Source organism: Capra hircus, chromosome 7 (genome assembly GCF_001704415.2).
Source record: "Capra hircus breed San Clemente chromosome 7, ASM170441v1, whole genome shotgun sequence".
NCBI classification, from domain to species: Eukaryota; Metazoa; Chordata; class Mammalia; order Artiodactyla; family Bovidae; genus Capra; species Capra hircus.
Window position 1 is genome coordinate 71,617,314 of NC_030814.1, and position 126,737 is coordinate 71,744,050.

General features: G+C 53.5%; 7 protein-coding genes across 18 annotated transcripts; 4 read left to right on the top strand and 3 right to left on the bottom strand.

The window, feature by feature from the left end:
- PDLIM7 (PDZ and LIM domain 7) lies at positions 4,585-24,733 on the top strand. Of its 6 annotated transcripts, none has more exons than XM_018050598.1 (13): positions 4,585-4,694; positions 5,642-5,747; positions 9,311-9,462; positions 9,544-9,574; positions 10,062-10,180; positions 10,842-10,978; positions 11,132-11,168; positions 12,100-12,170; positions 12,318-12,555; positions 13,950-14,130; positions 23,908-24,028; positions 24,115-24,230; positions 24,394-24,733. In XM_018050598.1, the coding sequence occupies exons 2-13, from the start codon at positions 5,652-5,654 to the stop codon at positions 24,478-24,480; spliced, it is 1,386 nt and encodes a 461-aa protein (XP_017906087.1). In that variant the 5' UTR covers positions 4,585-4,694; positions 5,642-5,651; the 3' UTR covers positions 24,481-24,733. The 6 variants fall into 6 exon arrangements, with proteins under 6 accessions (XP_017906087.1, XP_017906088.1, XP_017906089.1 ...); XM_018050599.1 differs by having other exon boundaries at positions 12,109-12,170; XM_018050600.1 differs by lacking the exon at positions 10,062-10,180 and adding an exon at positions 10,565-10,581.
- DBN1 (drebrin 1) lies at positions 31,603-45,913 on the top strand. Of its 3 annotated transcripts, XM_018050604.1 has the most exons (15): positions 31,622-31,854; positions 36,365-36,420; positions 37,009-37,121; positions 37,276-37,350; positions 37,432-37,578; positions 37,731-37,808; positions 38,039-38,190; positions 38,276-38,339; positions 41,767-41,826; positions 41,916-42,039; positions 42,775-42,912; positions 43,252-43,422; positions 43,774-44,456; positions 44,759-44,861; positions 45,031-45,913. In XM_018050604.1, the coding sequence occupies exons 1-15, from the start codon at positions 31,769-31,771 to the stop codon at positions 45,099-45,101; spliced, it is 2,121 nt and encodes a 706-aa protein (XP_017906093.1). In that variant the 5' UTR covers positions 31,622-31,768; the 3' UTR covers positions 45,102-45,913. The 3 variants fall into 3 exon arrangements, with proteins under 3 accessions (XP_017906094.1, XP_017906093.1, XP_017906095.1); XM_018050605.1 differs by lacking the exon at positions 42,775-42,912 and having other exon boundaries at positions 31,603-31,854; XM_018050606.1 differs by lacking the exons at positions 31,622-31,854; positions 42,775-42,912 and adding an exon at positions 33,046-33,152.
- On the bottom strand, positions 46,183-55,761 carry PRR7 (proline rich 7 (synaptic)). Of its 3 annotated transcripts, none has more exons than XM_018050607.1 (3): positions 55,607-55,761; positions 46,964-47,623; positions 46,183-46,752 (listed from the first exon to the last, which is right to left on the bottom strand). In XM_018050607.1, exons 2-3 carry the CDS (start codon positions 47,376-47,378, stop codon positions 46,355-46,357), a joined length of 813 nt encoding a protein of 270 aa, XP_017906096.1. In that variant the 5' UTR covers positions 47,379-47,623; positions 55,607-55,761; the 3' UTR covers positions 46,183-46,354. The 3 variants fall into 3 exon arrangements, with proteins under 3 accessions (XP_017906096.1, XP_017906097.1, XP_013820841.2); XM_018050608.1 differs by lacking the exon at positions 55,607-55,761 and adding an exon at positions 48,103-48,656; XM_013965387.2 differs by lacking the exon at positions 55,607-55,761 and having other exon boundaries at positions 46,964-47,637.
- GRK6 (G protein-coupled receptor kinase 6) lies at positions 59,737-74,790 on the bottom strand. 2 transcript variants are annotated; one of them, XM_018050609.1, is made up of 16 exons: positions 74,595-74,790; positions 70,618-70,713; positions 69,547-69,659; positions 69,342-69,419; positions 68,930-69,030; positions 68,504-68,596; positions 68,335-68,398; positions 68,055-68,195; positions 67,578-67,768; positions 66,861-66,898; positions 66,681-66,770; positions 65,467-65,675; positions 65,238-65,375; positions 61,740-61,877; positions 61,532-61,666; positions 59,737-60,875 (listed from the first exon to the last, which is right to left on the bottom strand). In XM_018050609.1, the coding sequence occupies exons 1-16, from the start codon at positions 74,644-74,646 to the stop codon at positions 60,804-60,806; spliced, it is 1,749 nt and encodes a 582-aa protein (XP_017906098.1). In that variant the 5' UTR covers positions 74,647-74,790; the 3' UTR covers positions 59,737-60,803. The 2 variants fall into 2 exon arrangements, with proteins under 2 accessions (XP_017906098.1, XP_017906099.1); XM_018050610.1 differs by having other exon boundaries at positions 60,763-61,341.
- F12 (coagulation factor XII) lies at positions 92,151-100,495 on the top strand. The gene is made up of 14 exons (XM_018050611.1): positions 92,151-92,275; positions 92,642-92,699; positions 95,820-95,919; positions 96,803-96,873; positions 97,157-97,267; positions 97,390-97,521; positions 97,671-97,775; positions 97,935-98,106; positions 98,208-98,392; positions 98,491-98,722; positions 98,973-99,109; positions 99,205-99,354; positions 99,933-100,078; positions 100,170-100,495. Exons 1-14 carry the CDS (start codon positions 92,219-92,221, stop codon positions 100,335-100,337), a joined length of 1,824 nt encoding a protein of 607 aa, XP_017906100.1. The 5' UTR covers positions 92,151-92,218; the 3' UTR covers positions 100,338-100,495.
- PFN3 (profilin 3) lies at positions 102,128-102,867 on the top strand. The gene has a single exon (XM_018050613.1). It carries the CDS (start codon positions 102,402-102,404, stop codon positions 102,813-102,815), a length of 414 nt encoding a protein of 137 aa, XP_017906102.1. The 5' UTR covers positions 102,128-102,401; the 3' UTR covers positions 102,816-102,867.
- Positions 103,840-118,400, bottom strand: SLC34A1 (solute carrier family 34 member 1). Of its 2 annotated transcripts, XM_018050614.1 has the most exons (13): positions 117,574-118,400; positions 116,510-116,638; positions 116,211-116,360; positions 115,998-116,126; positions 115,784-115,927; positions 114,779-114,890; positions 114,462-114,657; positions 114,284-114,379; positions 107,760-107,829; positions 107,336-107,503; positions 105,995-106,111; positions 105,770-105,894; positions 104,082-105,068 (listed from the first exon to the last, which is right to left on the bottom strand). In XM_018050614.1, the coding sequence occupies exons 2-13, from the start codon at positions 116,616-116,618 to the stop codon at positions 104,565-104,567; spliced, it is 1,920 nt and encodes a 639-aa protein (XP_017906103.1). In that variant the 5' UTR covers positions 116,619-116,638; positions 117,574-118,400; the 3' UTR covers positions 104,082-104,564. The 2 variants fall into 2 exon arrangements, with proteins under 2 accessions (XP_017906104.1, XP_017906103.1); XM_018050615.1 differs by lacking the exon at positions 116,211-116,360 and having other exon boundaries at positions 103,840-105,068.

Here is a 126,737-nt window from a genome sequence, read left to right on the forward strand (position 1 = left end):
AGCATTTTGCATGATGTACTCTGCATATAAGTTAAATAAGCAGGGTGACAATATACAGCCTTGACGTACTCCTTTCCTAATTTGGAACCAGTCCATTGTTCCATGTCTGGTTCCACTGTTGCTTCTTGACCTGCATACAGGTTTCTCAGGAGGCAGGTAAGGTGGTCTGGTATTCCCATCTCTTTAGGAATTTTCCAGTTTGTTGTGATCTACACTGTCAAAGGGTTTAGCATAGTCAATGAAACAGAAGTAGATCTTTTTCTGGAATTCTCTAGATTTTTCTATGATCCAACAGATGTTGGCAATTTGATCTCTGATTCCTCTGGATTTCTAAATCCAGCTTGTACATCTGGAAGTTCTCGGTTCAATTACTGTTGAAGCTTGAAGTAGAGCCTTTTTAAGATGCCGATGCCTCAGCCCACACCCATGGTCTCAAATTTCATCTGTCAAGGCAGGCCTTGGGCTCCACTTTTTCAGCTCCCCAGATAATTGTAGTATGCACCGAAGGCTGAGAACCACAGTCCTAAGTGAGTCAAGGTGGTCTCCAGATCTCACAGGCCATCTAAATATTGATGACCTGTCAATCTCACCCCTGAGATCCAGATTTAAGATTCCAACTGCACACGAGTTCTAGGTGTCTAAAAGGATCTCCAAATGTAGTGTGTGAAGGGGGGTTGTGGGGAGGTGCAGTCTGTGCTATCCCATGGTGTTTGTGGCCACACAGGACAAAACCCAGAAAAGTGCTGGCAACACTGAGAGGTACATTTCAGCCCTACTTACAGACGGTCCTCCTGACAGGCAAAAATCTTCCCATGATTGATCCGGCTGCTTGTAACAGAGCAAGCTGAGGCTAGGAGGTGTCAGGGTACCTTCAGCAATGACCTCTTGGCCCCACAGTAGCAGGTCAGCTCCTGCCACCTCACAGAACGCCAGGACACACTTGAGGTTACCTAGAGAGTCAAGATCTTGGCCAGAACTGGAATCCAGGACTCTGGGTCCTTGGTCTGGCATGCTTCTTTTTAAAACTGTCTTCTAATACTTTTATAACTTTACTTGTAAAAGTAGATTTTACTTTATTTTTCCAAATATTTATTTTTACTTATCTATTTGATGGCACTGGTTTTTAGTTGTAGCATGTGGGATCTAGTTCCCTGGCCAGGGATCAAACCCAGGCCACCTGCATTGGGAGCAAGGAGTTTTAGCTACTGGACCACTAGTGAAGTCCCATAAAAGTAGATTTTAATCTATACATGATATATTTTTATATATGGCATGAGGTGGAGCCTTATTTTAGACAATAACCAATTGTTCCAACACAATTTATAGAATGATTTTTCTTTCTATTTTAAGCAATTGAATGTTCTTTTAAAATTTATTTTCAGTGTATATTCATTTTTAAATTGAAAAGTAGTTGATTTGATTTATAATGTTTCAAATATACAGCAAAGTGATTCAGTTATATATACATGTATGTATATATATGTTTGCATACATTTATATGTTCTTTTTCAAATTATTTTCCATTATGGGTTATTACAAGATATTGAATATAAATTTCTGTGTTATACAGTAGGTTCTTGTTGTTTGGGCATGTTTTTTTAAATTACAAATCTAAACCTTTTTGTTTCATGGCAATTTTTATGAGGTTCCAATCAGACAGTAGAAGAGAAAGTCTTTGGAAATATCTAGGGACCTGGCCCTGGAGCTACAGGTATCCTGACCACCAGGGGGCACTGTGACCTAGCCCACGGCCTGTTCCTCCCTACCCAGCGGCTGCCTGTGCAGGGAGCTCTCCTGGCTCTATCTAGGTCTGAGCCCTGCAGGAGCCCGACCGATGGGATCCCTGGCTCTCCCTGTTAGAGGACTGCCTGGAGCCCCAGGCTGCCACTTCTTCCTTTCCTCATTTACTGTTTCACTTTCTCAATCCTTCCTTTATCTGTTTATTCTTATCCGCTGTGTGCAGTCACTGCGGAGATGGTGAACAGGTCAGACAAGCCCCTGTTCTCATTGGATTGCCTTTCTAATGCAGACAAAGGGCAATGAAGAAACAAACACTTAATATAATGTCAAATGGTGGTAAGTGCTATAGGGAGAAAATAAGGCAGGGCAAGGAACTCGTGCATTATGCAGGTGAGGTGTCGGGGGCTGCTGTTTCAGATAGGATGATCAAGAAAGGAGGCAACATCTGAGCAGAGACCTGAACACAGTGAGAGAGCCTGGGAGAAAGTGTTTCAGCAGAAGGAGTCGCAAATACAAAGGCTCTGAGGCAGGAATACCTTGGCTGTGTTGGAGGAACACTGAGGAGGCCAAGTGACGAGTAGATGGAGTGAATGAGGAGGTGTGTGACCCAGTTTATTGTGTCTTGGTGGATGCAGTTTATTAGTGTCATGTACATCTGAAACACTTTACTTTCAAGTGTGATACCAGCCCACTGGAATGCTAAAAGCCGAGGGTGATTTGATGTGATCTCTGCTTTAGGGGGACTTTGGCTGCTGCAGTGAAAGAACTCTGGACTGGGTAGGAGTAGTAGCAGAGAGCTCTATTAGGAGACCGTTAAAATGTCCAGACATGGGAGAAGTGGCAGGGACATACATGGAAGCCAAATGTGGAACAAATGCTGAAGGTGGAATTTGCAGAATCTGAAGTATGAGACAGAAAATAAAGGAAGGAAAACGTCATAATTTTTACTGGACCAGGCAGATGAATAATGCTGCTCTTTAAAAATATATATATATTTTTTTACTTTACCAAAGGGAGGAAGGAGTTAGGGAGGTGGAGAAATTGCAAGTTTAAATTGACTGATGCTGAAGCTCCAATACTTTGGCCACCTGATGCGAAGAGCTGACTCATTGCAAAATACCCTGATACTGGGAAAGATTGAAGGCAGGAGGAGAAGGGGAGATGACACAGGATGAGATGGTTAGATGGCATCACCGACTCAATGGACATGAGTTTGAGCAAACTTTGGGAGGTGGTGAAGGACAGGGAAGCCTGGTGTGCTGTAGTCCATGGGGTCATAAAGAGCTGGATGATTCAGCGACTGAACTACAACAATGATGATTTGAGATAGACATCCTAGGCTTGACAGACTGTTGGATACTGGAGTCTGGATTTGTTGGGGAAGGCCAGATCCGGACATATAAGTCGGGAGTCCTTGGCATATAGGTGTTATTGATAGTCACAGAGCAGAATGGGGTCCCAGAGAGTGAATGTAGAGAGGAAAGAGCTGATGACCATGTTGGAAAGCAAATGAGGAGCTGCGAAAGGAGGTGGAGAAGGAGAATTCATTAGGGCAGGAGGAAAGATGGTGGAGAAGAAGCAGTCAGTGGGACAGGATAAAGCCACGGGGAAGAGGGAGTATACCCTGACCAGAGCTGTTTCTAGGTAAGGAAAGAGGAAAGCTGAGAAATCACCATTGATTGAATAACCTGGAAATCATTAGAGACCTTTTGAAGAGGGAATTAATTCAGAGGACTGGTGGGGACAAGAGCTTGACTGAATGAGTTCAGGAGGGAATGGGAGGAAAAACGGGGAGAAAGGGTAATAGACAACTCCAAGGAATTTTACCCTCAGGGAAAATAGAAGAATACGAGAGAGATTGCTGAAAAGTGTTGTGAGATCAAGAGAAAATTTATTTAAAGATGAGAACTCTTACATCAGTTTATGTAGTGAAGGGATTGATGCAGAAGAGGATGAAATATGATAATAGTGGACAGGGGAGAATAGCATTGGCCATCCCCTGAGGCGTGGACATCTGTTCACTCACTCGCAAACCTGGATCCCTGCTCACTTTCCCCCGCTGCCTGAGCTAGCCGCCTGGGCTGAGCACTGGGTCAAAGTGGGGACTCTGACACCCTCAATGGAGGCGCTGCCGGTTCTGGAGCGGGTAGCAGGACATACCCCATCAAGACAGTCAGCACTTAGGTGGGGTCGCTGGGCTGCTGACCGCTGACTGCGAGGGGTCGGCGGTAGGAACAGGTCAGGAATGAGTAACGATTGGGGCCAGAGCCAAGGGTCCCTACACCTGTGTCGACTGTCATTTTCTGCCTTCGGTGGAATGTCCTGCAAACTTAACTTCATACTCCCCCGTGTCCTCCTCAACTAAGCCCACCTCGAGGTCCCCCCCCTCCACCAACTCTCCACCAAATCCGTCCTATTTAGAAATTCTGGAGCCTCCGATGGCTGTACCTTACGGCAAACTGTGCCTGTCTTCACGACGGCCCTGTGAAGCGAGTAGTATTGTCCCATTTTTCTGAGTTGGAAACTAAGGTTCACAGACGACTCAGATCCAGATCTGTCTGGTTCCCAAGTAGACTTTCTTTTCACTCAGCCAGCTGGAGGCGCAAAGGGCCAGGAAAGCGGAGGGTTAGGCTCCCAGACTAGGTGTCCAGCAGCCGAGACCCCGCCCAGACTCCGTCCAGGCCCCGCCCCACCGACGGGACCAAGGAGGGCTGTGTCTTAGAGCCCAAAGCTAGATGGGACCTGATGATTGGGTGGGGCGGAAGGATTGGGTAGGGCTTCCCACTGCCCGGGCGACCGCGACTTTTGGAGGGGGCGGGGCATATGGCTCCGCCCCCCCTACGCGGGCTCAAAGCGGATGGCAGCCGCGGGGGCGGGGTCAGAACTCGGGCGGCGGATCCCAGCGCGGCTCTTTGGAGCCCGCCGCGGAGCAGCGCCCCGGTGGGGCCCAGGAGGTACTTGGGACAGCGCGGGGCATCTCGGGCCGGACCAGGCGGGGGGCAGAGGCCTAATGGGGACCACAGAGGGGGCTGGGGGTCGTAGCCAGCTCTGCAGTTCCTCCGATGGGCCGTCGCCCCTACCCCCGCCCCCGCCTTCCTGCGGCGAAGCCGGCTGCGGCGGGGCTGATTGGCGCCTGCGCCGCTTCCTGCGCCTGGGACTCGGCCAGTGCTTGGGGCCCAGGCGGAGGCCCAGGGGGAAACTGAGTCACGTTGGGATGGTAGCAGTCCTGTGTGGGAGGCACCACCCTCACTGGGCTGCAGGATAAATCTTTTTCCTGACCATGCTTTGGAGTCCCAGCCCCCACCATTCCCTCCAGGGGCCTCGCCCCCGCCCAGAACCCAGCGCTCCCAGGGGTCCTGCCCTGGCTCTCAGTAGCTTCGACTGGGCTTGGAATGGCTAGGATTCGCTCCAGCCGCCTCCCTCCGCACCCCTCCCCCTCGCGGCCCAAGCCCCCGTGTTCTCTCCGAACAGTGTCAGTTTACACGCCTTATATAGTCCGAGCAGGCTCCAGCCGAGGCCTGCCTGTGGGGACCTGGGGGCGGGGGAGAGGAGTGCCGGCCCTGGACTGGCATTGCTGTCCAGACCAAGGCTCAAGACTGGCTGGGAAGGAAGTCATACCAAAGTAGTCCTGCTGTCCACTCCTGGGTGAGAGGGACCTTAAGAGTGGATGCGGGCTCCCTTCACCCCCCGCCCCAGTCCTTTGGGGATGAGGGGTTGCCCCTGTCTTTCCAGAGTCTGCCAGCTAGCAGCCCAGCGCGACCTACCAGGGTGCCCGCCTACCCTCCCCCTGGGTGTGCTCAGCGTCTGCCAGTGCTTGCCTGGCGCTAGTCCAAGGCTGGTGTCCAGAGTAGGGCCTGCCTGCGCACCCACTGTGCATCACTCACTTTTTCTCTCCTCTCAGGAGCAGCACTATGGATTCCTTCAAGGTGGTGCTGGAGGGGCCAGCACCTTGGGGCTTCCGGCTGCAGGGGGGCAAGGACTTCAATGTACCCCTCTCCATCTCCCGGGTGAGCCTAGGTTGAGGGAAGGGTTCCTCTGGGGGTCTCTGGGTGCTCAGCTCTCCAGTGGGCGGCAGGAGGAGTCTGAGCAGGAATGAGCCGAGGTCACAGACCAGGAGGTGTCCAGGTCCAGAGCTGTGCGCATCTGCCACAAGGACTCCCAACTCGGTAGATACTGGGAAAGGAGCAGCCCTCAGACTTCCACAGCTCTACACTGCACCTTCTAGGCTCAGGAGTGTGCCCATTCTTCAAGAGGTGAACCTGCGGTCTCCAAGAAGTGTCTATAAACTGCTTGAGGAGCAATGTTTGGTGCTAGGCCCCTGGGAGGGCACTCTGACTGCAGGAGCTCACTTCATCCTCATTGCCACCTAAGGAATAGCAACTACCACCCTGTTTATTCAGATGAGATAACTCAAGACTCATTGAAGGAACTCTTTCATCAGTTCCATGGCAAAGCAGGCATGGGGCTTCAAACACAGGGATGGCCTGCAGTTTTTGTGGGTGGATAAGGTGCTTCTCCCCAGCCCAGGTGAGGACTTTTATCCCATTCACTGGTTCCATTCAGGATGCAGTGGTCTTTGGGTCTGTAGGGCTCTGACTTCAACTCCTGAGAGCCTGTCCTGGTGGGGGTGGAGCTGGAGGCTGGCTCCTCCCTGTGGCAGGGGGATTGCCTTATAAGCCCAAGAATGCAGCCCCATGCTGGGATAGTCAACTGGTGGCTGGAGTCTGCAGAACTAAAGAAGGCTGGCCTAGGCCTGGAACCCTGAACCCCATCAGTGGGCCCCTCAGCCGATCATCAGGCTGTGGCTCCAGCTGTGGGATCAGTTGTGGGACTCGGAGAACAAAGTGCCTGCCCTGAGAGTGTGAGGGCAGCCCTTGGGTTGGTGTCTCTTGACTGTAGTCTGGGGGTCAGGAGTGGGCGGGGATTTCTGTCCCCATATCCACTTGACCAGAGAGGCACACCCAGGCTCCTAGTGGGCAGCTGTTGGCATGAAGCCCAGGGCAGGCACAGCCTGGAGGGGTCTAGAGATCCCAGCTTGAGGGGGCCCCAAGGTAGAGTCTGTTGTAGTTGGGCTTGGTGGCCAGGACCTGCAAGCAGTCACTGTTCCAAGGGACCCTTCCGCGGGGTTTCCTGGAAGCTGCTCTGCCAGCAAGGTAGCTAAGGGCACTGGTCTCCCTACTACTTACACCCAGCCCATACATAATACTCAAGCCTTGCCATCCCTGGGAACTCATCCTATACTCCACTTCCTGAGAAAGTGCTGGTCAGTGTGGCTGGGAGCTTGGCTGACCTCTGAGCCTCAGTTTATTCATTGGTGGGGATGGGCAACAAAGCAGCCTAAGGGATGGACTTTCAGATGTGGCCTGTTGGGGGCACTCTGAGCTCGGGCTCTGTTGTCAGCAGCCCCAGCATGTGGGTGGGGCCACTGGCTGAGCCCAGCCCTGGAGTTGGACCTAGGCCCTGGTGGGTGGGAGTGAGGGTGGTCTTTTCGGAGCTGGACTGGGCCCCCTCCCTCTCTCCTGACCCTAGCATGGAGGAGGAGAGGGAGGGGCTAGGGCTGGCTGGAGGCCCAGGCCTGGGAGATGAGGTAACGTCTGGGACTTGGGGGTTGGGCTGCTCAGTGGAGCCCTCAGGCTGACTCACCCCCTACTCCGTGTGGTGTCCAGCCCCCTGGCTTTTCCTCTCCTTGGTCCCTTGGGCCTCCTTGCTTTTCTCTCCAGACACATGCTGCCCCCCATCCCCAGGTCTCTTCTGCTTCTGTCTCCACCTCTGACTCCTCTGCCCCTCCTGTGTCCTCCTCATCCCAGAGAAGGAAGTAGTTGCCAGTTCCCCATCCCCTCTCTGGGAGCCAACAGCTCCAGCTCAACCGGAGATTCCCACCTCCGTGGGCTAGCCCACACTTCCCTGGAGCCAGCTGTGTGGGTAGGGAGTGGCCAGACCAGGTTTCCCTTCTACTGACTCACTGTGACCTTGAGTAAGTCACTTCCCCTCAAGGGCATCACTCCCCCATGCCCATTATAAGGGGTTGGATTGAACTAGAGGTAAGATAGGGGATCCAAGCCCCAAAGCCAGCTTGAGGGTCAGAGAATCTTTCCATTCAGAGGGCTGACCTCTGACCCCCAGCTCTCAACAATTCCCTGGAGGCTCAGATGGTAAAGAATCTTCCTGCAATGCAGGATACCTGGGTTCGATCCCTGGGTTGGGGAGACCCCCTGGAGAAGGAAATGACAACCCACTCCAGTATTCTTGCCTGCAGAATTTCATGGACAGAGGAGCTACAGTCCATGGGTTAACAAGAGTCAGACACAACTGAGGAACTAACACTTTCACTTTACTTTTCGCAACAGAGGTGGCCTAATAGGGTGGAGCCTGAGCCTGCCTCTTGAGCTGCTAGCTAGGCAACTAGAAGCAAGTTACTTAACCTCTCTGTTTTCCCATGTATAAAATAGGTATATTCCCAGACTCTCCTCCACAGGGTTTTTGGAGGATTCAGTATGTGGTAATACTAGGTACTCGATAAATGTAAACTGCTGTTAGTACTTAGCAAGTAAAGAAAGGGCCACCCAGCTATCTTGCCCTTCTAACTTCTGAAGCATGAGGTAGAGCCATCAAACCGAGCTTTCCCTTCTTGCCCTAGTGCCATCAGTCTCTGGGTCTGATCCCTCTGCCACCTCTCTGGAACCTCTTACCTCCTCTTCCTGCCTGAATTCCTTCTGAGCATCAGCTCACCTGAGGAGCCTTATGGGGTCACAGGCAGCCTGTACTCCGCAAACCTCCCCAACTTGTGAAGTGTGATTCTGCCTCCCAGTACTTCCCCACAAGCCGGCTCAAGGCCAAGCCCGTTGCCAGGTAGCCAGGCAGACCTGTGGGCTTAAACTTGCGAACAGCAGTGCTGCTTCTGCCTGTGTTGCTGCCGCTAGGCCAGAGGGCTGGGAGGGCCCAGTTGGGTTCTTCAGAGTTACCTGTACCCTGAGAAATACCAGACCCTGGCCCATAAAACTGGTGCTTCCTAACCTTCAGAACAGTTCTTTCAGCACTTGAGATCTTCATAAGTAATTGGATCTTCTCACACCCTTGGCAGCCCATTCCACTCTGTTTTCGCCAAAGCCCACCACTTCGCAGAAGTCACCTTCATGGTTTCAGCTCACGCACATACCACAAGCACACATGCACGCTTCATGCCCACATGCACAGCCAGAGGGCAGGTCTGGTGGGTGGAATGGCCTGGGCAAGAGGCCAGCAGAGACCTCGAAAGCTTTGGTTGGAGCTGAGACACTTGTGTTTTAGACTGAAGGTGGCTGCGTGTTGATGTCAGCAGCTTCTGAACCGTGAGGAGGGTCCCTGGAGGTGAATGAATGTGTAAGCGGCGTGTTTGAGGTGATGGTGAAGCTCAAGGGAGCCCCACCCCCTCCCAGAGGGCTTTAGTATTGGACAGTAGTCCAGAAACACATTGAACGAAGAGACCCCTGGGTTCTGCGAGTGGGGCAGCTGAGGAAGGGCAGGGTTGGCTGCTGTTTGCCTGAGTTTGGTCTGCAGTCATGGCCCTCCATGACCCTCGATCTCTCCATAGCTCACCCCTGGAGGTAAAGCTGCACAGGCTGGCGTGGCCGTGGGTGACTGGGTGCTGAGTATTGATGGCGAGAACGCGGGGGGCCTCACACACATCGAAGCCCAGAACAAGATCCGTGCCTGCGGGGAGCGCCTTAGCCTCAGCCTCAGCAGGTAAGCCTGAGCTGAGCCGCCCTGGCAGGTGGGCGTGCCCTTGGGCGTGGTCTATTATCACCGCTTCCCCTTCTCTTCTAGGGCTCAGCCTGCTCAGAGCAAACCGCAGAAGGTAGGGGATGGGCTTGGGATATGTGGGCAGCAGGCGGGGTGGGACTGGACATCGAGGCTCACCTACCCTCCCTGGTGCAGCCTTGGTACTCTCCCATCCCTGGCCGGGAGTAGAGGGTGGACGCCAGAGCTGGGGAGTCTGGGAACTGGGAGTTGGGCCAGGGACTGCCGCACGGTCAGAGCACCATGCATGTCTGCCTGTCGGTCCGTCCGTCCATCCGTCTGTCTGCCTGCCTCCTGCCCTCTCTCCCGCCGGCCTGTGCTGCAAGCTGCACCAGCCCACCCGCCCTCGGACTGCGTGGGCTGAGATCATTGCTCCCAAATGGGCCCCTTGAAACCTGAGTCGCCCCCTCCCCGGAGCCTCAGGCCAGATGTGTGGGGGTAGGGCTGGAGCACCGCTGGCCTCTTCGTGCCAGGGGACGCCCCACTCTGGCCAGATCCCCCGCCTCCTCCCGCCCTGCCCGCCCTCCCCGCTCTGTCTTGCCCAGGCCCTGGCCCCTGCCGCGGACCCCCCGCGGTACACCTTTGCACCCAGCGCCTCCCTCAACAAGACGGCCCGACCCTTCGGGGCGAACCCGCCCGCAGACAGCGCCCCGCAGCAGAATGGGTACGTCTGTCCTGCCCGTCCACGCCGTATCTCCACCACCGCACGCCCTCCGGCTGCCCGCTGCTGCTCTGCCTGTGCTGCGCCCCAGCCTGGCCGGAACCGTGCGACAGCGACCCCTGGTGGCTGGGGCGGGTACTGCAGGCACAGGGCCCCACCGAGGGTGTGGCTCCTGCCTTGGGCCGGCCCTCCAGGGGGCTGTGAGCAAGGCAGCGCGCCGCCCCCTCCTCGGTGGTAGCCTGGGGTTGGGATTTGATGTTGGCCGACTGAGCCCAGACACTCAGTGCAGCCTTCCCCCTGGCTATTCTGACCCCTTGCCATCTTTCTTCCTCCCCTTGTCTATCTCTTTGTACCTTTATCTGTCCATCTGTCTTATTTCCTTCACAGGTGCAGACCCCTGACAAGTCAGTGAGCCCCCTCTGCCTGTCCCTCTCTTCCTTCCTTTTGGCACTCTGGGTGGTGGCCCCTCCCCACTCTGGCTGCCCTCCTTTCACCTTGGTTGCCCTCCTCCCCTCTCACTTCCCTACCCCACCCCTCACCCAGCAGGGCCCTGGCCTTGCCCTGCCCTCTTCCCCTCACTTTAGCCCACCTGTATCAAGTCCGGGGAGGGGCCGCCCCTGCTGCCCACCCCAGCATGAGGTTCTGAGCCACACCCTCCCCACAGACAGCCGCTCCGACCGCTGGTGCCAGATGCCAGCAAGCAGCGGCTGATGGAGGACACGGAGGACTGGCGGCCGAGGCCTGGGACAGGCCAGTCCCGTTCCTTCCGCATCCTTGCCCACCTCACGGGCACCGAGTTCAGTAAGTGCCAGCCCAGGGAAGGGCGGACTCTGCTCCTGGTCCCCAGCCCGGACCCAGGCTTAGCTGGAGCCTGCTCCGGCACCCTCTACCAGGGCTCAGGGCTGGGGTGGCCTTCTCTCTGCTCTTGGTCAATGCCTGCCTCTGCCCTCTCAGTGCAAGACCCGGATGAGGAGCACCTGAAGAAATCAAGGTAACAGGACAAGCTGCAGTCCCTCCTTCTCATCTCCAGCCTCTCCCATTCCAGCCCTGTCTGCTCCTGGCCATCCCTAGCCAGGTTCATCCGTTCTCCTTCCTTCCTCTGGTCCTCCCTCCCTGCCTCCCTTCCGTCTCTCCTTCCTTCCACTTCCTTCTCCTTCTCTCTCTACCCCTCAGGGAAAAGTATGTCCTGGAGCTGCAGAGCCCACGCTACACCCGCCTCCGGGACTGGCACCACCAGCGCTCTGCCCATGTGCTCAACGTGCAGTCGTAGCCTGGTCCTCGCCGGCCGGCTGCCCTCTCTGCCTCTTTCTTGCTGTTCCTCCGCCCCAGGGCACCTCCCCTTGGCGCCTCCAGCTTCTGCCTGCCTCACCCATCCTTTTTCTGCCCCTGGACTGAGCCTCCTGCTGTCCTGGCCCCAGCTGCCCCCCTGGCACAGGGCCCGGCTCCATCTGACACCGCTGCCTTCACTCTTTGCCCTGTGGTACTGCTGTCTGCCAGGTCTGTGCTGGCTTTTTGGGCATGAAAATAAACATTCTCAGCCCTGCTTTCTCTGCCTCTGTTCTCTATCTTTGTGGACTTGGTTTGCATTTGGGGTCAGGGGTGTTAGATGGTTCAGATCCAGTGTGGGCCCTGCCAGTATGGGTCTCAGTGGGTGGGGGTACTCAGCAAAAGGGCCCCCTGCCATCAGAAGGACCCTCGCGAGTGGCCCCAGAAGTGAGAGCCCTGCTTCACCTCCCAGCCCTGTGCGACAGACCAGCCAGCTGGAACCTGGCCAGGAGAAATTGCCCTACCCATCCCTGCCCTGGGGGGACCTGGAGTCCTCTGCTGTCATGCACCCAGGCATCTCTCATGGGGCCAGCAGGACCAAGTTGGGGGGTGGGGCCATGCCAGGAGCCTCGGCCGTGCAGGGCCTTGAATGACAGATCTTACAGCCAGGTGCCCAGGATGGAAGCCCCAACCCCAGCCTCAGCTACACCCCAGGAACCCTGGCCTGGTGAGAGAGCGTGGACTTGACTTGGGGAAGGGCGGGTAACCTCCAGAGGCATGGGGGTCGGGCCCCTCCAAGCTGCCCCAGGCTCTCCCCACTGTCCTGTGGTGTCCCTGGGCACCCCCATGGAGCCACTTTTCCTGGCCTTGGCAGGCCCTACCACCCCCAGTCCCACGAGCCGCCCACCCTGGGCTGTGGACCCTGCATTTGCTGAGCGCTATGCCCCGGACAAGACCAGCACCGTGCTGACCCGGCACACCCAGCCAGCCACACCCACGCCTATGCAGAACCGCACCTCCATCGTGCAGGCCGCCGCTGGAGGGGGCCATGGCGGGGGCGGTGGCAGCAACGGCAAGACTCCCGTGTGCCACCAGTGCCACAAGGTCATCCGGTGGGTGGCCCCGTTCCTTCCTACCCTGGTCTTTCACTGAACTGGAACTCCAGCCCTTTCTGACCGCTGCTCCTCCCATCTGTCTCCCTACTCATCTCAGCTGCCCCCTGCTCAGCCTCTCTTCAACATTTGGCCTGGCAAAATGGAGGGGGTGCCAATGACATAGCCAAGCTGCAGCCCTAGACTCGCTGCTCTCTGGGCCAGGAATGGCCTCCCTGCTCCCAGCCCCTCTGCCTTTCTCCTTCTTGCTCACTTGGTTTCTCTCTGCTAAGCCTCTTAAGTTCCTCCCTCTCTGCGCTGCTCCCCAGGGCCCAACAGAGTCCCACAGCCCCCAGAATCGGATCTGTCAGGCCCCAGAACCTTCCTAGTTCTCATCCAAGGCACTGCCCTGCTGTCAACTCCTGTCAGCTCTTAAGCTCTGGAAAGCACCCCCTCGTTCAGACATCCCCATTTATCTGGGATGGCCGGGTCCCTGTCCAGCATAGATGGAACAGGCCAGCGGAACAGAGTGGGCACCAGGCTCAGCTCAAGTGCCCACTGGTCTTCAGGGCTCGCAGGTACTCCAGGCCTCCTGTCCCCCAGGACACCGACCCCTTGGGTTCAACTTATTAGCCTCAAGTCAGCAGTCTTCACCCAGTGTCACCTTCCTCCCTTTTCTGACACTACCCTTCTCCCTCACCTCCTGTCATCAAAACAGTGCAGCTTTTTAAAATATTTATTTGGGTGCCTCTGATCTTAGTTGCAGCACGTGGAATCTTAGTCGCAATGCACGTGCTCTCTAATTGTGGCACATGAGCTCAGTTGCCCGGAGGCATGTGGGATGTTAGTTCCTCAACTAGGGATTGAACCCGTGTCCCCTGTCTTGGGAGGCAAATTGTTAACCATTGCACCACCAGGAAAGTCCCACAATAGTCAGCTTTGTCTTGCTGTTTGATCTTAGGCAAGTCACCTTTCAAGCCTGTCTGTTCCCTCTTTGGAGAAGGCAGTGGCACTCCACTCCAGTACTCTTGCCTGGAAAATCCCATGGATGGAGGAGCCTGGTAGGCTGCAGTCCATGGGGTCACTACGAGTTGGACATAACTGAGCAACTTCACTTTCACTTTTCACTTTGATGCATTGGAGAAGAAAATGGCAACCCACTCCAGTGTTCTTGCCTGGAGAATCCCAGGGATGGGGGAGACTGGTGGGCTGCTGTCTATGGGGTTGCACCGAGTCGGACACGACTGAAGCGACTTAGCAGCAGCAGCAGCAGCTTCCCTGTTTGGAGATGAAGAGAATGAATGTTCCCTTCAAGGTTTCATAATGGGTGTGGGGTAAACCCTGTGGGGTGCTGGCCAGGAACCCCGACTTCATTTGCACCCACTCCCGCTCATTGCCCTCTCTTTCCCCTGCAGGGGCCGCTACCTGGTGGCGCTGGGCCACGCGTACCACCCTGAGGAGTTTGTGTGCAGCCAGTGTGGGAAGGTTCTGGAAGAGGGTGGCTTCTTCGAGGAGAAGGGGGCCATCTTCTGCCCACCCTGCTACGATGTGCGCTATGCACCCAGTTGTGCCAAGTGCAAGAAGAAAATCACCGGCGTGAGTGGGGCTGGCAGCTGGCGGGGGTGCTGGGAAGGCAAGCCTGACTCTTCAGCGTTGAGGAGTGTTGAGCAGCTCCTGGGCTGGGGGGCTCTCCCTGCAGGACCCTGTTGGAACCTTACCAGCCTCATAATTGGGCTACTATATTGACCTTACTTTACATTAGCCAGGATTGTCTTTACAGGTGACCTAAATCCTAACTCTAAAGGGCTCAAGCAGGAGAGATTTGGCGCCAATAGTCAGAAAGGCTGAGGGCTGCTAACTTCTGGCCCAGCTGAATGCAGATCCAGGTCGTCAGGAGTCTTGCACTTGCCTCTGGTTTCATCTGTGTTGGCTTTGTTCCCAGCTTGCTTTTCCATAGAAAGCGGCAAGATGCTGCTACATCAGTGGCTCCAGGGTTGCATCTCCCAGGTTAGCACCGCAGAGAGAAAGAGAGCACCCCTGTGCCAGCTGATGCATCCAGTCCCAGTGCTGATGCTCATTGGCCTGGCTTGCTTCACATGCCCATCTCTGAATCAAGCCCTGTGACTCTAGTTGGCCAGGCCTGGATGACACCCACCTCTGGAATGGGATCTGGTGGCCTTGCCTGAATCACAGGACTGGTTCCTTGAAAATAAAACCAGGGTGACATTACCCCAAGAGAGGAGGTAAGTGCTAGTCAGGCCAGAAAAAGAGATGGCTACTATGTTAGGATTGCATTCAGCTTCAGTAATAGAAAATACTCCAGTATAGAGATTGAAACAGAAGGGGTAATGTTTACTTCAATTGCAAGAATGCCAGGGGTAGAAGAACAGCTCATGGATGGCTTTAGGCTTTTCCTGTGTTTTAGTTCTCAAATCCTTAGCCTGTAGGCCTTTGTCCTCGAGTTTATTGTATCATGGTTGCCAGATGACTGCTCAAGCCCCAGGCTCACATTCTTGTTGCACGTGGGAAGAAGAGGGAAGGAGCAGGAAGCTTCTTTTAATGAGGTTTTGCCTTTTGACTCGGGAAGAAAAACCAGGAACTTGCATCTTTATCTCAGTTGTTGGAATTATTATTGTATGAGCACCTAGGCCAGTGAGGGATGCTGGCAAATCCAGTATTTTAGCTACTGTTCTCTATAAGAGAGGAGGGCCAAAGGGGGTTGTGACTGGCTTTTGAGAGGCTAATGTAGTCTGCTGCCCTGAATGCGAATGCGTATGAAAAAACGCAATCTCTAAAGGTAGGCTTGATGGACACAGGACTATTGATTTGCAAAGGCAGAAGTTTAGGTTCAAAAACTTGCGATTCAAAACCCTATTCTTGGTAATTCCCTGGTGGTCCAGTGGCTAAGATTCTGCGCTCCCAATGCAGGGCAATTCCTGGGTCCAATTCCTGGTCAGGGAACTAGATCCCCTGTGCCACAACTAAGACCCCATGCAGCCAAAGAAATAATATATATATAAAAACGTATTCTTAAAAAAAAAATCCTGTTCTTCCTACTGAGTCTAAATATGCAGCAGAGCCTGGCCTGGTCTCCTGCAGGGCAGCCTAGCTGCCACCTGGAGCTGGGCTTGGGACTTGGATCAGCACATGCTATGGGCTGAGAGTGATGCCCTATCTACCATCTCCCATTCATTGTGGACAGTGTGCCCCACATTGGGAATACCCTGTGACGAGACAGGCATGGTCCTGCCCCCAGGAACTCACACAGAGGAAGGGGACCCCAAGAGTGTCAAGGGTGAGCAGCCTAAGCAAAGAGGAACATAACAGGCAGGGTGACAGTTGAGGGGAGTTCAACTGTGCCTGTGTGAAAACAGGCAGAGAAGTGCAGAGAGAGGCAGAAAGTGCCCAAGGCTGCAGAGCATGAGGGCCAAACCAGAGCAGCACCAGGCGCTGCAGTCTTCCAGCACTCACGCGTCTCCCTATTTTTGGATCCATGGGCAGAGCGTCCACATAGGGCCAGAGAGCTCTGTGCGTGTGTGTGTGCTAAGTCGCTTCAGTCGTGTCTGACTCTGTGACCCAATGGGCTGTAGCCCACCAGGCTCCTCTGTCCATGGAGACTCTCCAGGCAAGAATACTGAAGTGGATGGCCACGCCCTCCTCCAGGGGATTTTCCCAACCCTGGGATCGAACCTGTGTCTCCTACATCTCCTGCATTGGCCGGAGGGTTCTTTACTACTAGCACCACCTGGGAAGCCCAGAGAGCTCCGTAGTAATGGTCATATTAGTGATAATTGCCTTGACCACAAGTGACAGAAAAAATAATGACAGCTGTTTCTCACGTAAGGAAGTCGAGAAGTAGGCAGTTTGGGACATGTAGGCAGATCCAGGCCTCCTGTATCTTGTTTCTCTGACATCTAAGCATTGACTTACTAACCACTCATAGTCCAAGATACCTCTTGAGCTTCAGGCAAAATTTCCATGCTCCAATTGGCTTCCTGTTCAGTTGCTCAGTGGTGTCAAACTCTTTATGACCCCATGGACTACAGCACACCAGGTTTTCCTATCCTTCACTATCTCCCAGAGTTTGCTCAAATTCATGTCCATTGAGTTGGTGATACCATCCAACCATCTCATCCTCTGTCGTCTGCTTCTCCTCCTGCCTTCAATCTCTCTGAGCATTGAGGTCTTTTCCAGTGAGTCAGCTCTTCATATCAGGTGGCCAGAGTATTGGAGCTTCAGCCTTAGCATCAGTCCTTCCAATGAATATTCAAGGTTGATTTCCTTTAGGATTGACTGGTTTGATCTCCTTGCTGTCCAAGGGACTCTCAAGAATCTTCTCCAGCACCACAGTTCAAAAGCATCTATTCTTTAGTGTTCAGCCTTCTTTATGGTCTAACTCGTACACCTGAACGTGACTACTGGAAAACTATAGCTTTGATTATACAGACTTTTGTCGGGAAAGTGATGTCTCTGCTTTTTAATATGCTGTCTAGGTTCATCATAGCTTTTCTAAAAAGGAGCAAGCATCTGTCTTTTAATAAACACCTGGCTGCAGTCACTGTCCACAGTGATTCTGGAGCCAAGAAAATAAAGTCTGTCACTGTTTCCATTTTTTCCCAGTCTATTTGCCATGAAATGATGGGACCACATGCCATGATCTTAGTTTTTTGAATGTTGAGTTTTAAGCCAGCTTTTTCACTTTCCTCTTTCTCCTTCATCAAGAGGCTCTTTAATTCCTCCTTGCTTTCTGCCATTAAGGTGGTATCATCTGTATATCTAAGGCTGTTGATATTTCTCCCAGCAAGCTTGATTTCAGCTTGTGATTTATCCAGTCCGGTATTTTGCATCATGTACTCTGCATATAAGTTAAATAAGCAGGGTGACAATATACAGCCTCATACTCCTTTCCCAATTTTGAGCCAGTCCATTGTTCCATGTATGGTTCTAATTTTTGCTTCTTGACCTGCATACAGATTTCTCAGCAGGCAGGTCAGGTGGTCTGGTATTCCCATCTCTTTAAGAATTTTCCACAGTTTGTTGTGATTCACACAGTCAAAGGCTTTAGTCAATGAAGCAGAAGTAGATGTTTTTCTGGAATTTTCTTGCTTTTTCTATGATCCAACGGATGTTGGCAATTTGATCACTGGTTCCTCTACTTTTCTAAATCCACCTTGTATATCTGGAAGTTCTTGGTTCACATACTGTTGAAGCCCAGCTTGAAGGATTTTGAGCATTACCTTGCTAGCATGTGAAATGAGCACAATTATGTGGTAGTTTGAACATTCTTTGGCATTGCCCTTCTTTGAAATTGGAATGAAAACTGACCTTTTCCAGTCCTCTAGTCACTGCTGCATTTCCCAAATTTGCTGACATATTGAGTGCAGCACTTTAGTAGCATCATCTTTCAGGATTTGAAATAGCTCAGCTGGAATTCCATTACCTCCATTAGCTTTGTTCATAGTAATGCTTCCTAAGGGCTACTTGACTATACTCCAGGATGCCTGCCTCTAGGGAAGTGACCACACCATCATGATTATCCGAGCCATTAAAACCTTTCTTGTACAGTTTGTATATTCTTGCCATCTCTTAATCTCTTCTGCTTCTGTTAGGTCCTTGCCATTTCTGTCCTTTATTGAGCCCATCTTCACATGAAATATTCCCTTGGTATCTCTTAATTTTCTTGAAGAGATTTCTAGTCTTTCTCATTCTATTGTTTTCCTCTATTTCTTTGCATTATTCACTTAAGAAGGCATTCTTATCTCTTCCTGCTATTCTTTGGAACTCTACATTCAGTTGGGTCTATTTTTCTCCTTTGCCTTTCGCTTCGCTTCTTTTCTCAGCAAGAAATTGGAAAAGGAAGAAGGAGTGGAAGGTTCTTGGGAGCCATCTTTAGAAGATAAGTTCAGTTCAGTTGTGTCCAACTCTTTGTCACTCCATAGACTACAGCATGTCAGGGAAGGACAGGGAACTGTCCTTCAACTCCCGGAGCTTGCTCAAACCCATGTCCATCGAGTCAGTGATGCCATCCAACCATATCATCCTCTGTCATCCCCTTCTCCTCCTGCCTTCAATCTTTCCCAGCATTAGGGTCTTTTCAAATGAGTCAGTTCTTCACATCAGGTGGCCAAAGTATTGGAGTTTCAGCTTCAGCATCAGTCCTTCCAGTGAATATTCAGGACTGGTTTCCTTTTGGATTGGGCTACGGGTGCCATCCAGCCCTTCTGCTTCCATCCCATAGCCCAGAACTCAGTGGGCTATGACATTACTAAGCTGCAAGGGAGGCTGGGAAATGTCTCTTTGTACAGCTATGTGCCCAGCAAAAAGTGAGGATTCCATCAGTAGACTAGAAGGGAGGAAAGGATATTATCACAGTGTGTTGTGGGTCATTTTCTATGTGTGGGCACCCAGCTTCACAATTATACTATGAAGTCAGTTTGATTATTCTCATCTTATAGATGAGGAAATTTTGCCCAAGATTACAGTCATTTCCCCACTAGCCTAATGGATACTGTGTTGGACTATTCTATCAGAATGGGCTGCAACCCAGGACGTTTCTTTTTTTAATTTTATTATTTTATTCATTTTTGGCTGCACCAGGTCTTCATTGCTATGCAGGCTTCTCTCTATTTGCAGCAAGCGGGGGCTACTCTCTAGTTGTGGTGTATGAGCTTCTCGTTGAGGTGGCTTGCACAGGCTCACTAGTTGTGGCACACGGGCTTAGCTGGCCCATGGCATGTGGGATCTTCCCTGACCAGGGATTGAACCAGTGTCCCTTGCATTGGCAGACAGACTCTTAACCACTGGAGCACTAGGGAAGTCCCCCCAGGACCTTTTTTAAGCTGGCATCTGGATTTGCTTCCCACAGATCAAGGCCCTAACATTCTGTTCACTGACAGCCTCGCCTACATTACATCGCACTGTCGTCCTGCCCTGCCCCAGTTCTAGGTGGACAAAGTTAATGCCCAGGCTGCAGATACCGAGGCAAGGCTCACAGAGCCTGACTAGCTCCTGGGTCCTAGAGTATGCCCAGAATAAGGTGGCAAGCCCTGCTCCTGCCCCAGCCCAGTGGTTCCACATGTGGCCCAGGGGTACTCAGCTTCCCCTCTTGCAGGGGCTGCGAGGGGGCTGACAGACCGCACCCTCTAGCAGGGTCGGTGGGGGGGATGGGCAGGAGCCTAACTGTCCCACTTTACCATGGGCTTCAGGCCCTTAGAGCTCAGAGCATGGGGAAACACAGGACCATCTGGTTGATTCAGCAGACTTGGAGGGGAACTCTGGGGGATGGGGTGGACACATTAGAGGGGACGTGTCTTAGTCTGGGGACCCTCTGGAAGACTGTTGCCAAGCCTTAGCAGTCACCGCCAGCCCCCGTCACTCCGGTGCTGCAGCGACACAGGCAGCTGCGTCTTGCCAGCGCAGTGCTTCCTTCCCCGCGGGCCTTTGCATGGGCTCTCCGCTGCTAGAAATACCCTTTAGCGCTCTCTTTACCTCATTCCTTCTCAACTGGGATTCAAATAACACTTCCTCAGGGGCACTTTCCCTGATACCCACCCTCCCACCTGGCCAGGCTCCCCAGTGTTTGCTTACTGCCCTCCGGTCCTTTTGTCCCATCTCTTCTCCAGTGTGAAATTCATGGGCAGGGAACAGGGCTCTTTTGCTCATGTGCAATGCTGTACCTCATATAAGAAGAGCTTCCCTGGTGGCTCAGTTGGTAAAGAGTCTACTTGCAATGCATGAGACCTGGGTTTGATCCCTGAGTCAGGAAGATCCCCTGGAGGAGGCCATGACAACCCACTCCAGTATTCTTGCCTGGAGAATTCTATGGATAGAGGAGCCTGGCAGGCTGCAGTCCACGGGGTCGCAAAGAGTCAGACATGACTGAGCGACTTACATCCTAACATGTGTATAGAAGGTGGTCACTTAACACTTGAAGGAGTGAATGGAAGTGGCCTCTAAGCTGAACTTAATCATCAGTAGGAATTAGCTTAGACAAGGGTCAGGAGAGAATGCTGCAAGCAGAGGGAACAGCTTGTGTCACAAGGCAACACCCAGGGAGGGTGTGAGACAGGTGGAATTGAGGGCAGGGTCCACGTTAGGGGTTCCGGAGCTGGGGACTGCTGAAGTCAGATGTGCCTCACTGCGCTTCCCCTGGGGGTAGGGGGAGACAACTCGAGGAGGGGAACGGAACCGCTAGCCCTGGGTTAGGGTCATGGGACGGCAAGGGCAGACAGATGTAGGAAGCTTTGGGCATAAGGTGGATATGGAGAACTGGCTCAGAGACCTGCCTCCCTGTCCACATGCCCACTGGGTCCAGCTCCGGGCTCCCCATGCTCCTGCCGAGACCCTGTCCTGTTGGCCCACAGCCAAGTTCCTTCCCTCAGCGCTGATTTGGGACAGATCACTTTCTCCGGACCTTGCTAAAATGGGAGTGGCAGTAACTTCCTGGCCAGGCTGGTTGTGAGGTATATGTGAGAAATGACAGATTTGGGGGGGGACTGTGCCACACGCCTTGTGGGATTTTAGTTCCCCAACCATGGATTGAACCTGCACCTTCAGCAGTGAGCGGTGAATCCTAACAACTGGGCCACCAGGGAATTCCCTTGACAGTTTCTATAGTGGGCACGGACAAGCCAGCTGAGAGCTAGGTGCTCTGCATACTTATGTCTTGCTTTGTCCACACTGTTTCTTTCCTTATTATTTTTTCATAGTTTCTATTTAAAATTTATGTATTTATTTTTGGCGCTGCTGGGTCTTCACTGCTGCACGAGAGCCTTCTCCTGTTGCCGTAAGCAGGGGCTCCTCTTCATTGAGGTGCATGGGCCTCCCACTGTGTTGGCTTCTCTTGCTGCAGAGCATGGGCCCTGGGGCACAGTCTCAGTAGATGGCGGCATATGGGTCTGGCTACCTCTGCAGCGTGTGGAATTTTCCCTGACCAGGGATTGAACCTGTGGCTTCTGCATTGGCAGGTGGATTCTTAACCACTGGACCACCAGGGAAGTCTTTTTTTCCCAACTTGTTTAGTTATCTATTTTTGGCCGCTCTGGGTCTTCGTTGCTGCGCGCGGGCTTTCTCTAGTTGCAGGGAGTGGGGGCTGCTCGCTAGCTGTGGTACGCAGGCTTCTGACTGCGCTGCCTCTCCTGCGGTGGCCCACGGGCTCTAGGGCACGCAGGCTCCAGTGGCTGCAGCTTGAGGGCTCCATAGTTGTGGCGCACAGCCTTGGTTGTCCCTCAGCCTATGGGATCTTCCTGGACCAGGGCTCGAACTCGTGTCCTCTGCATTGGCAGGCAGGCTCCTAACCAGACCACAAGAGAAGCCTCTGTTTCATTTTTAAAGTAATAGCCAATATTGAAAAATTGGATTTGACTTTAACACCTGGATTTCAACCTGAGCCTTGTAGGCATTCCTGAATGAAGCAGTCAGCACCCCCCCTGCACACGGAACACGTGCTCTCCCATGACACAGTCCCCACCTTGCCCCACTGTGTATGCCACCTGGCCTTGGCAGGCACCGGGTCTGGTACCCCTGGCCTCAGATGTGGGACCATTCTTACGGCAACCCGGCAAAGCTGGGATCAGGTTCCCAGTTCAACAGTGAAGGAACCAAGTGTCATGAGGAGATAAAGCTGTTGAGTAAGCCACACAGCTAACATCTGGCTGAACCCACAATCTGACATCCCTTGGGGCTCCACACTGCCTTCTGCCTGCTCCAGGAGTGAGTGCTACTCACCTGGTTGGCCCCAGGGAGAGCTCAGCCCACCTGTGGCCTCTGCTCTGTCAGGCCTCCAGTAGAGCAGGTTAACTTAGCTCACAAGCACTCATGATGCCTACCCATGGGCCAGGCACTGTTGGGATATACCAGCTAACAGAAATGTTAATAGTTCATGCCCTCCGAGACCTCATACTAGATCGGGAAGAAGGCGGTGGAGAGCAGACAATAAGCAAGAGACACAAGAGGTAAATTACCTGGTAGTATGCTAGTATGGGGGGCTTCCCTAATGGTTTAGATGGTAAAGAATCCTCCTGCAATGCAGAGACCCAGGTTCTCATGGGTCAGGGAGATCCCCTGGAGAAGGGAATGTCAACCCACTCCAGTATCCTTGCCTGGAGAATTCCATGGACAGAGGAGCCTGGCGGGCTACAGTCCATGGGGTCACAAAGAGTCAGACACAACTGAGTTGCTAACATGCACACACGTTAGTACGGGAAGAAAGTGCAGGGTTCAAGCTATTGGAAGCATGGCTTTGGGAAGAGGGGTTGGCATATGAGCTGATTGTGTCAGCGTGGGCCTTAAGGAAAAGGTGACCTTTGGGCAAAATCCTGAAGAGGGTGAGAGCTGAGCCTAGCAGATATCTGGACCAAGCAGTCCAGGTAGAGGGGGCAGCTGGTGGGAAGCCCTAAGATGGTATGCCCGGTGCATCAACCATGGACAAGAGGCCACGTGGGGGGAGCAGAGGGACGGAAGCCGGTCTTGCTGGCCTCTGGGCCTTTTCCTGGGCTTTGCCCTTTGCTCAGAGCAATGTGGACTAGGCAGGGATTCAAGCAGAGGAGAAGCTGGCCAAGCACAGGTTGATATCAGGCTGTCAGGGGCAGAGGAAGGAGCACAGAAGCCAGTTTTATGCACTCATCCAGGTCAGAGGTGCCCAAGGCTCACATTCCACATCAGGGAGGCTGTGAGAAGTGGCCAGTATCTGGATGTATCTTGAAGGAGAGTCCGGCCAGATTTTGGAGTGGACCCGAAATAAGGGACAAAGCAAGGAATTTGGCCCGTGCAGATGGAGTCACCATCCACTGAGACAGACGCTGTGGGAATATGCAAGGCGGAGTGTGTGGAGATTGGGAGCAGAACTTCAGATATAGCATAGTGAACAGCCACCAGGCTTCCCTGGTAGCTCAGCTGGCAAAGACTCCTCCTGCAGTGCAGGAGATCCCAGTTCGATTCCTGGGTTGGGAAGATCACCTGGAGAAGAGATAGTCTGCTCACTCCAGTACTCATGGGCTTCCCTGATGGCTCAGATGGTTAAGAATCTGCCTGCAATGAGGGAGACCTAGGTTCGATCCCTGGGTCTGGAAGATACCCTGGAGGAGGGTATGGCAACCCACTCCAGTGTTCTTGCCTGGAGAATCCCATGGACAGAGGAGCCTGGCCGGTACAGTCCATGGGGTCGCAAAGAGTCAGACACGACTGAGTGACTAAGCACGGCACAGCACAGTGGACGTCCCCAGGGATGCCTTGGGGTTGGAGAGAGAAAGTGGGAGCAGTGGGTGTGCAGATCAAACATTTATCTGGAAAGGAAGGGGGCCCCAGCCAGTCTGCCTCTGTCCCGGGCTCTGAAGAGGAGGGTGCCAAGCTGCCAAGCGGCTGTTGCCCCCTCAGGAGGTCATGCACGCCCTGAAGACGACCTGGCACGTGCATTGCTTCACCTGCGCGGCCTGCAAGGCACCCATTCGGAACAGGGCCTTTTACATGGAGGAGGGGTCCCCCTACTGCGAACCAGGTATGGCTGGGCCGGCGGAGAGGGCGGGCTGCAGGCAGGGGGAAACCCAAGTCCCCCCACCACTTGGCTTCTCTCTGCGTCTCCAGACTATGAGAAGATGTTTGGCACAAAATGCCGAGGCTGTGACTTCAAGATCGATGCTGGGGACCGCTTCCTGGAGGCGCTGGGCTTCAGCTGGCATGATACGTGCTTCGTGTGCGCAGTGAGTACCCCTCTTTGGACCCAGGCCCTGTCCCCAGAGCCCTGTGTTCTTCACCCGCCTCCCTTCCACTCCTGCCTCTGGGATTCCTGAGAGGTTGGGAATGGCCCTCTGCTGCTACCCCCTCTGCTGCTACCCCTCGTAACTGCGCCTTGGCTGTTCCCAGATATGTCAGATCAACCTGGAAGGAAAGACTTTCTACTCCAAGAAGGACAAGCCCCTTTGCAAGAGCCACGCCTTCTCCCACGTGTGAGCCCCTCCCACCCACTGCTGCCCACCCCAGCCTACCCAGCTCGAGGGGTTTGCTGATTCTGGAACCATCGCTCCAGATTTCTGGGTAGGGCTAGCAAAAGTTGCCCTGACCCTGACTCCTGGCCCAAGCCTGGGGTCCCCCAGACCCCACCCCCTTCACCTCCCCTACTCCCTCCACCACCTTCACACACTGGTGCTGGCCACACCGGCCCCTGCTCACGTCCAGTGCTACAATAAATCTGTCTCTAGCTGTGTGTGTGCCTCCCCCATGCATCAAGAAAGGTGGGATCTGAGGCCTGTAGCAGGGTGGAGATTAAATTCTCCAGGGCTGACCATCCTGGTTGACCTGTGATGGGGACAGGGAGGACTCACGGTCAGCAGGAGGAGGCAAAGGGGAATCTCACATGCTGGGCCCAGGACCCACAGAAGTTGGAGGTGCCTGGTCTGGCTTGGCTTGGCAGTCAGAGAAGAGGAGTTGGAGGGGCATCCTCAGGGGTGTAACGTGGAAAATGGTACACCCAAGTGGGGGTCCAGAGAGGCTGCTGCCATCGTATGCTGCAGGCAAAGAAAGGGGGCTGGAGAAGGCAGCCCCCTAGTCCTGGAAATGCCAGGATGAGGAGCTGGGACTGCTTCCTGAGGGCACGGTGGGGAGAGCCAGGCACAGAATGTTCAGATTTGTGTTGTAGAAAGAGCCTCTGGGAGCCATGAGCAGGATAAGCGGAAGGAGGGAGGCTGGGAGGAGGGGCAGTGAGGAGGCTGGGAAGGAAGGAGCATCAAACCACATGGCAGCAACTGGTCCCAGGCCTGGAGTAGAGATGTGGGGGGTGAGAAGTGAGAAGAGGAAAGAGGGCACCCGGAGTATACCAGTCATTCCTCCCATTATCTCACGCAGCAGCCCTGTGGGGTGTCTGCACTTAGTCTCATAAACGAAAGCTTAGGAGACCTGACCAGAGCTGCGCTGCTCTGATCCACGAGCCAGGCCAGCAGCCAGGCCTGAATCTGGGCACACCATCCTGAGACTGGCTGGCGCTAAGCGCCACGCTCCAGGGATGCCCCTGCAGAGCTCGCCTCTGCCTGCTGCCTCCAAACCTGGAGGCTCTGACGGTGGCCCCATCTTTCCCCAGGGCCTCTTGCATCCCATTGGTGCCCTCCACTACCCCAAGGGGACTGTCATTCCTTCCATTCCAGGCTTGAACTGGAGAGGGACTGAGGAGAGGCCCCAAGCTAGACCAGGAGAGCATGGTGCCCCCATAGCCACCTGTCCTTCAGGGCTTGCTGGCATGAGGAACTTCATAGCACATCTGAAGTTGGCATTCTCAACAGGTACTCGGGCCTGTTCCCTTTAAGAGAAGAGCAGGGCCTCTGTGTTGTGTCTTCTCCAGGACCCCTGGAACAGGAGTGCAGGACTTTGCATGTCACTTTCATGATATCTTACCAGACTCTAAAACACTGCCTAGAACAGTGGGTACCCAGTGAATGTTGAATGACTGAATGAGGTGCCTACAAGACATTTAGGAGACAAATCCAGGAAGCAGCTGAAGATTCAAGTCTAGATACACCTTGGATTAAATTTGGGAGTGAGTTCAGGGCAGTTATGGCAGATATTCAACCATTATCACAGATGCTCAGAGAGGGGCCCCGGCAGGTCACATGAGTAAAGCGGGTAGGATGTGGTTTTCTTTCAACATAGACATTCCTGGCATATTCAGTGAAGAGTATCTCTCACTTCCACAAGGAAATGTACTCTCTCCCTCTTCTCTTGAACCATGAAGACCTCCCAGTCCATCCTTGGTTTCCATGGATACAAGCCAGCAAGAGCACAGGGGCGGATGGTTAAGTGCTGGTCTGTGGGGAGCCTTCTGGGGGCAGCCGTGTGGGAATGCTGAACTGTGGCCAGACCTGCCAGTTTACCAACATCCAGAGATTGACACTTTTATGTGAAATTTGGTTTTTCAGTGTTGGCAACTAAGGTTTTTTTAAATCTTATTAAAAATATGTATTTATACCGTGGACCAAATCTAGTGTGACGATGGCCAGGGCCCCAGCCTAGAGAAGACATGAGAGATGGGGAACAGCAGCAACATCACAGGGCAGGGCAGAGAAAGCAGAAGGAGCCACCAGAAGTGGAGGACCACGGCCTCTGGAGGGAGGGAGCGTGGGCAGGGAAGCCTGGGGTGGGGGCAGGGGTGTTTCCAGCAGTGTCAGCCAGGCAGATAAGGCTGAGGAGTCCCCATGGCATTTTGCAACAAGGTGACGTTTGCCGGATCAGTTTTGCTGAGAGCTGGGGCCAGTGCCAGGTTTGGAGGAAGAAGGGGAGGGTGTAGAGAGTGAGTCGATGAGAGTGTGTGGACAGCTGTCTTAAAAGGTTTGACTGTGGTGGGCCCTGAGAACCTCTAGCAGCTGTGGTCAGCTGAGCTGCTAGGAGGGGTGGAGGAGGCAGCGTGAAGGCTCCTGCCAAGGGGAGGTGGTTGAAGAATCTGGAGGGCAGATGTAAGGGGAGAGGAGAGAGCTGGGCACTGAATCTCAGGAAAGCGGAGCTTTTTAGATGGAAGTCAAAACAAGCATGGGGCACTTGCTCTGAACAGCTACCTCTCTGCTGGAACCACAGAGAAATCGCTTAGATGTCATTTAATCATTAAAACATGCTTAAAAGAGATGTCATTCAAGGCATGTTTCAGAGGAGGGACCTGAGGCTCAGAAAGGGAAAGTGACCTCTCCGGAGCTACCCAGCAGCCCAGGTCTAGTCCGTGCTTCCCAGATTAAAGGCGGAGTTGCTTCCCACTGCACCTCCCAAGCTCCCCACCCCTCTCTAGCACAGAGCTGCAGGGATCACTGTGTTCTCAAGTTTCAGGTGCAAGGCTATACAGGTGGAGGCCAAGGGTACTGGGAAATGTCTTTGTACCCGGCACGGGGGTCATTAGCGCCCTGAGAGTGTGCAGTCCCCCCAACCGAGGGGGCAGAGCCCTTGGCAGGGGGCTGAGTGGGCAACTGGAGAGACAGCAGGCCAGGGAGGGGCTTTTTCCAGTTCTGAGCGGCTTGCACTCATTTGAAGTCAGCAGGGAAACAGGCGGTGGAGAATAGGGTACACAGGGAAGGACTGACGATTCTCGATTCTGATGCTGCTTCTCTGTGCTGGGCCCCACGTGGGCCTTGGAACACTCACAAGGCACACAAGGTCCTGCTACAGGAAGGGAGCTGAGGCTAGGGACTGGGGGCCTAGGCCCACGGCACACACATGGAGCAGCCACGGAGGCTGGGATTCGAAACTGAGTTGGCCTGAATCCAAAGCCAAACCTGAGATTGGAGGAAAAGTTCCTCCCCAGCTGGGACCTAAAGTGGGGCAAGGTGGGGGTTCTGGGGGGCAAGAGGCAGCTTTCTGGGAACGTGCAGAGAACTCAAGAGGCTGGGACCAGCCCTGAATAGCCAAGGAAGTTCCCAGGACCAGCCTAAGTTCTCTGACTCAGGACCTGGGGGCGCTAGAAGGTCAACTTTGTTTTCACCCTTGTCTCTTGCCACTGACAAAAATGACTATTATTTGGAGACTGGGTCAACTAGGAAGGACTCTCAGCTGCAATTCAAACTAGTTTAAGCAAAAAACAGGGATAATTTGTCTCATTTAACTGAAAAGGTCAATGGCTTCAGACACAGCAGGATCCAGTACCCAAGGATGTCAGGATGATTTCAGGAGGCTGAGTCCCTGCCCTCCTTTTCTCAGTTCTGGCTTTAGTCTCAGGCAACTCATCCCATTATCAGCAAAAATGCCCCTCAGCCAGCTCTAGTCCCACATCCTGCCAGCTCAGCAGCCCACCAGAGATTCTCGATGGTTCCAGCAAAAAGTCCCAGGGCTGATACCCATTGGACTTAATGGGATCATGTGTCCACTTCTGAAGCAGCCACTGGTTCTGACCCACTGGCCTGAATCACATGCTGTTCTCTGGAGCCTGCACTGGAAAATCAACTGGAAGACAGGCAGGGATGGCTGATCATGGATGTCCACTGCGCTGGGCAGACATCTTACTCTCCACATTCAGGATCCCTGCCCCCATACTCCTTCCCTTGGCCCCACAGCTATAGCCTCAGGAGCTACTTCTGACCAATTTCCAGGCCAGGCTAGCCCCCTGGATGTAGAAATACAGGTGCTAGAAGGACAAGCAGGGAGAGTGTGTGCTATGCTGAAGGGATGCAGGGTAGACAGGTTTCTATACGGACTTTGCCACTCTGCCTTACAGGGCAAGTCACTGCCCCTCTTTGAGCCTCGGTTCTCCCATATGTGAAATAGTAATGATAGCCAACATGTCAATAGCATCTACTATGTGCAGCTGCCATTTTAAATGCTTTCTAGATACTTTTTTCTTAAATCCTCAACAAACCCTATGATGTGGATACCATCATTATCATTCCCATTTTACAGCGAGACAAGAAAGGTCAAGTAGAAGGGTCTAAAGTCACACTGTAGCAAGGTCTGTGCAACTCAGGAGCAGAGCTAAATGGTGAAAGTGGCTGGGCCCATGCCAGAGGCAAGATCTGAAAAGTGATGGAAGCATTGTAATGATTAGGGCGAAACTTCTGCAGGTATGCTTGGTAGGAACCTGCAGAGGCAGGGTGAGGGCAGAGAAGGCTCCAGGTGCTGGAAAAGTCCTGAAACCTACATGTCAGCCTTGAAGCCTTATCTGAGAGGTGTGGGGGAGCACAGAGCAGGAAGATGGGCGTGGGAGCGTGGGGCTGCACAAAGGTGGGTGTGGGAGGGTGGGGCTGCAAGGAGGAAGGGGAAGGGGTTTTTGCTTTCTAAGCCTTCACTCTGTCACATTTTATCCACACAACACATTATCAAAGAGGAAACTTAGGGAAAGCATTTTACTCAAGGTCACACAGCAAATGACCAGCTTTGGGATGTGAATCCTCCTTTCTTAGCTTTTCCACTCTGGGGACTGAGAAGCCATTGGACAAGCCTCCCAGTGTTGGAGGGGGCAGGGGGAACAGCTGGGAGAGGGGACAAGGTCAGGATCTTGGGGAGGGAGAGACTTGAAGGGCGATCAGTGCTGGGAGTGGTAGACATAAAACTCTGGTGGGAGAGCCTCCAAGGAGGCACCCAGCACCCACCCACCATGGCTGAGCATGTGGGTTTCAGGGCTTTGCAGAGGAGGGAGTGATCATTAGTCACCCTGTTCCCACTGGTTGAGGAAACTGAGGACTACAACGGGGCCAATGAATTTGGCAATTTAGGGGTCCCTGGTGATCTCAGCCAGAGCAGTGCCAGAGACCATGCGGGAAGGAGGCAGAGTACAGATAAATTATAGGATGGTGATGATGTGAAGGGGTGAAGGGTGGGCTCCAGGGAATATGAGCAGGGAACCTCCTTGCTCCTCTGAAAATAGAGAAAACTGGGCATGGGGCATATGGGGACTCTCTGTACTATCTTTGTAATTTTTCTGTGAATTTCAAGCTGTTCTAAAATTAAAAGTTTATTTAAAAATATAGATGGCAAAGAGGTAAGAGTGGGTGTGGCTAGAATTTGTAGGTGGCTGGGGGAGGCAGGAATTTGAGAAAGACAGCCCGCAGGTGCAGGTAGGGCTTCTGTGTTTTGGATGTGAAACTGAGCAGGAGGCTGGGGAGGGGGCTTTGGGATGGGGAAATGAAAGCTGGAAAAAGTCAAAGGAAGCAGGAAGGGACTGAGGCCTGAGATCCCTCGACCTATCCTTCCCAGGTACCCCTCAGCCCCGCTGTGGAGTCTTCCTCTCTCCCTAGAATCTCACGGATTCTGCTTGGGACTTGCTCCAAGTAGGGGCCCTGGAGAAACTGACAGGACCAGGGGTCCAGGGGCATAGTGCTAAGAATTCCCCAGGCGGGGGCCTGTGGAATCTTTTGAGTTTTAAGGGGTTCTTTGTACTCCAAAGTGCTGGGATCCACTACTGGAGATCAATGTACATACTTCTTTCCTCTTCTTGGTCCAGCTGCTTGGTCCCACAGCTCAGAATTCGGAGGCCCAGCCCCACCCCCCAGATTGGACCAGAAAAAGTTTGCTCAGGTTCTGCCACCTCCTCTGGGAAGACAGGGGTGGGAGGCTTTGCAGGTGGTGATCAAGGCTTCTGAGAGCTGCAGAGGGTTTCTGGAGCCCAGCTTAGACAGGAGCAGAGCTGCTGCGGGAGGCCCTGACAGTGGTGCCCACTTCCCTGCAAGAGACTCCTCTGAGGCCCCAGTGTTTTCTGTGCTCAGAACTTTGGGAACTAAAGGTGCCAGGGGACTGGCCCTAGAGAGTCCTTGGAGAAGCCCTGCCCTGGGAGTCTGGAGTTAGATGCTGCTTCCGGAACTCTACTTGGGATTCCTCTGGGAGACCTGAGGCTTGGGAGAGAAGGCAAAGGATTTCCCAGGCTGGCCTCACTTAAGAGGGCTGGTGGGGGGGGGGGGGGCAGCTGGTGGGGGAGGGGTGTTCAGTATAGAGTGGGGTGGAGATGAGTTACAGGTTGGGAATGTCGGAGTAGGTCTAGGAGGCAGGGGTGGAGGGGTGTGGTTGGAACAAAGATCAGAAGAAGAACAGCTTAGGCTGGAATAAGGAAGGTGCAGGTAGAGATGGGGTCTGACGAATGGGTAGGGGTTTGCACCAAGCATACGGTCGGTTGGGAATGGGGCTGGTGCTGGGAGGGGAAAGAAATGAGGATGGGCTACAGATGGGCCAGGGGTTGGGGATATAGGTTGGGATGGACCAGGGATGGCGGTGAGGCTAGGGTGGAGGGAGATCAACGAAGGACAGAGTGGGGCTGGGCCGGATTGGAATGGAATGGATTTGCGATTGGGACAGGGAGTTGGAAAGAAGAGAGCTGAAGTTGGGCCTGGATAGGGCTTGGTGAGGTGGGGATGGGGAGAAGGGGATCAAGGCGGGGGGCGGGAACGGAGGCCCTAAGGTTTGTGGCTGGGGACCCCACATGGGAGAACTGGAACGTGGGAAGAACGGCCCCTGGGTGCCGAGTGGTAGAGCCGCCTGGGCGCGGCGCGCACGGGCTGGGGGCGAGGGGCGTGAGGGCGCCCCGGGGCAGGCCGGGAAGGGGGGGCGGGCCTCCCCCAGGGCCGGGCCGGGGCGGCGCTAGGACCGAGCGCGCGGAGGGAGCTAGCCGGGCGGAGCCAGCGCCCCCCGCCCCCCGCCGGCCGGCTCCCCTCCCCCGGCCGCTGGCTCGCTCGGCTCGCAACGCTGCAGAGGCTCCGAGGCGGCGGCGCGGCGACTCCGTCTTTCCCTCCCTCCTTCTCCGTCCGTCCGTCCGTGCGTCTGTCCGTTCGGCCTCGGTCCGGCCCGCAGCATGGCCGGCGTGAGCTTCAGTGGCCACCGCCTGGAGCTGCTGGCGGCGTACGAAGAGGTGATTCGGGAGGAGAGTGCGGCCGACTGGTGAGCCCCCCGCCCCCGCCCCTCAGCCCCTTTGTCCCCGCGCCGCCGCCGCCGCGCCTTTGTTTCCACCCGGCCCCGCCGCCCCGTAGCCAGGAGGGAGGAGGAGACCCCGAAATGCTGCAGCGGCCCGCGAGGGCCAGGGAGGAGCTGCCTTTGTGCGCGCCGGGGGAGGGGCCGGGCCGGGCCAGGCGGGGCACCCGCGGTCCCCAAGCACCCGGAGGCGGCCCCAGCCGCGCGGTGGGAACGCTGGTGGCTGGACGCAGGCTGGAGAGACGCAGGGTCCAGATGTGTGGCCTGGGGCTTCCTGGCCTTGCAGAACTGCTCCTCCACCCACTCCTCTTCGCCTTGGGCCCCGGGGTGGGACAGGTGTGCACCGGGAGGCCAAGGGCACCTTCGGCACCTTCGACACCTTCGAGCGGGCGGGGACCGAACCGGCAGATCCAGAGCTGTCTACCCGGCCCAGCCCAGCCGGCCACCGCACAAAGGAAAAGCTAGGGCGGGGGAGGAGCGGAGCGGAGCGGGCTGGGGCCGGGGCGCCCCGCCCACCGGGGGGCCTCTCCGAGTTGGGGTGTGACGGAAAGACGTTCACTGCCACACGGCCACCGCCGCCAAGTGCCTCCTGTGCCTCTTGGGGGTCGAGGAGGCAGGGCTGAGTCTTCTCCCCTAGTCCCTGGGTGCAGGGACTAGGCACCCAGGCTGGGACGTGCTAAAGGAACTGAACTGCTTGTCCAGAGTGCCAAGTGGGGTCCCTGGGAGGGAGCCCCCAGGCGGACCATTGTGGAGAGAGTGCAGGGAGTTTTCTGAGAAGAATGAGGGGGTGAGGAGATCCACGGAGCCCCTGGCCTGGTGGCCCAGTGGCAAGGGGCTCTCAGCTACTGCGGGGATGGGGAGGAGCTGGGCTGCCCTCTCTCCCCTCCCCAGCTGTTGTCTCCCCCTAGGTGGTGGGTGGGGACGGACCACCTGCTCTGGGGCCGGAGTCCCCAGAGTGGCAGAAAAGCCAGGGGGGTCCATGCTGCCCCATTCAGGAACCGTCATCTCCCTGGAATACTCTTCTCCTGGAGCAAGTGCCCATTCTCTTCCCTAGGCCTTTTCTCCCCTTGGCAAGCAGGAAACACAAAGTGAAGGAAGATCTGAGGGACCACACTTGGGCTGGCCTCACCCTCATGCTGGGAAGACACTGACCTGGGGGCTGGAGGAGGGGACAAGATGGCCAGGCATCCATGCCACAGTACTGCAGCACTGGCGGGCAGCCAGGCCTGGAGGCATGGACGAGGGAGACAAGCAAGCGCTCGTGTCTTGCGGGTCAGTCACAGGAGAGGCCAAGATGGGCTAAGCAGGCAAGCAGCCCACCCTGTGTCCCAGCCCTGTCCCAGGGGGGCTGAGATCATGGGAGGAGTTGAGGGCAAGTGGCTGGCTTGGCCTGGTGGAGGAGCTGGCCATGGGATATGGGCCGTGCCTGGAGAGAGGCGCAACCCACCTCAGAATGCTCTTCAGTCTGGGGGTGCTGCCTATCTCCACCCGATTTCCCCCCACCTTCCAAAAAGCGGAGCTCCACAACCACTGCTGGCCCGCATCCTGCTCAGCAGAGGCCTGGGCTCCCACCACCCAGCAGCATCCATGTGGCTCAAGCGAGTTATTATTCATCACTGGCATGCGTCACCCCCCACCCCCCGCCCTGATCTGGGTTGTGTGTGGTACACTCACAGATGTACACACGCACCCTCGCACATACACACATTTGCTCACTCCCAAGGGCCCAGATAAACATTTGGTAGAAAGAATGTTAGAGTCTTCAGGGACATGAGGGCCCCTAGCACCCAGCACAGAGCCAGAGTACAGTGGGGTCTCCAGACTCAGGAGCAGACCCTGCACTGAGGCTGGAGGAGGGTGTGTTGGATAAAATCACCATCTGGGCAAAACGGGGCTTGGCACTGCCCTCCTCTGAGTAGGGAGTAAGGGTCGGGGAGGTCACACCCAGGTGGCTTACTCTGGAGTAGACTGCTGCCTGAGGCTGGGAGCAGGGGACCATGGAAAGGCAGATTATGTAGTGAGAACTGGTGTTACCCTGGACGTGACCTGACTCACTGTATGACCACACGAGTCCCTGCTCCTGTTGACAAGCAGGAGAGGGAGTTGGGCTCTGCTATACCCGGGATGCTCAAGGCCCTTCCAGTTCTGATATCCTGAGAGTGTAATTGTCCTGAGGAATCCACCTACCCTGCAGCCCCCATCCTCAGCTCAACCCAGAATCTTCCTGGATCTGCTACATACCATCTTCCACTCACCCCGGTCCACTTTCTCTGGCTGAGATGGTTTTTAGATGGCAAATACCAACTAGAGCTGCTCTGTGCTGTCTTGAAAGTCTGAGTTAAATGTCCCACCTTCACGAAGCTTACGGTTTGGAACAGTGTCTATCTCCAGGGGTTGGAGGTGGAGATTCCTGCCTCCCTCCCTCCCGCCCCCTTTCGGTTTCACCAGCTCCAACCCACCCAAAGCACAGGTCTAGTGAAATCCCAGGCAGCTTCAGGTGCCTCTTCCCATCCTTGCTGGGGTGTGGTAAGCACCCTGGGGAGGGAGGTGCAGGGCAAGGCTTCCTGGGGAGCTGGCATTGGGTTCCTGAGGGATTTCAGTCAGGGGTGGGCATGGGATGGAGAAGCAGGTTTGGCCTTCCTGTGAAGGGAGACTCATATGCAAAGGCCCTAGGGTGGAAAATGCCCAGAACTGTGCTGGACATCAGGGACCCATCCAGTGTGATCCAAGTGTATGGTTTGGATACGGAGGTCTGGCTGGAAAGGCAGGTCGGGTGGAGCTCAGGGATGAAGGCCTGCTGAAATCTTTGAACTTAGCTATGGTTTTCACCAGGTAAGGGCCAGGGCTGCAGCACAGAAAGGTGACTGAAGGTGGGTAGACAAGGAGTAAAGAATGGAAGGGGAGGACACTTGTTCTTGGGAAGAGCCACAGAGAGCCTGGGAGAGTCTGACAAGTCACGCTGGGGAAGTGTGACTTGATGGCTAGTGCAGTGTCTGGGAACCAGAGTCGTGGAGTCCTGCCTCAGTTTCCCAGCTGCGGGATGCAAAGGGGCAGATCCTTCGTCTCTGAGGGCCTTTTGTTCGCAGTGGCAGCTTAGGGCAGCCAGACAGGTGGTGGGACAGCTGTGTGGAGAAGGCAGCTGCCAGGGTTGGGGCCCAGGCAACAGTTGGACGGGGAGTTTCTGGCCCCACAGCCCACCTGTGTCCCTTTTAGGAGGGAAGGGATCCTGAGAAGCAGGGAGGGGCTGGGGCCCATTTGGCAGTGACTTGTGCTGACCTCATGGGGCTGGGCCTGGACCAGGCCTTCCGGCCTCCTCCCACCTCCCTCCCTCCCGCCCTCTTCTCTCCTCCCTCTTTCCTTCCCACCCCTTTCCCCTCCCCGCGCCTTCATTTTCTCTCCATCCCTTCGCGTCCCTCCCTTCCCTTGTCTTCCGTTTCTGCCTCCTCTCCTAGCTTTCTCTTCTGCATCTCGCTGGTCTCCTCCCAGCACCCTGCCTTGGCGGTCAGGGAAAGGGAGCTTGAAGGAGGGGCTGAGCCTCCTTGCCCCTCCGGCCTTTCTTCCTGGCCCCAAGCCGGTCTTCCTCCAAGTGGGTCCCGGGAAGGAGACATTTCTCTCTTCCCTTGTGTAAAATGGATGTTGAGCCACTCCTACCTGTGGAGAAAAAGCTAGGGAGGAGGAAGGCCGCTGGGTCAGCTGTCTGCCGGAGCTGAGAGGGAAGGAAAGGCCAGCAGTCCCCGGAGACGAGAACCTCAGCTAGGGCAGAGGCAGCCTAGGTCTGGAAGGCCAAGAAAGCGCCACCGCCCAAAGCCCAGAGTCCAGGCAAGAGTGGCCATGGTGACCTCATCCCATTTCAGAGAGTCTGAGGTTGAGGATGAGGGTGTGTCCCCGGGGTCCTTTGTGTTCAGGAGAATGCAGCTGGGTGGGCCAGTCGCGTGCCAATTGCTGGGTTGCCGTGGTTACCAGGGGGATGCCCAGAGCTGAACAGCGCCAGGTTCTCTCTCCCTGCCCCCCCTGCTGTGGGGGGAGGGGGCAGTGGGTACCGAGGCACGCGCCAGGTAGGTTCCTGGCAACCACCAATGGGGTATGAGGAGCTGTAGCCAGGGAACGGTAACCAAGGAACCCGTCGCCTTGGAATCTCCATCTCACACCACTGGCTGGGTTGCAGGCTGCTAGGGCCAGGGCTCCGAGGACACAGCACACTGACTGAAAGCGAGCCACTGGCCAGCAATTCCTTCCCCATTGCCTGCTTTCCACCTGATCCAAGCCTCCCTCCATCAAATCCTAAACTGTCCCCCACTGAGTTCCAGCCTGAAATGGTGCTTAGCTCTGTTGTCATGGTGATAAGGCTTAAGTGCTAGGCTGGAATCCCCCCTCCTGTCCTGCCCCCTCTGTGTCCCTCCTACCCTCCCAGAGCCATCTCCACCCAAAATTGGCTGCCTGGGCCCTGACAGTTCTTCGAGCCACCCCTCCCTCTCCCCAGGGCTCTGTACACTTATGAGGATGGCTCAGATGACCTCAAGCTTGCAGCATCAGGAGGTAAGAATTCCAGCCATTCCTTTGTCTTCCTCCCGCCCCCTCCTCCGGTTGGGTTGTTTTCTTCCCCACCCGTCTGGCTCCAGGCCACTTCTAGGCTTGCTTGCCTGCGTCCAGCAGACCATTATTTGTCTGGCAAGTGTCCTTCCTCCAATCATCCCTAAGATCCCTAGGGTGGGGAGGGAGGGAGACTGGTTTCCTGTTTGATTATGAAAAGACCGAGCCTCAGAGAAGGAGTGTGACTTGCCCAGAGTCACACAGCTAGGTGGGAAGGGGCCTGACAGGGATGGCCCGGATCACCCCACTTTCTCCAGAGCCCAAAAAGGTTTTAATTTACCTCAGTGGGTGCTAGCACCGCGTGAGACTTGATGTGTGAAGAACACATCCTCAGTTCTCCAAGGTCCTGGGGGATTAAAAGGCAAAACTCGCACCTGCCTGCTGTCTCTTTCACACCAGCACAGAACTGTGGGACTTGTAGATCTCTGGGGGTGTCTGCAGAGCCCACGAGAGGAGTCCTTGCTTTGGATTCCAGGCCCTTTGTGGGGAAGGGGTTCAGGAGATTGGGCCTGACAACCCTCCTGATTCCCCCAGATGGGGGCTTGCAGGAGCTCTCCGGCCACTTTGAGAACCAGAGGGTGATGTATGGCTTCTGCAGTGTCAAGGACTCCCAGGCCGCTCTGCCGAAATACGTGCTCATCAACTGGGTATACACTGGTGGGCTGGGGAGGGGAGCTGAGGGCCCCAGAACGGTTCTCCTTCAGCCCTCTCCACTCACTGATGCTGCGGGAAGAGAGCTCCAGGCCTCAGCCTGCCCCTAACTCTTGTCCTTTCCCTATCTCCTTTGCTGTGACTTTGCAGGTTGGTGAGGATGTACCTGATGCCCGCAAATGTGCTTGTGCCAGCCACGTGGCTAAGGTGGCCGAGTTCTTCCAGGTGCGTGTGGGGTCAGGGTTTGTGGGGGTTGGCGACAGGCACGGGGACTGGCTGCCTGAGCCTGCCTTCTTCCTACGGCAGGGCGTCGACGTGATTGTGAATGCCAGTAGCGTGGAGGACATCGATGCAGGCGCCATCGGGCAGCGGCTCTCCAATGGGCTGGCGCGGCTCTCCAGCCCTGTGCTGCACCGACTACGGCTCCGTGAGGACGAGAATGCAGAGCCGGTGGTCAGTGTGCACCACTGGTGGGCCGGCCCTGCCTGGCGCTCCACTGGCCAGTCCCCTCTCGGTCCTCAGTGTTTTGTGTGGGGGGGCAGAGGGGTGCTCCCCAGCCCTTGGCCTGTGGGCTGCACTCACACCAGGCCCCTTGAACTCTGCAGGGCACCACCTATCAGAAGACTGATGCCGCTGTGGAGATGAAGCGGCTTAACCGCGAGCAGTTCTGGGAGCAGGCCAAGGTGCAGACCCCGACCCTGGCCTGCTGGCTGGGTGGCTCCTCCCTGTCTTGACCCCACAGGGCTGCTCTGGCTCCTCTCCTAAAGTCCCTCCCTTCAACAGCAGGGCCTGTCCCATGTGCTCCCCACACTGAAAGCCCCTGAATTCACAGAAGCCTGGGTCAGGGATGTGGGTGGGGTGGGCCGGGCCACAAGCTCAGGGCCTGCACTGCCTTGGCACTGGGGGGCTGCAGAAGGAGGAAGAACTGAGGAAGGAGGAGGAGCGGAAGAAGGCCCTGGATGAGAGACTCAGATTTGAGCAAGAGCGGATGGAGCAGGAGCGTCAGGAGCAGGAGGAGCGGGAGCGCCGATATCGGGAGCGAGAGCAGCAGATTGAGGAACACAGGTGTGACCCCAGCTCCACCCCTACCCCCACCCCCACGGCCCCACGTTGGCCAGTCCTAAGGGCTCGCCTGCACCTTTCATTCCAGGAGGAAACAACAGACTTTAGAGGCTGAGGAGGCCAAGAGGCGGTTGAAGGAGCAATCTATCTTTGTAAGTTCTTAGTCCACGGTTTCTCTTTCCTGGTCAGGGAAGTGGGGATGGTCCCTGAATTACTGGGCCCCTTGGGGGATAGTCAGAGTCTTGGGGACAGTGCTGTGCATTCAGGGTACCCTTGCATCAGCATGGGATGTCCTGCCATGTCAGGCCTGACCCCTGATCATGTGGGGTTCTGTCCCCTGGCTGTGGGAAGAGACCTCTTTGGAGAAGTTTAGACTAAAAGAGAAAATCTATGTTGACCCAAACCCTCATCGACCAGGCTCCTCCTGCCTACTTCCAGCAGGACTTGAGGGGCTCAAGGTACATTAGCCATGCTTCCTGTACTTAATGGGACTTGAGGCCTGGTCCCCATTGTAGTAATGCTATAGAGCCACTGAAAGAATCTGGGCTGGTGCTCTGAACATCTGTATACAAGTATGTGTAGTGTCTCCTTTAGGGCAGGCATTAATTCCAGGGGTACTTGGGTGACCCTCCAAACATTGGGATGGCCCTAGGGTCATCATGGATTGACCCTTTCACAAACACAGTGGAGACAGATCTTCACGCTTTGAATTGAATTTTACATTTGAGAAATAGCAAAGATCATTCATTGCTGAGCATGGTACAGTTTGGGACAGGAGGTAGGCAGTAGTCGTCTGGACTGAGACTGGTGGGTAGCTGTTGGGCCATGGGGACTCAAGCAGACTTCAAGCTCACACCCACAGGAGGCTGGGAGGGAGGTGGCAGGACAGTCCTTCAGGCACTGGCATTAATGGCTGTTATAGATCATTCCACTCATTAGCCTCTAGAGGGTGGAAAGAATGTGTGGGTAGTAAGCTCCAAAGTCATTCATTCAGCAAACCCTTGCTACCTGCCACGTGCTGGTGTTGGAAATATGGTGGAGAGCAAGATGAGCAAGGCTCTTTTACAATTAGCTGATGAATTAACTGCAGCAAAAGGTACATAACATAAAAGGTACCATCTTTACCATTTTTAAGTGTATCGTTCCATGGCGTTAAGTGTATTTATTTTGTACAGCTGTCACCTCTGTTTGTCTCCAGAATTTTCTTCATCCTCCCATACTGAACCTCGTATCCGTTAAGCACTAACTCCCCATCGTCACCTTTCTCAGCCCCTGGCAACTGCTTTCTGTGTCTGTGATGTACCTCGTATGAGGGGAATCACGCAGTTATTTTACCGTTTATGACTGGCTTATTTCACTTAGCATAGCATCTTCAGGCTTCATCTATGTGTCAGAATGTCTTTCCTTTTGAAAACTATTAGTATTCCATAGTATATGTATACCAGATTTTGTTGATCCATTCAGAGCAAAGTCTTTTGGGAAAAAAAACTTACGGAAAATCTCACATACACACGCACACAAAAGTAGAAACAATAGTTTAGTGAACCTTGACTTGATCGCTTATCTTCACCAGTTACCAGTGTTTCAGGCAAAGATTTACAGTGTTACACCATTATTTTATAGTCTCATCTGGCCCTCCAAGTATGGTTCCTGTGACAGTAACAGTAGGTATTTTAACAGGTCACTGTGGTGACCTTGCAACTTCAGGTCCCCTGAGGAAGGTCTCCCGCAAGAAACTTTGGAATTTACAACCGTAAAATGCTTTCTTTTGACTTACAAGGTACTCTGCTTTCTCCCTTCTGATAAGAATTGCCTTCCTTATGTGGGTTCCGTTTTTGCCTGGGATACTAGGAGTTTATTTATCTGAAGGTGCTGAAGCACAGCAGCACCATTGACCTTTCCGGTTACTGTGGTGATGTCTCTCCTACCCCCAGCTCTGATTTGTTTCCGTGCTTCTCACAGTGTTGGTAGTTAAGGTTTTTGTGGTAAGCTGCCCCTGGTCCTTTTTTTTTTTTTTTTTTTTTTTTTTGCATGTCAGACCTCAGGACAGTCGTCATTTATTTTATTATTATTATTTTTAATAGTTACACATTTGGTCCTTTTTTTTGAATGAGGCTGAGGAACCTAGTCCTGTGGCACTAGGCAGGGGTGGCATAGCAGCAGAGGCTGCTGGGATGTATGTTTTGAGGAAAGACAGAGCTTGACTGGAGTCCCTTGGAAATTTGGGAGGAGAGAGCGAGGTCAGAAGAGGAGTTTAGACTTCATTCTGGGAGACAAGAAGTGGTGGTTAGGGTGACAACCCTCTTGAGGCTTTTGGCATGGTGAGGTCAACTGAGGAAACAGGTACCACTGAACGTCAGGCTGACCACTCACCCACATACATAAGTTTTCATCCTGTGTCACCCACAGAGGGTGGGGAGATGATCCAGAAACAGGAAATTATGACACAGTGTGATCGGTATATGGCTGGAACACCTCATGGGGGCCCAGGGAAGGAAATGACCTGAATGGGCCAAGGGCCCCTTCCCCAGGAGGCTGTGCCGAAGCTGAGGCCGGAAGCAGGAAGAGCTGGACCCAGGGTGGGGGTCAGGCACATGGGGAGAGAGATTCATTTCCTCTGCCAAGGCAGAGAGTTGGGAAGTTGTACACATGTTACAGGACCTACAGCTCCATTGTGCTGAGGGCTTGATGTCTGCATTTCACAGGGTGTGTGGGAGTCAGGGCAGGAGGGGAATGTTGGGAGAGATGATGGGCTGGATCAGGCAGGGAGAGGGGAGGCCCAACCAAGGACTCACACCTATCTTTACTCCTGGGGCTGCAGTCCCAAAACAGCAAGTGAAGGGTAGTAGGGAGTGGTGGGGACTGTGGCAAACTGAGGCTGCTGTGCTGCAACTCTAGTTGAAAGCTGCTTTGGGGTACACAGGCCTGTGTTGCCAGGGCTGTTGGCATTTTCAAAAGAAACTGAAGAGCCTGATTTCAGTAAGAAACTTGGTTTTTGAGTGAGTGAGTAATAGTTACTCAGTCATATCCGACTGTTTCCTTCCCCGCGGACTGAAGCCTGCCAGGTTCCTTTGTTCATGAAATTCTCCAGGCAAGACTACTGGAGTGGGTTGCCATTTCCTTCTCCAGGGGATCTTCCCGACCTAGGGATTGAACAGAGGTCTCCTCCGTTGCAGGCAGATTCATGATTTTTAAGTGATGGCAATTAATGTTTTGAAAAGATACTTTCAGGGTCTATAGAGAAAGAAATAGAGGGAAAGAGCAAGGAGGCAGGGGACTAGTGAAGCCTCAATCATGATACCAAGATTCAGGCTGCACGGATGGGGGTGTGGCTAGCCAGGTACTGGGTTAAGAGGTTCGAGAAAAGTTAGCTACAAAGGTGGGGGTGTTCCTGGATGGCCCTGGGTGCCCAGGGGCCTGTCTGGACTGGAGATGAGGCAGCTGAGGACCTTGCAGATAGAAGGTGCTGTGGGACTGGGTCGTGAAAGTGGTTTTTGGTAGTGAAAGAAGTGGGCTGTAAGAAAGCCCAGAGCTCCTGTGGGGGCGGGGTGCTCAGAACACCATCCCTTTGGTTTCCAGGGTGACCAGCGGGATGAGGAGGAAGAGACCCAGATGAAGAAGTCAGAGTCAGAGGTAGAGGTGAGCACTGTGGGGGGGACCAGGCATCTGAGTTTGGCCTGGGTGCCTCAATCAGGCCCTGCCTGGCCTGACTGTCCATGTGCCCCCAGGAGGCAGCAGCCATTATTGCCCAGCGACCTGATAATCCACGGGAGTTCTTTAAGCAGCAGGAAAGAGTCGCTTCGGCCTCCGCAGGCAGCTGCGATGTGCCCTCACCCTTCAACCACCGACCAGGTAGTCCCAGCTCCCACACCCTTACCCAACCCCCACTCCTCAGGTTTTGGTCTTGAGCCTCTTTGGGATCTTCCTTGCCCAAGGACCCCTTGGAGAAGGCAAGGCCAAGCATCACATGTGCTTCCACCCACCGCCTCCAGGTGGCAGGGCCGAGAAGGGCTCGAGCAGGGCCTGGTCTGAGCAATGGGTGGTGCTAGAGGCCATCTGGGGCTGAGGGAACCCCCCTGGCTGCAGTGAGTGGCCCTCCTGGGACTGAACTTGTTTTATCTGAAGAACTGTAGGTGCATGGGGAGTGGGGCCTCGTCCTGTCCTGAGATTGAGCAGCCTGGAGCTGTACTCCAGGTTCCCTGTTTGGATTCTCCCTGTATGGCTTCCACCTCTCCTTGAAGCACCTTTCTGCTCCCTGTCTGCTGGCCTGCTTGCCCCTTCTGTGTGCTTGGCTCAAGTGCTAGGGCTCTAGGGGTGGGGCAGGCTGTTCCTGGGCTTGGGCTGCCCAGACTCTGGGAGGCTGGCCGCATCGTGATGTATCAGGCTCTTTGCTATGTGTGGCTGGTGCTGGTGGCAGTGGTCTGATGGCCTGAGGCTCTGGTCCCGCTTGGCTGAATGTGCGCCCTGGCTGAAGGCAGCTTGGACATCCAGGGCCAGCCTGGGGGTGGGTGAGGCCTCAGGATGGGGGTGGGGGAGACTGACCCTCTCTTGTCCTCTGTCTCTCTCTCTGTCTGTCTCTCTTGGCAGGTCGTCCGTACTGCCCTTTCATAAAGGCATCGGACAGTGGGCCTTCCTCCTCCTCCTCTTCCTCTTCCTCCCCTCCACGGACTCCCTTTCCCTATATCACCTGTCACCGCACCCCAAACCTCTCTTCCTCCCTCCCATGTAGGTAGCAGTCCCAGGCCTCTGTGGGAGGGGGTAAGGAGGGCCCCGCTTCCCAGCAGCCCCCCTGCCCTCCCCCAGCCTGATCCACTGATCTCTGGTGTTTATCCCCAGAGCAGGTACTGCCTGCTTCTTTCCCCTGGCCCTGAAGAGGCACTGGCCCTCCGGGGGCCTGGCTTGCAAGGTCTAGAGCTGTGGTCTAGCCCCTGGGGGGCCTGGGGAGCTCCCAGCCCCCACCCAGACTCCAGAGAGGAGGGGCTGGCCAGGCCCCAAGTTGGACAGTCCTGTTTCTATCTGGCTCCTTGGCCCTCACTGATCAGCTTGGGGTTTTCTGTCCCACAGGCAGCCACCTGGACAGCCACCGGAGGATGATACCTACCCCTCTCCCTGCCCGGAGCCCCTCTGACTCCAGCACGGCCTCCACCCCTGTTGCTGAGCAGATCGAGCGGGCCCTGGATGAGGTCACGTCCTCGCAGCCTCCACCACTGCCGCCGCCACCCCCAGCAGCCCAAGGTATGTGAGGGTCCCTAGCCCCTGGACTGGGAACTCCAAGTGGCCCTTTTATGGCCCTGAAAGTGGCTGGGGCAGGGACAAGCGCTGGTCAGACCTGCCTTCTCTGGACCTCAGGGTCTCCCTGGAGTGGGGACGGCCTTCCTTCCAGGGCTGCTGAGCAGTTTAAAGACTGCGGGTAAAGGGACAGCAGGGGCCAGTGGGTGTTAGAAGGCAGTCTTCATGTAAGTCTTAGTGGAGGCCTTCTTTTCTGAACTCATCAGTGGGTAAGCAGGATACTGTCTGGTGGCTGCCCAGGGCCTGCATCCTTTCCTGGAAGCTGATCACACGTCTCCTCTGTCTTTGCTTCAACAGAGACCCAGGAGCCCAGCCTCAGCCTGGATAGTGAAGAGACCAGCAAGGAAGCCAGAGCAGCAGCCCCTCAGGCCAGAGCTGGCCCCCTGGAGGAGTCCCCTCAGGCCTCGGAGCCTCCCGAGGGCCAAGGCAGCCCCATGGAGGAGGACTTGATGTTCATGGCATCTACAGAGCAGGCAGACCTGGCTGCCTCTCTAGAGCCTGCCATGGCTGGAGCCTCTGCAGCTGACAGCCCAGCAGCTGATGCCATTGAAACCGACACTGCTGCTGCTGATACTGCTGTTGCTAACACCATCACCCCTGCCGCTGCCAGCCTCATTGACCTTTGGCCAGGCAATGGGGAAGGGGCCTCTGCACCCCAGGCTGAGCCTCAGGCCCCCACACCACCTTCAGGTGCCGAAGTCATGCTGGCGGAGGTGCCCCTGCTGGATGAGGTGGCTCAGGAGCCACTGCTGCCAGCAGGAGAAGGCAGTGCCAATCTTCTCAGTTTTGATGAGCTGCCTGAGCCGCCAGCCACCTTCTGTGACCCAGGGGAGGAAGTAGAAGGGGAGCCCCTGGCTGCCCCCCAGGCTCCAACTCTGCCCTCAGCTCTAGAAGAGCTGGATCAGAAGCTGGAGCCAGAGCTGGAACCAGAGCCCCACCTGCTGACCAATGGCGAGACCACCCAGAAGGAGGGGACCCAGGTGGGGCTGGGGCTACCTGATGGGAGGGGAAGTAGTCAGGGCTGGAGCAGGGGGCTGACCCTTGGTTCCTCAGGCTTGCGACAATACCCTGCCCCCTTTCTCTGTGGCCCACATTGTTGGGGGGAAGCTGTTTCATTTCCCCTCCTTGGGCCAGCTCTGCTTTTATTCCCAGGGTAGCCATCTGTGTTTCCCTGGCAACCACTGATGGACTCACTGGTTGCTGGGGAAACGAGCTCAGGCCTGGTAGGTCAGCCCTAGTCCTGCTGGGTGGGGCTCAGTGACTTGGAGCTTTTCTCCTGCAGGCCAGTGAGGGGTACTTCAGCCAATCACAGGAGGAGGAGTTTGTCCAATCAGAAGAGCTATGTGCAAAGGCTCCGCCTCCTGTGTTCTACAACAAGCCTCCAGGTAGTGCTGGGTTGGATGATGGAGAGGAATTCGGGTGGGGGTGCTGCGTTCAAGTGTGGCCAGGCAGCCCTTCCCCCTTACACAGCTGGGACAGCTCGCTGGGTTTGGGATGGATACAGGCATGGATCTGCTGAGCCATCCTAACTCCCTTCCCTTCCCCACATCATAGAAATCGACATCACCTGCTGGGATGCAGACCCAGTACCGGAAGAGGAGGAGGGCTTCGAGGGTGGTGACTAGCAGTGGTGCCTGCTCTTAGGCTGCCCTCGCCAAGGCCGCCCACCTGCCCCCGTCTCTGGCCAGATGGTCCACAGTGCCTGCACTCGCAGCAGCTCCGCCTGGCACCCACTCTGGATTCTGGCCCTGGCTGGGAACTTGGCCGCATCCCTACCCACAGGGCCCTTCTTTTACAGCTTTTCTTTTTTTTTTTTTAAGTTGATAGGAGACTTGTACAGTTGACTGGTTTTCCTCCCGTTGGTAGTTTGAGACGCTGTTGCAAATGCCACCCACTTCCCACCCGGTCCAGATTGTAGCTCTTAGTCCTCCCTGCTCACTCACCTGGCCGGGGTGGAGGCCTCACCTTGCTTGGGGCCTGGCGTGGGGGGGGAAGTTCTGGTGGGAAAATGTTCCCCCCACCTCTTTTCCTAGTTTTCTGTTTCTTGGAAAAAATATCACTTTGTATTCTCTGTCCAGGGCTTCAGATATTTTGCACGAATTTTAAAACATGGCAATAAATGGCTCGTGGGCTCTGGCTCCCTGGGACACCCCTCCCCACCCTTCTCTTGACCCTTCCCCACCTGGCCCAAAGGAAGAGAAGCAGGCCTAGCTGGGGCCTCTCAGCTTCCCGGCCCTTTCCTGCCCCCTCCTGCTGGGCAGGTCCCAGGCTGGAGGCCCTAGGCGTGATTCAGGTCAGGGCTATGGGTGGCCCCTCTCCAACTCCTCCCTCTTTGCTTGGGTTCCTTTTTCACGTTCAGTAACTGTTTTTTGGAAAGCACAAACTTCTGTAACAGGTCGTGCTCATGTCTGTTAATAAAGAAATCCAGATCCCTTCAGGCCTGCTGCTCCGGGCCTCCAGGGGCTGATCTGTGGTGGGCTGCCTGCCCCGATCCCATTCCCAACTCTTACTACCTTCAAAGCTAAGAGGGCGCCCTCACCAAGGCCCCAAGGAAAGTGGGGGTATGAGGCTCTTCGGGGAACCAACCAAAGGTTTGGAGCAGGCTGACCTCAGCTTTAGCTCTACAGCTTGTTAGTTTGGGGCCGATGAGGCCGGCCACACCTGGCCACCAGAACCTTGGCCGCAAGCAGTGGGTGCCCCCTCCGCTTGTACCAAACCAGATCACACACCTTTATTATCCTCAAAATGTAACAAACGGGGTAAGAAATCCCTCCCTCCCGCCCCACCCCCACACCCCCCGCAGTCCAAGAGAAGCATTTAAAAAGCCCCGCAATCTGGCCAGGAGTCCGCGGGTGGGGCTCGGGACGCCGGGCGCCCTCTATACGGCTGTAGTCCTCCCGAACAAGGGGATGGAGACCGGCAGGCGCCAAGCTCCGTGCTCCAGTGGCTCTCGGCTGCTGAGCTCTGAGTCGGTCCAGCTGGGGAAGACCCGGCGGCCGCGGTCCGCCTGCAGACAGAGCGCAGGGCAGGGCGGCGCAGGCCGTGGGGCACTTGGCAGATGCAGAGCCGACGTGTAGCCCCGGTCTAAGAAGAGCGGCTTGTAGCTGGGCGGCGGCTGCTCCTGTTTCTCCGCGCTGTCGCGGCGGCTCAGAAAGGGCGTAACGATCTTGCGGTAGAGGCCACGCGTGTCCGTGAGCACCTCGCTGTAGGGCGGCGGCGGCTCGGCCATCATCACCGCCTCTTCGTAGCACGGTGGCTTGGACATGTCCGATTCCGCTGTGGAGTGGGAAGTAATCCACGGGTGTGAGGCCAACTCAGCCTCCCGCAGAAGCCTCGGCCAACCCCAGACCCAGCCCGCTCCCTCTTCCTAGGTTCGCTGGAGAGGCTGTCCCGTGGAAGCCCCGCGGGACAGCAGCGAGACCTCCCACTGCCGAGGCCTCGCCCACCCTAGTGAGCCCGGCCGCCCCCTGGCGCACGCGGTACTTACCTTGGCGGGGGTAGCTCCAGGGCCGGGGCGGCACGGATAGGTGCGGCGGCGGCGGCGGGTGCGGAAGCGCGTGGTGGTGTGCGTGCGGGTGCGCGTGTGGCTGCGCGGGCCCGTGGTGCAGCAGCGGGTGCACGTGCACGTGCTGGTGGGCGTGCGCCGGCGCCTCAAGACGGCCGCGGTGAGGGGGTGGCGGGGGCGCCAGGCCCGGGGGGCTCCCTGCCAGGCTGCCCTCAAGCTCAAGGGGCTCCAGCTCAAGGGCGCGCAGGTTCTGCTCACGCAGCCGCTCCTCCTGGCGCCGTTTGAGGCGGCGGCGCAGGAAGCTGCAAAAGCAGCAGAGTAGGACGATGAGACCCCAGATGAGCCAGAAACCGGCAAAGCACGTGAGGAACGTGTAGGTGCCCTGGGACATAACCATGGCGGCGGCGCGGGCGGCGGGTCCTCGGCTGCTTCACTGTACAATGGGTTCCTCGACGTGGCCCCGGGCCCGCGCCAAGCTCCCAGACGCCGCCAGCGTCACTCGAGGACCCGCGGCCGGGGGCTGCCCGCAGCTGGGCTCAAGTCGTGCGCGCGCCGGCGGGGAGCAGCAGCAGCAGCGACTCCGGTTCCTTCCCATGGCGCCGGCAGGCGCGCTGGCGGGCCTCACCCGGGACCGCGTGGAACCTGTAGGACAGACACAGGGCGCGGTGAAGGAACGCTACAGCCCCCGACGACTTCCCTGCTCGCTCGGGTGCCCTGCGCAATCCTGGGGAAGCCTCCTCTGCGGAACCCCCGCATTCCGCGGGGGCCCGGTGACGTCACCAGGGATGACGTCACGCCCGAGGTTTCCCCGGTAGGGCTTTCCCGTATCTGAGACCCGGCCGCCGCCGCCGCCGCCTCCCATCCGAGGTGATTCCAGGCTGGTCAGCAGGGGGCGCGCGAAGGCCAGGTTCGGCTTCAGTGTTCCTGAGAGATTCGCCATTCGCATCTCGCGGGTGCAGGATACCCCAGCTCCGAAAGGGCTTCAGTCTGCCCATAGGCAGGCACCCAGGGCGCGGAAGGGGAGCCACTGCGCGATTGCTTTGCGGCGCGGAAAAGGTGGTTCACCTCCTAGGCCCCACGAGCAACCCGCCGGGGCCCAGCTTCAGCCTGTGCATACGCACCTGGCAACGTCTGGCGTCCTAGACCTTGTTCCCGCTCCCAAACCTGGCTGCCCAGAGCTTGGAACATTCCGGCCTGCACCGCGGCCTCCTGGTTGTCTCAGCTCTTGTAGGGGGGATCAGGCAGACGGTTCTTAGTGCCTACTGCGTGCTACCAGCTTGTCTTTGTCTGAGCCGAACATGCCGCCGAGCGTGGGCCGTTCCCTCTTTTCCTTTTCTCTAAGCGCCTCCGCTCGCTGAATCCCATCTCCGTCTCCACTTCCCGAGCCTCCTACCCATGCGCAGCCCGACTTGGCCCTGCCCTTCTAGCTCTAGGCCGCCATGTCCCTTCCCCCAATTCCTTTCCCTCTCTGCAGAGGGTAGGAAAACTAGCTCAAGTAATCGGTACCGCCTGGGCCCACATCACTCCAGATGGGCACTTCCAGTTCCACCTCCTCTCCACAGCCAGGGTTGAGAGGGGAACCTCGCATTGTAAGAGGTATGTAGGAGGGGAGCCCTGACTTTGGAGGGACAGTGGCAGGCAGCTGTTCACCACCGCCTCAGAACAGGAATGAGCTCTTCTTGAATGCCTCACATCCAAGGCGTTTCACATACAGTAGCCTTTTGGGGTAACGAATTATTCCTGTTTTACAGGTTTTACACAATTAGGAGCTGTGTGGATGGCAGGTGATGGTTCCATAATTTGAATCCAAGACTGGCCACAAAACCCTAGCCTGGGGTGTTAAGAGCGCTGCCTCCTGAGCTATTTTGTGGGTCTCTTTGGACTCCCCGCCCCCCATCCTCAGCATGCCCAGCGAAGGCACACATGTATTCAGCTCTGGGTGTCACAGTGGGCCTAAGCCCCAAGCTGAGGACCCCACATTAAACTTAGACTGGTCTGAGGGCAAGCCGGGGCAGTGTGTGGGCAGGGGGGGGAAGCCAGGCCGCCCAGTATACCCCACCCTTCTCCCCAGATGGCTCCTGTCTGACTCCATGGCTGCTTTGTGCCATGTGCCCCTTGGTGCCCGTGCCAGTCCCTTTCTCCTGGGCCTCCATTCCAGAACAGACGACGGCAGGAACAATAGCTCCACCCGCCCCCTTCACAACCCCACCATGAGGCTGCCATGGTGACGAAGCCCAGATAAAAACAGGATGCTGCCAGTCATTGGGGGTTAATTAGATCTGTTCTCCTTTTCCTGAGCCCACAGGAATTTTCAGGAATGCTCTGAGGAAGCTGGCACTAACTAGGTGCCTCCTTGGCTTGCAGGGCAGGAACAGCTCTGGGTCACAGAAGCACTTCTGGGGCTGGAGGTGATGGAGTTTAGCTGAATTAGAAATACATGCCAAGGACTGTCTGCTGTGTTTAGCCTCATTTTAGACTTCTTCCATGCAGAATAATCTTACGTAATCAATACCACCTTCCTACTGTGGGGGTCATGCCCATCTGATGGATGAGACAGGCTTAGAAAAGGAAATGACTTGCCCGAGGTCACACAGCTATAGCTAGGATTTAGCCTGACTCTGAATCCAAAGTCTGTGTTGAAACACTTTCCCCTAAATGATGAGTGAAATGTAAATAAGTATGTGTGAGCACTCAGTACAGGAGATTTGGTACCTGTGGAGACACTGGCCAGGCTGGCCAGCCTGTAGTCAAAATGCACCTTCTTGTACCTTCTCACCAAAACTTGTAGTTCTGCCAACCAGCCCTCAGCTCAAGAGTGGGAAAAGGCTGTAGGGTGAAGGAGAGGTGGAATGGCAGCTCTAGGGTTAATAAGGAACAAAGGACAGGGACTGTGCCCTGAGGGGGTCTAGCTCAGCTCATTGGGCATTAGGGGGACAGACAGGCCAAACCCAAGACCTGCTGGGTGCCACTGTCACCTATCTATCAAATGAATATGACCCCCAGCGAGAAGGTGGTGCTGAAGATCATGTAAGACGTGATCATCACGTATGATCGTGTAAGATCATAAAAGAGGCATAGAACAAGGCCCTGACACACAGTAGGCAGGCCTTGGCGGGTATTTTTACTCCTATTTAGTTAAATACCAGCCAGGTGACAGAACTATCGCTGAATTTTACAGACTTGGCTACGGTGGTTCTGAGAGAGAAAGTCTGCGTACAGTCTCAGCTGAGCTGGCCCTCTGACCTCACACTGACTCCAGTGCCCAGTGTGGAGGGGAGCAATGACAGATGCCTCGGGCTGCTGCTTCATCCTGGTGGTCCAGCAGGCCCAGACGGCAGGAATCCTGCCTGAACTTCCCTCCTGGTCTAGAGGGAGTTGCGCAGTAACATCTCATCTAATTCACAGTAGGTGCCCACTATATAAATGTCAAGGGATTCATTCAGACTTTTCCAAGGGCTTTTCCTAAGCCAGGTTTCTCAAAGCCTTTCCAAAGGGTTATTCCTTTATCCCTTCATGCCTTGTGCATGCTCCTGGTGGGTCTGGGAAGCCCTTCAGATGCAGACCCTCTGCCTGTTGCTCACAGCAGCTCACCTTCTCCATCCCCTGCAGACACATGCCTGGTCCTTAGTAAATACCCAACTCCGACTGTGTGCTGGGAGCAGAGCCTTCAGCCAGGCTCATCCTTCAGTCTGCTGTTTTATGATTTGCTTTCTGTTTGTTTCCTCCTCATTGTCTTTACTTACCTTCTTGTGGGTTATTTGGACATTTTTCAGGATTCCACCTTGATTTCTTTGTGGGTTTCTGAGTATATTGCTTTGTAGGGTTTTCTTAGGCCGTACTCTCACTGGGAGCACGGCGGGGGGATGAGAGTGAGCCTGGGGGGCGGCGGGTGCCACGTTGTGTCAGTTTTCTCATCAGTGGAGAAGAGTGAGCTAATCCAGGCAAAGGGCTTAGAGACACCCCCAAACATGAGCACTGCTGCCCACAGCTTCAGAGCTGGGGGGTACAGAGGTGTGTGCCCCAGGGCTGGATGCTGCAGAGTTTCCTCTCAGTCACCTTATAAACTGGGTGAGCATTCTGCCCATTTGACAGATGAGAACACTTTGCTCAGACAGATTAATGGTCTCTGGGGCCTGGCACACTGCTGTGTGTACCTCCCACACTGTTCCTCTGCATAAAGAATTCCATCACCCTAACCTTAGACCCCAAAGATCTGCTGCTGGGTCTTTTATCTCCACAAAGAGCCCACCATTTACACCATCTGCCAAGTCCTGTTGTTTTTAGCCCTCACTGTTGGGTGTCTTCATCTGTCCACTCCCTTTTGTCCCCCTGTCACTGCTGGCTTGGCCAAGCCACTGTCCTCTCTCACCTGGGGTTGGTTCCATTACCATTGCCACCACTTTTTCTGCTTCCCTACAGTGCTCCTGCTTGGCCTGCCGTTCTCCACACTGCCTGTTTCCCCCAGACCTTCTATGAACCCACCTGCAACACGGCCGCACTGCTCTCGCCCCAGCACTTGCTCCTCAGCCTCTTGGTCTCACCTGTCACCTCCCGGGATGTGTCAGCTTCCAGCTCCCTCTCCCCCCAGGGATGGCTGAGAAGTCCAGCGATATTGATTACACTGTTCTGTGGTCGCCTGTGTTCAAAACGAGGGCTACGTCTGTCTTCATCATGTGGGATATGGTAGCTCAAAAACCACTTGTTGAAGGAGTAACTGGAGGTGTTCAGTTACCTCTTTGGTCTTTTACCTGTCTGACAAGGAACATCTCAAGAGGTAGGTCTGCATCCAGTTCATTCCTGGGACATGCTGCCCATTCACCAAAACATCACTGATAACCAAGCTATCACCAGCTCTCAGCCCTCACAGGGAGGTTTATAAACAAGCTGAGGATACATACATCTACACGAATAAATGGAAAAGTCTACATGGAGATTAAGACGTGTACCAAGGGCTCTGAGGTAGAAAGAGGCAAGGGGCTCTGGGTCACAAGGGGAAGTCCTGGACATGAGGCCAGAGCTGCTAGTCCTGTGAAGGAATAGGAATTCAGGCCAGGGGATAGAGGAGAAAGGGGGGAGAGTGTGGTGTATAGAATGAGGGTGGGGTAGGAAAGGCGACCACTCACCTGTCCTGCGTGCCCTCCCTGCGTATGCCAAGTCCCCTGCTAACCTCTTTACATTCATTGCCTCAGGCAGGAGGGTGCTCAGTCACTCAGTCATGTCTGACTCTTTGCAACCCCATGGACTGCAGCCTCTGTCCACTTAACTTTCCTCTGTCCAGAGAATTTTCCTGGCAAGAATACTAAAGTGGGTAGCCATTTCCCACTCCAGGGGATCTTTCCTGGGCCAGGGATCAAATCCGAGTCTCCTGCATTGGCAGGCAGATTCTTTACCACTACACCACCTTGGGAGGTAAAGGTTGCGTGCGTGCATGCTAAGTCGCTTCAGTCCTGTCTGACTCTTTGTGACCCCATGGACTGTAGCCCGCCAGGCTCCTTTGTCCATGGGATTTTCCAGGCAAGAATACTGGAGTCAGTTGCCATTTCCTTCTCCAAGGCAGGAGGGAGTTGCTGTCATTCCCCACTCTACAGGCAGGGAGCTGGGGCCACTTCAGGCCCACGTAGCCTGTGGGCTTATGAAATCCAGGGAACTGTAGAACCTGGCAGGAAGGTCATTTCAGGGAAGCACTGGTGACATTGTTACACTCCTCTCACACCAAGACACATGAACTGAAACCAGAAAGAAGTGACAGGAACCGTCCCAGCTGCCACCATCGGCCAGGCATGGAGCTGGCCAGAAAGTTATTCCCAGTGAGGCCAAGGTACTGGCTTGACACCTTCACCTGCAGGCAGCATCTCTGTGATCCAGCCTTGGCACCAGGCCAGGAACCTGGAGCTTGGGAAACTGCAAATGGGACAAGAGATGGGGGCCCTAGTGGGTTGGTGTCTACTCAGATCTGCCCCTCCAAGGGAGGTGGCTACAGCTCGGGGTGGGGGAGTAGGGGGGAAGCAGAGGGGATTATACCCTTCTTTGAGGGGCTGCCTGGTGAACACACAGAACACCGAGCAGGGAGCCCTGGGTTCAAATCCTCCTTCTGCCCAGCTGTGTAAAGCCATCCCAGCTATTCCCATGCCTGAACTGAATTTTCTTCACCTATAAGACAGAAATGATGAGACCAGCCTGGCAGTGCCAAGGGAGGAGCAGAATTGATGCGGGATGTGAAAATACTTCAAGACCAGCATACAGAGCTGCACTTGATAAACGAAACTGCCAGCACCTTGCAGCCTTAAGAGGTTCAAATGTGTTAACTGGCCATGGTGCCACATCTACACAAGCCTAGAGGTAGTCCAGCAAAAACTGCCATCACCTCCCCATGCGTCAGAGGTCTCAGCCTTGTGACTCAGGCTGGACACTGTTCATGGACATGGTTTGTTGACTCATAATCTTTTTTTTTTTTAAATATTATGATTAGTTGTCAACATTTAAAAACCAGGAGACTTTATCATAAATGTCTGGATTTCTGGTTCACCTTGAAAATTGGACAACTTGGTCATACCAAATCCACATTCTCACATGGTGACGTAGACTGTAGCTGATTAGTGCCCTAGTCCACCTGGGCCCTGGAGCCATTTGGGTTTCCAACCCCTGAGCTAGACTGAGCACCCACAGGGCCCAGCAGTGCATGGGCCTATTATTGCTAAATTCCTTCTGCTACCACTAAGGTTACAAGCTGACCAGGCCACAGAGCCCACAAACCAAGGAATGGAGCCTCAGGGATTTCCAGGGGACTGAGGTAGCCCTCACTGCTCAACTTCTACTAGAGAGAGGGAGGGAAGGAGGCAGCCTGGCAGTAGCTGGTCCTATAGAGCATCTGGAGGAGCAAGAATCTGGCTGCTATTGCCAGAAAAAGGAAGGGGGTACCAAGACCTAAAACATAGGGAATATCCTCACTGGAGGAATGTGAAAGAAGGTTAAGAAAGCCCTTCTAGAAGGCTCTACAGTTCTTTTCTGCCTGGGTCACAAGAGATGTATGAAGCAATACCACAGCAGAGAGGGGCCATGCCAGCAGAGAAACGAACACTGGAAAACTAGCTCCACCACTTACTGGTTGCTCAGCCTTGGACAAGTCACTTCACTTCCCTGAGCCTTGGAGTCATCATCTCTAAAGTGGGGATCATAAACTTACCTTGCACAGTGTTGTAAGGACTAAGGAGATCATGGATGCAGAGCGCTCAACACAGGTCTCCGACAAAGCAGGAACAGAATGAAAGGAGCCTGTGAGTAATTCCAAAGGCACTTCTGCCTGTGGGAGATTCAGGCCTGACTTAGGACACCACCCATCTCAGGGCACCTTTGCCTCAAATGCCTAGCTAATGGTCACCTGTGACACCCAGGACACCTCCCTGGATGGGAAAGGAGACCCCAGGGTGGTTGTGATCACTGGGATATTGGGTCCAAGGCCTGCGGTCGGGGCTGGCATCTGCTGAGTCAGGCCTGGGAGAGCTGGCAGGAGGGCCCTTTCTCTCCCCCAGCAAGCTGCCCACGGAGGGGAGATTGGGAGGGGAGCCAGAGGTCATTTCCTCTGACTCAGCAGCCATTCTGCCCTCAGAGGAGCTCCCCTGGAGGACAGGGCATCTCCATGTGGCGCTGGCCTGCCTGCTGGCCAACCTGCACGCCACCCAGCACAGTCTGGGCTTTGTGCTCAGACAAGAAAGGGACACTTGTGATCCAGACAATGGGCTGGGTGCTCCCATTGGGCCTGGGCTTCAGCTTCCCTGGATCAGCTGTGTCCTTTGCTCCTGCCCACACTGCTCCTACCCCTCCCTGGAGAATGTGGCTTGAGAAGAGGAGCAGGGAGACCCACCGTGGGCCCAAGCTACCGTTTGGCACATGCTCTGGCCATGAGGAGGAGGGAGGTGAGCGTGTTTCCTCTCCCCTGGTAGGGACCGTCGCCTCTGAAGCACCCAACTCGTGGCAGGCCATTTCGCTGGTGGTGGGTGCAGTAGGGTGAGGTGGGGGGCGGGGTTGGGGAGGGGACGGTGGATTGGTGTGGCGGGGTACGGACCCCAGACCCTTGCCTCCTCCTCCCATGGCAGGACCAGTGGCTGGGCCGCCCCCACGTTTGCTGCCACCCTAGGAGCCCTGCTGCGACGACTGTAGCCACGTGGGAGCCAGCTCGTGCCCACGGGGCCGATCGCCCCCCACCCCCACCCTCGACGGCTGTGGAGGCAGGCACATCCTGACAAGGCCAGAGGGGCGAAGTTACCCCCACCGCGAGAGGGAGAGTCCCCCTCTCGCTGCTCCCCTGGGATGCGGCCCCTCGTGAGGTGGGGGAGGGGGCGTCGCCGCCCTGCAGCCGCGTTGCCGGGGAGCGCAACCCCGTTGCTGTGGCAACCGTTTCCAAGCGAACCGGCGGCGGCTCTCGCCCCGCTCCTCGGCTCACTGGCGCCCTCCCTCTCCCCTCCTTCCCTCCCTCCGCTGTGGGCTGGGGGAGGGGCTGGCCGAGGCGGGGGTCCGAGGCGGCGACCCTGGGCCAGGGAGCGGAGCCGCCCGCGGGGAGGGGCTCAGCCCCGGGACCATCCTTTGCCCGCGCTCCAAACCCGATCGGCCCGCCGCCGCGGTACTCACGGGCCCAGGCATCCTCCTTGAGCTCGTCCTCCTGGCTCAGGGCAAGCGGCGCGGGCCCCGCGGATAGAGCCCCAGACCCGGGGGAGGCGGCGGCCCCAGGGAGCTGACTGTGGCAGCGAAGGCGGCTCCGAGCGCTGGGCTGGAGCCGCGGGGCGCGCGCACGGGCGCGTACACGGCGCGTACCGAGTCCGGCGTGCGCGCGCGCGGCAGCCAGCAGAGTGCCCCCACCCCCAGTCTCTCGCTGCCGAGGAGGCTGTCCCGGGCGCGAAAGGCGGAGGACCTGAAACCCACCTGCCGCATCCGAGACTCAGCAGGAAGGGCGCCAGGCTCACCCTGCACAGGGAATGCTGACACCACAAGACACAACTGGCAACAGGCTGTCCGGACCTGGCACATGCTGGCAGACTCCGTGCAGGCCGTCGTCCGCCGAACACACCGTATGCTGAGACAAGCAGCTGAGATGGAAAACCCTGACACACACACAGCTACACACACACAGCTGAGATGGAGAACCCTCACACACACATGTCCTGGCCCCGGTCACATCCTGACAGGCACTGCACACACCACACGCATTGGGCAAGAGCTGGACCAGGCAGGCACCCCACTGAATCTCCAACTTACAAATATATGGTCCACTCCGAACTCACATCAGTCCTTCCAGTGAATCAAGCCTGAATATTCATTGGAAGGACTGATGCTGAAGCTGAAGCTCCAATACTTTGGCCACCTGATGCGAAGAACTGACTCATTGAAAAAGACCCTGATGCTGGGAAAGATTGAAGGCAGGGGAAGGGGACAACAGAGGACAAGAGGTTGATGGCATCACTGACTCAATGGACACGCGTTTCAGCAAACTCAGGGAGATGATGAAGGACAAGGAAGCCTGGCATGCTGCAGTCCACGGGGTTGCAGAGTCAGACACAACTGAGCAGCTGAACAACAACCCAGCTCACAGCCCTCCCCACTGTGTTCCCAGCACACACTACCACATGTCTAGTAAGAAGTAGCATACGGAGTACCTCATGCTAGATCTGTACACCTGGCCTCCAGGGACTCTGTTCATCTTCAGGGAACAGAGCTGAGAGTCAGGGCCTCCACTGCCGAGGCTGAGTCTGATCCTGACTGTCCACCAGGGCCTCTTAACTGTTTTCTTCGTTTCCAGTCCAAATTCTCCTCCACACTTAGGGTGGTTTTCCAAAAAACATCCTCTACTCTTATGTTGGCCAGAACATTTTGGGTTGCAAGTGACAAAACCTCAAAACAAATGGGCTTGAGGCCTATTTGTTTATGTAAGTTTCCCTGTAACTGGAATGTCCAGGGGATTTTAAGCTATGGTCACAATTGGTTCCAGGTGTTCTAGCAATGCAATGAGGCATTTATCTGTTCTCTCCACTCAGCTTTCTTCTGTTTGCATCATTTTCAGGTAAATCTGCCTCCATGTAGTGGTGAGGTTGACCCCACAGCTCTAGACACAAGCCATCCATTGCTAGAGGAACTGAGAACACTGACTGTCCGTCAGTAGTTCAGGCAACCCCCCAGGCTCCTTTCGGATTTGTATCGGCCAAGTGTACAGAGGTGAACCAATCCAGGTATAGGCGAAGGGGTATGTGTTCAGTCACCCAGTATCCATTCCCTTTTCTTTGGGTACCCTTATTTCACTGTGGGACTCACCACACCCCCATAAGGTGCCCCTGATGTACAGTGGGCAGGTTCCCAGCCTGGTCATTTGGACTCCTTGGATTTGAAGCTCAGTAGTCCAAAGACATAAACATGGCTGTAGCATCTTGCTTCTGGGGGTTGTGCTACCTGATGAGCTACCTAAGTCCTGGTTCTCTCAGCTCCTCCATACCATTTTAACACATTCTAAGTTAGCTATAGGACAGCTGTCACTTGCAACCGAAGATCCCTGACAGTGCCCCCTGGGTCACATGCTGTAAGTCTATGTGTATACAGCAAATGCCAGCCCAGTCCCATCTGAACCACGAAGACTAAGGGGAGTTTGCCCAAAGGAAACATGGGGTGCTTTTGTACATGTTAGGCAGACACCCTAACACAACCACCTAAAATCCTTCAGGACTGCCCCCACGTTCCAGATGAGACCCCACATCCTAGCACAGCTTTCAAAACCCAGCGTAGCAGTCTCCTTGAACTTGGCTCCAGCCATTGCCCCACTAGAGGCTAGCACAGCTTTCAAAACCCAGCGTAGCAGTCTCCTTGAACTTGGCTCCAGCCATTGCCCCACTAGAGGCTCTAGATCACCCATCTGACTCCTTGTCCAGGAACATCTGATTCTGTACCCTGGAGGGTCCTAACTGGACAACTTTGTGACGAGGGGCCTCCTCCCTTGCTTTGTGTTGGCCCTCAGTCTCAGCCCTAGCCCCAGCAGTTCTAGAATAATCTCTGCTACAGTGCTGATCACACTGGGTCCCACTGTTCCCCCGTCTGCTTGCCTACCAGACTGAGTTCCAAGCTGGCAGGGGGGCCCTCATCTCCATCTGGGTTCCCAGCTCTGATCACAGAGCTGGATGGGGAGATGAACTTGGGTAAGACTTGTTAGTAAGGGAATTCTGGAAGTTTCCTCTGCCAAGGATCCACTGTGGTAAGAACTTAAACGTGGGTTGAACCCTTGCCAAGAAGTTCCCCGGGTGCCTACCTAGCCTAAGGGGAGTCTGGTGGGAGGTTTGCATGCATGCATGCATGCTCAGGTGTGTCTGACTCTTAGCAACCCCTTGGACTGTAGCACTCCAGGCTCCTCTGTCCATGGGATTTCCCAGGCAAGAATACTGGAGTGGGTTGCCATTCTCGTCTCCAGGGGATCTTCCTGACCCAGGGATCAAACCAGCATCTCCCGCATTGGCAGGCAGATTCCTTACCACTAGCGCCATCAGGAGGTATGGACCTACCCATCTACCTGGCATTCATTCACCCTCACACACCTGGCCAGAGCTGGGCTGCGGCCTCTGTACACTAATACCTATCTACCCAGTCCCCAACCCCCACAACAGAATTTGCTGTGCCTCAGGCCCCTGTCTCTCACCTCCAGTTTCCTCATCTTCAATCGCTTCCTCTCAACCCTGCAATGCCACTCACCAGCTGGAAGACCTAGCTAAGCAAAGCCCTCTTCCTACCCCATTCCCCTCAAATCAACAGAAGCAGCGGTGCACACTGCACACGCTCTCAAGAGCTGGGCTGCCGATGACCCAAGGGCTCAGGAGGGTGACTGGCTATTTACGGGAACTTTCATAGATGCTGTGAGGCAATGGGAAATCACACCAATCTTTCCAGACAAGGGTAGGGTCTATGCAATGCAGTTTGATAAGTGGCCAGACTGGGACTTGAACCCAGAGCTGTCCAACTGCAAAGCTCATGTGGCCTCTGTGGCACTGGTACCTGGCCCAAAGGCCAGGAACAAACCACTATGGTGGTTATAGCAGGGGCTGGAGTCATTGGAAGGCTACAGGAACAAGTTTGTGTAGCCTGGGACATACTTGTGGTCAACAGGCTGTCACTCTCGTCTCTGCACAGGTCTCCTTCTAGGCCCAGCTCAACTGCTACCTTCAGAGAATTCTCCCTGATGCCCACATGGCTAGTCTGCACCTGCCTCTGCCATGACCTAACTTGCAGCATCACCAGTGTGCATTTCTGCCTGGCCACATTTCCTGGTTCAGAAGCAGAGCAGAAGAATGGCTCTAATACATGTGTACGGGCCCTGGGCAAATCATGGAGGTATCCAGACAAGACAGACTGAGCAGGTGTTCCCAACAGGAGCTCCCACTCTACTCCACAGGCGGCTCCAAACCCACAACTGGTGGCCAGGCCGCCTTGGTCTTGGAGGATACTGCCAGCTGAGCCTGCCTCTTCAGCACAAGCGGAGTCAGACCCATACCCTAGTGGAGACCCAAGGCTTCTTTCCTCAGGCCTCATCCCATTGAAGAAATTGGTGGAGCCCAAAGGCCACCAGAGCTTGGAGAGGTTACCCTAAGATCAGTCCTGAGGCCCTTAGGCCTTGGTGGAAGGGCAGCCTCCACCAGCCCCACTTCCAACCCCTTCCCACTTCCAGCAGGGCCAGGGAAGCAAGGACATCCCTGGACCACCAGGGCCAAGAAAGAGGCAGGCAGGGGCAGCTAGCCAGGTTTGTGCTCGGACTGTATTCACAGAGACATGTGGCAGCTTACATTGGACAAAACGAGTAATAAAAATCGGCCTTAAATATGGAAAACCTGGGGCCCTGCATCCCACACTACCGTTAACACTGGGACCAAGAGGGCCATCAGTCTGGTAAGGACTGGGGCTGGGATGCAGGCACACAGCCTCAGCCTGCCCCCTTCTCTCTCTCTCTTTCATTCATTCATTCATTCACTCACACACACACACACACACACACACACAGGGAGGGGCAGATTATTGCTGGGCACATGTGTCTATTTCAAGGGGAGTCTGGAATGTTTGAGGGTTGGTCAGTGACACCCCTACCCCTTCCCTTCCTATGGCCTGGGCTGGGGTGTTCTGCAAGAGGTGACTCCAGGACAGGGCCCAGCACAGGGGACGAGGTGTCCCGGGAGCTGGAAGGCAGAGGCAGACCTGTCCGGGACAGCCTGGGCAGTGGACTGAGGGGTCCCAGGGGCAGCCCAGTCTCCGGTCACACTTTGGCACAGGCCTAGGGGACCCAGTGTTCCCAAGTCCAGCTCTGACAGGTGCTGAGAATGGCCAGTATTGGGCCCCAGAGGTGGAGGCCGAAACCCAGGGCGGCAGCGGCAGGCACGAGTCTCACTCAGAGGTCGGCGGTGGCAAGCACAGTGCTGAGGGCCCAGGGGCCTGGCCTGGCCCAACTTTGCCCATCCAAGCCGGGCCTGAGGTGTCTGGAGTGTGCGGCAGCAGCCCCTCTGCCGGCTCCAGGGTGAGTCTTAAGAATGTTCTGGTTGCTATATACATTCATACAAAGACATAAATACAGAAAGCCCCGAGCTCCACAGACAAGAGCTGAAGGGACGCACCTTTGTCCCAGGGGACAGCCCAAGCCTTGACCACTCAGCCAGACCAGGGGCTCCGGGGCAGAGGGCACTGGGGACAGCTCCGGCTGTGTCTCCCAGGCCACGACTTGAGTGGACAATGGGGAAGACCACTGTGCAAAACTGTAAACAGCGTTCGCAGTAGCTGCTACCGCCAACCGCCCGGGGGGGCCCCAGTCTGGGGGCTAGAGGCGGGTGGGGAGCTCGAGGCGGGCGGGAAGCTCTTCCTCACTGTCGCTGCAGTTTCCACAGCAGTCCTGCAGGGCAGGGGAGACATGGAGGGAGAGAGGCAGAGCGCGTGCAGTTAGCCACCAGGGCCTTTACCTGGCCCGGCCCTGCCAGGGCCAACCAGGGCTGTGCTCCAAGGAGGGGATTCCCCACGAGGGGCCCAGAGCAGCAGCTCAGGCCAGACACGTGTGGACACCAGTGCAGAGGCTGCTGGCAATAGGCTGGAGTTAAGAGGGACCAGGTGGACCCCAGGCTCTGCCAGGGCCCTCTATTCTGGGGCTGGTGGATGCAGGGCACGGGGAGACAAGACGGCTAAGCAAGGCTCGCTGCTTGCAGGTGCCAGGTGCAGGGCACGGCAGGGGAGGGGAAGGATGGGTAGGGAACGGGCACCAGACTTCTTTCGCCCACATCTCGCCTCTGCCATGGAAGGGCTGCCTGTGGCTCCCCGGGGCTGGGCAGCAAGGCCAACCCACAGGAAGCCCACACTGCTCACCTCTGGAAAGAGAAAAGAGGCCATGAGCCCAGCCATGGGTCGGGGACAGGTGGGAATGGGGCCAGAGACCCTGGGCACCGCTGACACGACCGGAGGATGCCCACTCCCCCGCATATGGGCACCAGCTCTGCCTCCCACCTGCCGTCCCAGGAGCTGGGCTGGGGGCCGAGGTAGGACACTCCTGGAGATTACCTGGCGACTGAAGAGTCTCTGCAGCAGTCCCTTTTTGGGGGGTGCTGGTGGCTGGCCCTTCCAGTCTAGGTCTGGGGGAACCGAGCCATCCAGCCCGAAGACGTTCAGCTCCTGGAAGCACTCGGTCTCCACCATCTGCCACAGAACAGGCAGCTGTGAGTGCTGCCCCTGAGGTCACCCCCCACCCACCAGCTGGGCAGGTCCCCACCTCGTTCTGCCAAGGGATAGGCACACTGCCCGTGGCAAATTTCTGGTAGAAGTCCTGGTCAGTGGGCTCTAGCTCCACACCCTTAACTGTTGAGAACTGTTCAATGTCCAGAACATCTTTGCAGTAAATGGCCTGGGGCTGGGGGAACAGAGACAGTGGTCAGACAGGAAGACCCCACAGGAGACCAACTCAGCCCTGAGCTGGGGCTGGGTGTGCCCTGACTCTTGCAGCTTCCTGGTGCCCCCAGTGTTCACAGCAGCACTATTTACAACAGATAACATATGGACGCAGTCTACAATATCCATCCATAGATGAATGGATAAGGAAGACGTGGTATGTTTGGTATATATATATATTTATAATGGAATATTACTAAGCTATAAAAAGGAATGAAATAATGCCATTTGCAGCAACATTGATGGACCTACAGATCATCACACTAAGTGAAGTAAGTCATACAACTATAGTGATATCACATGTGGAATCTAGAAAAATAGATTCAAATGAACTTAATTTACAAAACAGAAAGAGACTCACAGACATCGAAAACAACTTACAGTTACCAAAGAGGAAGGGGAGAGGATAAATAAGGAGTTTGGGATTAGCAGATACATATGAATATATATTACATAAATAAACAACACAGTCATACTATATAGTGTGAGGAACTATATTCAATACCTTGTAATAAACTACAATGGAGAGAATCTGAAAAAAGTATGTATATACATGTACATAAACACATATATATATCTTATCTGAATCACCTTGCTGTACAGCAGAAACTAACACACAACACTATAAATCAACTTTACTTCAAAAATCAAAGTGCCCCATGCACTTCCTGAGCATGACAGTCCCTTCTGAGGCCCAAGTTTTCCTCTAAACTGGGGATCACCCCTCACTGCTCACAGACTGAGGAGGCTGCATAGCTGACCCATGACAGTCCATCAGTCTCCACAGTGCCGTATGGAATCAGTAATGGGGAGCCCCCCCACCCCCCTGCCTGTTCACAGCTGTCTGGGGGCAACTGGTAAGGGGAGAGCAGGCGGAATCTCAGCTGGCCCCTTCAGCTGGACACCCCATGCAGAGCTTGGAGCTGATGGGTCCCTCTGTCCTGGGATGTCCAATGGCATACTCCATCTCCTTCTGCTTCACAGCCAACAGTCCCTGTGCCCCTAGCCCCCTGCTAGGAGCCCACCTCACTCCAGAAGGCCACTTCCTTTTTCATCTTTACATTGTTTTCTAAATCATACTGTTAAGGATGTCAAAACATCATCATGTAAAATCATACAGCTGCTTTTCAGAAAAGTCAGCAGCTCTCCCAAAGCGTAAACATGTTACCATATGAGCCAGCATTCAACTCCTAGGTATACGTCTCAGAGAAATGAAAACATATGTCCCCACAAGAACTTGTATGTGAATGTTCAAAGCAGCATTATCCATCAGAGCCCCATAACAAAAACAACACTAATGTCCATAGATGGATGAATAAACAGAAGGTGCAATATTCATAGAATGGAATATTATCCAGTCATAAAAAAGGAATGCAGGACCAGTAAGAACTACAACATGGGTGAACCTGGAAAACACGCAAACTGCAAGAAGCCAGTCACAAGGCACCACATATGATACAATCCCGTTAATATGAGGTCCAGAACAGGCTAATATAGACAGACATAAAGCAGATTAGTAGCTGCCAAGGGGAAGGGGAATGAGGAATGACTGCTAATGAGTAGGGGGTGTTTGGGGGGGAGGGGTGATGAAAATGTTCTAAAATTGATTTTGGTGATGGTTGCATCTTTATGCTAAAAGTCATTTAATTATATGCTTAAAAGAAGTGAGTTGTATGGTATGTGAACTCAATAAAGCTGCTAAAACCTGCATCACCATCAAGCACACTTTTCATCTGCTTCTAAAAAAGTTAAACTCCAGGGCAGTGATTTTCAAGATTAACTGAAATCATGTGCAGGGAAGCTGGAGTCAAGCTGAGTGGGACAGCCAGCTCTAAGGCAGGCTGCAGAAGTCAGGCTTGCAGTTCAGCTGCCGATGGCAAGGCCAGCACCTCTGGGCGCTGGTAGCCCCACCTACAAGATGCAGTCCTGTGGAGGCAGGGGCCTCCCACTCCCATTTCCCAGCTCTGTGGGCCCCCACCTGTCCCCACCCCTCAACACTCCTGCTCCACATTCCCTCTTTCCTTGCCCACACTGGCCTCCACTTTTGCTCCACCTCTCAAGGTTGGTCCCTGGACTAGGACCTCAATGCCTGGCTGCTCCTTCTCCCTGGAATGCTCATGCCCCAAATCTTGGCACAACTCTCTCCTTCACATACTTTAGGTTTCTACTGATACTCATCCATCAGCTACTCAGAGGCCATCCTGTCCAAAAATACTCCCACCCCTCCACCACTCCTTTTTCACTTACTGGCTTATTTTTCTACGTCTTCCCACCAGACCATGAAGGTAGGACTGCGTCCTACTGACCCTATGAATTCTGAGATCTGGCACATACTGGCATTCAGATACTTTGTTGAATGTGTAATCACATGCATGATTGACAGCCACCAATCTGGCCTGCCCATCATCACCTTCCTTCTTCCCCTGTGTTCCTGGTGAACTGTCAATCACAGGACTCAGTCCTCTTACACATGAGGTGAGGGCAAGCACATGACCTAATTTAGGCCAATCAGAACCTTCCCTATGACATTATACTGAGAAGCTTGAATTCAATGGGAGAACAGTCAACAGGTGACAAGCAGTGACAAGAGGTGGAGTCCTGGCAACACAGTGTGAAACACTGACGCTGGTCCTACTCTGGGACTTTCTGGCTAAATGAACCCAAAACCTCCATGTTGGGCCTAAGTTTGAGTTGGACTTCTCGCACTGAGAATCTGGTGACTCCAGGATGTTTCTGCCAGCAGATGCCTGACCCACTGAGGAGCTCAGTCAATGAGTGAGACTCTGCAGAGGGGAGTGTTCTGCTCACAGATGGGAGGTCAGCGTTGCCAGGTGCAGGGGGCAGTGGATGTTTTGCCAGTCCAATGGCCCTTCCCCCTGCTGGCAAGGAATCTTGGTTTCCCTTTGGGAGACCAATCTTCCCCACTTGAGTGGCATGGTGGGCACGTGGTCCTGATGTGGCTGCTGAGGGGCATCCGAGTAATCAGGCAATGAGTAAAGAGGCACTCTCTGTCTACCAGGGTGGCCGAGTTATTAGGATGAAGGCCTGATACCCTGAGGACGGCTGCCCAAGAGGGAAGCAGGTAGTGGGGAGGAGGAGGAAGACAGAATTCTTACAGTACTGCTGAAGCCCCAGATCCAGTGTGCCAAAAGCCAGGCCTATTCTGGGGCCTTTCATTTTTAGGAGCCTGGTGAATTGTTTGGTTGGTTAACCCACTTGAGTTTTCTAATGCTTGCACTGAGCAGGTCCCAATCAATGCTCCAAGAGCCCCCAGCTCCGCTTGGGCTTGGCCCTGCCTTCAGCAGGAGTGGGTGGCACTCACATCAGGCTTGAAGGGTGGTTCCAGCATGCCAGCTCCCAGCCGCTTGAAGTTCAGCTTCTTGAAGAGGGGGTGCTCCTTCACCTCTTGGGCGCCGCCCCCACCACACCCCAGGCGTTCAGAGGGGTCCTTGCAGAGGAGCTGCATCAGGGCAGGGGCGGTTAGGGTATCCTTGAGAGAGGTACCCCCAGCCCCAGCCCCAGCTGGTTGGGCCTCCTGCTGGCGGCTGTACCTGGGAGCAGAGTGAGCGGGCCTGTGGGGAGAAGTGCTCGGAGTACTCCTCAGGCACCTCCTTCACCAGCCGCTCCACTTCCTCCCTCTTGATCTTCTTTTTCCTCTGCTGGAAGGGTGACTGGCCTGCGATCATCTCATACAGGAGGCAGCCGAGCGCCCACCAGTCTGGGCTAAAGGTGTACCGTTCGTTTTTTACCACCTCTGGGGCTGGGAAGGACAGCAGGAATTAAGACTGGGCGGGAGGCAGAATTGAGCCCTGGGGCGTTGGGAATGGCCAGCTCGCATGTCAAGGCCAAGGATCAGTTCAAACACCCACTGGCACCAGCCAGTGCCAGGCAGGCACCATCAGCAGCCTGGTGGGGACCACAGGGAGTAGTGGAGCTCACAGCCCACCAGAAGGAGCTGGTATGGCCCTGCAGGGTGGGGTGGGGGTGGGGGGTCAGGTCTTCTGATCTTTCAAGAGAAGTCAGAAATCATATTTTTAACATGAAGCTGTCTGGGTTATCAACTGCTGATGACCACTTCAAATTGTTTCAAAGACAATTTGATTTAAACACAGATAGAGGCCAAATTAGACCCAGTGTGGCTACCAGTTTGCAACCTCTAGCTTCAATGTCAAAGAGAGGAAAGAAGATGGCAACTCATTTGCTGGGTGTCGACTGCCTGCTAGAGCGGGCAGGTAGGGAGTTTTGCCTCTACTGCCTCCTTTCAGGTTGAAGGCAACCCTGGGAGCAGGCTTCAGCCAGGGAAAGTGAGGCTGAGAGAAGCAGAAAGTCTGGCCCTTGGACGTATAATGAGGAGGTGGTGGAGCGCATACCTGGAGCTCTGTCTACTGTGTCACGTGCTCTCAAGGGGAACTCGGGGCCTCGTCACAGCCCCTACCACAGATGGGCACTCCCACTCCTAGCATGGGCAGGTGGGGCAGTGGAGGAACCAGGGCTACGGAAAACGGGCGTGAGGCCCTCATCTTTCACCGGTAGCCACCTTCAGGCCCAGTCAGTAGGAGGGACTCAATGACTATGCAAGTGAGTGAACGCTGTGGATTCACAGTGTGTGGAGCCCTGGCTGAGTCTTGGTCTCCTCACATATAAAAGAGGAACATCAGCTCTTTCTGTTCCGTGAGGTACAGATTTCCCAACAGAAGTGGTGGGACTGGACACATGACACCAAGAGGACCCAGGAGGCTGGTGGCTCGGGGGAAGGCGGACTCACCCATGTAGCCCACGGTGCCCACACGGCCTTTGATCGTCTGGCCTTCGGGTACGTGCACAGCCAGCCCCAGGTCAGAGATGCGGATGTGACCTGAATGTGGGTGGAGAAGCAGGGAGGCCCATTAGGCAGATGGGCACACCTCTCCCATCCTTCCCCTGCCCCTAGGGGCCCCTCACCCACCATGGTCATCTAGTAGGATGTTCTCTGGCTTTAGGTCCCTGCAAGGAGAGAACGGCAGGGTTAGATGCTGCTCAGCTGGCCAGACAGCCAACGGGGCCACCCCCTCCTGGTGTGCTCAGTCGCTCAGTCATTTCTGAGTCTTTGTGACCCCATGGACTGCAGCCTGCCAGGCGCTTCTGTCCATGGGATTCTCCAGGCAAGAATACTGGAGTGGGTTGCCATGCCCTCCTCCAGGGGATCTTCCCAACCCAGGGGTTGAACCCAGGTTTCCCTCATTGCAGGCGGATTCTTTACCAGATGAGCTACCAGGGAAGCCCAAAACCATTACTAGTAATAGTACTAAGCAGAGCTCCCCACTGCCGTGTTCTGTGTACTTTCCAGCATTATCTCATTCATTCTCTACAACAAGCTGCAAGGCAGGAATTAAAATCTTTGCTTCCCAGGGGAAAAAAATGGTGTTGTGAGCAGGGAGTTGACTGGCCAGGGCCACACAGGGGTGACAGGGCCAGGATTCACACATGGGTTAACCAGACGCCAGAGCCTGGGTTCTGAGCCACGCTGAGCCTAGTAGCCTAGTGAGCGTGGATGAGTGTGGAGCCCGAGCTAAGGTCCAACAGACTTGTGCCCCCAACGACGGTGCCAGCACACCAACATCCCTCTGCAGCCTCTACCTCAGCCGAGCCACGGCCCCTGGCCGGGAGGACCATGCCCCTGCACCTGTACACAATACGCTCCCGGTGCAGGTCCTCCAGGCCACAGCAGATCTCTGCTGCGTAGAAGACAGCCCGAGCCTCAGGGAAGCCAGCCTGGCCCATGTGGTAGATGTGGAACTTGAGGTCGCCTCCGTTCATCAGCGTCAGCACCAGGCACAGTGCATCCTTGGTCTCATAGGCATAGGCCAAGCTCACCTGTGACCAAGGGGACATGGGCCCTGAAGCAGAGGCCGTGGGATGCCTGGTGGCGGGGCCAGCGCCAGCCACCCAAAAGCTATTCTTAGTGCCACTCCCTGGGGCCACCCTGCTTCCCAGGCCAGGCATCAACATCCCAAAGCCGCCCCGCCCAGGCATCTCTGAGGGCGGGAGAGGTAGAGGTGCCTGGAGGGGGCGGGTCAGGGAGGGAAGAGGTCTTAGTCCAGTGAGTGGGGAGGGCCGGTGTGGCCGTGGGGGAAAGGAGGGGTCTCCTGTCTGTACTTACTACAAACCTACTGTTCACTTTCTCCAGGATCTGCTTCTCATTGAGTGCCATGGCTTCCCCTTTCCGCTTCTTGATCCGCTTCTTCTCCAGCTTCTTGCAGGCATACATCTTGCCTGTGGCCCGCACCTGGCAGGCGCATACCTGTAGCCAGGATAGATGGGGCAAGTGGGGACCAGCTGCAGCCTTCCTGAGGGTTATAGGCTCAGAGAGGGTAAGGGGATGGTCAGGGTCCCTTCTACCCCACCTCTACACTCTGCTGGGCTCTGGCCTGGCCACTTACCTCCCCAAAGCCGCCTTTGCCCAGGACTCGGTACTGCCTGAAGGTGTTTTTGGTCACTGGCTGCCTGTGGACAAGGGGTTGGGAAGCAAACACTAGCTGAGCAGGGGCCTGAGACCCATGAGAACCCCTTCAACCGGGCCCACCTGGGGCCAGCCTTCAAGGAGCTCACCTTTCCAGCCACTTCCACTGCAGAAAACGGTTGAAGTAGATGCTGTCGAGGTAGTCGGCAAAAGGGGCCACGCTCAGGTACTCGTGGGTCAACCTGTCGAGAAGACCCAGCCTCTGGTCAGCACCTGATACCCCCCATTCTCCCCTCGATGGGCCAGGCCCCCTGTTATGTATACGCTCAGCCTGAAAGGCAGAATCCTTGGCCAACCCTCCTGCTGGCCCACCTGCGGGGGAGACGGATATCCAATGCTAAAGCCCAGGATGCTAGAGAGGGGAGGCAACCTGATCAGGGTCACAGAGCAAGGGCAAGGCTGGGGTGAGAGACTGAGCTTGCTCACCACCTGCTGCACTGTTCATAGCCCTCTGGGTCTGCAGAAGCCCCCTCCTCAGGACACAGTTCTCAGCCTGAGGGCAAGGAGAGTCTTACCGAGTAAGCTCCTGGAAGAGGTCTTTGCAGGGTCCCTCCTCCAGCCTCTGGGCACAGTTCGTCACCAGTTGCCGGGGGACCTCGGGGATGAGGTCGGGACCCTGGAGACATGCCACAGACGGGTCAGCACAGGACCTGCCCACCTCCAGGGCAGAGATCTCGGGTTTGAGATGGGTGGCCAGGGGTGCACAGCCTGCTTAGTGGCTGAATTTTCTGCCGCTTTTCTTGAGGCATGGTGAAGCAGAGCTGCTGGGCCCAGTGCCCCAGCCCACCCTCCTGGGCTCCCTGCCCACGGTCCCGCCTGTGAGCCTGGAGTAGCTCCAGGGGCACTCTCTGCACAGGCAGTTGTCATTCTTCTCACCATCACTGAGCTCTGTCCACTACCCTTATCCCTACACCAGTGCTAACTCACCGTGTGGTTCAGAAAATTCTGCATGAGCCGCAGCCCACACGCCTTCCGCTTCTCATCAGGGGTCACTTCATACTCGGCCTGCGGGGGTGGGAGTGGAGGCAGAGAAGGCTTGGGGTTTGGATGGAGTAACAGGTGTGAGGAGACGGGACACACATGTGGCCCAGGACCTCTGCCCACCCTCAGTGTGGGGCTGGGCCGCACTCACCACCCCATCCAGGAAGGCAATGCAGCGAGTCAGCTCAGGCCTCGTGGCGCAGAACTCTCGGAACAGCAGGCGCCCAATGGGCTGCCGCTCACACAGGCTGTGGTAGTCACGCTCTGCAGGCAGAGGTGGGAGCTGCTGGATTCCTGGATTTGGAGCCTGCCGGCAAGGCACTCCTGTCCACACCGTCAGGCCCGGAGCCCCCGCCAACAGCTTTCGGCCCTGCAGTATGGCAGCCACTGTCTCCTTTAGAACCCTCGCCACAGCACTGAGGCGACACCACTGTTACTGCCATCGTAGCCCTGGGACGCCAGGGCCCAGGGTGGCTGAGTGATTAGCCCCAAGGTCACACAAGCTGGAGTGTGGCTCCAGAGCCGGGTCCTCACTTCCGGTCGCTGACTTCCAGTTCACACTACTTGTACATACGTCATGGTTGGGGCTGGGTGTGGTCTGTGCGGTTCCGGCCCAGCTCTGGCCCAGCCCACACCTGCTGCCTGCCTGGCGAAAGTGTGGGAGGAAGCTGTGGCTTCCGGCGAGTTCGAGGCTAGGCCTCCTTCCCAGCGGTGGAAGCAGCCATGGTGTACTCCTGGCCCACGTGCAGGCCGTCAGAGGGGGCTGGGCCCTGCTGGTCAAGGCTTTGTTGGGCACCCTCAGGGCCAGGCTGGGTAAGGCTGCGCACAGGCCTGGGTTCCACCACCCCCACCGCCCCAGACAGTCAGTGTGTGAGCTGACTCCAGCCCCCCTGCACATTCTGCTGTGTCCTCCGAGCCCTGCTCACCTGAGGCCTGGTCCCCTCTTCCGCAGCTTCCCTCAGACTGCTCCCATATCTGACCTGGGGCTCCTCCCCACACCTACCCCCACCACCCGCTGCTGTCCTGTGTGCTCTCTGCCCTCCACCCAGCCTGGACCCAGGAACTGAAACTCAGCTGGTGGTGCAGCCTCCATCTCTCTGCTCCGTGAAACCCCCACAACCCTCTGGCCCAAGACAAGGTCTCAGGGGAGGCTCCCCTGGCACACCAGGACTCCCTCGCCTATGCACCCCACCCGACTCCGCAGTCTCAACCAAGGCCTCACCGAGGCTGAGCCGCAGCTCTTCGCACTGGCTGATATGGGGGAACTGCAGCATCTGCCGCCATTTCTTGCTTTTGCCTTTACGATTCCCGCCGCCACCTGTGGAAGCAAACAGGCGCTAGTTCTTGAGTCCTGCCATTGCTGGCCTCCCTGCCACCCTCAGCGTGGTCCAGAGGCCTTCAGGGTCCAGCCTAGGCCCAGTCCACTCTGAGAGGCCCCTTGGGCCTTCCTTCTGCATGCAACATGCTCTTGCTGGGCTTCAGGACACACATGGACCCCAGGCCCTCCTGCTAGGGGCTCCTAGGCTGGAGAGCCAAGAAGGGATGGAATAATCAAGAAGGGCATGAGGCCAGGCCATGGGTGGGAGGTGGGGTTTCCAGTTAGCTTCAGCAAGCCTCAGCTGCTTCCAACCAGGTAGGAGTTTCCCTCCCAAGTGAAGAGAAGGACATGATAGTGGGGGAAACTGTGTTAAGTCCAGGCCCAGAAGGGAGACGTCCTGGGATGTGTGGGACATGCCTGAGAGATGGCAGAGGGCAGCTGAGTCACCAGGGAGGCTCCAGGCCCCTATGATGGGACCCTGCATCAGAGGCAAAAGAAGTGGTGGCAGGAGGCCTGGCACTCAGAATTCTTACCCCTACTTTCTTGGTCCTGGCACCTCATTTTACCTAGCTGATCTCTCATCTGTAGCCGCTGGGCAGCAGCTCAAATGCCTACAGAATCAGACAGGTGCGGTAAATATGGACCAGATGGGAAACAACAGGGAGCGGTGGGGAGTGTGGGAACTGGACCCCTCTAACGGAGACAGCTGCAGCACAACCGCAGCTGACTGCTTGACTCTGACTAGGCAGGAATGCTGGCTCGGCGTGGCCAACTCTTCAGACTTTTAAAAGCCAGCTGGGAATCTGGACTGTGACACGAAATAATGGTTCCTATATTATAAAAAAAAAAACCACTGCAGCCAAATACATAAAACACGTTAGAGAGCTAGACAGGTGCGGCCTGTGGGTCATGAGGCTGAACATGGTTGAAGGGGCCTGAGTCTTGGCATCTTACAGATTTGGGTTTGAATCGCCCCTTTACACTTCAGACTGTAACTTGCTCTCTTCTGTGTTAGTCACTCAGTTGTGTCCGACTCTTTGCGACCCCGTGGTCTGTCCATGGATTTCTCTAGGCAAGACTACTAGAGTGGGTTGTTATTCCCTTCTCCAGGAGATCTTCCCAACCCAGGAATCAAACCTAGGTCTCCTGCACTGCAGGCAGATTCTTTACTATCTGAGCCACCAGAGAAGCCCCTAGCTTGCTCTCTAGGAACCTCAGTTTCTCCATGTGTACTTCAGGTCCTCCAGAAGTATTGTGAGGATGACTAACAGAGTCTGTGTCCAGTACTCAGTAAAGCTGTGGCAAGGGGTGGGGCCCAGCTCCAACAAGTCAGTGGCAACCTCCAGCCACCACTTTCCCTTGCCTGGCCTCAGTTTCCCCTATGGTTTATGCAGCTTTGTTTCTATCTAGCCTGGCTGAAGGAAGGCGGTGTAGGAGGGGCCGCCTTGCAGGGAAGGGGCAAGGCTGGGTCCTCCAGTGGGCTCCCTGACCTAAGCTGCCTAGAGGAGGAAGTGTTGCAGGGTACCCCATTGGGAAACCTGGTAGCAGCCCTCCCGCAGCCTGAACCCAGCACATCTCACAGTCATTGCTCCACTGTGAGTGAGCAACAGACCCCCACCCTCAACCCAGGGCAAGGCCTCCCCAGAAGGGGAACTCCTCCCCCACCCCCGCAAGTCCCTCACCCAACCCTCCATCCGCCTGCTACCCCCACCAGTTACTTCCTCCTCCCCCTCCTCTCAGCCACATCAAGGCAGCAGCAAAGAGTCACATGCAAATATCCTGTCCTGGAACTGCCACCAGAGTCAGTGGGGCTCCTCCCCACCCCACCCAAGCCTGGACCCTTTCCCATGTCTCTGGGGGCCTGGGAAAGGAAGGAGGATTAAGTGAGGGTTCACACCCCCCAGTGCTGTCCCACTTCATCCTCACAACAACTCTGACAGACCTGGCTCAATTTTATGAGAAAGCTGAGGCCCTGAAATGGGGAATCAATTTGTCCAAGGTTACAAAGCCTGGAGGTCCCAGAGGTAGGATTCGAACCCAGCTCCCTAGGACCCCCAGCCAAACTCTTTTCCGAACCCAAACATGCCCAGCATCTATCAGGTGTCAACTGAATACACGCAATCCCAAATCACTCAGGGCCTCAGATCACTTGGGAAACTGGCAAAAGCCTAGGCCCAAGCTGTCAATTAGCTTATGAAGGGATTCCAGTGCACTCAGTCTATAGACCAGGGTCCAGAACTCAGTGACAACTGAGTCAGCACCTCCCCTTTAGTTTTCAATGTCCCATCCTCAACCATGCCACGAAAAGAGTTACTGAAGTTCAGAGAGAGGAGACTTGTCTAGAGTCACCCAGGTGGGAGGGCCAGGGCCAGGCTGGAGTAAGGATTCTCCAGTGAAGGAACTGATCCTAGTCTGGTCATAATCTCCTATGCCTCACCCATGGCGTAAGGAAGCCTGTCAGAAGGGGCCTACATTCTCTGGCCAGGCAAGGCAGTGTTCTCAGCAGGCTTGAAGCCTGAACTGGCTACAGCCCTAGGGAGGGAGGCCTGTCCAGGCTCTCCCCTCCCCTCCTCCCTGGCTGGCTGGATGACGAGGCAGAACAGAATCGGCAGATGCCCCCAGAGGCTGGGAGGAAGGCCTAGCCCCAGGACTCGATAAGGGACAGGAGATAAAAGAAGGCTCTGGGCACTGAGGACCCAGCCTACCATGCCCATTTCCAGGCAGCACCTCCCCAGGTCAACATGCACAGGGCAGGCAGGGGGCACCAGATGATGTGCCAGAAAGCATCTGTTTCCTACAGGCTGCACCGGGGACATGCTGTGTCCTAGACCTGAGTCAATCCGTCTTGCAGGGTCCTGGGGGCTAGTTCCTGATCTGAGCCTCAGTGTCCCACTAGTAAAAGAAGTCAGAGAGGCAATGCAGATGGCGCTACCTGCCTGAAAGCCCAGCAAAGAGTCCTGACCTCCCTGTCCTAGTGTTTCAAAGAGAAATGTCTTCTTATACTGGTCCCCAGCACCCTGGACAGGACAGGGTACAGAGTAGGTGTTCGGTGATTATGTTACTGAGGTGAACAATGGCAGGTGAAGGGCAGACCGGGTCTGGTCCTTATGCATCCCCAGGACCCTCATGGAGCAGGTGTCTGGTAACGTGAAGCACTCAGTAACACCACGTTCACTAGACAGGCTCCCTTTGCCAGGCCTTGCACTTAACAGTCCTACCAGCCTGGCATGCTCCCTTCCTTCAAAACTCAGCTTCCAGTTATTTCTGTGCCCATCTGCCCCACTAGTCCTAAGGGCAAAAACTGTTACCCATTCCCTTCTGTCCCCAGTGTCCTGAAGTTCCGAGTAAGTGGCAGTCATGCGGGTAGCATAAATGACCAGCAGTTTCCCCACTTCGGGTGGGCTCTGCTCTGGCAGAGCCTAGGTTAATTCATTCTCCAAACCTTCTACCCTGCACCAACTTTGCGCCGGCCCAGGCTGGGCGCAACCCAGGTTGAATCTGGGCCCGGGCACGTGGGGTAGGCTGGCTGCCCCTTCCCCTTCTTGAGGCATCTTCTTAACGTCTCACCTGGGAGAGGCCTCAGAGCGGCTCTCCCGGGGCTGAGGTCCCACCCTTCCCGCTTCCTTCCTGTCTCCTTCTCATAGCCCCTTCACCACCACCACCACCCTACTCGCCGCGAGGGCGGCGGCCTGACTCCCGCCCCTTCCTGGGCTCTGGCTCCCGGAGGGCAGGTGCGGAGGAAAAGGACCACAGGCCGGAAGGGCTCGTGTCCGCGAGAGGTGCGGGGCGTGGAGCTAGCTGCTCTAGGGGATAGGGCGGCTGAGACGCCCCGCCGACCTCGGAGGCCGCGCGCCCGCTTTCTCTGCACCCGACAACCTCACCTTCCCGGGCCTTGAGTAGCACCGTGTTCGCTACGATGTTCTCGAGCTCCATGGGCTGCGGCGCCGCCGGGCCAGCCGGGCCGCGCCGCCGGCTAGGACTGCGCGAGGGGGCCGGGGCCGGATGGCGATCGGCGAGGCTCGGATCGGCTCGCAGTGACCGCACCGCGGCCTCCGGGGCCTCCCGGGCCGCCGCCGCCGCCCGCCGCTCACTCTCCGCCCCCTCCCGGGGGCCACCCGGGCTCCGGCACGCCCCGCCCCGGCCCGCCTTCTGTTTACTTTACTTGGCCAATAACTGGGCGAGCGCTCCCCGCGCCGTCTTCCCATTAGACGAGCCCTTAATCATCCCCCGCCCCCGGAGCTAGGGATTCGTTCAAAGGAACAGGGCGGGCAGGACCTAAAACGTCACCTCTTCCTGGTTGGTCTGCGGTGGGGTTCAGCCCCTACGTTCGAATTTCTGCACCTTCGTAGGATACCGAACTGCCAATTAGGGTCGAGCCCTCCTCGGGGACAACGGAGGTGGGATCTCTGGATCACGCCCCAGATACCGGGTATTTGATTGGATGAACGAAGGTCAGTCATTCTCAGCACTGCACTCTGATTGGACCACTAGGTGTGGGTGTGGTCCCTTTGGTTCACCCTGGCTTTTCCAGGGTTTAAAGGGGATGCGTCTGGCATCCTAGGCCTTCTGCAGTAGGGCCTCAAACAAGTTTGTATATCGTCCGTATGCTTTTGGGTCGGCCCATCCTCGAGGGCGCACATCGGAGGCAGGGAGAGGCCTAGAGAAGGCTGGCGGCCTCCCTAGTTGCGACCCAGCCTCCGGCCTGCCCACTGCTGGCGCCCCCGCCCTGCCCCCACAGCCGGATGTTGTGATTTCTCTCCACCCACACGGCTTCGCCCGCCCTCGGCCTCTGCTGCCTTATAAGGCAGCGCTACCACCCCAAGCGGCAGGAATGAACTCACACCCATTATACAGGTGGGGAGCTGGGGTCCAGTGGCTGGCTTCAGGCCTAAGACTAGGAAGAAAGCAAGGTTGCAATTTTACAGCTAATCAACAACTTCTAGTTCAACATCCTACTCCCTCCACCCTCACTTCGCACACCAGGAAACGGAGGCTTGCCCAAACTTGCAAGTAAAGCAAGACAGATTCAACTAGGCTTCTCCGGTTCCTGTCCATTCATTCATCCAAAAATGCAGAGCACATACTTCGTGCCAGGCACCGAGCCAGGAGCTGGGGAATACAGTAGTGCCAGCAAGATAGTCAGTCTCTCTGCCTACCTGCAAGAAGGAGGATCAAGATGGTAATCCTATGAGTAAACAAATAATTGGGGTGGTCTGAGAGAATGATAAATGCTATTAAGACAGTAAGACAAAATAGTGAAGGGAATTGGTCTCAGGGTGTGACATTTGAGCAGATCCAACCACACAAAGATCTAGAGGAACAGAGTTTCAAGCAGAGGCAATAACAAGTGCAAAGCTCTGAGCCTAGAGTAAGTTTGCTATGTTCAGGGAACAGGAAGAAGGCCTGTGTAGCTTCCGAGCCCAAAAGTCTGATATGAAATGAAAGAGCAGGGATTTAACTAAATCCTGAAAGGCTTTGCAAACCATGGAGAAGAGTTTGTTTTTCTTAAATGAAATGTGAAGACTTTGAAAGATTTCAAAGCCTTTGAAAGCCTTTTAAAAGATTACTCTAGCTAGTAGACTTTCAAGGGGCCAAGAATGGAGGCAGAACAAGCAGTTGGGAGGCTATAGAATTCCAGGAGACGGGATGATGACATGGACTGAGAAGGTGGCAGTGGAGATGCAGGGAAATGCATGGATCTAGGATACTTTGGGGAATAAAGATAAGTACCTTGAAAGAAGGAAAACCAGTGGTCAGTAGGACAAAGGACAGGTACCTCACCCACTGGAGGCTGTCATGTCCAAGTGAGACCTGAGAGTTAAGTGAGAATGTGCAGTTTTCAGAGGTAACTGGTGTGGGAAGGAAAGAGCTCTGGCAAGAGGCAGCGCTTGTTCAGAGTTCTATTGAGGAAGGTGGTGAGGGCTTATACATTTGGGACCTTAGGGCAGAGCACTGAACTAGAGTTTCAGGTTCACATTGGGGTGTGCTTGGTGAGGGGTGGGGATAAGAAATGACGCTCAGGCCTTCCAAAGAGGCCTGAATTAGGGAGCTCCTTGGAAGCTAGGCAAGGAGTGTAGACTTCATTTTGAGGGTAGTGGGGAGCTGTCCAGCGTGTGTTAAACCAGGAAGTAGTTTGATCATATTTGCTTACTGTGTGCCATACTAGGGGTGGGGTGAAGGGTCAGAAGAGAGAGGCTTAGGCTGTCATGTAAACACCTATTATTTTGGTGCCCAGCTTCTGAATGCCCCTCCACTTTAGGAGGAAACCTATAAAATGCAGAGGCAGGCCCTACTCTCCATTAGGGAAATCAGAGGAGGCAAAATTTCCTCTCCAAGTTCCCTAGTACCTGGAGCATGTTTCCAACGTTTGCAAACAGGTCATTGAAATCCAAAGCAAGTGATTCACATCAGACATTAGAGGACCAGAGATCAAATTGCCAACATCCGCTGGATCATGGAAAAAGCAAGAGAGTTCCAGAAAAACATCTATTTCTGCTTTATTGACTATGCCAAAGCCTTTGACTGTGTGGATCACAATCAACTGTGGAAAATTCTTCAAGAGATGGGAATACCAGACCACCTGACCTGCCTCTTGAGAAATCTGTATGCAGGTCAGGAAGCAACAGTTAGAACTCGACATGGAACAACAGACTGATTCCAAATAGGAAAAGGAGTGCATCAAGGCTGTATATTGTCACCCTGCTTATTTAACTTATATGCTGAGTACATCATGAGAAACGCTGGACTGGAAGAAACACAAGCTGGAATCAAGATTGCTGGGAGAAATATCAATAACCTCAGATATGCAGATGACACCACCCTTATGGCAGAAAGTGAAGAGGAACTAAAAAGCCTCTTGATGAAAGTAAAAGAGGAGAATGAAAAAATTGGCTGAAAGCTCAACATTCAGAAAACGAAGATCATGGCATCTGGTCCCATCACTTCATGGGAAATAGATGGGGAAACAATGGAAACAGTGTCAGACTTTATTTTTGGGGGCTCCAGAATCACTGCAGATGGTGACTGCAGCCATGAAATTAAAAGATGCTTACTCCTTGGAAGAAAAGTTATGACCAACCTAGATAGCATATTCAAAAGCAGAGAGATTACTTTGCCGACTAAGGTCCGTCTAGTCAAGGCTATGGTTTTTCCATTGGTCATGTATGGATGTGAGAGTTGGACTGTGAAGAAGGCTGAGCACCGAAGAATTGATGTGTTTGAACTGTGGTGTTGGAGAAGACTCTTGAGAGTCCCTTGGACTGCAAGGAGATCCAACCAGTCCATTCTAAAGGAGATCAGCCCTGGGTATTCTTTGGAAGGAATGATGCTAAAGCTGAAACTCCAGTACTTTGGCCACCTCATGTGAAGAGTTGACTCATTTGAAAAGACTCTGATGCTGGGAGGGATCGGGGGCAGGAGGAGAAGGGGACAACCCAGGATGAGATGGCTGGATGGCATCACTGACTCAATGGACGTGAATCTGAGTGAACTCCGGGAGCTGGTGATGGACAGGGAGGCCTGGCGTGCTGTAATTCATGGGGTTGCAAAGAGTCAGACACGACTGAGCGACTGAACTGAACTGAACTGAGGGTTCGTTATGGTGACAGTAGAAGAAGAGGGGGAGGAGACTGAGCCCGGCCTTAGGAGGGTAGGTGGATTTAACAAGCACCCAGTCAGTTCCTTGTCTGCCTAAGTTACCCAGAATTGGTTTCATTGTTGAGAACCATGTATCCTGAGTAAGGTCTTTCCTTATAGCTCAGTCGGTAAAGAATCTGCTTGCAATGCAGGAGACCTGGCTTCGATTCCTGGGTTATGAAGATCCCCTGGAGAAGAAAATGGCAATCCACTCCAGTATTCTTGCCTGGAAAATCTCATGGACAGAGGAGCCTGGTGGGCTGCAGTCCATGGGGTTGCAAGAGTCGGACATGACTTAGCAGCTAAACCACCACCACCATCCTGAGTAAGACAGGCAGGAGGTCCTTTTAAGAGGAACCATTAGAGAGAGGAATGATACCCTGTGCTGGGGAGGTGGCCAGGGGGTGCAGAGAAGTGACCAGATTGAGAGCTATCATGGAGATGGGACGAATAAGACTTGGCGACTGATATGGGATAAGGATGGGAAGATATCTCACACAATTCCCAGAATCTGACTCTTCAACCCATTCTCTACCTATGGCCAAAATGATCTTTTTATTTATTTATTTTTCCAAAATGATCTTTTTAAAAATGGAGATCAGGGGACTTCCCTAGTGATCCAGTGGTTAAGAATTTGCCTTGCAATGCAGGGCAGTCAGGTTCAATCCCTGGTCAGAGAACTAAGCTCCCACATGCCACGAAGCAACTAAGCCCTAAACACAACTATTGAGCCCAAATGCCACAACCACTGAAGCCTGTTTGCCTAGAGCCCGTGCTCCACAACAAGAGAAGCCCCCGTGATGATAAGCACACACACTGCAACAAAGCGTAGCCCTTGCTTGTGGCAACTAAAGAAAGCCTGCATGTAATAACAAAGACCCAGCACAGCCCCCCAAAAGGAAAAACAAAAGCTGTAAAAGTGACGAAAGGCAACGAAATGCCACCCTCAAGTAAGCTGACCTATGGCAAGGCCTACATGGTTGGAAACTGGCCAACCATCAAGAAGAATGAAGTCAATAGCTTTATGAATGAACTTGGAAGTAGATCCTCCCCCAGTTGCACTGTCTTTGAAGTGCCATAAAGTGAAGTATGCCTGTAAATGTTTGTAATGTAAGTTGCTAAATTTGGGAGCAATTTGTCATCTCTTATTAGCTGCAGTAGATAACTAATTCACTTCCCGTTACACTTATAAATAAAACACAAACTGTTTCGCATGGCCTATTAGGGCCCAACTTGATCTGGGCCGATGTAGCTCTCCAGCAATATTTCATACACCTCTCCCTCTTATCACACTGTGGAGCTGTGCTGTCCAATACAGTAGTCGCATGTGCTATTTAAATTCAAATTAACTAAAAAAAAAAAAAATCCAGTTCCTCAGTCACACTAGCCAGTTTTCAAGTGCTCAGTAGCCACACATGACTAATGGCTAGAGAATATTTCCATCATCACAGAAGTTCTGACAGGCCACACTCATCTGGAGGAAGGAGAGGCTAACATTTGCACAAAGGTTCCACGGTGACAGCCTAAACACTTGGGAGAAAAATGATGCCCCTAAGTAAGGAGGAATGAAGGATGGTGGGCTGGGTACCTTCTGACCCCCTAAACTTGTCTTTGAATAGGCAGTTCTGCCACCTCTTGAAATCTTCCTTCCAAGTCCCTGCTATGAAGAAGCGCTGTCTGTGTGCGTCTGTGTGGATCCAAGCACTTGTGAGCAGGAACTCAATAGTTTCTCCCTTCTGATCCCATAGCTGCTCCAGCTGTGGGAAAATAGAAACCTGAGTACCTTTCTGCTCTGATCCAAAGCAGTTGATAAGGGACCCAGATGTTCAGGAGGAACTGGCATGTGTGTAGAAACTGCTGAAGTGGGGGTAGAGGTGTCCACATGGGAAAGTTTCTTTTTTTCTTCCTTTAAAATTTTTCTTTTTTTTATGTTTATTTTTTATAGTCTTTCTGGTTTCTTTGTAAACTCCTATAGACTGAGTCCCAATCAAAATACCAGGCTTGACCCTTTCACATGAATCCCCATTCAAGCATCTCAACAAGCCATCCTTGTTGGTCTGAGTGCCATTCCCTCCCTAAAGAGGTTTGGCAATCAAGGTTCTGAAAAGCTGAGCTCCTGACTCAGTGATCACACTGGGGGTCAGTGGCCAAGATGGGATTTGAAGTTTTCCTGATTGAAGTTCATTGCTGTTTTTTCCCTCCAGTCCCTACTTCCAAGGTCATTGTTCTTCTGTTCTTTAGGGTACTGACTTACAGAGCTGATCACTAGGGGTTTTGTTTTCTTTTGTTTTAGGAACTTGATGGTAAAACGTATGACCTCCTGTTTGCATCAGTTAGGAGTTTTTGATTGCAACTAAAACTGGCTAAGGTCAAAAAAAAATGAAATTTATTGATTTAAGTAATTTAAAAGTACAAGTCTTGGTTCTGATTACAAGTGTTATTGCATCTCAGATCTCAAATTGCGTCACTCAAAATTTTTCTTTCCCATATTCTGACTCAGCTTTTAAAGTGTTATCTTTATCTCAGCCCATTCTTGAGATGTTAATGGCTGCCGGCAGCTTCAAGCTCACTTCCTACCAACAGGGCCACTTTTATAGAAAGAGAAAGACTCTATCTTGATTCTAAAAATCAAAAAATTCAAAAAATCCTGGGACTGCCTCTCATTGGTTTGATTTGGGTCAGGTGTTCCTTTTGAACAAATCACTGAGGACAGAAAGAGGTAGTGTTCTTTTTTTAAATTGTGAAAAAGTCTTTATTTTAAGAAAAAAATTAAGTTAACAAAAAATTTAATGTTTCATTTTACAAAATACACCTGAAAGGAAATCTCAGTACAAAGAAAATTTTAAATCAAGGCCTCGCCAATTCCTACAGTATTAGTAATGTGTCTCAATTTCTAAAAGTAACTTCTAAAGAGCTTAAATTTAACCAAAAAGATTTCAAATGAAAATAAACTAGAATGAATAAACATGAGAAACATTCCTCTTTGAATTAAGGATCTAAGCATCCTGAGATTTCCAAAAGAGGCAGTGTTCTAACTGGCCAGGCCTGGATCACATGTCCACTCCACCTTCAGCTGAGGGAAAGGGTAAGCTTTCTTCTGTCCACTTGATGGAAGGGGGAATGGGTCCCTCCCCAAAGGAACATTGAGGGCTCTTGCTAGATAAAGGGAGAATGGATGCTAAAGAAGGGAAATGACAGATGTTCACCAGAGGTTCTCAAATTATGTTCCAGTAGAGTTGATACCTTGATTTTTCTGGAAGTCAAAGAAAGAGACAATAGGAATGGAGAGAAGTGGAGAGTTTTGAGAAATATGTGGGCAGTGTAACAAACAGAACTTGAAGGCTGGTTAGACTTGAGGGATAAAGGAGAGTGAAAGTTCTTGGCTAGAAGCATTGGAATATGACTCTAGCTACTTATACAAAAGGGAATTTACATTATGGGAATGCCCTCGACGGTTCATAGCATCAGCTAGAAGGAATACACTTGGAAATAAGTAGGAATAAAGGACCACTAGAGGACCAGAATGTAGGAATTACAATTGTGGTTGTCGACCTAATATCTATTTCTTACTCTTTTGCAGAGTCCCAATTCTGTTCCTGAGGCCACTTGACCTGCATGCCCCTGACTTGGCTCCAGGGTCGATTGGCCTAAGCCAGTCATAGAGAACCCCTTACCCTTGCTAGAGATTGGTTAGGAGTAGCAGATAACCCAGTTGTGGCCATTGAGCCACGAGAGGAGGTCTGCTTGGGAATTTTGGGGAGGAAGCTTTCCTCGTTTCTAAGAATGATCTAATGGAAGGAAAGGTCCTTCTTCACTGGAGTTTAGACATGATTCTTGGAGCTGTGGTAGCCATTTGATGGCCATGAGGGAATCAGCTTGAAGGTATGCACACTGAAGACCATAGTAAACAAAAGAAAAAAGAACTTTTTTTTTTTTTTTGAGTATAATTGCTTTACAATGTTGGGTTAGTTTCTGCTGCACAACAGTGTGAATCAGCCAAGAACACGGATTCTTGATGGCATTGTTAAACCACTGAAAGCACTGTTCCTGGAGCCCCTCCACTCTAGATCTCTTGTGATATGAAATGATAAATTTAAATTTCCTTGCTACGTAAGCTTCGGTTTTGGAAGGCATCCTGACTTATACCATGGAGCAGGGACAATCTGGCCAGGGTACAGTTGGTGAAGTGGCAGACCTCCAACCCCAGCACTTTTCACCATCCTTGCTTGTGTGTCCTGTTCAGGATTCAGAATCCTGGGAGTGAGAGCCTGTTGGCCCAGTTTAGGTCTCTCTGATTACCTTAATGTAGGGAGAGGGTGATCTAGTCCGTTAGGCTTCCATAGTAGGAAGTGGTCACTGGAAATTACCCTTCCCCCACACAATAGGGAAGTTGTTGTTGTTTTTCAGTTGCTAAGTTGTGAAGAACAACTCCCTTATTGTGTAAGGGAAGGGTAATTTCCAGTGACCGCCTCCCACTATGGAAGCCTAATGGACTAGATCACCCTCTCCCTACACTAACGACCTAAACTCAGTCAGTGGGTGCTATCTCCCAGGATTCTGACTCTTTGCAACTCTATGGGCTCCTCTTTCCTCCACTGTCTCCTGGAGTTTGCTGAAACTAATGTCCATTGAGTTGGTGATGCTATCTAGCCATCTCATCCTCTGCCACCCTCATCTCCTTTTGCCTTCAATCTTACCTAGAAGCAGGGTCTTTTCCAATGAGTTGGCTCCTTGCAGGTGGCCAAAGTATTAGAGCTTCAGCAACAGTTCTTCCAAAGAATATTCAGGGTTGATTTCCTTTAGGATTGACTGGTTTGATCTTGCAATCCAAATGACTCTCAAGAGTCTTCTCCAACACCACAATTTGAAAGTATCCATTTTAGCAATCAGCCTTCTTTATGGTTCAGCTCACACATTCATACATAACTACTAGAAAAAACATAGCTCTCACTATATGGACCTTTGTTGGCAAAGTGATTTCTTTGCTTTTTAATATGCTGTCTAGGTTTGTTATAGCTTTCCTTTCAAGGAGCAAGCACCTTTTAATTTCATGGCTGCAGTTACCATCTGCAGTGATTTTGGAGCCCAAGAAAATAAAATCTGTCACTGTTTCCACTGTTTCCCCATCTATTTGCCATGAAGTGATGGGACCAGATGTCATGATCTTAGGTTTTTGAATGCTGAGTGAAAGAGAGCCAGTCTTTTTGCCCTCTTCTCTCACCCTCATCAAGAGGCTCTTTTGTTCCTCTTCATCTTCTGCCATTAGAGTGGTATCGTCTGCCTATCTAAGGATGTTGATATTTCTTCCAGCAATCTTGATTCCAGCTTGTGATTCATCCAGCCTGGCATTTCCCATGATGTCCTCTGCCTAGAAGTGAATTAAACAGAGTGACAATATACAGCCTTGTTGTACTCCCCCAATTTTGAAACAGTCCATTGTTCCATGTCCTGTTCTGACTATTGCTTCTAGACCCAAGTATAGGTTTCTCAGGAGACAGGCAAGGTAGTCGGTACTCTCATCTCTAAGAATTTTCCATTGTTTATTGTCATCCACACAGTCAAAGGCTTTAGCATGGTCAATGAAACAGAGTTTTTCTAGACCTCCCTTGTTTTCTCCGTGATTCAATGAATGTTGGCAATTTGATCTCTGGTTCCTCTGCCTCTTCAAAACCCAGCTTGTACATCTGGAAGTTCTTGGTTCACATACTAGGCTAAAGCCTAGCTTGAAGGATTTTGAGCATAACGTTGCTAGCATGTAAAATGAGCACAGTTGTGCAGTAGTTTGAGCATTCTTTGGCATTGCCCTTCTTTGGTACTGGAATGAAAACTGACCTTTTCAGTCCTGTCACCACTGCTGGGTTTTCCAAATTTGCTGGCATAATGAGTGCAGCACTTTAACAGCATCATCTTTTATGACTTGAAATAGTGCAGCTGGAATTCCATCACCTTCACTAGCTTTGTTTGTGGTAATGCTTCCTAAGGCCCAGTTGACTTCACACTCCAAGATATCTGGCTTTAGGTGAGTAACAATACCCTCGTGGTTATCCAGGTCACTAAGACCATTCTTGTATAGTTCTTCTGTGTATTCTTGCCACCCTATCTTAATCTCTTCTGCTTCTGTTAGGTCCTTGTGGTTTTTGTCCTTTACTGTGCCCATCCTTGCATGAAATGTTCCCTTGATATATCCCATTTTGTTGAAGAGATCTGCCTTTCCCATTCTATTGTTTTCCTCTATTTCTTTGCATTGTTCATTTAAGAAGGCCTTCTTATCTCTTCTTGCTATTCTCTGGAACTCTGCATTCAGTTGGGTATATCTTTCCCTTTCTCCCTTACCTTTTGCTTCTCCTCTTTCTCAGCTATTTTTAAAGCCTTCTCAGACAACCACTTAGCCTTCTTGCCTTCCTCTTTCTTTCGTATGTTTTTGATCACTGCCTCTTGTACAGCACTATGAACTTCCAGCCATAGTTCTTCAGGCACTCTGTCTAGCATGTCTAATCCCTTGAATCTATTCATCACCTCCAATGTATAATCATAAGAGATTTTATGTAGGTCATATCTGAATGGCCTAGTGGTTTTCCCTACTTTCTTTAATGTAAGCCTTAATTTTGCAATAAGGAGCTCATGATCTAAGCCACAGTCAGCTCCAGGTCTTGTTTTTCCTGACTGTATAGTGCTTCTCCTCCATCTTTGGCTGCAAACAGCATAATCAATCTGATTTCAGTGACTCTCTGGTGATGTCCATGCCCGTGTGTAGAGTCATCTCTTGTGTTGTTGGAAGAGGGTATTTGCTATGACCAGTGTGCCCTGCTTCATTGTGTACTCCAAGGCCAAACTTGCCTTTTTTTCCAGGTATCTCTTGACTTCCTACTTTTGCATTCCAATCCTCTATGATGAAAAAGACATTTTTTTTTTTTTGGTGTGTGTGTGTTAGATCTACAAGGTATCATAGGTCTACATAGAACCAGTCAACTTCAGCTTCTTCAGCACCAGTAGTTGGGGCATAGACTTGGATTAGTGTGATGTTGAATGGTTTGCCTTGGAATGGAGCTGAGATTATTCTGTCATTTTTGAGACTGCACCCAAGCATGGCACTTTTGTTGACTATGAGGGCTATTCCATTTCTTGTAAGGGACTGTTGTCCACAGTAGTAGATATAATGATCATCTGAATTAAATTTGACCATTCCTGTCCATTTTAGTTCACTGATTCCTCAGATGTCAATGTTCAGTCTTGCCATCTGCCTGACCACATCCAATTTACCTCTGTTCATGGACCTAACATTCCAGGTTCATATGCAATATTGTTCTTTATAGAATCAGACTGTACTTTCACCACCAGACACATCCACAACTAAGCACTGTCTCTACTTTAGCCCAGATGCTTCATTCTTACTAGAGCTATTGTTAATTGCCCTCTGCTCTTCCCCAGTAGCATATTGGATCACAGGCTTGTCATGGCAAAGGGGCTTGTGTAACTCAATGAAGCTATGAACCATGCTGTGCAGGGCCACCCAAGATGGATGTATCATACTGAAGAGTTCTGACAAAATGTGGTCTACTGGAGGAGAGAATGGCAAACCACTCCAGTATTCTTGCCTGGGTAACCCCACGGACAGTATGAAAAGGCAAAAAAGACATGATGCTGAAAGATAAACCTCCCAGGTAGGAATGTGTCCTATATATACTGGGGAAGAGTAGATGGCAGCAGGGTTGGGGTGACCCCAAATATGAGCTTCCAAGATGGCACTAGTGGTAAAGAACCTGCCTTCCAGTGCAGGAAATTTAAGAGACATGGGTTCAGTCCTTGGGTCGGGAAGATCCCCTGGAGGAGGGCATGGCAACCCACTCTGGTATTCTTGTCTGGAGAATCCCATGGACAGAGGAGTCTGGTGAGCTACAGTCCATGGGGTTGCAAAGAGTCAGACACACCTGAAGCAACTTAGCATGCAAACACAACCCCAAATAGAAACTGGCAGACAAGAGGAAGAGGAGGGGGGAACAGATGCTGAACATCCATAAACCCATGAATATCCATCTCTGGTCCCAGCAGACTGGTTGTCTCATCTCACATTCCATATAAAGCAGCCTGCACTTACCATATTCTTCACCTGACATGCCACATCCAGGCTTCTGTGAAGTTGTCTTACTTGCTCTGCCTGGAAGCCCTTCTCTCCTTTTCCCACCTGCAACTCCCTATTCTTTGTGAAGATGTGTTTAAAAGGCCCCTTCCATTTGAAGAGAGAGCTGGTTTCTCATCAGATGGAAGGAGCCAGTAGGGGACCAGTTCTGGGTCACAGACTGTATTCAGGAACTGAAATCAAGACCTGATGAAGGTGCTTTCACTTTAATGAGCTTGTCTGTACCTCTCATGATTTCACTTTCATCATGGTCTTATTAGCCATTACTTCCACTGTTGAAAACAATTGTTGAAGTGGTGCCTTTATTCCTGCCCTCCTGTTGCTGGTGTTTCTGTCCTAGGAAGTCTTCCATGACCTGCCTCTCTTCCATCAGAATCAAGAATTTGCTACATTCTGTCTTCACTTCATTTCCCACAAATTACTTTGGATCAGTCAGGACTTCTTTGATTGAAAATGATGGAAGTCCATTCAAACTGGTTTTAATTTGTACCTGTAACTGAGAATTCTTGAGGCTATCTCTAGTTTTAGGATCCAGATTCTCAAATAAAATAATCAATAATCACTCTACCTGTGTTAGTTATCAAATGCTGGGTAGCAAATAATCCAAAAATTTATGGCTTAAAACAACAAAAATCAACTGGGATTTTCACAACTTTAGAGGTTCAAGAATTTAGGAGCTGCTTAGCTGGATGGTCTGGCTTGAGGTTTCTAATGAGGTTGCAGGTCAGATGCTGGTTGGGGCTGCAATACCCATGTCAAAAGTGTTCATGCACATGGCTACATGGCTGTCCAATTTGTGCTGATTGTTGGCTGAAGACTTTACTTTCTTCCCTCATGGGCCTCTCTGAAGGGCTGCTTGAGTGTCCTCACAGCATGGCAGCTGGCCTCCCCCAGAGTGAGTGATCCATGAGACCAAGCCTGAAACTGTGATCCCTTTTATGACCTGGGCTCAGAAGTCAAACATTTGCTTCATTCCCAGGCAGGACCTCCCTAGGCCGTGACAGAGATGGCCATCAACATCTCCAGGATTGCATTCTTAGGGACTCCAAGAGGAAGAAAGTACCTTTATCCTAAAAGTTCTGGTGAAAAGTCCCAGGGCTGACTCCGATTGGCCACACTTGTGTATGGCTTATCCCTGAACCAATCCCTGTGGTCTAGAAATACCATACTCTGATTGGCCAGACCTAGGCCACACCCCCAGCCCAAGAACTGAGGGTAGAGTGGGCAGCACTAGAGACTCATGGAGGGGATGAAGGAAGAATAGTTTTCAAAGGAAAAATCAGGGTGTCCTTACTGAACCAAGATAAATAGCTGTTAGGAAGAAAAAATAATACATGCCCAACACATCTCCCTTCCTTGTGCTCCAATTGCATATTTTAGCACTTCTTGATTTAGTAGTTTTTGTAATTTTTTCCATGGGATCATTTACTTACTTTGTAGGTAGAACTCTAAGATGGCCCTCAAGACCCCGGTGTAAACATACCTTCTCCCAGCTATTTAATCAAATGCTAATCTACAGACTTCTGTAGAAGAATGCTGTGAATATATAAGTAAGGTCCTAAATCAGCTGACCTTAAGAGAGGGAGATTTTCCTTAGTGGGCCTGACCTAATCAGATGAATCCTTAAAAGGGACAGGGTTCTTCCTAACAGAGGAAATTCAAAGGGTGAGAAAGAGTCAACATGGCAGAAATTCTCTGTTGTTGGCCTGGGAAATTGAAGGGACTCTATGGCAAGAAATGCAGGAAGCTTCTAGCAGTTGAGGGCAGCCCCTAGCTGATGGCTTGCAAGGAAACAGGGACCTCACTTACTACAAATGTAAAAAAAAACCTGAATTCTGCCAATGACCTGAATGACCTTGGAGGGAATTTTTTTTCCCCAGAGCCTCCAGAGAACTTAGCCTTAACTCAGCTTTGTGAAACAGCAGAAAACTGAATCACACAGTATAGGACTTTAGACCCAGAGATTTGTGAACTGACTATGGTATTATTTTAATCTGCAAAGTTTGTGGTTAATTTTAGACAGCAATAGAAAATGAATACACTTCCCCATCAGTTCAGTTCAGTCGCTCAGTCGTGTCCGACTCTTTGCGACCCCATGAATCACAGCACGCCAGGCCTCCCTGTTCATCACCATCTCTCGGAGTTCACTCAGACTCATGTCCATCAAGTCCGTGGTGCCATCCAGCCATCTCATCCTCGGTTGTCCCTTTCTCCTCCTGCCCCCAATCCCTCCCAGCATCAGAGTCTTTTCCAATGAGTCAACTCTTTGCATGAGGTGGCCAAAGTACTGGAGTTTCAGCTTCAGCATCATTCCCTCCAAAGAAATCCCAGGGTTGATCTCCTTCAGAATGGACTGGTTGGATCTCCTTGCAGTCCAAGGGACTCTCAAGAGTCTTCTCCAACACCACAGTTCAAAAGCATCAATTCTTCAGTGCTCAGCCTTCTTCACAGTCCTACTCTCACATCCATACATGACCAGAGGAAAAACCATAGCCTTGACTAGACGGACCTTAGTCAGCAAAGTAATGTCCCTGCTTTTGAATATGCTATCTAGGTTTGTCATAACTTTTCTTCCAAGGAGTAAACGTCTTTTAATTTCATGGCTGCAGTCACCATCTGCAGTGATTTTGGAGCCCCAAAAAATAAAGTCTGACACTGTTTCCATTGTTTCCCCATCTATTTCCCATGAAGTGATGGGACCAGATGCCATGATCTTTGTTTTCTGAATGTTGAGCTTTAAGCCAGCTTTTTCACTCTCCTCTCTCACTTTCATCAAGAGGCTTTTAGTTCCTCTTCACTTTCTGCCATAAGGGTGGTGTTATCTGCATATCTGAGGTTATTGATATTTCTCCCAGCAATCTTGATTCCAGCTTGTGTTTCTTCCAGCCCAGCATTTCTCATGATGTACTCAGCATATAAGTTAAATAAGCAGGGTGACAATATACAGCCTTGACGTACTCCTCTTCCTATTTGGAACCAGTCTGTTGTTCTATGTCCAGTTCTAACTGTTGCTTCCTGACCTGCATACAGATTTCTCAAGAGGCAGGTCAGGTGGTCTGGTATTCCCATCTCTTGAAGAATTTTCCACAGTTGATTGTGATCCACACAGTCAAAGGCTTTGGCATAGTCAATAAAGCAGAAATAGATGTTTTTCTGGAACTCTCTTGCTTTTTCCATGATCCAGCGGATGTTGGCAATTTGATCTCTGGTTCCTCTGCCTTTTCTAAAACCAGCTTGAACATCTGGAAGTTCACAGTTCACATATTGCTGAAGCCTGGCTTGGAGAATTTTGAGCATTACTTTACTAGCGTGTGAGATGAGTGCAATTGTGCGGTAGTTTGAGCATTCTTTGGCGTTGCCTTTCCTTGGGATTGGAAGGAAAACTGACCTTTTCCAGTCCTGTGGCCACTGCTGAGTTTTCCAAATTTGTTGGCATATTGAGTGCAGCACTTTCACAGCATCATCTTTCAGGATTTGAAATAGCTCGACTGGAATTCCATCACCTCCACTGGCTTTGTCCATAGTGATGCTGTCTAAGGCCCACTTGACTTCACATTCCAGGATGTCTGGCTCTAGATGAGTGATCACATCATCATGATTATCTGGGTCGTGAAGATCTTTTTTGTACAGTTCTTCCGTGTATTCTTGCCACCTCTTCTTAATATCTTCTGCTTCTGTTAGGTCCATACCATTTCTGTCCTTTATCGAGCCCATCTTTGCGTGAAATGTTCCCTTGGTATCTCTAATTTTCTTGAAGAGATCTCTAGTCTTCCTCATTCTGTTGTTTTCCTCGTTTTTTTGCATTGATCCCTGAAGAAGGCTTTCTTATCCCTTCTTGCTATTCTTTGGAACTCTGCATTCAGATGCTTATATCTTTCCTTTTCTCCTTTGCTTTTTGCCTCTCTCCTTTTCACAGCCATTTGTAAGGCCTCCCCAGACAGCCATTTTACATTTTTGCATTTCTTTTCCATGGGGATGGTCTTGATCCCTGTCTCCTGTACAATGTCACGAACCTCATTCCATAGTTCATCAGGCACTCTATCTATCAGATCTAGGCCCTTAAATCTATTTCTCACTTCCACTGTATAATCATAAGGGATTTGATTTAGGTCACACCTGAATGGTCTAGCGGTTTCCCCTACTTTCTTCAATTTCAGTCTGAATTTGGTAATAAGGAGTTCATGATCTGAGCCACAGTCAGCTCCTGGTCTTCTTTTTGTTGACTGTATAGAGCTTCTCCATCTTTGGCTGCAAAGAATATAATCAATCTGATTTCGGTGTTGACCATCTGGTGATGTCCATGTGTAGAGTCTTCTCTTGTGTTGTTGGAAGAGGGTGTTTGCTATGACCAGTGCGTTTTCTTGGCAAAACTCTATTAGTCTTTGCCCTGCTTCATTCCGCATTCCAAGGCCAAATTTGCCTGTTACTCCAGGTGTTTCTTGACTTCCTACTTTTGCATTCCAGTCCCCTATAATGAAAAGGACATCTTTTTTGGGTGTTAGTTCTAAAAGGTCTTGTAGGTCTTCATAAAACCGTTCAACTTCAGCTTCTTCAGCATTACTGGTTGGGGCATAGACTTGGATAACTGTGATATTGAATGGTTTGCCTTGGAGATGAACAGAGATCATTCTGTCGTTTTTGAGATTGCATCCAAGTACTGCATTTCGGACTCTTTTGTTGACCATGATGACTACTCCATTTCTTCTGAGGGATTCCTGCCCGCAGTAGTAGATATAATGGTCATCTGAGTTAAATTCACCCATTCCAGTCCATTTTAGTTCGCTGATTCCTAGAATGTCGACGTTTCCTCTTGCCATCTCTTGCCTTGATTCATGGACCTGACATTCCAGGTTCCTATGCAATATTGCTCTTTACAGCATCGGATCTTGCTTCTATCACCAGTCACATGCACAACTGGGTATTGTTTTTGTTTTGGCTCCATCCCTTCATTCTTTCTGGAGTTACTTCTCCACTGATCTCCAGTAGCATATTGGGCATCTACTGACCTGGAGAGTTCCTCTTTCAGTATCCTATCATTTTGCCTTTTCATGCTGTTCATGGGGTTCTCAAGGCAAGAATACTGAAGTGGCTTGCCATTCCCTTCTCCAGTGGACCACGTTCTGTCAGACCTCTCCACCATGACCCGCCTGTCTTGGGTTGCCCTGCAGGCATGGCTTGGTTTCATTGAGTTAGACAAGGCTGTGGTCCTAGTGTGATTAGATTGACTAGTTTTCTGAAATCATACTCACACTTCCCCATTGGAGAAGGAAATGGCAACGCACTCCAGTATTCTTGCCTGGGCTATCCCATGGACAGGGGAGCCTGGTGGGCTACAGTCCATGGGGTTGCAAAAGAGTCGAACATGACTTAGCAGCTAAACAGCAAGATACTTCCCCGTGGACTCTCAGATTCCCAAAGTAGGGAGCTTCTCTTGGATTTACTTACCCTCCTCATCCCCAGTAAGACTGGAAATGAGGCAACCCCTCTTCCTGCTTCCAGTTGTACTATCTGGGAAAGATGGGGGGGGAGCCCCACTCCTTATTATTCTACTCCCACCCACCAGCTCCCAGCTTTCCCATCCTTAGGGGTTCATCAAGGAAACTCTGCTTGACTTTCCATAAACAGCCTAAAAGGGCAGCTCAACCAACCTCTGCTCCCCAGGCCCCAGGGACCTTTGACCAGTTCTATTGATCTGGACTCCTGGTCAAGTGCTTGGACCAACAGACAGACGCCATGAGGGCACTGCTGCTCCTGGGGGCCCTGCTGGTGAGCCTGGAGTCAACGGTTTCGGTGAGGACTGTGGGAACCAGGAGGGTTACACTGGGATGGTCCTTGTGGGTCCCTATCACGGCTTTGGCCTCTGACCATGACCTTTTGGCCCAGGAGATTGGAAGTCCTGTTTGGAAAGAAGAGGCAAGCCCATAAGGCCCAAGTAAAGGAGAGCGAGAATAGACAGACTGGTGGCTACGAGGATGTGGCCTGCATTTCTGGGGGAGAGGGAAATTGAGGAGACAACAGGAGGAGTAGAGAGGGGGCCGGGCCTTTGGAGGAAATCTCTGCGTTTCAGGGCTGTGAGAGGAAGCTGGGGACTAGCATGGGACAGGAGCAGGCAATGACTTTCTGGCAAAATTCCCTGTCTTCTTCTCTCCCCCATAGACTCCACCTTGGAAAGGCCCCAAGAAGCATAAGCTCACAGAGAGTGATCACACAGTGGGTAAGTAGCCTGGGACCACCTCCAGAGAGAGCCTCGGACAGGGATGAGTCATGAGACGGTGTGCAGATTGTTAGTCTTTGGCCCTTGGAGTGGGAGGGAAAATCCTGGGCAGTCTTCACTCTTACCCCTGGAGTTGTCCGGCTGGCATTCAGACCTGGGTGCCTGCCAAGTGTCGGGTCTGGTGCAAGTGGGTGTTGCAGACCCAGAGTGATGGTGAGCTGTGTGCTCCCTGAGGACAGGTTGGGGCTGTATCTGAGTGCCTGGCCCAGCACCTGCTCTTCTTCCTCAGCTTCCCAGGCCTGCGTCATCCTTTCCTCTTCTCGATGTATCTCCCAGGCATCAGGCATGCCACACAAAGGCCAGGGCCCCTGATGGACAAGAAAGGATTGAGAGCAGGGCTTTAGAGCCCAAATGCTTCTGAATCCCAGCCTCATCACTCATGGGCTGGGTGGCTCTGGGTCAGTGACTTGACTTCTCCAAGCTTAAATTTCCCCACCTGTAAAACCAAGCTGGTAATGGTAAAACTCTTAAGGTTGCTGAGAAGGAGAAATGAGTCATTTATCCTGGTGAGACATTCAGCCCACATTTTGGTGCACGGTAAATGCTTAAAATATATTGACTTTTATTATCAAGTTTCCTTTTAGATGAGGGATATCTGCCGTCTCCCCCTAGCTCCCTATTGTCTTTATTCTTCTAGACACTAAATATTTACCTAGAGTTGCAAACTAGAGCTTGCTCTGGTAAGCCTGGCCTGGTGGGATGAGACAGTCCCTCAGCATGGCCCTGAGGCCCAGCCCAGCCAACCCTGACTGCCTCATCTCCTCTCTTCAGCACTTCATACCCAGCCAAATAGCTCTTCTTCCTCTAGCCTGACCCAACCTAGCTGCTCTGTCCTTGCCTAGTCACCAACTTAAGGTCCTCCATTCCATTTGGGCTTCCCTTGTGGCTCAGCTGGTAAAGAATCTGCCTGCAATGCAGGAGATCTGGGTTCAATCCCTGAGTTGGGAAGATCCCCTGGAGAAGGGAAAGCCTACCCACTCCAGTATTCTGGCATGGAGAATTCCATAGACTATACAGTCGAAAAGAGTTGAATACGACTGAGCGATTTTCACTTGCTTTTTTTCCCATTCCATTTGCATCTTAAAGGTCTATCTCAGATGCCTCTCCCTCTTTCTTTACTATCCTGTCTGTGATTTGGCCCTCAGCACAAGTGCCAGTATGCCTTTAACAATATGAGCTAATGTATTTCAAACACAGACTATGTGCCAGACTCTCAGTGTTTTACAGACAATCTCATTTAAGTTTCACAACACTCCTCTGAAGTATATACAGTCAGTTCTCATTATTCCTAGCAGTCATATTCTATAAAGTCACCATGAACACTGAATTAGCAAAAACCACGCCATTACTTCTAGAGGAAATATAGGGTTAGGTTCCTGTGAGCTCTGGTTACATTTTCACATCACCATCAATATATAACCTTGCCTTATGTGTGATTTTGTTTAAAGACACTTTCCTTAATAGATGTTGTTGATTCATTGATATTGAACTCATGGCCAGCGGCACTATTAGCTTACACCTGGATGAAACTTACCTAGTCTGAAATTGTCCTCTATAATATAAATCACAGCCCTCTTGTGCATAGGAACACTGGACCACACTCTAGCACTCTACTCGGCAACCATTTTCAAGCAAAACCGTTTACCAAAAACACAAAATTTGAAAATGTGGCACTAAATAGAGTGTGAAAAGGACACTTGTTTACAGTAGGAGCTGAACAAGAAGCAGAGTATCACTTCATTTGACCTTAGCTGGGAATGTGCACTTCAGGTGACTCAAATTTTTCACCACTCTGTGCATATCTACAAATGATCGTGAAAGCACCTTGAGTATTGGTTTGAGGTTACAGATAAATTTTAGTGAGACATGCAGATAAGCAAACACAGAATCTGAATAATGAAGCTCAATTGTACTATTTTTTAAAAATTATGATAGCAATATTTTTACTGTAAAAACTACAGAAGTTACAGAAATAGAAGAGAAGGAAAAGTTATCCACAATCCACTATCTTCCAAAAACCACTTTTAGAAATTTTGGAGATATCCTTCTAGATTTATTTTTTTATGCATATGTAAAAATACTTGTTAAAAAAATTGGACATGCTGTTTTTGACTGACTTTATTTAAAATTATGAATATCTTTCTGTGCAAATAGACCTGTATCACTATTTTTTTTCATTGTGGTAAAATACACATAACACAAAATGCTCTACCTCAACCATTTATTTATTTATTTGGCTGCACTGGGTCTTTGTTGAGGCTCACCGGGGCCTCCCTAGTTGCAGAACTTGTGATCTAGAGCACAGGTTCACTAGTTGCAGCACTCAGGACTTAATTGCCCCACAGCTTGTGGGATCTTGATCTTAGTTCCCTGGTTGGGGATCAAACCCATATCCCCTGCATTGGAAGGTGGACTCCTAACCGCTAGATCACCAGGGAAGTCCCTCCTCAACCATTTTGAAGTCCAGTTCAGTGGTATTAAATATGATAATACTGTTGTGCAGTCCTTACCACTATCCATCTACAATTCTTTTCATCTTGCAAAACCTAAACCCTTCATCTTTACTATGTATTATTTTTGCCATTTTAGAGATGAGGCAAGTAAGGATCAGAATGGTCAAGTAACTTCAAGAATCAGCAAGTATTTACTAAGTGCCTGCTTTATGGCAAGCAGTCTTCGAGGCCTGAGGTCTGCAGACTTGTCCAAAGTCACCCAGTTAGTAGTTGGTGGAGTCAGGAGTCCACTCCAGCTGTCAGACTCCAGAACCCAACTCTTAAGCAGGGTGTGGTCTTGAAGGTAGGGCTTCCCAGGTGGCACTAGTGGTAAAGAACCCGCTTGCCAATACAGGAGACATAAGAGACACAGGTTCAATCCCTGGATCCTCTGGAGAAGGGCATGGCATCCCACTCCAGTATTCCTGCCTGGGTAATCCCCATAGCATGCACGCATGGTCTTGAAGGTCTTTTCAAAGGTCTATCTTTTTTCCAACCAGACTGTGAGGGTGGTTCCTGGTCAATGGGGGCACGGGGAAAGGCATTAAAGAGTGTGTTATCCCTGCAGTTCTCACTGTCACCGGGGAACCCTGCCACTTCCCCTTCCAGTACCACCGGCAGCTGTATCATAAATGCATCCACAGAGGCCGGCCAGGCCCCCGACCTTGGTAAGACTACCCAGGAAGGGTTGGAGCAGGGGTCTTCTGTGGACTCTGCCCACCCTTCTGTCCAGGGAACCCTGCTTGAAGAGAGGGGGTTGTGACAGGGGAGGTGAGCTTAGCCCCTTGCGCAAAGCAGGGAAACCTCATCTCTTTCATTTTTTGAAGTATAGTTGATTTACAATATTGTGTTGGTTCCAGGTGTACTGCAAAGTGATTCATTTATATATATATATATATACACATATATATATATATATATATATATATATATATATATATATATACATATACACGTATACATGGGCTTCCCTAGTGGCTTAGCTGGTAAAGAATTCGCCTGCAATGTGGGAGCCTGAGTTTGATCCTTGGGTTGGGAAGATCCCCTGGAGAAGGGAAAGGCTACCCACTCCAGTATTCTGGCCTGGAGAATACATGTGTGTGTGTGTGTATGTGTATATATGTTATTATAAGACACTGAAAATAATTACTGGTGTTATACAGTAAATCCTTGTTGCTTATCTATTTCATGTATAGTAGTTTCTCTCCATTAATCTCATATTCCTAATTTAGCCCCTCCCTTTCCACTTTGGTAACTATAAGTTTGTTTTCTATGTCTGAATCTGTTTCTATTTTGTATATAGATTCACCTGTATTCTTGTTTAGCTTCCACATGTAAGTGATGTCATATAATATTTATCTTTATCTGACTCACTTCACTTAGTATACTAACTCCCCAGGCCCATCCATGTTGCTGCAAATGGCAGCATTTCCTTCTTCTGCTATGGCTGAGTCATATCCCACCGTGTATGTGCCACCTCCTCTTCAACCGCTCGTCTGTCGATGGGCACTTGGGTCGCTTCCACATCTTAAGCTTTGTCTCTTTCTGCAGGTGTGCTACTACCCCCAACTTTGAGAAGGACCAACGATGGGCATACTGCCTGGAGCCCAAGAAAGTGAAAGGTGCCATACAACCTTTGGAGTGACCCAGGGCCCTCTCCCCACCCCTAGCTCCTCTCCTGGGTATCATCAGACCCAAAATACATGGGATTCTGGGCCCACCTATCTCCCTCGCCCCCAGAGGGAGAAGTTCTAAGAGTGGGTAGCCTCATTTTGCAGGTGGGTAAACTAAGGCTTGGAAACTTGGAGGGCAAAGGTCAAAAGACAAGCACATTTGGGTAGGGACTTGGCCCCATCTGCCTGACTCCGGCTCCCTGCTCTTTCTCCCTCTGTGTCCATGTCTCAGACCACTGCAGCAAACACAATCCCTGCCAGAAGGGAGGGACCTGTGTGAACATGCCGGATGGCCCACGCTGCATCTGTGCAGATCACTTCACTGGGAAGCACTGCCAGAAAGGTGAGGAGATGCTGAGGCCAGGGGTGGGGGCACTGGGGAACAGGGGCAGCCTCAGACCCACTGAAGAAGTCCTGTGGATTCCCGGAGACTTGGCATGGTCCCTCTTCTCCTTTTGTCCTCAGAGAAGTGCTTTGAGCCCCAGTTTTTCCGGTTCTTCCACGAGGATGAAATATGGCATAGGCTTGAGCCAGCAGGTGTGGTCAAGTGCCAGTGCAAGGGTCCGCATGCCCAGTGCAAGCCACTGGCCAGCCAGGGTGAGTAGACTGGTAGGGAGCTGGGCAGGGACCAGAGTGGAAGGTGAGGAAGAAAGGCTGGCCGGAGGCCGGGTGGTGTGCCAGTGGAAGAGGGAGCTCTCTGGGCCGTCTTTGGGCCTAGGGGTGACTCAGAATGCTCCTTCTCCCAGTCTGCCGCACCAACCCGTGTCTCAACGGGGGCAGCTGTCTACAGGCGGAGGGCCACCGCCTGTGCCGATGCCCGCCTAGCTTCGCGGGACGTTTGTGCGATGTAGGTGAGTTAAGGTCTCTAGGAAGCAGAAGCCCCACCCCCACGTGGGAAGGACTTGCAGAGAGGGAGGAGGGGGAGTGGCGCCGTGGGTGAGAGGGCGGCTGGGGGCGGCGGGGAGGGACCAAATCATCGCCTAGCGGCGGGGAGCCTCCTCTCTCCCCAGACCTCAGGGCGAGTTGCTACGACCACCGCGACCGCGGACTCAGCTACCGCGGCATGGCCGGCACTACGCTGTCCGGCGCACCCTGTCAGTCGTGGGCCTCCGAGGCCACCTACTGGAATGTGACCGCAGAGCAAGTGCTGAACTGGGGACTGGGCGACCACGCCTTCTGCCGGTGCGCGCGTGGGACGCGGCTGGAGGTCCCCTTTCGCTCCAGGGCCCTTCGAGGGCTTCTCACGTTCAAAATAGCGCCTCCGCCCCACCTCGTGGTTACAGGAACCCCGACAACGACACCCGCCCGTGGTGCTTCATTTGGAAAGGCGACCAACTGAGCTGGAATTACTGCCGCCTGGCACCGTGCCAGGCCGCAGCTAGGCACGGGCACTTCCCCTTGCCCTCGCCGTCGGCTGTGCAGAAACCTGAGTCCACGACCCAGACCCCGCTTCCATCCTTGACTTCAGGTAGTTGGGAAGGGTCGAGCGGAGAGGGCGTAGGACGAGCTACATTCCAACCGATCGACCGTGGGTCTCCAGGTCCTCAGCCTGGGCTCCTCCCACAGGCTGGTGCTCGCCGCCCGAACAGCCGACTCCTCTGGCCAGCGCAGGCCCTGGGGGCTGTGGACAGCGGCTCCGCAAATGGCTGTCCTCGCGGAACCGCGTCGTCGGAGGACTGGTGGCGCTCCCCGGGGCGCACCCCTACATCGCCGCGCTGTACTGGGGCCAACATTTCTGCGCCGGCAGCCTCATCGCCCCCTGTTGGGTGCTGACTGCGGCTCACTGCCTGCAGAACCGGCGAGTGTCCTCGAGCTCAGCTCCCCGCCCGGAACCCGTCTAGCGCCTCTCTCCTATGCGCTCAGCTTCCCCGCAACACCCGAACTCGTGCCCTACCTCTCTGCGTCCCCGCCCACCTTTGCCCCCTTCTCCCTTTCAGAGCTTCCCAGGAGGAAGCCGAAACCTATTTGGGGGTTCGGAAGAAGGGGACTCCCACAGGATGCCTGTGGCCCGCTCTGAGCGCGCTTCCTTTTCCCGACCGTGTCCCCAGACCCGAGCCGAAGGAGCTGACCGTGGTGCTCGGCCAGGACCGCCACAACCAGAGCTGTGAGCAGTGCCAGACGCTGGCAGTGCGGGACTACCGCCTGCATGAGGCCTTCTCGCCCGTCACCTACCAGCACGACCTGGGTGCGTGGAGGAGCCCCCGCGGGGATCAGGGGAAAGGGTGGGCAGGGCTCGAAGTCCGGGCGTCCCGGTCTCACGCTTCTCCCCGCCCGGGTTAGCTCTGGTGCGCCTGCAGGAGAGCGCGGACGGCTGCTGCGCGCACCCGTCGCCTTTCGTTCAGCCAGTGTGCCTGCCGAGTAGCGCCGCCCGCCCAGCCGAATCCGAAGCCGCAGTCTGCGAGGTGGCCGGCTGGGGTCACCAGTTCGAGGGTAGGCAGAACGGCTGGAAGCGGGAAGGAGGCCTCTGGCCACCGGGGTAGGCAAGGCAAGCCTGCAGGTGGACAGGTGGGGCCGATCTGGTGGGTTGTGGGGACGCGCAGGGCCCCTGCCTCTGCAGTCTGCTCCAACGGCTTGAAATTCACTGTCGGGGAAGTGGGGGAGTCCCCAGAACTCCTGTGGCGAAGCGGGAGAGCCGCATCTTCTCTGGATTCCCTCTGGGCACTGGGCTGCAAGGGCTAGTAAAACCCTGGCCCGCGATGGAGCCGCAGGTGGGTTGGATGGGGAGCAAGGTTTTGAGCCACTGGATGGGAAGTGAGGGTGGGGTTCAGAAGCAGTCCTCTTTCCTCCTGGTTCATTCACATCACAGTTCCTCTCTGGCTTCCTGTCTATGAGATAGGTGTTAAAGGCAACTCATTCCCTGTGTTAAAGGCAACTCAGTCCCTCCCGGGCTTGCTGCGAGGGAGACAGGAGATTATAGCGGGTTTGAAAGAGCCTGGTAAAGCCAGGTCCATGTCCTGGGCGTCAAGCGGACTCTGGAGGGGTGTGAGGAAGGTGCTCTCGGTTCGCAGGTGGGGAATATTCCAGCTTCCTGCAGGAGGCTCAGGTACCGCTCATTGACCCGGAGCGCTGTTCCGCCCCAGACGTGCACGGAGCAGCCTTTACCAGCGGCATGCTCTGCGCTGGCTTTCTCGAGGGCGGCACCGACGCATGCCAGGTGAGCCTGGGGCCCCGCTTGGCGCCCTTCCCCAACCCAGTCAAGGGCGGACTCCCAGCCAAGGCCCCTGAGCCGCGTGTCCCTAACCCAGGGTGACTCCGGAGGCCCTCTGGTGTGTGAGGATGAGACCCCTGAGCGCCAGCTCATCCTGCGAGGCATAGTCAGCTGGGGCTCAGGTTGCGGCAACCGCTTCAAGCCGGGTGTGTACACCGACGTGGCCAACTACCTAGCCTGGATTCGGGAGCACACCGCTTCGTGACGGCCCGGCGACTCTTTCCCTTCTCAGCAGTTCTGGAATGGAAGCGTGTCTGACAGGGGGTTATGGATAGGAAGGATTGTTTTCTATTCCCCCCAGCGCTGCCAGCCCGGGGCCAGGCATGGCATAGGCACTCAATAAAGTGCTTTTGAAGCTGCTTGAAAGGTTCAGCTCTTCAAGGTCCTGTTGGGAAATGCCAAGACAGTATGTGCTGTGTGCTTAGTCACTCAGTTGTGTCCGACTCTTTTGCAACCCCATGGACTGTAGCCTGTCAGGGTCCTCTGTCCTTGGAGATTCTCCAGGCAAGAATATTGGAGTGCATTGCCATGCCCTCCTCCAGGATATTTTCCCAACCCAGGGATCGAACCCAGGCAGATTCTTTACCCAAAATAGTATACTGGTACTCAACTTCTTCAGACCCAGTCAGAGAAGAGAATCTATTGAGATCTGATGCAATATTTAAATTCACATCCAGCTGATATTTACTAAGCCACACTGTATACCAAACCAGTGTGAGGTGATTCCATGAATATGAAACTAATATTTTAAGTTTACAGAACAGGAGTTCTCAACCTCAACTGTACATCAAATCACCTTAGGGAGCTTTTTGAACCTATGCCCAACATCCACCTCAGGTCAACTAAATCAATATTTCTAGGGATGGGGGTGGGTGGCCGGGTGTTTTTAAAATTCCCCAGGTGATTCTATCTGCAGTGGAGGTTGAGAACCATGGTTAGAGGTACTTAACATTAGGGACTTCCCTGGCAGTCCAGTGGTTGAGACTCCATGCTTCCAATATAGGGGGTGCATTCCCCGGTGGGGGAACTAAGATCCTACATGCCGCTACCAAAAGATTAAAAAAAAAAAAAAAAAAGGACTCAACATTAAAACAGTGGTGTGGGCTCTTAAGGCTGCTGGCTTGGAAGCCCCTTGATGCTGCTGCTGCTGCTAAGTCACTTCAGTCGTGTCTGACTCTGCGTGACTCCACAGACACAAGCCCACCAGGCTCCCCCGTCCCTGGGATTCTCCAGGCAAGAACACTGGAGTGGGTTGCCATTTCATTCTACAATGCATGAAAGTGAAAAGTGAAAGTGAAGTCAGTGAAAAGTGAAAGTGAAGTCGCTCAGTCGTGTTCTACTCTTAGCAACCATATGGACTGCAGCCTACATGGCTCTGCCGTCCATGGGGTTTTCCAGGCAAAGAGTACTGCCATTGCCTTCTCCGTAGAAGCCCCTTACCCCTGCCCTAATTCTCACTAGGGCAGTGGATCTTGAAGTGTGGTTCCTGGACCGTCAGCAGGGAACTTGTTAGACACGCATTTTCTCTGGCTACATCCCACAGTACAGGATGAGAGAAACTCTGAGTTGGGACCCAGCAATCTATTTAACAACTTTCTAGGAGATTCTGATACTCCTCATGTCTGAGAACCACATTCTGAGGGTTGAATGGTTATCAGGCCTGAGCGGTCTGGCTGTCCAGACAGGGCACTTTTCTTTTTGTTTTTAAACTCACCAGAGAAGGCAATGGCACCCCACTCCAGTACTCTTGCCTGGAAAATCCCATGGACGGAGGAGCCTGGTAGGCTGCAGTCCATGGGGTCGCTAGCGACTTCACTTTCACTTTTCACTTTCACTCATTGGAGAAGGAACTGGCAACCCACTCCAGTATTCTTGCCTGGAGAATCCCAGGGACAGGGGAGCCTGGTGGGCTGCCGTCAGTGGGGTCGCACAGAGTCGGACACGACTGAAGCAACTTAGCAGCAGCAGCATGCTGTGCTTGATGGACCATTTAAGTAAGAGCTTTGTTTTCGTTGTTGTTGTGTTAGAGTTATTTTGACTGCTGTGCAATTCCTTCAGGCCAACTTTAAAACCGCATCAGGCGATAGGTACAAACGCGGCCCCACCCCCACCCTGTTCTCCAGCGTAGGCAACCCCTGTGTGGCATCACGGTTACCTCAACGTCATAACCACGCCCCTGAATACGTCATAGTGTCCTGGGCATTCTAGGCGCATGGCGCAGCTGGACAACCCAGGAAAGTGCGAAGCGAGGGGCGCACTCTGAGCCGGAATGGGCGACTGGAAAGGTTACATCAGTGCAGTGCTTCGGGACCAGCGCATCGATGACGTGGCCATCGTGGGCCACTCGGACAATCGTTGCGTGTGGGCCTCGCGGCCTGGGGGCCTGCTGGCGGCCATCTCACCGCAGGAGGTGGGTGTGCTCACCGGGCCAGACCGGAGCACCTTCCTGCAGGCGGGGCTGTGCGTGGCGGGCCGCCGTTGCTGCGTCATCCGAGACCACCTGCTGGCCGAGGGAGACGGAGTGCTGGACGCGCGCACCAAGGGTCTGGACGGGCGCGCCATCTGCGTGGGCCACACGCCTCGGGCGCTCCTCGTGCTCATGGGCCGGCGGGGCGTGCATGGGGGCATTCTCAACAAGACGATGCACGAGCTGATCCATGGGCTGCGCGCGCAGGGCACCTAGCGGGACAGCTAGCCAGTCCAGAATAAAGTCTGACCTGGGCGTGGCAGACTCACACTCGAGTTGTGGGAGGGTGTGGGGGGAATTGCCGATGAGGAAGGTACTTTACTAGATCCTTGCAGAAGGGTGTCTGGTGAGATTCTTATTATGAGTCCAGAGGCTTCCCAGTCTCCTAGGCTCTATCTATCTCAGGACCTCCCATGGGTGCCCCCCTCTGGACTAACTCCCTAGGCCAGAGTCCCAGGGCCTTGGTGCCTCCCCAGGGTCCCTAGGGACACCCAAGCTGATGAGAGGGTAGCCTCCTCACACCCTGCAACTCAGACCTGAGTATCCTTTCCCACAAAACTTCCACAAGTCTGTGTGAGACAAACTCTAAAGGAAGTCCCCTCCCCACCCTCCCGCACCACTCCCTAAGCTGGGGCCAATGTACTTCTCACCTCCACCAGCAAGAAGAAGCACTAGCAAGGGCTGTGGGTGGGTAACATGATGGGATTGGTAGCTTGGAAAACAGCTCTCTGGCTTCCAGGCCCTTGCATCCCCCGACAACACTTCAAAGGGGGTGGATGTGGGGGTGGGGAGGCAAGTGTTGTAGACCATCACAACTAGATGCGGGGCCCTACAGTCTTCCTGCCACTTTGGGGTCCAAAGGCCCCAGAGATGTCCCTGGACTAGAGGGAGGAGCTTTGGCATTGCCCACCCTTTGCCTCTCCTTCTGCAGACCTCTGTTCAGGGGGCCCTATGGGGGAGGAGGAATTGAAAAACTTTGGTGGGCTTAAATGAAGCCTGGTTTACTGCCCAAAGGCAGAGTATAAAGGTGCAAGGGAAAGTGACTGGTCTCTGCCCGCTGCACACTGGGGCCCAGGGCATGGCTTCTCTTGCCCCTCTCCACCCTCCCTCTCCTTCCTTCAGTAGCCCTGATGGGCCCCCACCTGTCACTTGGTTTCTAGAGAACTGATTTTGTCTCAGAGTAGGGGAGGGAGACAGGTAGAGAGCAGAGGTCAGCCTGCTGGGGTTGGGAGATAGAGGTGCACAGAGCCCTCCTTCCACTTGCCTTAAGGTAGCCCTCAAGGGGCCTCCAGGGAGTTTGAATTGTGGATTGGATTCATTAGGCAGGGTCAGGAGGGTTGTTGGGGAGAGCTTGTCGGCTGGCTTTCCCAGGGCACAGCAGGGTCTCTTTCGGAGGGGGGACAGTACTGCTGAGCCCCAAACCATGATCTGTTCCTCCTCTCCAGATGGAGAACAAGCAGATTTCCAAGTGCACAATGAGAGTTTCATTTCTTTCTTTTCTTTTTAATCAGGCAGTGTTAGGAAGGGCCTTGTAGCGGAGATGCAGAAACCCTGGGTGAGGATGAGGAGAATGGTACCATGGAGGAAGGAAGGTGGCAGGGAGGGGGTGAGAATTCAAGCAATGAATCAGGCACCCACATCTGTGCCCTAGCAAACAGCTGTAGGTCACATACACAGACTCACCCTCACTCCCACCCAGCCTAGTCAGAGTTGTGTGTACACAGGGACACAAGTGCAGGCTTCCAAATACATCTGCAAAGGACTCACAATCATACCCAGATACCTTGCAGTTGGCATGCGGCCCCCCCACACGCGCACATACACTCACTCTCAGCCGCACAAGCCGAGACCTCCCAGGACCTGTACAAGCACCGGCACATGCCCAGACGCACCCCTCTGCCCTTCCACCCTGGGCATCTCAGACACAGGCTCCTTCTGGCCCCAGGCAGCCATCTGGGCTGGAGCCTAGAGACGGGTGGCATCGTGGTGATGGGGCATGGCAAGGCGGGGGGAGGGTGTGGCGGGGGGCAGTTCCTCCAGGAAGACCCTGGCGGGCAGTGGGGGTGAGCGGGGCTCAGGCCTGGCGCAGCACAGGGTGGCACGGGTGATGAGGCGGTCCAGGGGCTTCAGGGAGTGCACCCACAGGGGCAGGAAGTCCCACGTCTGCAGCCACTTGGGCAGGCACCCGGGGCTGCGACGCTGCAGCGCACTGACAAGTACCACGAAGGCCAGCAGGGCCCCGAAGGGTGCGCCCACACCTACCATAGCCCGCCAGCCTGCCATGGAGAGCCCAAACACCATCGAGGGCAGCAGCAGGAAGCACAGGAGGAGGTAGAGGACGGCGAACCAGCGATACTTGGCCGTGCGTTTGCCCAACGCCTTGGCCATGCGGATAGGCAGGCGCGTGCAGGGCACAGGGTACCACAGCAGGATGCCAGAGATGTTGAAGAAGAAGTGGCAGAGGGCAATCTGCAGGGGAGAGAAGGCAGAGGGGCGGAGGCAGGCATGGCCCTAGCTCCTGAGTCAGGATTAGATGACGGGACCACCAGCTCTGGGCAGCAGGAAAGTCAGCACTCAGGGCTAGCATGCCCCCAGTGAAACACTGGTACACTTCCGGACCAGTGGGTACATAACTGCCCTAAACTGCCCTAAACTCTCCACATTTCTTCCCACTAAGCCCTTTCTCAGGAATTCCCCAGCAGATTCCATCCATATCCAGGAGCTGAAAGATTCATACTGATTTCTGGTTCAGAAGCTCTGGCCTCCTGAGTGGGCAACATCCTGGCTTATCAGTTACTCCTTTGCTCCTAGAGCAGCAACCCCTTTGCTGTCTGCCTCCAAGTCCTTGATCCCCCAGATGGAGCCAGGCCCCCTCTTAACAGCACCCCTTCCCTAGAGTGTGAATCCCACCGACTCTTGTTCATTGATTGGCATCTGTGCGTGCGCACACTCGCTCAGTCATGTCTGATTGTGTTCTCACTAGACTCTAAGGTCTTGACGGCGGCACCAGGTATACTTTGCCCATATGATTTCCATAGAGTCTGGCATAGCAGGTGCCCCCTACTAGGCAGTCAAAAACTGTTTGGTACACACTGTCTACACTGGGTCAGGCTTCAGGTGCCAGTCTTAGCCCTGTCCTCCCTCTGGCAGGGCTCCTCTCCTAAGCTTACCTGGAAAGCACTGGACAGCTTCTCCCGGGGGCTGGCCAGGGCAGCCAGTATGGCCGTGGTGGTGGTACCAATGTTGGAGCCCAGTGTGAGCGGGTAGGCACGCTCAATGCTGATCACACCGAGGCCTGGGGGCAGAGGAGAGGACATGGGCTCCCCAGCTCCCTCCTTCAGTCCTTTCCCTGCCAGCCCCTCCCCACCCAACCCTGCCTCGGTGTGAGGACTCACCGATGAGTGGGGTGATGGCTGAGGTGAACACAGAACTGCTCTGGACGACAAAGGTCATGCTGGCCCCTACCACCATGGCAAAGTAGCCTGTGGCCCAGGTGAAGGGGGTGGGAAAGTCTGCGAGGAAACCATCGAGTAGGATCAGTGGGAGGGGATTGAGAGGGGCGGGGACGTTTCTTGGGGAGGAGGTCTCTGATGCCAGCTTCCAAGTGGCACCTTGTCAGTCTCCTCCTCAACTGTGGCAGCTTCTCCTGGTCCTCCTTGATCTTGGATTAAAGACCCTTCTTAGCCTGCTTCCATCATACTTTTGCTCCCTTGTTCCCTCTGCCTGGGATAGCCTCCTCACCCCTAAATATTCATGCTCAGGATTCAGCATGGATATCACTGCCGCTGGAGAGCCCTCCCTGACCCCAGTCCCAAGGCAGACTTTGCTTCTCCTTCCTCTGAACTCTCAAAGATCCACAAATGCCCCTTATTCCAGCATTTGTCATACGGCCTCTGCCCATGCCGGGTGGGGTCCCTAAAGCTCAACATGAGGCTTAAATGAAAGTCAGATGGTGTCACTGCCCAACCCCCCAAGTGCCCCCATAGCCCTGGATAAAGTCCGGGCTCTAAGTGCAGCCTGCAGGGCCCTGTTACCTCGCTGACCTCTCCCTGCCTCTGTCCACCTCACTCACCAAGCTCCCACCACAGGGCTGGCCACCTTTCTGTGCCACAAGCCTGCCCAGCCAAGTCCTGCCTCAGAGCCTTTGCATGTACTGTTCCCTCCACTCAAAAAGCTCTTTGGCCATGTCTGACTGCTTCACATGTAGGTCCCTGCTCAAATGTCACCTCTGCACAGAAGCCACTGACCACCTATCAAAAGCAACTCTTCCATACTCTATTTGCTGTTTTTGCTTTCTGTTTGGCAGTAACTGTTCTCTTTTATCTAAATTTATCTCCCCTTGATCTTTTTTTTTTTTTTGCTGTCTTTCCATGTGTGGTGTGAGCCCCCTGAGGGCAAGAGCCATCTCTGTGAGGCTCACCTCTGTATCCCTCACACCACTCTGTGCTTGGCACACAGAGGGGACTTAATGACCATTTGTTAATTGAATCAAACAATGGCCTCTGGGAATCCCTTTGGAGCCACCTGCTAGAACAGAAGCAGCCACAGATTCCCAGCTTGTCAGCATCTCAGGGACCTCATATATCACCCATTCCAACCTCTTCTTTGTTCACATGCAGAAACTGAGGCTCAAAGATGGTAGGGCTTTACCCAGATCACACAGTAAGTCAGAGGAAGGATTAACAAGATCCAGAAGGCCCGTCCTGAGGCCTGCCCACCCACTGCTCGGGGCTCACCAGTGTTGATAACCTTCTGAATGACCTTGGCCACCTGGCCCTTGAGCAGAGAGTTGAGCATCTTGACAAGGAGGATGAGACAGGTGCACAGGAGTGCCAGGGAGCCAGCCAGCAGGATGAGCCCCACAGCTAGGTCAGGCAGCCCCGTGTCCACAAAGATGTGGTTGCCTGTGGGGTGGGGGAGTGGTATCAAGCTGCTGCCCCCTCAATCCAGCTCCCAGCCCCCAACCTTTGCCACCCTCTTCAACTCACAACCTCGTGTTCCTTCAACCTCTACATGAGACCCTGACCCCAGGCCAGGAGCTAGGCTGGCCAACAGCTGTCCTTCTGGGCTGAAAGCAGCAGTGGCCAGGTGGAAGATGGCCTTGCCTCTGCCAGGCTCTTCCCTGCTGGGCTGGACATCTCCCATACTGTGGGTACTCACATTTCTCCAGGGTGGCATTTCTGAGCATCCAGCTGGTGTTGGCCTCTGCCCTGGGCATAGGAGTAGGAACCTAGATTAGGAGGAGAGGTCAGTTCAGTTCAGTTGCTCAGTCGTGTCTGACTCTTTGCAACCCCATGGACTGCAGCACACCAGGCTTCTCTGTCCAGCACTGACTCCCAGAGCTTGCTCAAACTCATGTCCATCAAGTTGGTGATGCCATCCAATCATCTCATTCTCTGTCATCCTCTTCTCCTCCTGCTTTCAATCTTTCCCAGCATCAGAGTATTTTCTAATGAATCAGTTCTTCAAATCAGATGGCCAAAATATTGGAGCTTCAGCTTCTGCATCAATCCTTCCAATGAATATTCAGGACTGATTTCCTTTAGGATTGACTAGTTTGATCTCCTTGCAGTCCAAGGGACTCTCAAGAGTCTTCTCCAACATCTCAGTTCAAAAGCATCAATTCTTCGGCGCTCAGCTTTCTTTATGGCCCAACTCTCACATCCATACATGACTACTGGACAAACCATAACTTTGACTAGGTGAACCTTTGTCGGCAAACTAATGTCTCTGCTTTTTAATATGCTGACTAGGTTGGTCATAGCTTTTCTTCCAAGGAGCAAGCATCTTAATTTCATGGCTGAGATTGACATAGCAAATTTAGGAACATGCATTCTGGGACTGGGGCTAAAATGGGGTTTAGGGAGAGATGGGGGATGGAGAGGATACAGGTGGTCCTTGTGACTGCATGCCCCTGGGTTCTTTGCTTGCCCTCTGTTTCCTCTAGTGATGAAATGGGGGTGAAAACATCTGCCACAGGAGAATCTGGCTGAAGTCGGCCCTCAGTATACTCCATCAACTCACTGATCTGGCTCTCACCGGGGCCTGCAGGGGCCTCCTGATCAGATGGCGTCTTGTCCATGCTTCTGCCACCTCTCCTTGGCCCCGGATGCTGCTGGCCATGGCCCACTTCTTCTGAAAACTCTCCCTTTCCCATCTTTTATTGTCAATCCCTGCCTCAGTGCCCGCCTCTTCCCTGCTACCCTTGCCCCATCCTATCCCCTCAGACATCTAGCCCAAGTTTTGGAGTTTTCCTCAATTCCTTATCCAGAGAGGATGGAGCAGAGGGCCCAGGCCCCATATTTCTTTCCTACCCCACCTAATGTCAGTGAAGCGGAGAGGGTTCCTGGGAAGGTCCCTTAACTCAGAGGGCCCAGGGCCAGGCAGGTAGCCTAGATGAGGGGCTTAGGCTGTGTGTGGAGGTGTTGGGAAGCATGTTGGGCCTAACGGGGCAGCAGCTGCTGAGCTCCAGGCCACTGTCACCATCCAGAGATGCAGCCCAGCTCAGCCAAAGGGCCTGCTTTTACAAAAGAAACCACAACTCTGAACATTTAGATAAAATCTCCCAATCTGTAAATGTTGGCAACTGCTTCAAGATGTACTTTATAATTCTGTGAAGGCCAGTCTGACCTGGGAACCACTCCTTTGTAGCCTTCTTGAGTTAGGAATTTTTTTTCTCCTGGCACAGCTTGTAGGATCTTAGTTCCCTGACCAGAGAGCGAACCCAAGCCCTCAGCAGTGAAAGTGTGGAGTTCTAACCCTTGGACTGCCAGGGAATTCCCTAAGGAGTTCTTTTTAAAAAATGCAACCTGAGGCTCCTTACCTTTCCCCCAGCGTCCTGTCAGTGAAAGGAGAAAGTGGGCCAGGCTTGGCTGCAGAAAAGCCATGTCACGAAGGACGACTTGGGTCCTGGAAAGGGGTGGTAACTCCTTGGGCCCCCAGCAAAATGCAAGAACCACAGTGTCTGTCACCACATTCTGCCACCTGTGGGAGCTGATATAGACCCTGGTCCCATTCTCCCTAGGGGGTCAGCAGCTCACCCCCCTCTGACCTCCCTGGGTGCAGGGGGGAGGGGCTCAAGTGGGATATGGTACTTGGATTTACAGCTCCTTTGTGTTTTATTCTAAATTGTGTCATTTTAAAAGATGTATGTTAGAGATGGTCTTCCCTGGTGGCTCAGATGATAAAGAATCTGCCTGCAATGTGGGACATCAGGGTTTGATCCCTGGGTTAGAAACATCCCGTAGAGAAGGAATTGGCAACCCACTCCAGTATTCTTGTCTGGAGAATTCCATGAACAGAAGAGCCTGGTGGGCTAGAGTCCATGCGGTTTGCAAAGAGTCAAAGACTGAGTGACTAACACACGCTTGTTAGAGATAAGAACTGTTTATGGCACATGACTTTAAATCGGGGCTTATTTTAGTGGCATGTACTCCCTTGAGTGGGACAGCACACTCATTTGTGCACCCATACCAGAGCCCTGCATCACCTCCAAGCCTCGGCCATAACCAGAGGCTGAGAAATCAGAGAAAATGATCTCTGATGGGCTTGACTGCAAAAGCTGGCTGGGAAAGCGATGGTAACTGGGAGGGAGCCAGGTGTTTGCTACCAGGCAGATCTGAGTTCAGTCCTGCTTTTTATCTTAACTATCTTGCGCAGGTCATGCCACCTCACTGAGCCTGTTTTCTCTAAAGCAGGATAAGAAAAGAACTGCGCTCAAACGCCAGCTGAGCACTCCCTGCTGTGTGACACTGGACCAAACATGAAACCTCTCTGAGCCTCGGTTTCCTTGCCTGCAGCGTGCAGTCCATAATGCAGCCCACTTCTCCCCAGGGGCTAGTTGTGAGAAATCTGGAAAAAGAAAGTGTGGAATTCATGTGCCTGAAGAGACAACCCAAACTAAGGAGACCTCTGGCAACTGAAAATGTGAAAGTGTTAGCTGCTCAGTCATGTCCGACTCTTTGTGAGCTCATGGACGGTAGCCCGCCAGGCTCCTCTGTCCATGGGATTCTCCAGGCAAGAATACTGGAGTGGGTTGCCATTTCCTTCTCCAGAGGATCTTCCCAAGCCAGGGATTGAACCCAGGTCTCCCGCATTGCAGGCAGACTTTTCGCCTTCTGAGCCACCAGATTAGGCTCACAGAGGGATGTGAGCTCCAAGAATTCTCCCCCACCACCCTGGCGGGGGGCGGGCAGGGAAATAGCCGTAGTGTTTGGCCTGTACTGTAGCCTCTCCTCCAGGAGAAGGGGTGTTCTAGGGTCTTTCTTTGGAGAAGGAAATGGCAACCCACTCCAGTACTCTTGCCTGGAAAATCTCATGGATGGAGGAGCCTGGTGGGCTGCAGTCCATGGGGTCGCTGAGGGTTGGACACTACTGAGCGACTTCACTTTCACTTTTCACTTTTGTGCATTGGATAAGGAAATGGCAACCCACTCCAGTGTTCTTGCCTGGAGAATCCCAGGGACGGGGGAACCTGGTGGGCTGCTGTCTATGGGGTCGCACAGAGTCAGACACAACTGAAGTGACTTAGCAGCAGCAGCAGCAGCAGCAGCAGCAGCAGCAGCAGGGTCTTTGTTTTCCTGGAAGCAGAGCGTGAGTGCTGTGCTAGTGGCACCATCTGGTGGCGAAGAGGAGAATTCATTTCTACAGCCCTATCACCCCTGGAGGGTCTCCAAGTGGCTGTGGTCACCTGCTGGCATTTATGCCTGATAGGCAGAGTGGGCAGTGGACACATATGGTAGGATATACATCTGGAAGAGAAGTCGAAATGGGGATTCCCATTCAGGAGTGTGGAGTGTGGTTTACGCCAGGACTTTGGTCCCCCCTCAGTTGCATAGCCTTGGACAAACCTGTCTGAGCCTGTTTAAAATGGGGTTGTGAGGGACTTTCCTGGTCCAGTGGTTAAGAATCTACCTGCCAAGGTAGGGGACACAGGTTGGGTCCCTGGTCCTGGAACTAAGATCCCACGTGCTGCAAAGCAACTAAGCTTCTGTATCACAACTACTGAGCTCTCGAGCTACAACTACTGAAGCCCGGTGCACCTAGAGGCCACGCCCTGCAACAAGAGAAGCCACCACAATGAGAAGCCCACAGGCCACAATTAGAGAGTAGCCCCCACTCACCGCAACTCGAGAGAGCCCACATGCAGCAACAAAGACCCACCGCAGCCAAAAAAAATACATTTTTTAAAATGGGGTTGTGATAATCCCTGCCTCCCAGGTTGCAAGTCTTTGGAAGAAACTTCTTTCATCCATGCATGTAGGGTTGACAATCCACAGGGTGACCAAACAGGAAGGTAATTCCCAGGACAGTGGCAGGACCCCCTGAGCATCAAGAGTTGTTGGAATACCAACTCTGGCTTTTTCTTTCACCATCTGGAAAATCCCAGACTGCAGATCACATAGGTGCCCTGGAGGCTGGCTCAGGCGAGGTTGGGCCTGGCTTGGTGAAAGCTGGAGGCAGTGAGAACAGGTCAGAAGGGGCCACAGGGAGACTCAGTGGCCAAAGGAAAAATGTGTAGAAGGGGCTGCCATGGCTCATGATTGTGAACCACTTTCTTGAGGGGACTGTCCCAGAGAGAGGGCCGGGACCAGGAGCTTACCTCCCCCCCCCCCGCCCCCTCCCCCCCTCCCCAGCCACTCTCCAGGCCAAGGAAATTCTATCTGGACCCTGCTGCCGAGGAAAGGTTTCCCCAGGAGGGCTGGGATGAGAAACCAGTGCACGGGTGAGTGGTAGCGGGAGCCGTGGAGGAACGTGTGAAGACAGGGAACTGGGCAGCTCGCTTAGGTCGCTGGACCTCAGGTTCCAGGTGGACCACACCCGCCTCACCAGCATCACTGGGAGTTCCATTGCGTGAGGGCCCCGTCTGCATCCTGCCTAATGCGGCTGCAGGCGGGTGGCAGGGATTTCAGTGAGCGAGGAGCTCCTTTCCACAGCTCGCTTTTTGATCAAAGTGTGTGACTCTGGTCTTTCAGGGTTTGCAGTGAAGCAGAGGGGATTTTAGTGATTCAGAGAGCTTGGAGAGTGCCCAGAGTGCTTGTGAGAAGGAGAGATGTGTTAGTGGGGTCATAAAGCCACTGCAAAAGCTGTCCGCATGGGCTTTTTGATATCGAACTGCCTTGAACACTCAGCACTGAGCTGGAGCTGTGTGCCACTCAGATGCAAAGGAAGCTTGCAGGGCCGGTTGAAAGAATGTTCTCTGTTCATGCTGGGATAAAGTCCGGGAACATCAAGTAGGGAGTGAAGGAGCTGTGCTGTTTCCTCGTCTTTCTTTCTCGATAGTGTTACTTCTTGTATGTCATAATCAAGGGGAAGTAGATACTATGGATTATGGTTTTGATGAATCATTTTCCTTTTTTGATGGCCGAATGAGAAAGTGCGGTAATTGCCTGCTTCCTTGTTAGCCTGGTGTGATGGCTAGTCAATGAGTGTCCAACTGATCCAAACGGAGCCTCATCCCAGGCGTGACAAGCCAGGAAACAGCAGGAAGAACACACAGAACAAGGGGACACAGGCCTGCGACAGTCTCCAGCAGAAGGAGCCCAGTATCAGTACGAGTGGCTGTGTGTCTCCAGTGAGGTCTCCATGGCCTGCTTGTTCTGCTCCTGGGCTGGTTCCCTGTTGGTCCTGGTTTTCCCAGGCATCCTTCTAGCGCCCTCTCCCTGACCTCCTCTGCACATTACCTGGGCCCTCAAACACAGCAGAGCTGTCACTAAACAACTCCCTAGATCCCGATGGGAAGAGAAGCCCTAGACTGCAAGACCTATGCTCAGGGCCCTGAAGCGGTAGAACAAGCTCTAAAGGGCTTCTTAGCCTCTTGGAGCCTATTTCTTTACCTGTGAAACCACAGGGTTGAGCCAGATCAGTGGTTCTTCAACTAGTGGGCTTGTTGAAATTTAGACTGCTGGACTCCACCAGATTTCTTTTTTCTAATTTAGTGGGTCTAGGAAAGGGCTGGAGAAGGAAATGGCAACCCACTTCAGTGTTCTTGCCTGGAGAATCCCAGCGATGGGGGAGCCTCATGGGCTGCCGTCTATGGGGTCGGAGTTGGACACGACTGAAGCGACTTAGCAGCAGTAGCAGGAAAGGGCCAGATACTTTGCCTCTCTAGCGAGTTCCCAGGTGGTAGGTGTGCCGTTGGCCCACACTTTGAGAACTGATCTTTGGGCTAATTCAATGACATGCTAACTCTGATTAGCAAGGGCTGCCTGAAGCCGGTGTGAGGCTGGGAAGGTGTAGTAATATCCGCCACAGGTGCAGTATCACAGCAAAAGTGCCCCCTACTTGTCCTCCCAAGCTAAAGGATTGCCAAGGTCTCTACTGCTGCTAAGTTGCTTCAGTCGTGTCCAACTCTGTGCGACCCCATAGATGGCAGCCCATCAGGCTCCCCTGTCCCTGGGATTCTCCAGGCAAGAACACTGGAGTGGGTTGCCATTTCCTTCTCCAATGCATGAAAGTGAAAAGTGAAAGTGAAGTTGCTCAGTTGTGTTGGACTCTTCGCGACCCCATGGACTGCAGCCTACCAGGCTCCTCCGTCCATGGGATTTTCCAGGCAATAGTACTGGAGTGGGGTGCCATTGCCTTCTCTGGCCAAGGTCTCTACGGAGCTTTTAAACAGACCATGATGCTAGCAGTCAGCTGTCTGAAGAGGGAGTCTTCTCACCAAGGCTGGACCCGGTACTCACCTCTGTGGGGTCTGGGTAACACCAAACCCGGATGAGACTGTGGTTTCTCAGGGACTCGTCCCCCGAGGCAAGGCTGGTAATCACAGACTTGTCCAGCTGTGGGCAGTGTGAGCAGTGGGTGTGAGGGTGAGGTCCTACAATCCCCTGGGCCCCTACCCCACACCCGCTGTGCCTCTACCTGGATGATGAGCTTAGTGAAGGGCTCTGTGATGATCTTGAGCAGGTCAGGGGCGTCACGGCCGCCACGGATGTTGAAGGAGGCCACCACAAGTCGAGTGATGTGGTGCAGGTACCCCGTGGCAGCCTCCAGGGGCAGCAGCACCAGAACTGACAGCCAGTTAAAGCAGTCGTGTACGGTGGCCCCCGCAAAGGCCCTGGGCAGGGAGGGCAGGTTGCAGGGCAGGCTGGAGCCAGGAGACGCTCAGACTAGGGGCTCCTGGCATGAGGGACCACCCTCCCCCAACAAGGACAGGCCCCTCACCACTCCCCCCTCACCGCCGGAAGTCAGTTCTGTCCCCCGCCTGCATCAAGGCCACGATAGTGTTGGTGACGGAGGTGCCGATGTTGGAGCCCATGATGATGGGGATGGCAGAGCTCACCTCCAGCACTGGTAGAAGGAAGCAGGAGCTGGGAGGGGAGGCCACCCAACTCCTGCCCTGACAGTTCCTCCTGTCAGACCCGCTGCCCACATCCCTGCCTCAGCAGGCATTCCTGCCACGCTGCTGACTTTGCTCAGCCTTGGCATCACAGGCACGAGGGCCATGTGCTGTGTGCATGTGTGTGAACTGACGTTCACATATGCGTACTGCCCCTGCGGATATGTGACTATGTGTGGGTGCGTGTCTATTAGGGCACGGGTCCTATGTGCAATTGTGCCTCTGTGCTTGTGTGTGCACATATGTACACGAGTGCGACGTCAGTTTCGTGTCAGCTTGGCTAGTACCCAGTCACTCAATGCAGCTCTGATCTAGATGTTGCTGTGATTTCCATCAACAATCAGTTGACCTTAGGAAATGAAATTAATCTCAGTATTCTGGGTGGGCCTCATCCAGTGAGATGAAAGGCCCCAACAGCAAAACTGAGGCTTCCCTGGGGAGGAAATTCCACCTGTGCCCTGCGGTATCGGCTTCTGCCTTGAGTTCTGGCCTGCCCAGCCTGCCTCGCAATCAGACAGTCAGTTCCTTGCGATAAATCGTAGATGTCTCTGTATCTCCTGCAGGTTCTGTTTCTCTGATTCCTCTGGTTCTGTTCTCCCAACTGATGGAACGAGTGACTGTGTGGCGACATGGAGGTGAGCCTTCCTGGGCCTGTGCTCCCCACTTGCCACCCTTCCCGGCTCCTGGGCACCCTTCCTGGCTGAGACTCGAGGCCACCGCTTTGGAGAGTAGAGTGGGAGATGCCAGCACTGCCCATTGTCCTCTGCCCCATCTCCTGCTCTTCCCACCCAGAGCCCCAGGTCCAGCATCGACCACCGCCCGCGACCCTGGGGGGCCAACTCACGGCCGGAGGAGACCATGCTGACCACAATGGACGTGGAGGTGCTTGAGCTCTGTACCAGCACAGTCACCAGGATCCCCACCACCAGGCCCGCCACCGGGTTGGACAGGATGGCGTTGTCCTTGAAGATGTCGCCAGCCACCTTCCCTGTGGAACATAAGCCAGCATTGCCGAGACGCTTCAGGCCCCTTCCCTGGCCCCCTCCCCTCTGCCCTACCTCCAGCCAGCTGGAAGGCTGAGCTGAGCACGTCCAGGGAGCAGACGAAGAGGTAGAGGAAGGAAAGCATCAGTGGCACCTTGAGGAGTGTCACACCAGCCCGGCGCAGCTTCTGGGTCAATCCAGGTTCTGGAGACGGGCGGTCATGAGTGCAGGGGCTAGAGAGTTCTGTCAATGACTGCCAGCACCCCCGCCACCCCAACCCAGGCCAACCTGGCTTCCGCTCATCCTCCAGGGCTAGCTTGGCAGGCAGTGGGTCATGGTGCTCCACAACCTCCCCATAGGGACAGCCATGCTCTGGGAGGGCCATGGGGCCCACGCTCGGGAAGCCATAGGCCGAGGTCCCTGGAATCCTGTGCAAGACTGGGGAACGAGGCTGATCAGGATTTCCCTGAGGCCTCATGTCCCAGGGAGGGTTGGAGGGGTTGGGTGGAGGGCTAGAGGCCTCCCTCCGGGGTGGGACCATATGCAACAGAGGACAAACAGGGTCCGGGGGTGGGAGTAGCACTCACCCTGTGGGCTGGGCACGTAGGCAAAGGCCGCTCCATGCATCATGTGCCCCCCACGGACTGGGAGTGGGGAGACAGCCCGGCCCCCCAGATTCTCTCCGTAAGATATCATCTCAAGTGCACACTGTGGGCCTGCGCGTCAGAGCCATAGCAACACTGAGTAACAACTGCTGTGTCCCGGAAACTGACACACACTCACACACTCATCCCCCTACATCCACCCCATATACTCACTTGCACAAACGCCCATGGTGTGTGATCCCGAACACACCCCCAGCAAAGCACACCCTCCACCACCACACACACCCAAAGAGGCACACAGGTGCTCAGCACAGATTTGGAGATTCATTCATTCATTCAGCAAGTATTTATTGAGCATCTACTCTTTCTCAGGCACTGAGCTCGATGCTGGAGTACAGCTAGCTAAATACAGATACAGCTTCTGCCCCCAGGAAGCTCAAAGTCTATCAGAGAAATAGATGTCAATGAAATAATCCCTCAGATTGATGGAATGTGGCAACAGGAACAAGCATTCTAATGACAGAGGAAGGTACCACCAGAGGTGTCCCAGAGGTACACCCTCACAAGTGAACTTCTTTCCCTATCCATCCCTACCCTTCCCCGCCCTGCCCCAGCAATAAACAAACACTGATGGGACTTTCTGCCATGTATGAGGCTCAAACCAGGACTGGTTGAGTTAAGGAGGGTCCCCACCCTGACCCCAAGTCTGGGAAGTCTCCAATTTGCTTTGGGACCCCTTGAACTGCCCAGGAGTTCTTGGCGACTGTTGGGGTGGGAGTACCCCCATCTACTTCAGCACCCCCACCCTCCACCCCCAACCTTATTCCAAGGGTCCTGACTGTTGGGGTTGGAGACCATGCAGAGCTGAATTCCAAGCCTTGGGAGAGCATGAGTCCATTCTGCAGACTCTGAGGCAGTGAGCCAGGCTGGGCTGGGACTGAGATGTTACAGGGGACGGGAAATGGGAGCACAGTAAGGACAGGGGCAATGGGCCCATTTTCTGCTAAGATAGGGATGGGATTGGGATGTGGGGACTCTGGACTCACCTTGGTGTTCTGTGTTTCAGCTCCTGCCCAGCAGCTCAGGAAAGCCCTAGGAGCCTCAGGAGAAGCTGGCTTTATACCTTTGGGTCAAGGGCAAAGTCCCTAGAATCCTAGCTTCCCTCCCCTCTCCCCCAATTAACTTCATCCCGGAGATTCCTCCTGGTTAATTGCTAATCGTCAGCTCTGCAGGGGGAGTCTGTGGATAGGCTCTTTCCTCTCCCACACAGATACCCAGCCTGAGCTGTGACTCAGAACCAGCAAGGAGGGCACAGATGGTCCCATGTCCCTAGGCAGAGACCCTGATGCCACTCAGGCACCTCATTCCCAGGGTCCCCAGAGATGCCATGGCTCTGGCCTCTTTCCCTCATTCTTGGCCTGCCTGTACTCCCTAGGAGGTAACCTAAACTCACTTTATACTTGCTTTGCCTCTGGGTATCCTTAGGGATGTTTGAAGGGCGAGAGTGTGTGATGGAGGAGACAACAGAAGACAGTCTCAAGGGGGCTGTGTAGTGCTCAACCGTGGAAGGTCCACGACCCCAGATCTGAGATATGACCCCAGAGAACGTGAAGCCCCTACCTGGATGGGGCAGGGCCTGGCCTGCATTTGAGAGAGGTTCTGGGTGTGGGAGGGATGGCATGAGTCAAGGGGAGTGAGTCTGGAAGCAGAGAGACCAGGTAAGAGGGTGATGAGATGGCCCAGGTGATAAAGGATGAGGTCTGAATCTAAGTGGGAAGAAAGGAACCGAGAGGAGAATGTGCGCTCCTGGGATGCTTTGTATTGAAATCTGAAATAGTTAGGCCTTAGTTGTGTTCTTTGCGACCCCATGGAATATACAGTCCATGGAATTCTCCAGGCAAGAATACTGAAGTGGGTAGCCATTCCATCCTCCAGGGAATCTTCACTACCCAGGGATCTAGCTCAGGTCTCCCGCATTGCAGGCGGATTCTTTATTGTCTGCCCAAGCAGTTGTTCTGCTTGGGGAGAACAGCTGGTGTTTGGGGGGTGGGAGGGAGAGGAGGTGTATCACAGCTGGGTTTCTGGATCAAGAAGCTGATGATGACCTGAGGTCTGATGAGGGGTCCCTGAAATTCAGGGAGTCTTTGAAAGTTTCTTTCCCTTTTATAGGACCTTGAAGCCTGAGTTGAGAGCCTGTAATCACATAGAGACATGTCATTCCCTTCTAAGGGATTTAGAAAATGGCAATGAGTATGGATTTGTCTGGGAGCTGTAGGACTCAATGAGCTAAATGACCCATCTTAGTGCCTTGAACAAAGGAGCTCAGCATGTTTGCTCTCTTCACGCTCTCATGCCTCTTTCACTGTTTCTAGGATGGTTGAAGTGTCCCTGCCAGAGAAGTGGCCCCAACTTCTCCAGATTCTAAGCCCTGTTCCAGGTCAACAGCTCTTGGCTCAACAGCCCTCTGATTGCTCAACATCTTACACATCTTAGGGTGACACAGACCCAGCGCTTTCCTTCAAGGAGGAGGGACATTTTTGTCCACTTCCCTCTTTAATATTAGTGCTTAATTTGCAGAGTGCTGTGGGATCATCTACTGCGTAGAGTTCACAGTAGACTGTTGAAGTGACCAAGAGCAAGGAAACAGGCCAACCTGCCTTTGGATCCCAGCACCACCACACTGCAGCCATGGTAGTTCAGGCCAGAAAACCCACGAGGGTGAGGGGGATGGAGGCGTGGCTGGGATTGGTTTTGAGTAGAGTGATCATGAGTCCCAGTTTGCCCGGCCACATCTGGGTTATGACTGTTGGCCCACAGTCCCCTTTCATTTTGCAAAGTACCCTGGTTTGGAGGGTAAGCCATATGGCTTGTTCTGGAAGATTCTGAGGAACTAAGGCAGAGAATCAGCCACCGGGTGCTTACTAGAAGGGTCTGCATTCAGAGTAAAAGGAAAATAAAAGCAGTCCTGCTGCCCAGAAACCTCACTGTGGCGTCTAAGACACTGTCTTTTCCCCTGTGCTGATTTTGGATTGATTGTCTCTAGAAGACTGCATCTTGCTTTCTTTCATCTAACATTCTAAAGTGAAGTGAAGTGAAGTCGCTCAGTCATGTCCGACTCTTTGCGACCCCATGGACTGTAGCCTACCAGGCTCCTCTGTCCATGGGATTTTCCAGGCAATAGTCCTGGAGTGGATTGCCATTTCCTTCTCCAGGGGATCTTCCCGACCCAGGGATCGAACCCAGGTCTCCTGCATTATCGACAGACGCTTAACCGTCTGCGCCACCAGGGAAGTCCTGAGCCTTTTCCTCCGTCTTTACACCCAGCACACATATTGTTTTCAGTGACTGCATCACATTCAGTCATGAACTCTAATTTACATGTTGAACCTATGGGTGTTCTAGAACCTCTCTTACTTGGAGGAAGTGATTTGGGTAAGATTGGGGTTCATGCACGAATGGAAGGGGTGTTGCTTATCCAGGGAAACACAGTTATTACTGAATTCTTCTGTTGGGTTCATCCTGAAGCTCAGAGGCCCTGATGGGTTTGGAGGTTGTCTGGGTACAAACATCCCCACCCACATGGGTTCCAGGGACCCCCACCCACAGGCGTGGTCCTCTCTCCTGCCTGCTCCAGTCAGGCTCCAGGCAGGAGCAATGATATTCGAGGTGTTCCTTATGAACTGGAGGCACATCTCCTTTTTAAGAAGGTTTGGAGCTTTGACAGTTTTGAAGCCTATCTCCCCTGCCCTCAGCTCAGGGTTTAGCAGGGGGAGGCAGTTATTAATGAAATGCCTTATAGGAGATACAGTTACAAAATGCTGCGGACATTCACCAATTCCAAAAATATTTCGGGGGGAGTGGGGCTCCTTGGGTCTTCCCCAGTGGCTCAGCACTGAAGAATCTGCCTGCCAGTGCTGGAGATGTAGGAGACATGGGTTCGATCCCTGGGTCGGGAAGATCTTCTGGAGGAGGGCATGGCAACCCACTCCAGGATTCTTGCCTGGAGAATCCCATGGACAGAGGAGCCTGGTGGGCTACAGTCCATGTGCTCACAAAGAGCCAGACACGACTGAAGTGGCTGAGCATGCACGCATGCGGCTCTCACAGCCTTAGCAAAAGCGTAGAGGTGATCAGAACTGCCTTTGGAACTCTTGAGAGCAGTGGAGAAGGTGGCCACACCCCAGCCCCCAAGCATCTCAGCCCCTCTGCTCATCTCAGCTTCTGTTCACAGCCTGCCTCCTCCCTGTCTGTGACAGACTCTGTGTGTCCCCTGAATGGTGAGTCCCACCCTGTCTGCTCACCTCTACTCCAGCCACGGCCTTCCCTAGACCTCTGGACCTGGAGCCTGGGTGGTTGGCGGTGTCTCACACTGAGGAGAGGCACCCAGGAGGAGCAGTTTTGGAGGGAAGATGCCAAGATCTGTCTGTTCTGAACTGTACTGTGTCTGAGATGTTTCTGGTGCGAGCAGTTGGAGCTGCGGGTCTGAAGCACACGGCGTGCTCCTACCCCCACATGGGGCCCCAGCATGTTCTGACCTCAGTGAGCAGCACATGGACCAGACACAGACCCAGACCTGGAGCAGGCATCTTTGACACGTGTTCACCTCCACCTCCTGGTCTCAGATCCATCCCCCTATTTTCCCAATTTTCCTTTTCTGGGAGCTCCCTAATCCTTCTGCCACCTCCCTGTCCTGGCCACCATTTCTCAGCTGGCTTAGTGCAATAGCCTTTCTGTCTGATGGCTCCCCGCCAATCCAATCTGCAGAAAAACTGCCGGCCACTTTTCAAAAGGCCAGTCTCACCACGTCACCCCTGCTGCTTTTAAATCCTGTCCCTGCTAGCCTTTAGATTAGCATCTGGCCACAGTTCGGGGCCTGGTGTGACTTGACTTACTGCCTGCACGGCCTCAGTTGAAGGTGCCCTCAGGGAGAGTGGGCACAGTGAGGAGAGACCCAGCTGAGCACCCACATTTGAGGGAGAACACAGGTACAGTAGGGACCAGGAGGAAGAACAGAAAAGCAGGTGCCTCAGAAGCCAGGATCACCCCCGTTTCGAGAGAGACACCCTGGTCAGCATGATCAAATACTGCTGAGCTGTCAGGAAATGTGAGAACAGAGCAGACTGAGTGACCTGGGAGAGCTGACCTGGGGCAGTGCTGGGCAGGGGAAGGAGCGGGAGGTAGGAGCAGAGACAGTGCAGCTGTCGTGAATGGGACAGGTGACAGTCTCGGAATTTCATCACACGGATGACAAAGGTCTATCTAGGAGTCGCCGAATTGCTGAATGGAGTGGAGAGTGGTACCGAGAGCCAGTGTGTGGATCAGAAAGCGTGCGAGCCTTGGGATCCGGTGCAACCAGCTCTGTTTCTGCAGTTCTCTGTTGAGATTCATTTTCTCCTTAAATACACACCATTTGCTTCACGTGAGTTTTCTGCGGGACCTAAAGTTTGACAACAATCAAAGGAGGAACAACTAACATTCCAGTCCATGGGGTCGCAAAGAGTCGGACACGACTGAGGGGCTGAGCACCGCACCACCCTGGGTCTTCATTGCTCAGGCTTTTATCTCATTGCGGCAAGCGGGGTTATTTGCTCATTGCTGTGGACTGGCTTCTCACTGTAGCGGCTTCTCTTGCTCTGGAGCACGGGCTTTGGGGCACACAGGCTCAGTAGTTGCGGCTCCCAGACTCAAGAGCACAGGCTCAGTAGTCGCGGCACACTGGCTTAGTTGCTCCAAGGCATGTGGGATCTTCCCAGATCAGGGATCGAACCATGTCTCCTGCATTGGCAGGAGGATTCTTTACCACTGAGCCACCGGGGAAGCCCTGAACCGGACTTTTTGAGGGGATCTCAATGACCACAACAGGGTTTCCCATCAGCAGTTTGGGGAACTTGTGCCTCTTCTCCTCCACATTTATTCATTCAACCAACATATAAGCCCACGGAGGCAGCACAGAGCTGTACACTGGAAATAAGGGCGTCAACATTCCGACCCAGTGTGTGGCCAGCCAGACTGCACACTGACCCAGCATGAGTGTGCATTGCACACGTGGATGCCTCATTTCTGTATCTGTGGTCAAGGCAGCCACTCTTACCAGCAGGGTGTCACCTGTCACCTCCTTCTGGGAACAGAGTGTTCCCTCCCTCCCGGGCCCTCTTGACTGGCCTCTCATAGAGAGCTGGATTTTGATCTGAGCTGCCTGGCACAGAGCAGGAAGAGCCCAGAGATGTTGTTCCATCTGAGCCCCACTTTCCAGAGTTGGGCCAAGACTGCATTAGACCCTTTGTGTCCAGGGCAGGGATGGCTGGCCTGAGGATGCCGTGTCCTTGTTTGGGGGATTTGTGCCTCAAATAATGATTAATCCTGGTGGCCCAGTCACCAGTCATTCATTGACTGACAAGGCCAAAGTCTGTGGCCAAAAGAGCTGAGGCCGCTTTGGGCTTTTCTCAGAAATTACTTCTTCCCCTGCAGCTCTGTTCGTTATGTGTCCCCAGCCCAATGCCCTTCCTCCTGGCCTCAGGAACAGGCCTGAATGGGAGGCTGTGAACTCACAGCTGGTGGTCCCAGCCTCTGGCTTCTGGCTTCCAGACCTGAAACTCGGAGGTTGGTTTCAGATTTCGGGTCCTGGCCTCCACGGTCTGGACGTGGAGCTTATCTCCAGTTTCTGGGGTCCCCACTCTGGTTCTGGCCTCCAAGTGGGCTCTGGGATCTGAGTTCTGGTCTCCGGCTCCAGTTTTAAGCATCAGATGTCAAGCTTCGGGCTCTGGTTCTTGGCGCTGGACTCCAGGTTCTGAGTCCTCATCTCCAATTTCAGATCCAAATGCCAGGTTCAGCTTTCCGCTCTTGGCTCCGTGTTCTGGGTCGGAGCTTCAGTTCCCAGATCCAGGCTTTGTGCTCCAGATCCCAAGTTCTAGTTCCACCTTCCAAGCATTAGGTTTGGGGTCTAGGTTCTGTGTTCCTCAGCGTCTCAGTAATGAGGCAGGAAGATGGTGGCCTCCTCCTCGGCTGGTGGAGTTACCTCGATCCATCCACCTTGGTTGGCTGCTTCCTCCTGGCAGCTGGCACTTCGGGCCAGCCTGGAGGTCGGACGCTCAGTGGGGCTTCTCCTTGGCTTTCTGTCCCTCTCTACACACAAGCCAGTTCTCTGGAGACACGAGCTGAGACGGTCACAGAGCACTCCTCACTTAGTCCCTGCAGGAGTCTCTGGACACATACACATGTCCACGCCCCTTCTTCTTGGACCCTCAGGACCATGGTGGACATGAACGGCACCCCCTGCAGTTGTGCAGGGGTAGGGGCCTGTGTCCAGATCTGGCTGCATTTGATTCAGTGTAACCAACCATGTGTGTTCTTCCCTATCTGGGTCTTCGTTTCCTTGTGGAAGCTGAACTCCAGCCTTTAATCCCCCAGAAGTCCGAGTCACCTGACCACCAGGCCAGGCCTCCTGCTGGGTGTACCCTGCACTGCCCTTGGGGGTGGGGCGGCTATCCCTGGAGCACTAGCCAGCGGCCAGGTCAGCACTTGCAGCCCAGCTCCAGGTGAGCAGCCAGCGCCTCTACCCTGCCCCCACCCTGGCTCAGAACCAAGGTCCCTGTTTCCATCCCATACTCCAAGGCTGTTCAGGCAAGTAGGGGACAAGAGACAGATTCTCCAGAGGCTTGGAGCCCATGGGCCAGGGACCCTGTGTATCCCTGAAGTCACATCTGCTCTCTCAGCCTGTGAAGGTTGTCGGATGGGGGTGGTGGAGGCTGCAGAGTGGTCCAACGTGAACTCTCTCCCTTCCTTCACCCTGGGCACTGGGTGAACAGGCTGACTGCCCCCAGGGCTGCCCCACTGGTAGCATGAGGACAAACAGCTCTGCTGTGTTACCCACCCAGGAGTCTGTGCAGTGGTTTTGAAACACGGTCCCAGGGACTGACCAGCAGTGCTCCTTGCCCCCATCTCTGTAGATGAGGCTTGGCCAGGCTGAGATGAACGATGAGGGCTCAGGGCTGCCTCGAGGGGTGTGATGGGGAGGGGAGCATGAGGGGACTGTGGCAGAGAGTCCCACACCCAGCTGGTTAAAATGGGCTGAGGGGGCAGAAGACCCCTGGGCTGAAGATTCTAAAGGAAGAGTTTGGTACCACTTTTTGAGAAAGAGACGGCAGGCCAGCAGTGACAAAGAAGTGGTCTTGAGAAGTGCTTCGTGATAGTATAATTATTTTTAATTGTGTTCTTTAAAAACAAATTAAAGGTGAAAGTCTCCTTTGACTGCTATTCCATCCTGGTCTTCTTCCCATCTCTTTGTGAGTTTGATATGCATCCTTCCAGAACATTCCTCTCCTTTCTGTACACTTGTAAGTGCCTAGTGTGTTTGTGGTTTATATGAAGGTATTGTGCCATGCTCATTGCTCTGCTTTTTCATTTTTTTTTAACCAAACAATAACATGTCTTGGAGAACTTTCTGTAGCAGGACAGGCTGTACCCAAGTCTATATCTGCTGTGTGGTAGTGGAGTGCACATGTTGTGTAACCCCAACCCCACCCCATCCACTTTTCCCAGTTTTCAGGCAATAGACCATCCTGCAGGGATGGGCTCCTTTGTGTCCATAAGTGAGGGATTCTCTAGGGGTGTTGCTGAGTCACACACTGGGTGTTTTTAACAGAAATTCTCAAAATGCCCCCCAAAGTAGCCATAACAACGTGTCCTCTTCTGAGAGAGCCCAGGCTCCCCAATGGGGTTCTACGGTATCCAGGCCCTCCCTGGTGTCTATCCCTGAATCAGACAGACTGAGTACTTCAGCGACAATTCCCTGTGTGATCCTTGGACTAGTCACCTGGCCTCCTGCAGCCATGATGTCATCCACACCAGTCTGTTTTGTTGTGAGGACAAAATGAGATAAAGGATGGGGCAGCTCTAACTTGGGCACCTTGGTAGATGTGAAGTCTTCCTCCTGCAGGGACTGACCTTTATGGAGGCTTTTCTGCCTGGCCCATGATCCCCTTTCTAAAGGGATAATCTTGTTGGTCCCTAAGAGTAAGAGGCATCATCTCTGGGAGTGGGGATGGACGTCTGTAGGAGAGTGGGTTTGGCTTGCAGGATATTCCAACTTTGGGAAGATATCCCATCTCTCACCTGGTGTCCCCACCTCTCTATCCCAGGGCATGTGGAAGAATGCCACAAGGGAGAAGCTCCAGTCCCTGGGAAGTATGAGAAGGTTCTGCAGCTGATCAGGGAAGGGACAAAGCTTGCCTCCCTGCCTCCATGTCTGGCCACAGACTGTGAGCCTGGTGCTATGTGGTCCCCTGCCCAGCACCCCCACTGCCCTGCTGCCCTGAATTCCTCACTGGAACTAGATCTGTGGGCTGCGGCATTATCTGTCAGCCCACTAGGCCAAGCAGACACAGCAGTGACGAAGATGGACAAGATTCCTGCTGACATATATCATGCTGTCAGCAAAGTATAAATAAGTAAACAAGGTCATTACAGAGTGGGCTGAGTGCTGTGAGGGAAGGAAGGTGGATAAATTGGTAGAGAACAAAGTTGGGAAGCACGTGGGACTTCTCTGCTGGTCTGGTGGTTAAGACTCTGTGCTCCCAATGCATGGGGCCCGGGTTCAACCCCTGATCAGGGAGCCAGATCCCACATGCCACAACTAAGACCTGGTGCAGCCAAAAAGGAAACACACACACACACACACACACACACACACACACACACACGGTTGGGAAGCACTTCATATAGACTCTCAGTCTGTTCAGGCAGCTCTAACAAAAAAACCCAGCAACTGGGGGGCTTGTAAACCACAAACATTTATTTCTCACAGTTCTAGAGGTTGGAAGTCCAAGATCAGGGTGCAAATACAGTGGTTTTCTGGCAAGGACCTCTTCCAGGTCGTAGACAGCCAATTTCTGTGTCCTCGTATGGTGGAAGGGGTCAGGGAGCTCTCTGGGATCACACTGTAAGGGCACGAGGGCACTAATCTCACTCACGAGGACTCCATTCTCATGACCTAATCGCCTCCCAAAACCCCACCTCCACATACCGTCACCTTGGGGATTGGGATTTCAACACATGAATTCAGGGAGACATAAATGTTTAGACCATTGCACAATGTGGTCAGGAAGCCTCTTCTGAGGTGTGTAAGCTGAGACCTACAGTGAAGAGGGACATCTATGGTTGTAAGTCTTAGAAATTCACTCAGAGTCACGAGCACACACACGAGCATTGGCTT

Excerpts from the sequence above, each read along its gene's own strand:
- F12 (XM_018050611.1), top strand. The coding sequence starts at position 92,219 with ATGAGGGCACTGCTGCTCCTGGGGGCCCTGCTGGTGAGCCTGGAGTCA. Across the intron at positions 97,268-97,389 it reads TGGGAAGCACTGCCAGAAAG|AGAAGTGCTTTGAGCCCCAG; the intron begins GTGAGGAGATGC and ends TTTTGTCCTCAG. Across the intron at positions 99,355-99,932 it reads CTGGGGTCACCAGTTCGAGG|GTGGGGAATATTCCAGCTTC; the intron begins GTAGGCAGAACG and ends CTCGGTTCGCAG.
- PFN3 (XM_018050613.1), top strand. The coding sequence starts at position 102,402 with ATGGGCGACTGGAAAGGTTACATCAGTGCAGTGCTTCGGGACCAGCGC.
- SLC34A1 (XM_018050614.1), bottom strand. The coding sequence starts at position 116,618 with ATGATATCTTACGGAGAGAATCTGGGGGGCCGGGCTGTCTCCCCACTC. Across the intron at positions 114,658-114,778 it reads GACAGAACTGACTTCCGGCG|GGCCTTTGCGGGGGCCACCG; the intron begins GTGAGGGGGGAG and ends CTCCCTGCCCAG. Across the intron at positions 107,830-114,283 it reads GTTACCCAGACCCCACAGAG|GTTCCTACTCCTATGCCCAG; the intron begins GTGAGTACCGGG and ends CTCCTAATCTAG.
- GRK6 (XM_018050609.1), bottom strand. The coding sequence starts at position 74,646 with ATGGAGCTCGAGAACATCGTAGCGAACACGGTGCTACTCAAGGCCCGG. Across the intron at positions 70,714-74,594 it reads GCTACTCAAGGCCCGGGAAG|GTGGCGGCGGGAATCGTAAA; the intron begins GTGAGGTTGTCG and ends TTGCTTCCACAG. Across the intron at positions 66,771-66,860 it reads CATCCTACTAGATGACCATG|GTCACATCCGCATCTCTGAC; the intron begins GTGGGTGAGGGG and ends ACCCACATTCAG.
- PRR7 (XM_018050607.1), bottom strand. The coding sequence starts at position 47,378 with ATGGTTATGTCCCAGGGCACCTACACGTTCCTCACGTGCTTTGCCGGT. Across the intron at positions 46,753-46,963 it reads CTGGAGCTACCCCCGCCAAG|CGGAATCGGACATGTCCAAG; the intron begins GTAAGTACCGCG and ends CCCACTCCACAG.
- DBN1 (XM_018050604.1), top strand. The coding sequence starts at position 31,769 with ATGGCCGGCGTGAGCTTCAGTGGCCACCGCCTGGAGCTGCTGGCGGCG. Across the intron at positions 37,122-37,275 it reads AATACGTGCTCATCAACTGG|GTTGGTGAGGATGTACCTGA; the intron begins GTATACACTGGT and ends GTGACTTTGCAG. Across the intron at positions 42,040-42,774 it reads ACCCTTCAACCACCGACCAG|GTCGTCCGTACTGCCCTTTC; the intron begins GTAGTCCCAGCT and ends CTCTCTTGGCAG.
- PDLIM7 (XM_018050598.1), top strand. The coding sequence starts at position 5,652 with ATGGATTCCTTCAAGGTGGTGCTGGAGGGGCCAGCACCTTGGGGCTTC. Across the intron at positions 12,556-13,949 it reads CAGTGCCACAAGGTCATCCG|GGGCCGCTACCTGGTGGCGC; the intron begins GTGGGTGGCCCC and ends TTTCCCCTGCAG. Across the intron at positions 24,231-24,393 it reads ATACGTGCTTCGTGTGCGCA|ATATGTCAGATCAACCTGGA; the intron begins GTGAGTACCCCT and ends GGCTGTTCCCAG.